At 47.2% G+C, this 144,179-nt stretch overlaps 1 protein-coding gene across 1 annotated transcript; it reads left to right on the top strand.

The window, feature by feature from the left end:
* Window positions 1-54,298: 54,298 nt before the first annotated feature.
* hacd4 (3-hydroxyacyl-CoA dehydratase 4) lies at window positions 54,299-139,493 on the top strand. The gene is made up of 7 exons (XM_085984005.1): window positions 54,299-54,757; window positions 91,075-91,181; window positions 124,081-124,208; window positions 125,998-126,110; window positions 133,221-133,327; window positions 136,574-136,705; window positions 138,036-139,493. The coding sequence occupies exons 1-7, from the start codon at window positions 54,606-54,608 to the stop codon at window positions 138,116-138,118; spliced, it is 822 nt and encodes a 273-aa protein (XP_085840131.1). The 5' UTR covers window positions 54,299-54,605; the 3' UTR covers window positions 138,119-139,493.
* Window positions 139,494-144,179: the final 4,686 nt, after the last annotated feature.

Raw genomic sequence — 144,179 nt, 5'->3', positions numbered from 1 at the left:
CACTTGGCTCTTATTCATACTGGTAATATGCATTACTACTGGCTTTTAGCAGCAAATGGTAAGCTGCCAGTAAAAACTGACTGGTTAAAAAAAGAAATCATGCTACTGTTTGCATTAAAAATTCACACACTTGCTAACACAAATTGGAAAATCTGGCCTAATATCTCCAGAAGGTATTTAATTCTATTGAATAGAATGAGAGCAGAGGTGGGTTTACATACAGTATTGGCTTGTCTCCTCTCGGACCTGGGTTCAAATCCAGCCCAGATTGATGGGATGAAAGTCCCCTCTGTCTGCTGACTGTAAGGGTCCTCTGTGAAATGAGTTTCGACAGTCTCAATCTAATTCCTAGTGGGCATGGACCTACAGCACAAAACTGTTGCTAATTTGGTATTAATTGAAAATGTGACTCAGAAAAGCTGCTGTGCAAAATGGGGAAAAAAGCTCTCTGTTACAGTCAGGCTTTTTTTTTCAGGCACGCTGTTGGAACAGAGTAGAGGAGTGTTTGATGTTAATATTTGGGGAAATTCTCCTTTATGATTGTGCCTGACTTTGATCATGGTGGAGAATGAGGAAGAGTTCAGCCTGTGAGGCCTACTGCTGCCTCACCAGCCGACTGTCATTTCCTTCCCTCTGCCCCTGCTGCTGCTAGCCACATTCTCCACGCCCGCTGCTTCCGGAGTGGCAGACCCTGGGTCCCTGGAGGATTTCCCTCCTGTCCGCCCCACTTACTGACGCTTTCTGAGGCTGTCATGTGGAGGTTGCTGGTAGTCCCTGAAAAGTGGTGGTAAAGGCCTTGCGGCATCACTTTAGGACAGTGCAACTGCACAGATTATTAATTCTCCTGTCACTGACAAAGCTTGTGCTGATCAAGCCTGTACAGATGAACCACGATTTAATCTTGATCATTTTTGGCACGCCCAGGGCCGTGAATAGGGCTCGAGCTGTACACATGAATCATAATTTAATCTTGATAGTTTGTGGCACTCCCAAATAGAGAAAGGAACGATACAGGTACTGACACTCACTTAAATATCTATGTGAAAATTACACTCCCATAAATAAAAAGAAACCCTTTGCTTGAGAAATGAAAATAGATGATAATTTTACTTTGGTAGAAAAAAAATTGTGTAAATACAACTGTGGCAGTGACTACTTCTCTATATTTTTATATAAATAACGAGTAATGTTAAGATGCAGAATTCTTGACTTTTGTCAAAGGATAAGTTTCTGCTTCAAAACACAATGAACAGACAAAAGAAATCAACAGACACTGGGGCTAACTTTAACACGGCGAAATTGGCTTTAACAGGGCCTCAAATTGGGGTTGGTAGACTTACCGTTCTGTTTACACCAGCACTCTGGCCACTGCCAATTTTACCGCTAGATGGTTGTAACGCCTACCTGTTTTAGGCGGTAAACCCCTTTTAATATGCAAATGGTGTGCGTAGGATCCTGATTGCCATTTTAGGACAGAACTGGTCATGAAGTGCGCCGTGCACTCTTCGACCAGTTTTACTGGCGATACAGCTGAGCGGCCCCGGAAATGGTCAATTTTAAATGTTTTTGTGTAGCCTGGGGTCTGGAGCAGCTGAAGTGCTCCCCCGGGCCTCAGAAACATAATCTGGACCACCGCCACCCCGGGATCCCACCTCCTCCCTGGTCATGACCCCTCCCTCCCCCAGGACTTAGCTTGCTGCTGGCAGAACGGTCCTTCAAGCCACTACTTGTATCCTATCCTGCACCAAATCCCTCTCACCCATCACCCCTGTCCTTGATCCCCGCTATGGAATCCCAACACCACAAATTTAAAATTCTCCTGCTCATGTTTAAATTCCTTCATGGCCTCACCCCTCCCGACCTCTATAGTCTCCTCCAGCCCCACAACCCCACTAAACTCTCCATTCCTCCAACTCTGGCCTTTTGCGTATTCTACCCCCTCCCCCTTTTGCCCCACCATTGGTCGCTGTGCCTTCAGCTGCCTGGGCTGCATGCTCTGGAATTCCCTGCCTAAGGCACTCTGCCTCTCCACCTTCTTCTCCTTTAAAATCTTTCTTGAAGGACCTCATCAGAACAGGAAAAAAGGTTAAAAAAAAAAGTGTGCTTTTGCAAAACCAGTTATTACCGCAGCGCAGGGAGCAAACAACTATCTAATTGCTTACAATGGAGTCCAATGCCAGTGGACGGGACAATTTGAAATTAATTTGCTTTTAAAATGCCCCAATTGCAGTGTCTTATGATTGACGTGACACAACATGAAAGAAGGAATCCCAGGGAGATTGGATTCCCCCCCCCCCCTCCCTGCACCCCACCATTGGCAGCTGTGCCTTCTGCCATCTAGACTCTACACTCATCCCAAAACATCTCTGCCTCACCACCTCAACAACAACAACTTGTATTAATATAGTGCCTGTAACGTAGTAAAATGTTCCAAGGCATTTCACAGGAGTATTTAATGACAAAAAAGTTGACCCCCTTAAATCTATCTGCCTCTCGACCTTTCCCTCTTCATTTGACCCTCCTTATAAACCACCTCTGGCTAAGCTTTTAGTCGCCTCCTCCGAATGTCTCCTTTGTCATGGCATTGATTTTTGGCTGATTACATTTCTGTGAAGCGCCTAGGGACGTTTTTTCCGACATTGAGGTCAATGAAAAGGAAAAGCGGGCAGGGTGTATAACGGGTGGTCGATCCACCACTGCCAGCTTTCAGCCCCCACCAAAGTTAAAAATGACCTCTATGGGAACCAGACATAAGACCGGGAAGTACTATCCCTGATCCTGGGAGAGGTCTGTAGCATTAACTTTTTTTAACCACCTCCGTCCTCGTAAATGCAAAGATGTCTATGGTGCCTTCCTCCAGGGAAATAGCAGGCTTGTCATTTCTGAGCTCTCCTCCAGTTCGTGTCTATTTTCTGTGTCATTTTGTCATGTAAGTAGACAAGCAGTCTTCAGATATAAGTTGAAGGACTACAAAACAGTGACAGACATGTCTAACCTGCAGTCCATCCTAACCGTGATCACGCATCTTATTTCTAACCTGATAATACAAACATTTCTCCCACCTTGCCACACTAGGTATCATTTGATAACAAACAGGAGCAGGTACTCAGTGAGCTTTTCCTCTCCCTAGCTCAGGGGTGGTGAAGCGAACATTGGAGCTCCTCCATATGTCACAGTTAAAATCAGCCAATCCAGCACAGACCAGCAATCAAAAAGGGCACGTTGCTGATCTTTAACTCTCAGTCCCACATTAATGGTGCATTTGCAAACTCAGCGAACTAGGAAGCTACTATTGACACTTTAGGTATTGTAATGGGCACTTGGGGAGATACATAAACTCTGGAGAGTTTCTCTTATTTCCTACCATCACGATTTATAAAAGTCCGACAGCTTTCATTGCGTATTTCAATTTTAGTAGAACTGTCAGGTTTTTTTTCCTCTGTCCTCAGGATTAGGCTTTGAGTTATATTTTTCGACTCACACGAGTGGTCCAGGATCAGCATCAGCTTCCTAAGCTCCACGGAGCACAGAACAACACATCACAGAGATGGCTTACAAACACGAGACCCGGGATCCACCACCTTTGTGGATGGCTGGCCCCAGGAACCTGTGCTGGCAGAAGTAAATGTCGCTGAACCCAAGAGAGGAAAGTAAATGTGTAAATAACTGATCTGCCAGTCGCTATACACAAATGTTAAGACAATAAAAGAAGACAAGTCCAGGAAAGTGACATGAGCTTTTAAGATAGCTTTTCATCACTAGCGAAGAATCAACAGTTGCAGGACTAGGCTGCTAACCTCGTTCATTAGTTAATATTTATCTAAATTAAGTATGTACCTGTTAGGTGTGTAGATGATAGAATGTGGAGATTATCCATTGCAAAGTTTATGAAAGTGCAATAGATCTCTTCAAATGTTCCTGTGGTTTACTGTGTGTTGATTATAGCATTTCATGTTTGTGTGAATGACTTACTGTCCTGGGGCCTGATTCTGATTGATGTGCAGTTTTTTTAAGTAGATTTAAAGTATGTAAACTAATATGGCAATAGGTGTTTTCAAAACGTACAGATAATTTGGATCCGATTTTGATCCAGAGGACTGCTAAACCTCAGTCTAGCACACTTCACATAGGATTAGATACAGTGACAGAGGTAATTGTGAGTCTGTCGATTCTGTCCCTGTACATCACTGTTCATTCAGGGTCAAGTGGGAGAGGGGGCTAAAGGGGCAGAGACCCAGGGGCAGGAACAGAGCATTGCAGCCCCTGACTTATCTGAGTTAAAATACTATGGGGGAGAAATTCAGTAATGCCCCATTTGGGGCGCAATTATCGGCCGGGCACAAAGATTAGCGCCTGCCGCTAATTATCGCCTCTGACTGCAAACTTGACTTTTATCGCCCCTGGAGGTAATTGGAGCGCTAAATCAGGCGCTACACATCTGTCTTAAGGCGCAAAGGCCGAGGAGCGAGGCGCTACCTCAGAGCGCTGGCGAAGCTCATGTGATGTCAGTCAGCAATGGAACACAGACACACTGGCGCCAGCCAGTTCTTAAAGGGGAGGGTCGATCTTGCTCTCCATCCACATCCTGCTCATTGCAGCCTTGAATCTCGGCCTGGAGAGACCTGTACATCAAATCTGCTGGAAAGAACAATGGAGAAGCCCAGGGAAAGAGCTCAGAGTGCAGCCCCCACAGTCTCTTCTAAATCAATACAAGGAAGGGCAAATCAAAATGAACCTGCAAAGTGCTGCTCAGTACACAAAACTCCTTCACACAGCATTGAATCTCTCCAGAAGTCTCTCTCTCTCCCTCAGAATGCGTGGTGCAAAAATGTCACCAACAAAAAAAGGCAGGAAGCGGCCGCCTTTAAATAGCACTCCCCCAGTCCCTTCCCGGCTGCAAAATGTTCCCCTCAACCTGTCGTTGCTAGCGGCAGGCGGTAAGGCAGGGGGCACCACTCAATATCCGGTCCGGGATGCTACCAGGGTGTTGCATACTCGACTGACGTCACGATCTGTCGGCGCAGGAGATCGTGGCAGTAGTGTTTAGTGCCGCCACTGTTGTGTCTGGGTATAATAAGATACAGACTGCAGCAGAAACGATACAACAGGTGTTTACTCAATGTGGCTCACAGTTGAACTGACTGTACAGATTACTACTCAGTGCTATATACAGGTCTGGTCACTGCCGGTACTACAGTATACATGAGCTGTAAAAAGTAGTGTGGTAAACCACTGCTAACTCTGTACATGTCTGTGTGGTAAACCACTGTTAACTCTGTACAGGTCCGGGCATGTCTCCGCCCCTGGCTCCACCCCTAAGCCCGGGTATAAAGGTGACTCACCACCCTTCCCCCGGGAGCTCTTAGGATGGATCCACTAGCAGAGGCATGCTCCAGTTCTTAGTCAATAGGGGGCATAGATTCAAAGTAAAGGGCGGGAGGTTTAGAGGGGATTTGAGAAAGAACTTTTTCACCCAGAGGGTGGTTGGAGTCTGGAACTCACTGCCTGAAAGGGTTGTGGAGGCAGAAACCCTCACAACATTTAAGAAGCATTTGGATGTGCACTTGAAATGCCATAGCATACAAGGCTACGGGCCAAATGCTGGAATATGGGATTAGATTAGACAGGGCTTGAGGGCCGGCGCAGACACGATGGGCCGAAGGGCCTCTATCCGTGCTGTATTACTCTATGACTCTATGACTCTAAAAGCCTACTTCGTATAAGTTCAACTCGTAGTCTTTGGTGTTGTTGATAGTGCATCAATTTTATTGACTAAATTTTCGACATGGAGCAAATCTTGAAGCCGGAACGTTTAGACCTGGATCCTCAAGCAGCAGATGCAGCCAATAACTTTGAACACTGGCTGAGCTGTTTCGAAGCCTTCCTGGAGGCCTCCAGCACTACCGTCACTACAGATGACGCGAAACGGCTTGTCTTGAACTCACGGGTGAGCCACCGAGTCTACTCGATCATCCGAGACGCCACAACTTATGCGGCCGCCATCGCGACGCTAAAGGAACAATACGTGAGGCCTGTTAACGAGGTCTACGCCAGACACCTCCTGGTTACCCGAAAACAGCACCCCGGGGAATCGGGCGCCGAATATTTACTGGCACTGAGAGTCCTCGGCCGCGCCTGTAATTGCAAAGCGGTGACGGCCAAGGAATGCACGGAAGACCTGATCCGAGACGCCTACGTAGCCGTCATCAGGTCCAACTATACTCGGCAGAGGCTGCTGGAACAGAGGGGGCTCGACCTGCAGAAGACGGTGGCCCTCGCTAACTCGTTAGACGTGGCCCTCCAGAACATGGACGCCTGCCCCCCTGACCGGATGGCCACGTGGATGTCACGGGAGCAGCCATCTTGGGACCCGGTAAGGCCACAAGCCGCCAGCAGCCCAACTACAGCTGCAATGACCAGAGGCCAGAAATGCTACTTCTGCGGCCAGGCCAAGCACCCCAGACAGCAATGCCCAGCAAAGGACGCGAACTGCTCCAAATGCGGCAAGAAAGGCCACTACGCGAGAGTGTGCAGGGCGAAATCGACCCCCAATTCCAGCAGCGCCACGTGTGAACCGTGCAGGCCGCCATTTTGGACCCCACCAACCACGTGTGAGCCGTGCGGGCTGCCATTTTGGGCACCACCAGCCACGGGGGAGCCGCCATCTTGGACACCATTTCGGGACCAGGCCCCCGGCGCGGGCGAATACTACAGCGACCCACCGACCTCGACGATGGCCTCCATCACCCTGGACCAATCTAGGCCCCATCAACTAGCCAGGTCCATGATGAACGTAAAGGTAAATGGCCATGCCACAAATTGCCTTTTCGACTGCGGAAGCACGGAGAACTTCATCCACCCCGACACGGTGCGACGCTACTCCCTATCGGTTATGCCCACACGCCACCAGGTCTTTATGGCCTCAAAGTCCCATACGGCGGACGTCGGCGGCTACTGTGTAGCGACTCTGACAGTGAACGGCGTGGAGTACAGAGATTTTAAATTCCTCGTCCTGCCACAGCTCTGCGCTCCCGTACTGCTAGGATTAGACTTCCAGTGCCATCTGGAGAGCGTCACGATGGCATATGGCGGGCCCCTGCCCCCACTTACAGTCTGCAGCCGGCAGAATTTAAACACGACGCCACGCAAAGTATGCAGCCTGTCCACCCTGAAGGTCAAACCCCCCCCGTTGTTCGCTAACCTCGCCAAAGACTGCAAGCCAATTGCTACTAAAAGCAGGCGGTACAGTGCCTGGGATAGGAGCTTTATTAAATCAGAAGTAGAAAGACTCCTGAGGGAAGGGATTATCGAGGGCAGCACCAGCCCATGGCGAGCCCAAGTGGTGGTAATGAAGACCGGCGAAAAGCAGCGCCTGGTTATTGATTACAGCCAGACGATCAATCGATACACGCAATTAGACGCATACCCAGTTCCCCGCATATCTGACATGGTCAACCAGATAGCACAATACCGGGTATTCTCGACGATTGATCTGAAGTCGGCATACCACCAGCTCCCCATCAGGCCTGAGGACCGCCAGTACATGGCCTTCGAGGCCGACGGTTGCCTCTACCACTTCCTCCGAGTCCCCTTCGGCGTCACCAACGGGGTCTCGGTCTTCCAAAGGGAGATGGACCGGATGGTTGACCAGAACGCGCTGCAGGCCACCTTCCCCTATCTAGACAACGTCACCATCTGCGGCCATGACCCGCATGACCACGACGCCAACCTAGAAAAATTCCTCCATACAGCCCAACGGCTGAATCTGACATACAACAGAGAAAAATGTATGTTCCGCACCACGTGCCTCTCTATTCTTGGCTGCGTGGTGGAAAACGGAGTCATCGGCCCCGACCCCGACCGAATGCGCCCCCTCCTGGAACTACCCCTCCCCCACTGCCTAAAAGCCCTGAAGAGATGCCTAGGGTTCTTCTCTTACTACGCCCAGTGGGTGCCCAACTATGCGGACAAAGCCCGGCCCCTCATCAAGTCAACCTCGTTCCCCCTGACGGCAGAGGCCCGTGCGGCCTTCACCCTCATAAAAGAGGACATTGCGAAGGCCACAATGCACGCAGTGGATGAGTCCATCCCTTTCCAAGTGGAGAGCGATGCATCCGACTTCGCCCTAGCCGCAACCCTTAACCAGGCAGGGAGACCCGTGGCCTTCTTTTCACGGACCCTCCAGGGCCCCGAAATTCGACACTCCTCAGTCGAGAAGGAGGCTCAGGCGATAGTGGAGGCTGTACGGCACTGGAGGCATTACCTGGCCGGTAAACGTTTCACCCTGCTCACTGACCAACGGTCAGTAGCATTTATGTTTAACAACAGACAAAGGGGGAAAATCAAAAATGATAAGATATTGCGGTGGAGGATCGAGTTATCCACCTACAACTACGATATCTTATACCGGCCCAGGAAACTTAATGAGCCCCCAGACGCCCTATCCCGTGGGACATGTGCCAACGCACAAGTCAATAGGCTACGGACCCTCCACAATGATCTCTGCCACCCGGGGGTCACCAGGTTCTTCCATTTTATTAAAGCTCGCAACCTGCCTTACTCCATCGAGGAGGTCAGGACCATGACCAGGAACTGCCAGGTCTGCGCCGAATGCAAACCGCATTTTTATAGGCCAGACAGGGCACACCCGATTAAAGCCACCCGCCCCTTCGAACGTCTCAGCGTCGATTTCAAGGGGCCCCTTCCCTCCTCTGACCGCAACACGTACTTCCTCAATATTATTGACGAGTACTCCTGTTTCCCCTTCGCCATCCCCTGCCCGGACATGACCAGCGCCACAGCCATCAGGTGCCTCAATGACCTGTTCGCCATATTTGGCTTCCCCAATTACATCCACAGCGACAGGGGCTCGTCGTTCATGAGCGACGAGCTGCGCCAGTACCTGCTCGAGAAGGGCATAGCCACGAGCAGGACTACCAGCTACAACCCCCGGGGTAACGGACAGGTGGAGAGGGAGAACGCAACGGTGTGGAAGACCGCCATGCTCGCCCTAAAATCCAAGGGCCTCCCAATCTCCCGCTGGCAAGATGTCCTCCCCGATGCGCTCCACTCCATATGATCACTGCTCTGTACTGCCACAAACGCCACCCCTCACGAGAAGATGTTTGTCTTCCCCAGGAAATCCACCTCGGGGACATCACTACCGCCATGGCTGACGTCTCTGGGACCCGTCCTGCTCAGCAAACACGTGAGGAGCCATAAGACGGACCCCCTGGTCGAAAAGGTTCACCTCCTCCATGCCAACCCACAGTACGCCTACGTGGCGTATCCTGACGGGCGGGAGGACACAGTCTCAATTCGAGACCTCGCCCCCTCAGGTACCACCCGAAACACCATCGATCACCATCCACTACCTCCACCCACCACCACTACCCACGACGCACCACCAGGGTGTCTACCACGAACTGACAACATGCCGGTGCCATCCCTACCCCGAGAGGACGACACGCCAGTGCTCCGTCCCACGCGAGAAGCGGCTGCGGGCAAAGAACCGCCGCAACCGGCACCACGAAGATCATTACGGCAGACAAGACCCCCGGAGAGACTTTCGTAGACGAACTTTTGAAACACTTCACCCCGCCGGATTCTTTTTTAAACGAGGGGTGAATGTGGTAAACCACTGCTAACTCTGTACATGTCTGTGTGGTAAACCACTGTTAACTCTGTACAGGTCCGGGCATGTCTCCGCCCCTGGCTCCACCCCTAAGCCCGGGTATAAAGGTGACTCACCACCCTTCCCCTGGGAGCTCTTAGGATGGATCCACTAGCAGAGGCATGCTCCAGTTCTTAGTCAATAAAAGCCTACTTCGTATAAGTTCAACTCGTAGTCTTTGGTGTTGTTGATAGTGCATCAAGTAGTTCCTCCCCCTTTAGATTAACAGTACCATAACACTCATTTAACAATTAAATATCAAACTAATTACAATGAACACTTTTAACATGCAACATTAGCTGAAAATAGTCTATTTATATATTCAGTCTTTGGGGAGACCTCCTGATCCTTTCTGGATAGCGCCTTTCCCGAGTGTCTTGCTCTTGGTGCGGAGGTGATTCTGGCCCCCTGTCGTCGGTTGGTTCATCAGCTTCCGATGCTACTGTTTCTGGGGTAGATGCGACCTGTACGTCGGGTTCATCACCAGGTACATATGGGCGAGGCATGGGGTTGACTTGCTCCTGTGACTCTAGGATCTGGTCAGCATGGCGTCTCACGATGCTCTCCCCAACATTCACTGTGTATATTAGTGGGCCCTGCCGTGTGCATATCGTTCCTGGCTGCCATTTTTCTGTTCGGTAGTCGCGGGCCAAGAATGGTTGCCCTACATTGAAGCTCCTTGTTGGCTTCTCATAGATGTGCTGGAATTGCTTACTCTCAACATCTCTTCGTACGTTTGGCCTGAGCAAATCCAGGCGAGATCTTAACCTTCGGTTAAAGAACATCATGGCTGGGGCCTGGTTGGTGACTGCATGTGTCGCATTCCGGTAGGCAAACAGGAAATTGTCCACCTTGTGCTGCAGCGGAATGTTGTCATTGTACATAGCCTTTATTGCCTTCTTAAAGGTTTGTACGAACCTCTCAGCCAATCCATTTGTGGCTGGATGATACGGGGCGGATGTGTAATGCCTTACCCCATTCTTTTTCAAGAACCTCCGGAACTCTTCGGACACAAACTGTGGTCCGTTGTCAGAGCAAATCTGTTCTGGCAAGCCATTCCTGGCAAAAATGGTCCATAGGACTGCAATAGTTTTCTCCGTGGTGGTGGAGGACATTTTGATGACCTCAGGCCATTTCGAGTGCGCATCCACGGCTATTAAAAACATTGAGCCCATGAATGGACCAGCAAAATCAATATGCACCCGTTGCCATGGAGATGAGGGCCACTCCCATGGGTGTAGAGGGGCCTGTGGTGGTGCATTTTGGACTTTCTGGCACCCTGAGCAGCTCTTGGTCAGGTCCTCAATTTCTTTATCGATTCCTGGCCACCACACATAAGCCCTGGCTAGGCTCTTCATTTTTACCCCTCCCAGATGACCCTCATGAAGCTCATTGAGCATTCTATCCCTTAACTTGGGTGGAATTACCACTCGGGATCCACACATCAAGGTCCCCCGGCACACTGACAGCTGTTCTCTCCTTGTCGAGAATGCTGGCAACAGTGAGTCGCCATGTGCTGGCCATCCCTTCACCGTCAAATCATATACCCGAGACAGTGTCGGGTCATTTCGGGTTTCCTTTTCGATACAAGCGTTAGTTACCGGTAGATATTCAACTATAGTCGAATGGAATATTTCGACAGGATCCACTGCTGGTGCTTCCTCCGCAGTAGGCAGTGGCAGGCGTGATAGCCCATCAGCATTTCCATGCTGTTTCGTGCCCTTATATTCAATCTCATAGTGGTGCGCCCCTAGAAAAAGTGACCATCTTTGTAGTCGTTGCGCAGTCATCACCGGAACGCCCTTCTTCGGATTAAAAATGGAGACAAGAGGCTAGTGATCAGTCAGCAAGGTGAATTTCTGCCCGTGCAGATAGTGATTGAACTTTTTCACTCCCCACACTAGGCCGAGGGCCTCCCTGTCAATCTGGGTGTAGTTACGCTCGGCTGAGGTTAGTGATCGTGACGCAAAGGCTATTGGCCTCTCTGAGCCGTCCGAGAATTTGTGCGACAGCACCGCTCCAATGCCGTAGGGTGATGCATCACATGCCAACTGAATTGGTAATGCTGGGTTGTAATGGGCCAATACCTCTTTCGATGTGATTAGTGTTTTGCTCTTCTGGAAAGCTCGTCTACATTCGTCACTCCACTTCCATGGCACTCCAGTTTGCAGTAGGGTGTTCAGTGGGTGTAGTATTGTAGACAAATTTGGCAAGAACTTATGGTAGTAGTTTACCAGCCCGAGGAACGACCTCAGTTGTGACACATTTTCCAGTGCTGGAGCCTTGACTACTGCCTCAATCTTCTCTGGGGACTTATGTAACCCCTCTTTATCGATAACGTGGCCACAATACGAGATCTGTTTTCTAAAAAAGTCGCATTTGGGGCGGTTAGCTCGGAGCCCATATTCCTGTAATCTAGTGAGCACCTGCTCCAGGTTGGCAAGGTGATCACTGTCATTTTTGCCCGTGACCAGGATGTCATCCAAATAACACTGGGTCGCTGGGATCCCTTGCAGGACTTGTTCCATTGCCCTCTGCCAAATAGCCGGAGCTGATGCTACCCCGAATACCAGCCAATTGTATTGGTAGAGACCTTTATGGGTGTTGATTGTGAGGTATTTTTTTGATGCTTCTTCTACCTCCATTTGCAGATACGCCTGGGCCAGATCAATCTTAGTGAAGCGTTTCCCTCCAGATAGCGAGGCGAAAATATCTTCAATCTGCGGAAGTGGATATTGTACGGTGTGAAGGACCGGGTTCACTGTTACCTTAAAGTCCCCACAGATGCGAACCTTCCTTGGTTCCCCAGGCGTGCTGCTCAACGACTTCTTCATCACAGGGACGATGGGTGTAGCCCACTCGCTCCAGTCTACCTTGGACAGTACACCTGAACGTTCCAGACTCTCCAGCTCTGCTTCGACAGCTGGGCGGATCGCATAAGGTACCGGTCTGGCCTTAAAAAATTTTGGGCTTGCGTTTTCTTCAATTTTAATCATCGCTGTCATGCCTTTCAGTGTTCCGAGTCCTTGCTGGAACACTTCTTTCGCGTCAGTTAGGATCTTTGACAGTCGCCCAGGTGTGACGTCGTCATCCTTTTTGTCAGCCACAGTCAGTGCCTGTATGGAATGCCAATCCAGTTGTATTTTCTGGATCCATTCACGTCCCAGTAATGGTGGTCCTCCATCTTGCAATACATACAGGTCTAGTTTTGGTGTTTCCTTACCGTTATATATAACGGTCACTCTTATTTTTCCTTTGGGGTAGACTTTTTGCCCCGTGTACATCTTCAAAATAATTTTTGTGTCTCTCAAGGGTATGTGTGAGAATAGCCGCTCGTAGTCCCGTCGGTTTATGACTGTTAGGGCTGATCCTGTGTCCAATTCCATCTTTACCTGGACTCCTGCTATCTTGAGAGTGACCCAAATGGTTCGGTGATCCTCCGTTGTGATCACATTATGTAGTTTCAGACAACTCAGTTCCCTGCTTTCGGAGTCGTTATCACTCTTTTGTTCGTCTGAACTATTCTCCGTCATCTTATGTACCTTCTTGTACTTTCCTTTGGTAGGTTTCTTATTGCTGGTTTTCTTTCCCGACCTGCAGACTCATGCTATGTGTCCTACTTTTCCACACTGTCTGCACACTTTGTCATTGAGCCAGCAATCATTCTGGTCGTGTGTTGTTCTGCCGCAGCGATAGCACTTCTCTGTTCCATATGACATTTCGTTTGTGCCATATTCTTGCGGTCTCTGTTGTATCTCTGCAGCGCCCTATGCTGCTGCTTCATATGATACCGCAATGCTGAAAGCCTTTTCCAGCGTAAGGTCCTTTTCAGATAAAAGCTGTTTCTGGGTTCCTTCACTTTGAAGCCCACACACAAACTTGTCCCTTAAAGTATCTGCCAGTCCCGCTCTAAACTGGCAGTGTTTCGATAGTTTGCGCAGTTCTGTTAAATAATCAGCATTGCTTTCATCCTTATGCTGGTTCCGTTTGTGAAACTTGAATCTTTCTGCTATCAGCAGCGGTGTGGGGTTTAAATGTTCCTTTAGTATCGTTACTATGTCTTCAAAACTCTTTTCCATTGGCTTCGTTGGGGTTACTAGATTTCGTAATAACTCATACGTCTTTGCACCCATTAAATTTAACAATACCGACGTTTTATTGTCATCTGACACCTCATTTGCCTTGCAGTACACCTCTATTCGCTCGACATATGTAGTCCAATCTTCGACTTCATTGTCAAATGCGGTGATACTGCCACTCTTCGGCATTTTGGGTGTGGTTTAAAATGGCGTCTCCCAATGGCTTAAAATGGTATCTCCCGCGCTTTCCTTCCTCCCCCACTGCTGCCAACGCTGCACTCGGCGGTCCTCGTGGCAATGGCGGCGCCTCACGGATTTCTGCGCATCTCTCTCTCCCTCTCTCCGATGCTGCTCGCCCCCTGAACACCGGCTGCGCCCTGTGCGCTCTGCCCTCTCTCTCTCTCCCCCATCGACGCTGCTCGGCCCTTTGCTGTGCCGCTCGGTCGGGCTCTAGCCCGCCGCTGTCCGGGAAGGGTCTGCGCACTACCTGTTGCCAGCCCGTTTCGCTGGACCACCTCGACTGGAAAGCCAAGCCTGGCTCTCGACAGCCTCCCCCGCAATTCTCGAGTCTCTGCTGGATGACTGGGCGGTTGCCCGTGGTCGACGCCCGAGTCTCTGGCCTTGACCTCCAATCCACTGATCTCCAGGAACGAATCCCCGGGAGGTGATGCAGAGTTGCAGGTAGGTTCGAACTTGCCTCGTCGTCAATGTTGTGTCTGGGTATAATAAGACACAGACTGCAGGAGAAACGGTACAACAGGTGTTTACTCAACGTGGCTCACAGTTGAACTGACTGTACAGATTACTACTCAGTGCTATATACAGGTGTGGTCACTGCCGGTACTACAGTATACATGAGCTGTAAAAAGTAGTTCCCCCCCTTAAAGGTATATACATTACAGCCACAAAATGTCTAGTTAATTTCGTGAGCGGCGCAAACATCGTTGTGCACGGGCACTAGTTGCTTTTCGCCCCATTAGCGCCCTCTTAAGGCTCTAATGGGAGGCACAAACCAACTGAATTTTTCCCTCTATGACATCCAGGAATAGCTTTGTTTGTTTTCCTGGTTTATGTTTTATAAATTGGGATTCATTATGTAGTAAGAATCAGTAAAGTTAGTATGAGAGTGTAGTACTGATGCTTCATTTGTTTATAGAAGACACAAATAAAAATGTTTTAAGACCACCCGATTACCCTACTGGTGTTTGTAGAATCTCACTGAAAATCTCAAAATGTGCTGTAGAGTTCTTTGCTGTGAAATTGGACATCGAGTTAAATGATCAGGTAGATGGACTTTCATATGAAAAGCCAGACTTAAAGTCTCCAGTTTCTGGCATGAATCATGAAACGTCCTCTTTGAAGAAATACTGAAGGTATAATCACCTTTAAAGAAAAATATTTTATTTCAAAAAACCAAACATTACAAATTGAAACAGAAAAACTGGCAAGTGTTTAGCACTTAATGGCCAAAATATTAACATTTTTAACCGCAACATTTTTACAAAAGAGGAAAGTCACACAGTGCTTTTGTGTGTGCACATCCACACCTATAACGCAGGGGGCAGCTGTGCTGAGTTTGCAACATAAGGCATAAACTCTCATTTTACTAGGCTGCAAGCAAAGGAAAACCGTGCACAGAGAGCTTGGGTTGAAGCAGATCAGAAAATCCTGCATGGGAGCATCTCTTAAAAAGCTGCAGCTTGCCAAAACAGGGAAAGTTGTGGTTGTGACAGAAGAGTTGTCCGAATTGTGCACAATGGTACAGTGGAGATAAAGGCAACACTGCTGTCTTTGATCCTTAGGAGTTAGAGTTCCTGCTGCAGGAGTTGCACCAAAGGAAGGCGGTCCTAGTTAGAGCTGAAGGCAGTAAAAGCACAGGCGGCAGATGAATGGAGGGAGATCACTGACCAAGTCAATAAGACCATTCAGTTCCTCTGTACCTAACTGGAAATGAGGGAGATGTTTGCTGGTATCAGGAGAAAACCACGTGTGCTCCTCAGTATTGCTCACATATTTTGTGAGGCCCACCAACCATGGCGCAAACCAAGTTTGGAACTTCTGCTCCCTCTGGGAGGTACAATTTTAAACAATGTGCACAACCATTGCCTTTTTCCATACGCTTTCTTCCTGTTGCCTAAGCAGCATGGAAAAATGTTCAAGAACACAAGAACATAAGAATTAGGAGCAGGAGTAGGCTATCCGGCCCCTCGAGCCTGCTCCGCCATTCAATAAGATGATGGCTGATCTTCAACCTCATCTCCACTTTCCTGCCTGATCCCCATATCCTTTGATTCCTCTGGAGTCCAAAAACCTATCTATCTCAGCCTTGAATATACTCAACGACTCAGCATCCACAGCCCTCTGGGGCAGAGAATTCCAAAGATTCACAACACTCTGAGTGAGGAAATTCCTCCTCATCTCAGTCTTAAAAGATGGAAGTGGAAGGTGGAAGTGGAACAGTTGAGGAACAGTAAACAGATACTGGGGCATCCAAGCTGATGTGTTTCTCTGCTATTAGTGGATACTCAATGGTGTCAGCACTTATGGATGCAGCAGATAACCCTGTTGTCCTAAGAGCAATCCACCTCGTGTTTGTTCTCCTTCAACTAATGTGTGTCACTGTGGAATGTATTGTGGTATGTCACACATTGGGCCAGACTTTGCTATAGCAGGGCATCGATCAGCATCTGCCGTTAGTTAGACTTGCCCCTGCACCCATCAGCTCAAAATATTTTTGCCACAAAGTTGCTGAAAATGCGAGCTGATAACATCGCAGCGAGGGAATCCGTGCATCTGAGACCTGAGTGAACAGGGCAACCAACAGGGTTAACCAATCAGATTGAAGGATTGGGAAATAAACAGAGGAAGTACTGAGAGGGAGGGTTAATTAAAGGGGCTGAATTCAATGTCAAATCAGGTTCGGAAAGAGAAATAAAGAGAGGGGAAAAAAGATTGGATTAAGAGTGAGAGAAAAAAGAGACAGAAAGGAAAAGTAAGAAACAAAAAATTTAATTTAAAATTTGACATTTTTAAATCTTCCTAAAAAATTCAAAACCTGAAAGAATGAGACTCCAAACTTGTACGAATTAATTTTTGGTGCCAGAGAGGTTGATTGGCAGTAATTAGCACTAATCATGTCGTTAAAAGGGTATTTATGCTTGCAATGACAAGACTTATCGTTCTGTGGTGTATTTAGTGGACAATTAATGAGTAAATACAGCAAGTTCTGAAAGAACGGGGAGGCTAAGGGCGAGATGCCATTTTCGCAGGGCTAACGGGGGAGCAGCACAACTCGGGCAGCAGCTTTTAGATATTCACATTTAACCATTCATCTGCTCCCTGTCTGAAGTTGCTGTACCATTTATCCATAAATAGTGGTGAACACTCCCATTAGCCTTACCATTATTTTGACATCTAATTTTGGCCCAATGAATGTATCAGGTGCTTCCTGGATAATGGCCAATGACATGCGTGATGAAGTTTCTGTAGTCAGATATGTTCCATTATTAGTAAAGTACTTGATGGCATGCACCCAAGAGCTCAGTGGGTCAATGCACTGCATGGTGTGGTATTGATCCATAGAGACCGGTAAAGTCCTAGGCTCTGATCACTGGTCTGTGCCAAGTTCAGCAGGGCATTGGTGGAGTGGGGTTGCTACATTAGCCTCAGTGACCCAAGACTAGGGAGGGAACAATCACTCAGGCTCTTGCTCCTGATCATGTCCCACAGACTGATACTGGAATGTGCACATACATTGATATCTGGTGAGGCCAGAATGATGCTCACCTGTGACTCCACCCCCATCCCCCAAGGTCAAGAGGTCTGCTGACAAGTTTTGAGATGAGTGCATGGGGCGGGGGTGTCAGTAATACTGATTGGGGTTGCCCTTCATGATTATGAAGGGGACTGGCAAAATATATTCAGATAAAATATCACTGTGGTAAATGGTTCAAATACTGGGACACAAGTTAAAAGTTAGCAAATTAGGAGTAAGAAGAGAAGCCAGACTGAATTTCTTTTAAGCCAAAAGGTACTAATGTTGCAAAATGACTTATCATAGAAAGAAGGCAATTGAATCAGACAGTATTGGATTCAAGAAACCACCAGATGTGTTTCCTGAGAGACAAAGGACTGAGAGATATGGCGAAAAGACGAGTTGGCGGGGCAGATCTGTGAAAAAGGGACAGGCTTGTTTGGATCTAATGGCCTTCTCCTGCCCCTAAATATTTGCGTTCCCTACATTACAACAGTGACTACACTTCAAAAGTACTTCATTGGCTGTAAAGTGCTTTGGGACGTCCGGTGGTCGTGAAAGGCGCTATATAAATGCAAGCCTTTCTTTCTTTTACATTTTCTTTAATAGTTCTGGGAGCCTGTTTATTTCTTAATGTCTCTTACTGTGCCATTCCCTTCATTCTGACATTGTTGGCAATAAACTGCAAGTTCTAACAGACAACTGGGTAGCTCACTGGAGTTGGTGCCTGTTGTGTATGTACCTTTAAGAGAGAACTGCTTTTATACTGTAGTACCGGCAGTGACCACACCTGTATATAAAGCCGTAGCAGGCTTCTGTACTTTCAGTTCCAGCATACCCTCTGTTCAGTAAACACCTGTTATTATCGTTCTCCTGCAGTCCGTGTGTTATTGATACGCGGACACTACACTGGCGACGAGCAGGTTCGAACCCACCTGCAGTGCTGCATCACCTCACGGGGATCCATCCCTGAAAAGAAGCTTCTTGGAGGTCGAAGTCAGAGCAACGGGCGTCGACCGCGGGCAACCGCTCAGTGATCCATCGGAGTTCAGATAATCGCAGGGGAGGCTGTGGAGAGCTGGGCTTGGCTCCCCAGTCAAGGTGTTCCAGCAAATCGTGCTGGTAGCAGGTAGTGCGCTGACCCTTCCGGACTGCGGCGGGCTCGATCGAGCGGCTCTGCAAAGGGGCCGTGCAGCGTCGTCGGGAAGGAAAAGAGAGAGAGAGGGTGGAGCGCACAGGGCGCGGTCGGTGCTCAAGAGCCGGGCAGCGTTAGAGAAAATAAAATGAGGGGAAGGAAAAGAGAGACGCGCCAAAGCTGCGGGGCGCTGCCATTACTCTTTAGAATGCTAGGAGCAGCGTTGGCAGCAAGGGGAAGAAGGAAAAGCGCGGGAGGCGCCATTTTATTCCATTGGGGAAGAAGGAAAAGTGCGGGAGGCGCCATTTTATTCCATTGGGGAAGAAGGAAAAGCACGGGAGGCGCCATTTTAAACCACCCAAGATGCCGAAGAGTGGCAGTATCACTGCTTTCGACAACGAAATAGAAGACTGGACCACGTATGTGGAAAGAATTGAAGTGTACTGCAAGGCAAATGAGGTGGCCGATGGAAAGAAAGCGTCGGTATTATTAAATTTGATGGGCGCGAGAACGTACGGCCTATTGCGGAATTTAATTACCCCAGCTAAACCAATGGAGAAAAGCTTTGAAGAGATTGTCAATATCTTACAGGAACAGCTAAACCCTACACCGCTGCTGATAGCAGAAAGATTCAAGTTCCATAAAAGAAACCAGCACAAAGATGAGAGCAATGCTGACTATCTTACGGAACTACGCAAGTTATCGAAGCACTGCCAGTTCGGAGCAGGACTGGCAGATACCTTAAGGGATAAGTTTGTCTGCGGGCTCCAGAGTGAAGGAACCCAGAAACGGCTACTTTCGGAAAAGGACCTGACGCTAGAAAAGGCTTTCAGCGTGGCAGTATCCTACGAAGCAGCAGCACGGGGAGCTGCGGAAATACAACAGAAACCACAAGAATATAGCACTAACGAAATGGCATATGGAGCAGAAAAGTGCTATCGCTGCGGCAGAACAACCCATGATCAGAAGGACTGCTGGTTTAAGGACAAAGTATGCAGGCAATGTGGAAAAGTGGGACACATAGCAAGAGTCTGCAGGTCGGGAAAGAAAACCAACACTAAAAGAACTACTAAGGAAAAGTACAAGAAAGTAAAAAAAATGACAGACAGTAGTTCAGAAGATCAGGAGAGTGATAATGACTCCGGGAGCAGGAGACTAAGTTGTCTAAAGTTACACAACGTGATCACAAAGGAGGATCACCGAACCATTTGGGTCACCCTCATGATAGCAGGGTCCCAAGTAAAGATGGAATTGGACACAGGATCAGCCCTAACTGTCATGAATCGACGAGACTATGAGCGGCTATTCTCACACATACCCTTGAAGGACACGTCCATTGTATTGAAGACATACACGGGGCAAAAAGTCTACCCCAGAGGAAAAATAAGGGTGCCCGTTAAATACAACGGCAAGGAAACACAGAAACTGTATCTATATATACTACCAGATGGAGGACCACCATTATTGGGACATGAATGGGTCCGAAAAATACAATTGGATTGGCATTCCATTCAGGCGCTAACTGTGACTGACAAAAAGGATGACGACGTCACACCTGGATGACTGTCAAAAATTCTAACTGACGCGAAAGAGGTGTTCCAACAAGGACTTGGGACTCTAAAAGGAGTAACAGCAATGATAAAAATTGAAGATAACGCAAACCCAAAATTTTTTAAGGCCAGACCGGTACCGTACGCGATCCGCCCAGCCGTTGAAGCAGAGCTGGAGAGTCTGGAGCATTTGGGTGTGCTGTCCAAGGTGGACTGGAGCGAGTGGGCCACACCCATCGTTCCCGTAATGAAGAAATCATTGAGCAGCACGCCTGGGGAGCCGAAGAAGGTTCGCATCTGTGGGGACTTTAAGGTAACTGTGAACACCGTACAATATCCACTTCCATGGATAGAAGATATTTTCGCCTCACTATCTGGAGGGAAACACTTTACGAAGATTGATCTGGCCCAAGCGTATCTACAAATGGAGGTGGAAGAAGCATCTAGAAAATACCTCACGATAAACACTCACAAAGGTCTTTACCAGTACAACCAACTGGTATTCGGGGTAGCATCAGCCCCGGCTATTTGGCAGAGGGCGATGGAACAAGTCCTGCAAGGGATCCCAGGGACCCAGTGTTATTTGGACGACATCCTGGTTACGGGCGAAAATGACAGTGAACACCTTGCCAACCTGGAGCAGGTGCTCACTAGATTACAAGAATATGGGCTACGAGTCAACTGCCCCAAATGCGAGTTTTTCAGGAGACAAATCTCGTATTGTGGCCACATGATTGATGAGGAGGGGTTACATAAGTCCCCAGACAAGATTGAGGCAGTAGTCAAGGCTCCAGCACCGGAAAATGTGTCGCAACTGAGGTCGTTCCTCGGGTTGGTGAACTACTACCATAAGTTCTTGCCGAATTTATCTACAATTCTGCACCCACTGAATGCCCTGCTGCAAACTGGAGTAGCATGGAAATGGAGTGATAAGTGTAAGCGTGCCTTTCAGAAATGTAAATGCCTAATCACTTCAAAAGAAGTATTGGCCCACTACAATCCAACACTACCGATTCGGTTGGCATGTGATGCGTCTCCCTACGGCATTGGAGCAGTGCTGTCACACAAATTCCTTGACGGTTCAGAGAGGCCAATAGCCTTTGCGTTGCGCTCCTTAACCTCAGCCGAGCGTAACTACGCCCAGATTGACAGGGAGGCCCTCAGCCTGGTGTGGGGGGTGAAGAAGTTCAATCACTATCTGCACGGGCAGAAATTCACTCTACTGACTGATCATCAGCCTCTGGTCTCCATTTTTAACCCAAAGAAAGGCGTTCCGGTGATGACGGCGCAACAGCTGCAAAGATGGTCCCTTTTTCTAGGGGCACATCAATACGACATAGAGTACAAGGATACGAAACAGCATGGAAACGCTGATGGGCTGTCGCGCCTACTGTTGCCTACGGTGGAGGAAGCACCTGCAGTGGACCCTGTTGAGATATTCCATTCAACCATAGTCGAATGTCTATCTGTTACAAACTCAAGTATAGAGAAGGAAACCCGAAATGACCCGACACTCTCTCGGGTCTATGATTTGACGGTGAAGGGATGGCCAGCACATGGCGACTCACTGTTGCCAGCATTCTCGCAAGGAGAGAACAGCTGTCAGTGTGCCGGGGGACCTTGATGTGTGGATCCCGAGTGGTAATTCCACCCAAGTTGAGAGATAGAGTGCTCAATGAGCTTCATGAGGGTCATCTGGGAGGGGTAAAAATGAAGAGCCTAGCCAGGGCGTTTGTGTGGTGGCCGGGAATCGATAAAGAAATCGAGGATATGACCAAGAGATGCACAGGATGCCAGAAAGTCCAAAATGCTCCACCACAGGCCCCGCTACACCCATGGGAGTGGCCCTCATCTCCATGGCAACGGGTACACAATTTATGGACTCAATGTTTTTAATCGCCGTGGATGCACATTCGAAATGGCCAGAGGTCATCAAAATGTCCTCCACCACCACGAAGAAAACTATTGCAGTCCTACGGACCATCTTCGCCAGGAATGGCTTGCCAGAACAGAGTTGCTCCGACAATGGACCACAGTTTGTGTCCGAGGATTTCCGGAGGTTTTTGAGGAATAATGGGGTAAAACATTACACATCTGCCCCATATCATCCAGCCACAAATGGATTGGCTGAGAGGTTTGTTCAGACCTTTAAAAAAGCAATAAAGGCGATGTATAACGACGACATACCACTACAACACAAGGTGGATAATTTCTTGTTTGTTTACCGGAATGCGACACATGCAGTCACCAACCAAGCTCCAGCCATAATGTTCTTTAACCGAAGGTTAAGATGTCGCCTGGATTTGCTCAAACCAAACATAAGACGAGATGTTGAGGATAAGCAATTCCAGCACATCAATGAAAAGCCAACCAGGAGCTTTAAGATAGGGCAACCAGTCTTGGCCCGCGACTACCGAACAGAAAAATGGCAGCCAGGAACGATATGCACACAGCAGGGACCACTAATGTACACAGTGGACGTTGGAGAGAGCATCGTGAGACGCCATGGTGACCAGATTCTAGAGTCACAGGAACAAGTCAAACCCATACCACGAACCTGCGCACCTGGTGATGAACCCGAAGTACAGATTGCGTCTACCTCAGAATCAGTGGTATTGGAAGCTGACGAACCAACCAATGACAATGAGCCAGAATCGACTCCGCCGCAAGAACAGGATACTCGAGAAAGGCGCTATCCAGCCAGGATCAGGAAGCCTCCTCAAAGACTGAATTTATAAATGATTACTTCAGTTGATGTATATAGTACAGGGAAAATTGTAATTGTAATGAGTTATTATTTAATTGTTAAATGAATGTTATGTACTGTTTATCTAAAAGGGGAGGAATTGTTGTGTATGTACCTTTAAGAGAGAACTGCTTTTATACTGTAGTACCGGCAGTGACCACACCTGTATATAAAGCCGTAGCAGGCTTCTGTGCTTTCAGTTCCAGCATACCCTCTGTTCAGTAAACACCTGTTATTATCGTTCTCCTGCAGTCCGTGTGTTATTGATACACGGACACTACAGTGCCATTACTGCAGAAAACAGTAGAGAAGGACTTACACAGTACAGCAACTAAAATATTGCCAGCTTGACTCAGTTGGTTGCACATTTGTCTCTGAGCCATTCGAAGACGAGCAGAGGGTTCTCCTGGTCTCCTGGACAACCATTCTTCCTTCAACCAAACACTACCAAAAACAGATTAACTGAAAAGGTCTTATTACCCTTTTGCTGTTATATAAAGATTCTTAAGCTCTTTAATAGCTCTGGAAGACTGTTTAGTGATTGAAACATTTCACATAAACAAACAGAGCCTCAATTTTAACATCTCATCTGAAGGACAGCACCTCTGATAATGCAGATTATGGCCAGGAAAGTCCTTGGAGCTGCCACCGCTCCACTGCTGTAACTTTACCGGAAGTGCAGTGGAACATAAGAACATAAGAAATAGGAACAGGAATAGGCCATTTGGCCCTTCGAGCCTGCTCCGACATTCAATAAGATCATGGCTAATCTTCTACCTCATCTCCACTTTCCTGCACTATCCCCATATCCCTTGATTCCCTTAATATTCAAAAATCTATCGATCTGTGTCTTGAACACACTCTAAAACTGAGCCTCCACGGCCCTCTGGGGTAGAGAATTCCAAAGATTCACCACCCTCTGAGTGAAGAAATTTCTCCTCATCTCAGTCCGAAATGGCCGACCCCTTATTCTGAGACTGTGACCCCTGGTTCTAGACTCCCCAGCCAGGGGAAACATCCTCCCTGCATCTACCCTGTCAAGCCCTGTAAGAATTTTGTATGTTTCTATGAGCTCACCTCTCATTCTTCTAAACTATAGAGAATATAGGCCTAGTCTACTCAATCTCTCCTCATAGGACAATCCCCCCATCCCAGGAACTGGTCTGGTGAACCTTCGTTGCACTCCCTCAATGGCAAGTATATCCTTCCTTAGGTAAGGAGACCAAAACTGTACACAATACTCCAGGTGTGATCTCACCAGTGTCCTATATAATTGAAGTAAGATGTCTTTACTCTTATACTCAAATCCTCTTGTAATAAAGGCCAGCATACCATTTGCTTTCCTAATTGCTTGCTGTACCTGCATGTTAACTTTCAGTGATTCGTGTACACCTCATTACTGCCCATAAACGGGGCTTCCATTGAAGTTACAGTGGCAGCAGCTGCGAGGAAATTCCCAGCTTATGTGTCAAGGCCTGGAGTGAGCATTGAACCCACGACCTTTTGACTCAGAGATGCGCATGCTACCAATTGAGCGAAATGCAGGTTCTTTCCTATCTTTCAGTTACGCCACATTACAAGCCAGCGCATGTCTCAAAGGCAACACTCAGCATCCAACAATAGCGTCCCAAATGGTAAACAAATTGGGTGAGGATGCCAGCCCAAATGGCAAAACCTATAACTCAGATCACTCTATTATCTTCCCTTCTTTCCTTTTCATTACTCTTAAGTTATGTATCCTTTACCAGCAATCCCACTCCTCTGCCTAGTTAAATACGTCTCACTTTGTAAAACTCTTTGATTTGTAGATGCTTCTGTTGTTCACCTCTTGCTCATAGCCATATTCCTGCAATTACACATAGGTTACTGGCTACGTGCACCTCTAATTCCACTACTTTATCCCAAATGCTCCAAGCATTAGTATTAAAGTCAACTAGAGCTTATCCTTTAACACTTTCTTATCCCAATTGTGGCCAGCAGGTTACAACACTTATTTTGCTACCGTATTATTATGGGCTGATTAGGAGTTTTAAACATGTACACACCTATCCTTTTTGATTGCTTTTGACTGCACCTTTTACAGACTTGCGAGTGATTTTTCACAGTCAGCTACACTGCAGTTTTTGCAAATTAAACTGCATTGTAAGTGGGGAGTGAAGCCACTGATTTAGTAAAGCATCAAGTTCGGACAAGCAATGTAAGAGCACTTCAAAAAGGTTGTCTCACCACCATTGGAGTTTCGCACTGACTGCAGGATAATTGAAACTGGAGCAAAGCTATCTAAATAAACAGTAAAAGAACAAAAACTTAAAATGTTGGAAACACTTAGCAGGTCAGGCAGCATCTGTGCCTTGAACAGAGTTATGGTTTTGGGCGTGGGCCCTTGTCAGAACCGTTTGGATGAAGGGTCCACGCCTGATACATTGGCCCAGTAATTCCGGTCCCAACGCGTGAGTACGGACGGGGTACTCACGCGTGGGCCCGTTGGAAGTGCCGGATTTCAGCATGCACAGCGCATGTGCGGAAAACCGGCATTTCCTCTCCTCTGAACCAAGGGGTTAAGAGGCGGTTCCCTAGCGACGTTTGAGGCAGCGCGTACGCGTTGAACTTCCGTTTTTTTGACAGGTTTGTCCGTGCGTGAAGGCCTCCACTTTTTACGGATGTAAAAAGCAGACGTAAGGACTTCGTTTTATAAGGTAAGTGGTCTAATAATTAAAGTTAGAATTTTTTTTCCACAGTTTTATTAGTTTTAAAGAATTTACAGTAAGGTAAGTTAATTTTTGGACCCGATTTCTTGAAAAAAAAATTTTGGCAGAAATTTGAATAATTGTTTAAATTAGTTTTTTAAAGTTATTAATAGTTAATTTAATTATTGGAATTTTTTTTAACTTTTATATAAAGTTTAAGTAGTGTTTTGGGCGCCCGTACTTTTCATGAGTTTGACAGGTCTTATGTCTAACTCATGAATGGACTTTTGTAAACTCCCATTGGTTGCCCAGTGCTCACGTGATCCCAGCCGGCTCATCGCACTAAGTACGCCGCTGGATCACGCACGCACAGCGCGCCGGGAGCTGAACCGGGCCACAGGCCGGAAATCCAAGCAGGCCCAGTCTTCAAATGTCAGCGCGATATGTAAGTGTAGGTCGGGGGCTTGCACCCGCGGGAAGCCCCTGACCCAAATTTCTGGGCCATTAACTCCTCTGTTCTCGCCACAGGTGCTGACTGACCTATTAAGTGTTTTGAGCATTTTCAGTTTCTGCTTCAGATTTCTAACATCTGCAGTTCTTTGCTTTTTATTAAACTTTGAGGTTGAAAAGATTGCAGGCAGTCCACTGCACTGCACTTTAAGGGGTATTTTTTTTTATCTTTAGCACTTACAGTGCACGGTTTCACATGCTGGGAGCAGCTATTGCAAACCAGGCAAGCACCACCCACGATTTAACCACCTGTTAAAAACAATGGAGGGAAAATAGTGGGCGGTGTGCAACCAGTTTCGCGATATGCACTACTGGTAAGCAAAACTCTGTGCCAGGAGCATTAAAGAAAGACTTGTATTTCTATAGCACCTTTCATGACCTCAGGAGGTCCCAAAGAGCTTTACAGCCAATGAAGTACTTTTGAAGTGTAGTCACTGTTGTAATGTAGGAAATGCAGCAGCCAGTTTGTGCACAGCAAGCTCCCACAAACAGCAATGCAATAATGACCAGATAATCTGTTTTACTGATGTAGATTGAGAGATAACTATTGGACAGGACACCAGGGAAAACTCCCGTGCTCTTCTTCGAAATAGTGCCGTGGGATCTTTTACATTCACCTGAGAGCAGACTGGGCCTCGGTTTAACGTCTCATCCAAAAGACGGCACCTCCGACAGTGCAGCACTCCCTCAGTACTGCACTGGAGTGTCAGCCTAGATTATGTGCTGGAGTGGGGCTTAAAGCCACAGCCTTCTGACTCAGAGACGAGCATTCTACCACTGAGCCACAGCTGACATCTACCCGGAAGTACTGTGGATGCTGAGTCGTCGAGCATTTTTGAGGCTGAGAGAGATAAATGTTTGGACTCTAGGGGAATCAAGGGATCAGGCAGGAAAGTGGAGTTAAGGCCAAAGATCAGCCCTTATCTTATTGAATGGTGGAGCAGGCTCGAAGGGCTGTATGGCCTACTCCTGCTCCTAATCCTTATGTTCTTATCTACTTGATATGGTGCAATGCTGGCTAGCATTGTCTTGGCAGAAATAACAACAGAAAACACTGGAAAAACTCAGCAGGCCAGGGCAGCATCCGTGGAGAGAGAAACAGAGTTAACGTTTCAGGTCGATGACCTTTCGTCAGAACTGGAAAAAAGCAGGAAATGGAAAGCAGGTTTAGGGGCTGGGAAAAGGGGGAGGGGATGAATGAACAAAAGGGAAGTCAGTGATAGGATAGAAAGCAGGAGAGATTAAGAGACATTGAGAGACAGGAAGAGATATTCAAGGCGAGAGGGGGTGGTAATAGGACAGGTTAAGGAACAGAGGATGGCACTAGATGGGGTGTGAATTGCGCTGGCAGAATGAAGGACAGCTACCATGTGGGAGGGAAGAAGAAAAAAGGGGGCCAAACAAAAATTGTGGATAAAAGAAAGAAAATACCACAGAAGGCAGTAGAGGCCAATACATTAAATATATTCAAGAAGGAGTTGGATATATTTCTTAAGGCTAAAGGGATCAAGGGGTATGGGGAGAAAGCAGGGACTGGGTACTGAATTTGGATGATCAGCCATGATCGCATTGAATGGCGGAGCAGGCTCGAGGGGCCGAATGGCCTACTCCTGCTCCTATCTTCTATGTTTCTAAATATATATATGTAATAGGGGCCGAGATTATGATCTGAAATTGTTGAACTCTATGTTGAGTCCAGAGGGCTGTGGAGTGCCTAATCGAAAGATGAGGTGCTGTTCCTCGAGCTTACACTGAGTTTCTGTGGAACAATGCAAGAGGCCGAGGACGGTGAGGTCTGAGTGGGAATGGAGCGGAGAATTAAAGTGACAGGCCACCGGCAGACCTCCTCAGACTAGTATCGTTCATTTCTCATTCGATTCCAGATAAAATATATCTGGATGTTTGAAGCACCATTCACTCTGCCCACCATATTAAACATCATGCACATTTGTTTGCTGAGCAAGGTACGCTGGAAAAGTAAAGAGGACCACACTCTTTCACCAAGCATCACATGCAGAACATCCAGATTTGCATTAGTAAAGTGGAATGACCTGCCATTTCTTCCTTTATTGTTAGCAAATATCAATCACCTCTTAAACAGCTGCAGCCTATATGAGATGCTGCTGTGGGCTATTTCCTCCACCCCGCATATCATTGAGCTACAAGTGCCAGGCCTAATCCAGGCCATGAACTTGCTCTGAACATTTAACAGGCTGTGTCTCGGACAAATTTCACAAGATCGGGTCAGGGCACTTCCAGCAAGCAATCAGTTCACCACTCCAAAGACTCGCTGCTTCAACACCCCAAGTGGAAAATTCCCTGAATGAAGGTCCTTATGAGCGTGATCTGTGTGAAATACATATTTGTGCATGTAACGAGTTCCTGGAAAGTTCCTGCCTCACTGCCACGTTTTGTAAAGCCCCCTCTGGAATGTCCATACACGAGTTTTTGCATGTAGTTCTGGAAAGCCCCTAAAACCAGACATAAGAACAATAAGAAATCGGAACAAAAGTAGGCCATTCGGTCCTGCACAAAACACATGTTGTATAACATTGTAGTAAGGCCTTTTCACCCGGACAGCAACTTGATATCACCTAAATCCACTTTAAATAAAATACACGGGAGGACAGTCTCACCTCCCAAAATACAAAACTTGGAAAATATCAGAAATTAATGCAATGAGAAAATATCATCATAAAGATACTTAATTACTTTCCTAGAACATTTAAAAATCACATTGGTAGTTTGTGACACTCCTGCAATATTTGGAGTCATTCTGCTTTTCCTGAAACTTGTCTAAATACCTCGTGCGCCACCTTGAGGTTGAGTCGAGCTATAGCTGTGGTTACTGTACAAATGAGTGACGAGGATAATCTGCTGAGCGTAGAAGCTACTGCCTGCAATATTAGCATAACAGTGCTTAACATATTTGTATGACATTCAAAAATAAAAGTATCTACATTTTGTTTCATTCAGCTCGTTTGAATCTGATTACTCCGGATAATCGGCATTCAATTCTGTCTTTTCTTATTCACCTCAATTGACTGAAGAATATGTCAAAGTGATACTGACAATCTGAGGAGTGTCATCACGCTGCACAATGCAGTTTTCAGGCACAGTCCTGAGGATTAAGATGCACACGAGGTCCTGCGAATTTTGACTTTTTTTATAACTGTAATTAATTTGTATTAGAACAACCAATTCTGAGAAAGAAATCATCGATAATAGACAATTGCAAAACTCATGAACAAGCAGTCCCACCAGTATACTCAGTGAATACTCAGTGCTGCTCTCTGCTGGCAGAATTATAAATGAGTCCACAGATCCACTAAGTAAAACAGTTTGGGGTCATTTCTCCAGGGTTTCCGACGATCTTCCACCGAATTTACACCGGACAATCTAGAGAAGCCCCCCATGAAAATTCTAGGCGGCCATCCTTGCGTAGTCGGTAATGAAATAGGAATTGCTCTTATATATCCACCCGCGAGCTACTCGTATTTATTGCAATCTGTGACACATAACCTGATTCTAATTTATGTGACTGTTACTGGACGGTGAACATTAAAAGATACCTGCCAATATAATCCGCTTTACTGTGTGACATATATCGTAACATACTGCCTTTTGTTACATATAATACACAATTTAAATTGTGTCACATTCAGAAAACACATTGGGGTATAAATTTCTCTCGGGTGGTAACGCAAAGCGGACAATAGGGAATCGGCAGCCCGTTTTTGCAATCCGCTCGATTTCCTTTTCCATTGCCTTCAGAGGATCGAGTGGTAATGGGCTGCCGAATCGCTGTCGCCTGTTTTGCGCTTCCATGTAATCTTGAAAAATGCAGTTCATTGAATGAAAAATCAAACGAGTTGAATAAAAGCACAAGTTGGTCCATTCAATAGAAACATTAAGTTTGACCTTGTATTACTTTAAGCTTGTGTGGGTTTTTCTTGTTAAAATGCAATATTCGCAAAAGTATTAGTTAACTTTTCTGTATTTAGTGAAACAGACAAATTCATACCCCATAATCTGCCGTAAATTAAATACAGTATAATAGGAAGTTTGTAATTGTAAGGATTGTATACACTCTGCAGTGTGTTACATTGACAGGAGCTGATGACTGCTGGACAGACCACCGCCTAATCCGCTCTGTCATCTCCATCAATGTAGCCCCAAATCAGCGGCGGCAACAGAAACAATCCCGCAGGAAAATCAACACTGGAGCACTCAAAGACCCCGCTAAGAAAGTCCTATTCAGCCTGTGCCTTACAAACAACCTGACGACTCTCAGCGATGCAGAGACACAGAGTGCCCACAGCGCCTGGTCTGCATTCAAGGCCTCCATAGTCAGCACCCGTGAAGAGACGCTCGGTCACTCGACCAGAAAACACCAACACTGGTTCGACGAGAACAACCAGGAGATCCAGGAGCTAATAAGCTACAAGCGCAAGGCATTCATGATCTGGAAACAGCAACAGAACTCGAGAGCAAGAAAGCAGCTCTACAGACGCCTGAAGGCCAAAGTCCAACAAAAAACTCGCGACCTAAAGAACAGATGGTGGGTGGAGAAAGCGCAGGAGATCCAGCAGCTAGCCGACAACCACAACGTGCGTGGATTCTTTAGTGCAGTCAAGACCACCTACGGCCCAAGCACCCAAGGCCCTACCGCACTGCGGGCCAAGAACAGAGAGGTACTCATCAAGGACAGAGAGGCAGTCAGTGCCTGCTGGAAGGAGCACTTCGAAGATCTCCTTAACCGCGACTCTGTCTTCGACGCGAGTGTCCTCAACTCCATCCCACAGCATGCTACCCGCCACCATCTCAGCACAACCCCAGCCCGGCATGAGGTTGAAAAGGTCATCAGACAACTGAAGAATGACAAGGCCTCAGGAGCTGATGGAATCCCTGCCGAGGCACTAGAGCATGGCGGAGAAGCACTACTGGCGTGAATTCATGAACTCATTTCTCTTATCTGGAAGGGGGAGAGCATGCCAGGGGATCTCAGAGATGCCGTAATTGTGACCATCTTCAAGAAAGGTGACAAGTCCGATTGTGATAATTACAGAGGAGTTTCCCTGCTGTCTGCCACAGGAAAAGTCATTGCAAGAATCCTCCTCAATCACCTTCTCCCATTGGCTGAAGAGCTCCTCCCAGAGTCTCAATGCGGATTCCGCCCACTAAGGGGCACAATGGACATGATCTTCACCGCACGTCAATTACAAGAGAAATGCAGGGAACAGCACCAACCGCTGTACATGGCCTTCTTTGATCTCACAAAGGCCTTCGACACTGTCAACCATGAGGGATTATGGAGTGTCCTCCTCAAATTCGGCTGCCCTCAAAAGTTTGTCACCATCCTCCGCCTGCTTCACGACGACATGCAAGCCGTGACCCTGACCAACAGTTCCACCACAGACCCAATTCATGTACGAACCGGGGTCAAGCAAGGCTGTGTCATCGCACCAACGCTCTTCTCGATCTTCCTTGCTGCAATGCTCCATCTCACTGTCAGTAAGCTTTCCACTGGAGTGGAGCTAATTTACAGAACAAACGGGAAACTGTTCAACCTCCGTCGCCTCCAGTCCAGATCCAAGGTCGTCCCATCTTCTGTCTTCGAATTACAGTATGTAGCCGACGCTTGCGTCTGCGCTCACTCGGAGGTCGAACTCCAAACCATCGTCAACACCTTCACCGAAGCGTACGAGAGCATAGGCCTTACACTAAACATCCGTAAGACAAAGGTCCTCTACCAACCTGCCCGCGCCACACAGTACTGCCCCCCGATTATCAAAATCCACGACAAGGCCTTGGACAACGTGGACCACTTTCCATAGCTCCGGAGCCTACTGTCAACAAGGGCAGACGTCAATGACGAAGTCCAATGCTGCCTTCAGTGTGCCAGTGCAGCCTTTGGTCACCTGAGGAAGAGAGTGTTTGAAGACCAGGACCTCAAACCTGGCACTAAGCTCATGGTCTACAGAGCAGCAGTGATACCCGCCCTGCTGTATGCTTCAGAGACATGGACTATGTACAACAGGTACCTCAAAGCACTGGAGAGGTACCACCAACATTGCCTCCGCAAGATCCTGCAAATCCATTGGCAGGACAGGCGCACCAACGTCAGTGTTCTCGCTCAGGCCAACATCCCCAGCATCGAAGCTTTGACCACGCTCAATCAGCTCCGATGGACGGGTCACATTGTCCACATGCCCGATATGAGACTCCCAAAACAAGTGCTCTACTCAGAGCTCCGGCACGGCAAGAGAGCCCCAGGTGGGCAGAGGAAACGCTTCAAGGACACCCTCAAAGCCTCCTTGAAAAAGTGTAACATCCCCACCGACACCTGGGAATCCCTGGCCCAAGACCGCACAAAGTGGAGGAGTAGCATCCGGGAAGGCGCCAAACACCTGGAGTCTTTTCGCCGGGAGCAAGCGGAAGCCAAGCGCAGGCAGCGCAAGGAGCGCACGTCAACCCAAGCACCCCACCCACCCGCCATCTGCCCCACCTGTGACAGAGACTGTAGGTCCTGCATTGGACTCATCAGTCACCTGCGAATTCATTTTTAATGTGGAAGCAAGTCATCCTCGGTTCCAAGGGACTGCCTAAGAAGAAAACATTGAGGATATCACATAGGTGATGATAATGTGATGGTGGCTGCCTATTGTGCTGAACTTGGTAAGATGCTGACTCCCATCATTTTGAGTGTTGAGGCCTGAAGCCGACTCGTCATGCCTATTATGCCAAGTGTGGCCCAATATGATCAATAGTGTGCAGGCAGTCCATGCACCAATAGTGCACGAGATTCATTTAGAGCTCTGGTCCTATGCTAATTAAGACTATTTGCCATAATGCATGGCTGAGTAGCTTCCCAGTCCTTCGGTGTGGGCACTGAAGAAAAAAATTATTTGGTGGCCGTGATCTTGCACCAGCCTATCTCCCATTTCTTGGGCTTCAAAAGGACATTGGCACGGAGGCGGGTTGGGGGCGGGATGGGTTCGTGCCCCCCGATTCTGCAATTTTCACACCACTCCCGCCTCCACGGGGCTTGGAAATTCAAGCCCATAGAGTTATACATCACAGAAAGAGGCCCTTCGGCCCATCGTGTCCGCACCGGCCATCAAGCCCTGTCTATTCTAATCCCATTTTCCAGCACTTGGTCCGTAGCCTTGTATGCTATAGCATTTCAAGTGCTCATCTAAATGCTTCTTGAATGTTGTGAGGGTTCCTGCCTCTACCACCCTTTCAGGCAGTGAGTTCCAGATTCCAACCACCCTCTTTTTTCCTCAAATCCCCTCTAAACCCCCTGCCCCTTACCTTGAATCTATGCCCCCTGGTTATTGACCCCTCTACCAAGGGGAAAAGTTCCTTTCCATCTATCCTATCTATGCCCCTCATAATTTTGTACACCTCAATCAGGTACCCCCTCAGCCTTCTCTGATCCAAGGAAAACAACCCCAGCCTGTCCAGTCTCTCCTCATAGCTGAAGCGCTCCAGCCCAGGTAACATCCTGGTGAATCTCCTCTGCACCCTCTCCAATGCAATCACATCCTTTCTATAGTGTGGCGACCAGAATTGTACATAGTATTCCAGCTGTGGCCTAACTAGCGTTTTGTACAGCTCCATCATAACCTCCCTGCTCTTATATTCTATGCCTCGGCTAATGAAGGCAAGCATCCCATATGCCTTTTTAACATAAGAACATAAGAAGTAGGAGCAGGAGTAGGCCATACGGCCCCTCGGGCCTGCTCCGCCATTCAATAGGATCATGGCTGATCCGAATCTAGACTCACGTCCACTTCCCTGCCCTCGCCCCGTAACCCCTAATTCCCTTATCTGCTAGGAAACTGTCCATCTCCGATTTAAATTTATTTAATGTTGCAGCTTCCGCAGCTCTCTCTGGGGTAGCAAATTCCATAGATTTACTACCCTCTGAGTGAAGAAGTGTCTCCTCATCTCAGTTTTGAAAGGGCAGCCCCTTATTCTAAGATTATGCCCCCTAGTTCTAGTCTCACCCATCAGTGGAAACATCCTCACCGCATCCACCCGATCAAGCCCCCTCACAATCTTATATGTTTCGATAAGATCACCTCTCATTCTTCTGAACTCCAATGAGTAGAGGCCCAACCTACTCAACCTTTCCTCATACGTCAACCCCCTCATCTCCGGAATCAACCGAGTGAACCTTCTCTGAACCGTCTCGAGAGCAAGTATATCTTTTCTTAAATATGGAAACCAAAACTGCACGCAATATTCCAGGTGTGGCCTCACCAATAGCCTGTACAACTGCAGCAAGACTTCCCTGTTTTTATACTCCATCCCCCTCGCAATAAAAGCCAAGATTCCATTGGCCTTCCTGATCACCTGCTGCACCTGCATACTAACTTTTTGTGTTTCATGCACCAGGACCCCCAGATCCCTTTGTACTGTAGCACTTTGCAGTTTCTCTCCATTTAGATAATAACTTGCTCTTTGATTTTTTCTGCCAAAATGCATAACCTCACACTTACCAATATTATATTTCATCTGCCAAATCTCTGCCCACTCACTTAGCCTGTCTATGTCCTTTTGCAGGTTTTTTATGTCCTCCTCACTCACTGCTTTCCCTCCCATCTTTGTATCGTCGGCAAACTTGGATATGTTGCACTCAGCCCCTTCCTCCAAATCGTTAATATAGATTGTAAAGAGTTGGGGTCCCAGCACTGACCCCTGTGGAACACCACTAGTTACTGATTGCCAGCCCGAGAATGAACCATTTATCCCAACTCTTTGTTTTCTGTTAGATAGCCAATCTTCCACCCATGCCAGTATATTACCCCCAATCCCGTGATTTTTTATCTTGATCAGTAATCTTTTGTGTGGAACCTTGTCAAATGCCTTTTGGAAGTCCAAATACACTACATCCACTGGTTCCCCTTTATCCACCCTGTATGTTACGTCCTCAAAGAATTCGAGCAAATTTGTCAAACATGACTTCCCCTTCATAAAACCATTCTGACTCTGTCCTATGAAATTATGTTTATCCAAATGCTCTGTTACTGTTTCCTTAATAATGGACTCCAACATTTTACCAACCACAGATGTTAGGCTAACTGGTCTATAGTTTCCAGCTTTTTGTCTACTTCCCTTCTTAAATAAGAGTGTTACATTAGCAGTTTTCCAATCTGCTGGGACCTTTCCTGAGTCCAGGGAGTTTTGGAAAATAATCACCAATGCATCCACAATCCCTACCGCCACTTCTCTCAAGACCCTAGGATGTAGGCCATCAGGTCCGGGGGATTTATCCACCTTAAGTCCCATTATTTTACCGAGAACCATCTCCTTAGTGATTTTAATCGTGTTTAGCTCCTTCCCCCCCATTGCCCCCTGTTTGTCCAGTGTTGGGATATTTTTAGTGTCCTCTACTGTAAAGACTGATAAAAAATATTTGTTCAGCGTCTTTGCCATCTCCATGTTCCCCACCACTAGTTTCCCGGTCTCATCTTCTAAGGGACCAACGTTCACTTTAGCCACCCTTTTTCTTTTTATATAACTGTAGAAACTCTTGCTATCTGTTTTTATATTTTTGCTAGTTTACTTTCATAATCTATCTTCCCTTTCTTAATTAATCTTTTAGTTATTGTTTGCTGGCTTTTAAATGCTTCCCAATCTTCTATCCTCCCACTAGATTTGGCTACTTTATATGCCCTTGTTTTCAGTCGGATACTAGCCTTTATTACTTTACTAAGCCACGGATGGCTGTCTTTTCTTTTACTCCCCTTTTTCCTCAGTGGAATATATTTATCTTGAAAGATGTGAACTATCTCCTTGAATGTACCATCTTACACTTTCATCTTTTTTCCCAGTCCAGTTTAGTCAATTCTACTCTCATACCTTCATAGTCTCCTTTATGCAAGCTCAGTATGCTGGTTTGAGATGCAACTCTCTCACCCTCAAACTGAATTTGGAATTCAACCATATTATGGTCACTCATTCCAAGGGGATCCTTTACTAGGACATTTTTTATTAATCCTGTCTCATTACACAGGGCCAGATCTAAGATTGCCTGGCCCCTGGTTGGTTCAGTTACATACTGCTCAAGGAACCCATCCCTAATACACTCTATGAACTCTTCCTCAAGGCTGCCATGCCCAATTTGATTAGTCCAGTCAATATGAAAGTTAAAATCCCCCATGATTATAGCTGTTCCCTTATTACAAGCCCCAACTATTTCCTGATTTATACTCTGACCAACAGAGTTGCAACTGTTAGGAGGCCTACAGACTACGCCCACTAGTGACTTTTTCCCCTTATTATTCCTTATCTCCACCCAAACTGTTTCACTATCCTGATCCTTTGACCCAATATCATTTCTGACTATTGCAGTGATTCCATCCTTGATTAACATAGCAACCCCACCTCCCTTTCCTTCCTGTCTGTCCTTCCTAATTGTCAAATACCCTTGTATGTTTAGTTCCCAGTCATGATCATCTTGCAGCCATGTTTCCGTAATGGCCACCAGATCATACCCATGTGTAGTTATTTGTACCGTCAACTCGTCTATTTTGTTACGAATGCTGCGTGCATTCAGATAAAGAACTTTCAAATATGTTTTCTGACAATTTATTCCTGCTTTTACCCCTTTTACTACTTTACCATTATACATTCTGTCCCTTCCTGACACGCTCTGGTTTTTAATTTCCCCACTGCTACCTTGCTCTATTGCCTTCTCCGCTGTCATTTTTATTTTTCGCTCTCTTAAAACCTCCCCCCCACTAATTAGTTCAAAGCCCTCTCTACAGCCCTAGTTATTCGATTCGCCAGGATTCTAGTCCCAGCGCTGGCCAAGTGAAGTCCATCCCAACGGAACAGCTCTCTCCTGTCCCAGTACTGATGCCAATGTCCCAAGAAGCAAAACCCATTTCTCCCACACCAGTCTTTGAGCCACGCATTTAACTCTCTAATTTTATTTACCCTAGCCAAATTTGCACGTGGCTCAGGTAGTAATCCAGAGATTATTACCCTTGTGGTTCTGCTTTTTAATTTGGCCCCTAGCTGCTCAAACTCCCTCAGCAGAACCTCTTTCCTTGTCCTATCTATGTCGTTGGTACCAACATGGACCACGACAACTGGATCCTCCCCCTCCCACTCCAAGTTTCTCACCAGCCCAGAGGAGATGTCCTTAACCCTGGCACCGGGCAGGCAACACAGCCTTCGGGACTCTCGCTCTCGGCTGCAAAGAACCCTATCTATCCCCCTAACGATACTATCCCCTACCACTACAACATTTCTTTTAACTCCCCCCACTTGAATGGCCCCCCGCTCCACGGTGCTGTGGCCAGGTTGCTCATCCTCCCCGCAGTCCCCGCTCCCATCCTCACAGGGAGTAAGAGCCTCAAACCTGTTGGACAAGAGCAAGGGCTGTGGCTCCTCCAACACTACCTCCTGGATCCCCGTACCTGCCTCACTTCTAGTCATACCATCCTGTCCCTGGCCACGGACTACATCTGAATTAATTAATCTAATCGGTGTGGCTACTTCCTGAAACACAGAGTCCAGGTAACTCTCCCCCTCCCTGAGGTGTTGCAGTGTTTGAAGCTCGGACTCCAGCTCATCAACACGGAGCCGGAGTTCCTCGAGCAGCCAACACTTACTGCAAATGTGATCACCGTTTACATCAATGGTGTCCACCAGCTCCCACATATTGCAGCAGAAACACATCACCTGCTCTCCCATTCTATGTAATTAATTAAATTTATTATTATTATTTTTAAATGATATATTTAAGGGCCCTGGTTTACAAACTGTCCCGTTACACCACAGAGACCTTAAAAACTATAAACCACAGAGTTAAAGTTTTTTAAAAAGAGAGAAATACTCCCAACCAATCACTTACCTGCTTTGTGGTGACGTCACAACTCAATTACTTTTTACTTCTCTCTCTCTGAGATTGGAGATTGGTGAGGCCTACCCGCGCCTCGGGCTTACCTTTTATAGGTCGCTGCCGCTCAGACTGCTCCCGCCGCCGCTCTGAGACCTACCCACGCCTCGGGCTTACCTTTTATAGGTCACTGCCGCCTTATCTACCTGTCCTGCTGCCTTCAGGGATCTTTGTACATGCACACCAAGGTCCCTCTGATCATCTGTCCTTCCTAGGGTCCTACCATTCATTGTTTATTCCCTTGCCTTGTTAGTCCTCCCAAAATGCATCACCTCACACTTTTCAGGGTTAAATTCCATTTGCCATTGTTCTGCCCATCTGACCAACCCGCCTTTATCGTCCTGTAGCCTGAGGCATCCCTCCTCGCTATTTACCACTCCACCAATTTTTGTGTCATCTGAGAACTTACTGATCATAGCTCCTACATTCATATCTAAATCATTAATGTACACTACAAACAGCAAGGGACCCAGCACCGATCCCTGCGGTACACCATTGGACACAGGCTTCCAGTCACAAAAAGAACCTTCGACAATCACCCTCTGCCTCCTGTCACTTAGCCAATTTTGGATCCAATGTGCCAAATTGCCCTGGATCCCATGGGCTCTTACCTTCTTGACCAGTCTCCCATGCGAGACTTTGTCAAAAGCCTTACTGAAGTCCATGTAGACTACATCAACTGCACTACCCTCATCCACACACCTAGTCACCCCCTCTCAAAATTCAATCAAATTGGTTAGACATGATCTCCCCCTGACAAAGCCATGCTGACTATTCTTGATTAATCCTGGCCTCACCAAGTGGAGACTAATTCTGTCCCTCAGAATTTTTTCCAATAATTTCCCTACCACTGGCCTGTAATTCCCTGGTTTATCCCTACTACCCTTCTTGAATGATGGTACTACATTAGCTGTCCTCTAGTCCTCTGGCACCTCCCCTATGGCCAGAGAGGTTCTGAAAATTTGTGTCAGAGCCCCTGCAATCTCCTCCCTTGCCTCACACAGCAGCCTGGGATACATCTCGTCTGGGCCTGGGGATTTATCCACTTTTAAGCCTGCTAAAACCGCTAGTACCTCCTCCCTCTCAATACTAATTTGTTCAAGTATATCACAATCCCCCTGCCTGAATTCTATGCCTACATCGCCCTTCTCCATAGTGAACACAGATACAAAATATTCATTTAAAATCTCACCTACATCTTCCGGTTCTACACACAGATTGCCACTTTGGTCCCTAATGGGCCCTACTCTTTCCCTGGTTATCCTCTTGCCCTTAATATACTTATAAAACACCTTGGGATTTTCCTTTATTTTGCCTGCCTGTGTTTTTTCATGCCCCCTCTTCGCTCTCCTAATTTCTTTTTTAAGTACGCCCCTGCACTTTCTATACTCCTCTAGGGCTTCCACTGTTTTTAATCCTTTGTATCTGCCAAAAGCCTCCCATTTTTTCCTAATCCATTCTTGTATATCCCTTGACATTCAGGGTTCCCTGGACTTGTTGGTCCCACCCTTGACCTTTACGGGAACATGTTGGCGCCGTACTCTCTCTATTTCCTTTCTGAATGACTCCCACTGCTCTGATGTGGATTTTCCTACAAGTAGCTGATCCCAGTCTACTTTGGCCAGATCCTGCCTTATCATATTAAAATCAGCCTTCCCCCAATTTAGAACCTTTATTTCCGGTCCATCTTTGTCCTTTTCTATGACTACCTTAAATCTCACCGAATTATGGTCACTGTCACCAAGATGCTCTCCTACTGACACTTCTACCACTTGCCCGGCTACATTCCCTAGAATTAGGTCCAGTACCGTCCCCTTTCTTGCAGGACTTTCAAATGCTGGCTCAAAAAGCTCTCCTGGATGCACTTTAAGAATTCCACACCCTCTAAGCCTTTCACACTCTGACTATCCCAGTTAATATTGGGGAAGTTGAAATACCCTACTATTATTACCCTATTATTTCTACACTTCTCTAAGATTTGCCTACATATCTGTTCCTCTATCTCCCCCTGACTGTTTGGGGGCCTATAGTACACTCCCAGCAAAGTGCTTGCCCCCTTTTTGTTTTTAAGTTCTACCCATATAGCCTCATTAGAGGACCTGCAAAGATATCATCCCTCCTTACAGCAGTAGACACCTCTTGGTCCGGATTCCAAATCCAACAATCCAGGCAAATAAAAGGAAATAAAACTGGAAGGAATAGAACCTGAAGTAAAACCAGAAATGCTGCAAACACATGGTAAACTGTTCGCATCTGTGAAGAGAAAAGGCAGGTTAATATTTTGGGCGCAGACCCTGTGTCTGAACTGGAGATTGGAGAGATAAATGAGGCTTGTAATGGACTGGAACAAAGTGGGGTAGGGGAGGAAAGAGCTAATTACCAAATAGGTTTTTTAAAAAGTTAGCGAAGATTCTGGGCAGTGGTCCGTAATCAGACTGTAGTCATAAAATGGTGGAGGGTGAAGAAAATGTGGAAAATAAAGGAAATACTAGAACTTGTGGCAGAAAATTCAAACCAAGTTCCTTCAATACAAGTTCAAATTTTGACTTCCAGCCATATGTATAAATAGTAAACTTTGTGTGAGATATGTAAGGTAAAGCTTGTAATCTTAAAATTGAGAAATATGGAAAAACTGGGTTAAAATGGATGAATATGATAGGGAAAAAAATGTTTAAAACAGAATTGGGGAAGTGATAATAAATTGAAGAACAGGCAGAAAAAGGAAGTTGCATAGTTAGTCAAAAAAATTGCAACATAGATCTACACAGTTTTGTTATTAATTAGCTTTCTTGTAAATTAACATTTTCTGCAGTCAATTCAATTGAATTGTCCTAGCTCCAATTATATTAGTACTAATATTTGTAATCACGCTCAGAGCAAGACCATAGCAGGAGTGGCCTGCTGGGGAAAATGAAAATGTCACACTAATGCAACAGGGGATTCTCTTCTAGCACCTTGTTGGGGGGAAACCTGAGGGAACTCTGCTCTGCTTTCAAACATCTTCTAATGACCTGAAAGATATTGATACTAACACTGAGTACCCAAAGTGGAAAAGCACTGCGTTAGTCACCTTACCAAGAAAGAAACGAAAAAGCAGAATCTTTGGCCGGAATTTTCTGGGGTCCATGCAGGTGCGATTGGAGGCGGGTCAGGTGGGAAATTTGAAAAAGGTTGGAACGGGTTGGGAACACGCCTTTCCCTTGGGCGTGTTTGCCAGTGCGGCAGCGACCTGACCGGCAGAGGTGGGCGACCTAATTGAAATCATTATAAGCTTGTTGTCAGACACTTAAGAGCCTTTTTCACCCTACATTTCAAATTTCCCTGCATGGCCATGGGATTCACGCAGCTTGGGAACCACGTCTGTCAACCTGAGGCGGGAGTTGAGTGGCCATTACTCCAGCTGATTACTTGACAGCACCAAATGTACAGTAAAAGCTCCCACCTGACAGATAATCTCTTTCCTCAGGCAGAAGCTGTTGCTGACTATATTGCCAGCACAGATTTAACTTTCTGCAGGCTGCAAATGTTTCCAGCAAAGTCTGCATCCAGTACCACCTCATTGGAAGAACCTCTCTCACCATTAACAGATTGCTTCTGTCAATTCTACTTGACCTGCTATCTATTCCATCAGCATGGGTGCCGTTTATACTGTCTCAACACCAGCAGCACCAAGCACACCAGCAGCACCAACAACAACACCACCAATCTTCCCTGCAACCACCTGATGCTGCACAGGACAGAGGGCATCAGCACCTGACTACATTACCGCCCAGGAGGCCAGGGATGGCCTCATCATGTCCAGATTTATTTAACTTTACGTGGTACACCCATATGGCTGCCATATGCTGTGCCAGATTGGCACCACCCCACAGCAACACCATAAAGGATCCCTACAATGACCAAGCCATTCCTTTCACACTGACCACCATTGCTGGAGGTGCTGTTATGTCTCACCATTCACTGCAACTCACTAAGCCATTTCCAAAGGTGCACACAAATGTGTCCAAGATGGGAAAGTGGTGAAAATAAAGATCATACTGAATCATAGAATCATAAAATGGTTACAGCATGGAAGAAGGCCATTCGGCCCGTCGAGCCTGTGCCGAATTTAATGGTTGACAATACATTAACGGAAACTTGCCATTAGCATTGACTAAAACACCCAAGTGGCTACCCTTGTGAGTCTACTTGTGTGTCATCTTTCTCTTTCATGTACTTCTACGAGGTGCTATCCCTGTGGCTTCAGCAGAGGTAGAGACAGCCTGCTCACTTCCCTGCTGCATCTGCTTAGACACTCTTGGTGGACAACCTCTGGGTTTTGGAGCCTGTGATGGGCATGCCAAAGTCTGCTCCTCCTGCGACTGTGCAGGGCAGACTCAGCCATCACAATCCAAGGAGCCATCTGGGGCTCTGACTGAGGGGGTGGCAATAGGGGAGAAGTCTAAGCGCTTTGAGAGGAGCCCACACTTCCCTCTCCCCTCTCACTGTCATTCTTCTCATGGGCCACCCGCACTTCCCTGCTAGCAAGGAGCTGGAGAGCACCTTGCTGCACAGCAGTGGGGCTATGAGGACCCACGGTTACGCTGACATACCTCCTAGACAGGAGGTCTATGAGCCTCTGCCATCTATTCTCCATAGATAGCCATCTGTTCTCCATAGAGACCATGTGCTCCTGTGAGTGGCGCATAAGGTGGATGAATTAGCTGCGCAAATAGATGTAAACGGATATGATGTAATTGGAATTACGGAGACATGGCTTCAGTGTGACCAAGGCTGGGAATTCAACATCCGGGGTATTCAATATTCAGGAAGGACAGGTAAAAAGGAAAAGGAGGTGGGGTAGCATTGCTGGTTAAAGAGGAGATTAACACAATAGTAAGGAAGGATATTCGCTCTGATGATGTGGAATCTGTATGGGTAGAGCTGAGAAATACCAAGAGGCAGAAAACATTAGGGGGAGTTGTATACAGACCCCCAAACAGTAATGCTGAGGTTGGGGATGGCATTAAACAGGAAATTAGAGTTGCGTGCAATAAGGGCACAGCAGTTATCATGGGTGACTTTAATCTACATATAGATTGGGCTAAACAAATTAGTAACAATACTATAGAGGAGGAATTCCTAGAGTGTATATGGGATGGTTTCCTGGACCAATATGTTGAGGAACCAACTAGAGATCAGGCCATCTTAGACTGGGTATTATGTAATGAGAAAGGATTAATTAGCAATCTTGTTGTGCGAGGCCCCTTGGGGAGGAGTGATCAAAATATGATGGAATTCTTCATTAAGATGGAGAGTGAAGTAGTTGACTCAGAGACTAGGGTCCAGAATTTAAATAAAGGAAACTACGATGGCATAAGGCACAAGTTGGCTAGGATGGATTGGGGAACGTTACTTAAAGGGTTGACGGTGGATAGGCAATGGCAAATATTTAAAGATCGCATGGATGAACTACAGAATTTGTTCATCCCTGTTTGGCATAAAAATAAAACAAAAAAGGTGACTCAACCGTGGCTAACAAGGGAAATTAGGGATAGCATAAGATCCAAGGAGAGGACATATAAATTGGCCAGAAAAAGCAGCAAACCTGAGGATTGGGAGCAGTTTAGGATTCAGCAAAGGAGGACAAAGCGATTAATTAAGAGTGGGAAAATAGAATATGAGAGTAAGCTTTCAGGGAACATAAAAACTGACTGTAAAAGCTTCTATAGATATGTGAAGAGAAAAAGATTGGTGAAGTCAAGCGTAGGTCCCTTGCAGTCAGAATCAGGGGAATTTATAATGGGGAACAAAGAAATGGCACACCAATTAAATACATAATTTGGTTCTGTCTTCACAAAGGAGGACACAAATAGCCTTCCAGAGATGTCGGGGAACATAGGGTCTAATGAGAGGGAGGAATTGAATGAAATCAGTATTTGTAGGGAAATGGTGTTAGGGAAATTGACGGCATTGAAGGCCGATAAATCCCCAGGGCCTGATAATCTACATCCTAGGGTAATTAAGGAAGTGGCCCTAGAAATAGTAGATGCATTGCTGGTCATCTTCCAAAATTCTACGGACTCTGGAATAGTTCCCATGGATTGGAGGGTAGCTAATGTAACCCCACTATTTAAAAAGGGTGGTAGAGAGAAAACGGGGAATTATAGACCGGTAAGCCTGACATCGGTAGTGGGGGAAATGCTAGAGTCCATTATAAAAGATGTAATAGCAGAGCACTTGGAAAACAGTGGCAGGGTCGGACAAAGTCAACATGGATTTACAAAAGGTAAATCATGCTTGACTAATCTACTGGAATTTTTTGAGGATGTAACTGGTAAAATAGATAAGGGAGAACCAGTGGATGTGGTGTATTTGGACTTTAAGAAGGCTTTCGATAAGGTCCCACATAAGAGATTGGCGTGCAAATTTAAAGCACAGGGGATTGACTTGGATAGAGAACTGGTTGGCAGACAGGAAGCAAAGAGTTGGAATAAATGGGTCGTTTTCTGAATGGCAGGCAGTGACTAGTGGGGTACCGCAGTGATCGGTGCTAGGACCCCAGGTATTCACAATATATAGTAATGATGATCTAGACAAGGGAACTAGATGTAATATCTCCAAGTTTGCAGATGACACAAAGCTGAGTGGGTGTGTCTGCTGTGAGGAGGATGCAGAGAAACTCCAGTATGATTTGGACAGGTTGGGTGATTGGGCACATGCATGGCAGACGCAGTATAATGTGGATAAATGCAAGGTTATCCACTTCGGTGGCAAAAACAGGAAGGCAGATTATTATCTGAACGGCAATAGATTGGGAAAAGGGGAAGTGCAACGAGACCTGGGTGTCCTTGTGCACCAGTCGCTGAAGGTAAGCATGCAGGTGCAGCAGGCGGTTAAGAAGGCAAATGGTATGTTGGCCTTCATAGCGAGAGGATTTGAGTACAGGAGCAAGGATGTCTTGCTGCAGTTGTACAGGGCCTTGGTGAGACCACACCTTGAGTATTGTGTGCAGTTTTGGTCCCCTTATCTGAAGAAGGATGTTCTTGCCATGGAGGGAGTGCAGCGACAATCCACCAGACTGATACCTGGGATGGCAGGAATGACGTATGAAGAGAGATTGGGTCAATTACGCTTATATTCGCTAGAGTTTAGAGGAATGAGAGGGGATCTCATTGAAACTTATAAAATTCTAACAGGACTAGACAGACTAGATGCAAGAAGGATGTTCCCGATGGCGGGGGAGTCCAGAACCAGGGGTCACAGTCTAAGGATAAGGGGTAAGCCATTTAGGACTGAGGAGGAATTTCTTCACCCAGAGAGTGGTGAACCTGTGGAATTCTCTGCCACAGAAGGCAATTGAGGTCATCTTATTAAATATATTCAAGAAGGATTTAGATATATTTCTTAAGGCTAAAGGGATCAAGGGATATGGGGAGAAAGCAGGGACAGGGTACTGAATTTGGATGATCAGCCATGATCTCATTAAATGGCAGAACAGGCTCGAGGGGCAGAGTGGCCTACTCCTGCTCCTATCTTCTATGTTAGCTGCTCCATGCAGGTGGCCATCCTATCCATGGAAGAGCCTATAGTCACCACCACCTGCGACATGGTGGTGCTCATGTTGGAGATGGACTCCTCCATTCTCTGAACAGTTACAGACATTGCAGCTGCAAACCCTGTCAGAGCCTCCTGTACTTCTTGCTGCACCTCTAGGATCATCCTCTTTCTGGATGACCCCCGAGGCTCAGCGTCTGCATGCAGCTGAGCAGAGCTGGGTGCGTCCTGCGTCCTCTGGCGAGGAGTCTCCACTACTGTCCCTATCTCCACCATCTGCTCTTGCTCTCTTGTGACTTGTGACGGACCCGATAGCAACACTACTTTATCTCGCGTGGGATCCACCCAGGTGTGCGTCTCTGCACTGGTGCTGGGTGTGCTCATATCTGGTGATGCTGTGCCCTCAGAGGCTGGAGGCTCCTCTGAGGAATCATCTTGCTTTTCCACCTGGACAGTGCGAGGGGGGGGGGGGTCTCTTGATCGACCTGTGGGAGAGTAAAGAGATGAGTTAGCTATATCATATGAAGAATGGGTGCACATACCATTATGCACATGATGACCATTCAGTGGCTGATGACATCAATCTCCATATGAGTGACTGATGTATGTCATGTGGCTGTATGAGATGTAATTCTGTCACCAGGTTGCTGAGATGTCCCCCTCTCCATCTCCCACCTCCAGCTGCTCGGCGACTCCTGATATTTCTAATGCAGCCTCCTCTGCTGTTGTGAGGGTCGCAAGTGATGGAGGTCCACCTCTAGTTTTCTCCCTCTTATTGTGCGCTTTCTTCTCCTGCAAGGAGGGAAAGAAGAGAAGGTTGAGTGAGAGTGATGGAATGAGTGTAAGGAATGGATGGGTTAGATCTTTAGAGGGAGACTATGATGGATTGGGGTGGCTCCTTGCATGTTGTTAGTTGGTATGTTTGCATTAGGATGAGGCTGAGTGTGAGAGGGGTAGCTAGTAAGATGGGGTTGTGATAATGTAGATAGAGAGAGAGGGATGGGTGGACGTGCAAGGCATGTTGGTGTGAGTGAGGATGTGCAGGAGTGGGGTTGGGAAGGCAGAGTGATGGGGATGTGATGAGAGGCAGAGCAGGATGAAGTTGAGGGTGGCTTTGTACTCACCTTTCCTGATCTAATGAGATCATTGAAACATTTGCGGCTCTGCACCCAGATCCTCCTGACCACATCCCTGCTGGTGACCTCCTCTGCAATTTGGAGCCAGGCTCTTTTTGTCTCCTGGGGAGGTCTCTTTCGCCCATTGGAAGGGAAGAGGACCTCCCTGTGTGCTCTGACTCCCTCCACAAGGATACGGAGGGAGTTATCGGAGAAACAGGGTGCAGCCCACTGTCTCTGTGCAGCCATCTCTCCAACTGCCTGCACACTCCTAGATGAACCTTCAAATGCAATGTGGCCAAGGCTCCTTTAAATATCCTGGCTGAAAACGCGTCATGGACGACATCATCAGATCCACACCATTTAATAGGGCCAGGTAACGTGCAGGGCGGCCGCAATAGGCCCCATTAGCGCAAAGTCAATTTCTGCAGCGGGGTGGAGCAACACCAGGGTCATGATCCGACAGACCAACCGTACATAAAATTCTGGCCTTAGAATCTGCAAGGTGGTACATTTAAGGAAGTACTGTGCCACAACTGAAGTGAAACTAGTAAATTCCAGGAAGTACAAATGTATCTTGTACACTATTATATTTTCATCCATGGTGATGCTTTTAACCCTTCCAACCCCCCAGATGGGGGGAATAATTTGGTCCCAGCTGTGCAGCACTTGCTCCGAAAGCACTGGCCATACCTGTGCCCAAATGAAGCAAGGTAGGCTCATTATATTCTTAAAATGCTTCTCCCAGCATGTAGTACATGGGGCACTGGAAGTGCACCGAGATTGTGGGGGCAGGATTTCAGACATTTTTGGAGGTGGGCAACATTCCAGAGAAGAATCAGCCTTTTGATGCCTAACTATGAAGGAGAAAATGGGCTGGATAGCCCTAGTGGAATGTCAGGTCCACTTTTACACTTGGCCTTGATGCACACTGATCGACTGAAGGGTTACCTGGCCACTCCAGCTGCCTCGGGCCTCAATTAAAAACCTTGCAGGCCTTTCATTTCCTACATTACAACAGTGACTACACTTCATTGGCTGTAAAGCGCTTTGGGATGTCCGGTGGTCGTGAAAGGCGCTATATAAATGCAAGGCTTTCTTTTATGTCTAATAATCTGGGGAGTCGGCCCTGATGTGCTTCAATGCATTGGTCACCAGCCATTACATTATCAGCTCCCTGTTTGTCTGGGGACTGTCAGGTTTCAAGTGCCACTGATGGGTTTACTCATACGTTAAAGCCTCTTACATGTTTAATATGGAAAACCATGTAAAAGTAGGCTTGGTCATATCTATGATGTGTTCAGGCCAAGCTATACATTCTTAACTTTTAATTGGTTGAAACATAATGGTGTTTAGAGCCAATTTTCAGTGAATGAAAGTTCAAGGGTAGAAATCCTGCTTCAGTGCTCACCAGCTTGGGTCGACTGGCTCCCTCGAAAGGGCTCGGGATTTGCACGGAAAAAGGGGGCAGCAATAATACAGCGCTATGGAAACATTCACGTGTGCACTCAGGAAATCTCCCATACAACCAGTCCCTCCCTGCTCCCCAGTTTGTGATTTCTCACCCATCCACTTTAATGGAAGGAAACATTTTCATCTTCCGAATGATTATCTGGAGGAAACTATGGCTCATCCAAGACTGGATGTCGGACAAGCAGTCTGAGAACACAGAGGCAGTGAAGGGGTTGAGACAGGGGGTGGAGAGGTAGAGCTGGGTGTTGGTAGCCTACATGTGGAAGCTGACCCCATGTCTGTGGATGATGTCGCTGAGGGGCAGCATGTAAATGAGGGAGAGGAGGAGGGTCCAGGATAGATCCTTGGGGGACTCAGAAGGTAACGGTGCAAGGGTAGGAAGAAAAGCCAATCACCGGAGATGCCACTCCAAACATGAAATACTGTATTTGGTGTGCTTTAAAACCAGTCCCATCTTTCATTTTAACTGGACTTGGCAACTACCATGAGACTCTGCAGCTTGCATTTAGATGCCTTGTTGATCTCAAAGCTCTTGTGAATGTTTGTATTGTAAGAGCCCTTTATTTAACTTTCGCCTATTCTGCTGAAGTCTTGTAAATACTTCTATTACAATCAGCTCTAGGGATTTTGCATTTACGACTCTGTTTTAACAACATATTCCTTACTGTTTTGATACAGAAAAAATCTAAAATAAAAAACAATGCAAAAATGGAACAGAAGGGGAAAAAATAGAAACAGCACTAACAAGGAATGGGATTTAAAAAAATTATCTACTCTTTTAAGAGCTCCATCGCATATCAAGTTTTCTTTATACCAACTCCAAAAAAGGCAAACAGAATGCACAGTGCTAAACAGATGGGAAATTGCACTGTGTTTAATTTCTATGCATTCTAATATTTAAAATAAACTTATGCACGTTTTGTACAAGAACACTGTAGCTAGGTAAAAAGACCAGTTAGAAGATTGCACTATGAGAATCAGGCATGCAACCCACAAAGGGGATTACCAGCCTGATTTCCAGGTCCAACTTACAAGGCTGCAGACCATCCCACTAAGCACATGAAAGAAAGACTCGCATTTATATAGCGCCTTTCACGACCTCCAGACGTCTCAAAGCGCTTTACAGCCAATGAAGTACTTTTGGAGTGTAGTCACTGTTGTAATGTGGGAAACGCGGCAGCCAATTTGCGCACAGCAAGCTCCCACAAACAGCAATGCGATAATGACCAGATAATCTGTTTTTGTTCTGTTGATTGAGTGATAAATATTGACCAGGACACCGGGGATAACTCCCCTGCTCTTCTTCGAAATAGTGCCATGGGGTCTTTTACGTCCACCTGAGAGAGTAGACAAGGCCTCAGTTTAACATCTCATCTGAAAGACGGCATGCTGAATCATTATTTCCGGCGCAAAATGCATTTTGATAATTATTTCAAAGAGTCAGCCCTTCCAGTAGCTTCCCATTGGTTGGGGATCCACTTGTAAGCAGTCTTTCATTACTCGTAAAATTAAACTGCTGGGCCTGATAAGAGCTAAAACAGATGTAGCATGCAGCATCAGCTGTTTACATGCGTGCACTGAGTGTTTGCCTGTAGTTATAACAGATATTCAGGCCCAGGTCCATGTAAATGATGACTAATGACGTCCAGAATAAACCATTTACAGTTGTGACACAATCACCACAAGTTTATTTAGTCTCTGCCTTTGCCTCAGCCCATCTGCTGCTGAAACCCTCATCCATGCTTTTGTTCCCTCAGACTCGACTATTCCAATGTTCTCCTGGCAGGCCTCCCATCTTCTACCCTCCACAAACTTCAGCTCATCCAAAACTCTGCTGACCGTATCCTGACTCACACCAAGTCCCGTTCACCCATCACCCCTGTGCTCACTGACCTACCTTGGCTCCCAGTCCAGCAACGCCTCAAATTTAAAATTCTCATCCTCATGTTCAAATCCCTCCATGGCCTTGCCCTTCCTATCTCTGTAACCTCCTCCAGCCCTACAACCCTCCGAGAACTCTGTGTTCCACCAATTATGGCCTCTTTGTGCAACCCCGATTTCCTTTGCTTCCCCCAACTGGCGGCCATGCCGTCAGCTCTGTAGGCCCTAAGCTCCAGAATTACCTCCCTAAACTTCTCTGCCTCGCTACCTTTCTCTAAGATGCTTCTTAAAACCTACCTCTTTGAACAAGCTTTTGGTCACCTGTCCCACTATCTCCTTATGCAGCTCAGTGTCAAAAAATGTTTTTGATTACATTCCTGGGAAGTGCCTTGGGATGTCTTTCTACATTAAAGGCCCTATATAAATACAAGTTGTTATTGTTGTCGTGATAATTAATAGCTAATAATAAAATAATAGTCAATGAGTTTCTCTCCTGTAGCGTTGCATGTGTTAAGTCAAAAAATGTGATCTCTGCTGTTTTCATGTCGCTGTTTCTCTGTCTCTCCACTTCTCTTTCTGTTCTCCTCTGTTTCTCTCTCCTTAACTTTTTTTACTTCTTTCTCTGTCCTCTTTTACTTGCCGCTCTGTTTTTTTTTCTTTCCTTTGGGTGGGAGGTGCTGTGTTGTGTAGCATGCAATAGCAGGGAAAGGTGCACTAATAGCTAGAGTCTGCTTTTGGGGTGGGACTTGGGAGGAAAATGTGGCCCTCAGCAGCTTCCTTCCTATTTACTCCCCCAATCACTTGTGCTTCCCCCACCCACTCACTCCCTTTATGTTCCCTTCTGATCAGAAACTGCTAGAAACTAAAGCAAAATATTCCATCAGTACAGCTGACTGAACAGTACAGATGCATCCTGGAAAATGAGGTGCCCCGCACAATCCAAAATTTAGCTCACATTGTCACAGGTCCAGGTTTTTGGGAGAGGCTGAAGCCTTCAAGTGAAAACTTTAATGATGGTATTAAAAGCTATTTCACTGGTTATTGTGAATTATGCATTTTATTCATTTTTTAAAATTTTGTTTATACCCTTATTTTTAATTTTAGAAAATTCAGTTACTTAGAAAAACATGGTGGATGAAAATTTCTTCAGAACATATTTTGCGTAACTTGTGGGGAAAAGATGAATACCCTGCAGGACAGTCATTAAAACAACAACAACTTGTATTTATATAGCACCTTTAACGTAGTAAAACGTCCCAGGGCACTTCACAGCAGTATTATAAGACAAAAAAATTTGACACCGAGCCACATAAGGAGAAATTGGGGCAGGTGACCAAAAGCTTGGTCAAAGAGGTAGGTTTTAAGGAGCGTCTTATAGGGGGAAAGAGAGTTAGAGAGACAGAGAGGTTTAGGGAGGGAATTCCAGCACTTTGGGCCTAGGCAACAGAAGGCACGGCCACCAGTGGTTGAGCGATTATAATCAGGGATGCTCAAGAGGACAGAATTAGAGGAGCGCAGATATCTCGGGGGGTTGTGGGGCCGAAGGAGATTACAGAGATAGGGAGGGGCGAGGCCATGGAGGGGTTTGAAAACAAGGATGAGAATTTTGAAATCGAGGCGTTGTTTAACCGGGAGCCAATGTAGGTCAGCGAGCACAGGGGTGATGGGTGAACAGGACTTGGTGCAAGTTAGGACATGGGCAGCTGAGTTTTGCATGACCTCAAGTAGGGTAGAATGTGGGAGGCCAGCCAGGAGTGCATTGGAATAGTCAAGTCTAGAGATAACAAAGGCAATTATGAGGGTTTTGGCAGCAGATGAACTGAGGCTAGGGCGGAGACGGGCGATGTTACGGAGATGAAAATAGGCAGTCTTTGTTATGCCACGGATATGTGGTCAGAAGCTCATTTCAGGGTCAAATATGACACCAAGGTTGCGAACAATGTGGTTCAGCCTCAGACAGATGTTAGGGAGAGGGGTGGAGTCAGTGGCTAGAGTTTCTGGTGGGGACCGAAAACAATGGCTTCGGTCTTCCCAATATTTAATTGGAGAAAATTTCTGCTCATCCAGAACTGGATGTCAGACAAGCAGTCTGACAAAACAGTAGATGTTATGTGACAGGCAAGATGTGATAATTTTAACACTGACAATCTTATCACTGTGCCACTTACAGGTGTTTGCAGGAAAGTGTGAACATTTTTCAATGGGATTTCCCATAAGAACATAGGCGTTTTCAATGGAACACACAGCCCGCATACTAAATTTACTATATATGGATATATGGTGCATCCTCCATTTGCCAGCAAAATGGAGAGGACCTCCCCTCTTCATTTGTGGATCATTGAAATTGGCAGAAATTTCCCAATTTTTGGTCTTACATTTATTGTACAGCAAAATCCTAGGTTTGGGATTGAAGACAAGTGCAATACAATAACAAAAGAAATAACTAACTATAGCAGATAGAGAAATGTGTCCATTCACTAATATCCCAGCACTTCTTTTGTATTCGTAATGTACTTGTTTTATTCACTAAGATGAAATGAAAATAATAAAGCTGTGCAATGAAGCATGTCTCACGTAAGGCTTTAGCCTACAAAAATTCTGATAGGATGGAGGTTCAAAGTTTATTTTATTCCTTCAATGCAGGAACTTATATCATATTACAAACTTTGCTGAGTTTTCCTTTCAAATGCAAATATGAAAAACGAAACAAATGGATTGAACAAAATTGGTCATGCCGCCCTGCTTTGGACATATGGAAATGACAGGCAGAAAAAGACCAGCTGGTCCATCAAGCCTGCCCCACAGTCAGATGCCTGGAGCATCATGACTAGACACCTCCTACCCGCCTAACCACTGCCCACCCCCACCCCATCCCACAGCCACCCCCACCCCATCCCCATCCCCACCCCCATCCCCACCCCCATCCCACCCCCATCCCCACCCCCATCCCCATGTAATCTCCTGGGAGAGACAAAAATGAAAAAACTTTGGCCAATAAGGGGAAAAAAACTCTGGAAAATTCCTTTCTGGCCCTTTCAGGTGATCGTAAACATTCAAGGAGATCACATTGGCTATGCAGCTGTTAATCCATCTACTTTCTACATGATGCGATCTCTGCCTCAGCCAAGAACTGGTCCAGCTCCCTCTTGCAGGTGTACAGAGAGTCAGTACCCACCACACCAGCTGGCAACACATTCCATAAGCTCACTACTCTTTGGGAAAAGGAAAACCCCCTAACATCTGCTTGATTGGCACCCCATCCACCACCGTAAACATTTACTCCCTCCACCACCAGCGTACCGTAGCTGCAGTGTGTACCATCTACAAGATGCACTGCAGCAACTCGACAAGGCTTCTTCGACAGCACCTCCCAAACCCACGACCTCTTCCACCTAGAAGGACAAGGGCAGCAGGCGCATGGGAACACCAGCACCTCCAAGTTACACACCATCCTGAATTGGAAATATATCGTCAATCCTTCATCGTCGCTGGGTCAAAATCCTGGAATTCCCTCCCTAACAGCACTGTGGGAGTATCTTCACCACAAGGACTGCAGTGGTTCAAGACTGCTCAAACTTCTCAAGGGCAATTAGGGATGGGCAATAAATGCCGGCCTTGCCAGCGACGCCCACGTCCTGGAATGAATATTTAAAAAATCTAGCCTAATCCTACTTTTAGTTTTAAATGCAAGTCCCCATGTCTTCCCAATCTGTCAAACTGAAATAATCTATCAATAGGCATGCAATACAGCCCTTTCATTACTTTATAGACCTCTATCAGGTCGCCTCTGTCTCCTGCTGTAAATAGACCCAGCTCGTTAAGCTTATCTGAATAACTAAGGCTATTTAAGCCAGGAACCATGTTATAGCTCACCTCTGAACCGTTTCCAAGGCCACTACATCACCCACTACACCACATTAACTTTTTGCTTTCTGTCAAAATACAGCTGTATTTTGTGTTCAGCAAAATAAGTTGCTTTTAGAAAAATAAGTATTTGTCATTTTCAAATAAACAGTATACCATTATCAAAACAAACCAATTTTCGCAACATCACAGAATCACAGAAACCTCACAGTACAGATAGAGGCCATTTCGGCCCATCGAGCCTGCACTGACACATCCCTCCCAATCCCCGTAACCCCTACACCAACACATATCCCACCCTATCCCCGTAACCCCACGTACTTAATCCCCCTAACACTAAGGGTCAATTTTTTATCATAGCCAATCAACCTAACCTGCACATCTTTGGACAGTGGGAGGAAACCGGAGCACCCGGAGGAAACCCACGCAAACACGGGGAGAATGTGCAAACTCCACACAGACAGTCGCCCGAGGCCGGATTCGAACCCGGGTCCCTGGCACTGTGAGGCAACAGTGCTAACGTTTGAAAACATCACATTTCTTTTCACTGGCTTAGGTTAATAATAAGGGCTTCAGCTCCTCTGCTCTTTGCTCTGCCTGTGTATATTTTTACTAATCAACCGTCTCACCAGATCGCCAGTTTGCCGCTAGTTCTTGTCCTGGAACAAGATACTATCCATACATGGGAATTCTGACGTCAGGCTTCCTGCAAAGTGTGAACTTCCTCAGAAGCTTCAGTGGAAAGCTGACTTTAAAGTGGAGAGTGATGAAACCCAAACTCAGCCCGCAAATGCCTGAGAACCAGGAATCGGCAAAGAAGCCACCCCAGACAAGGTAACTACCGAGCGAGCGTCTGCCGGACACTCGGCTGGTCGCGGGCTCAGAACGGCAGGTTTACTTCAATCTTTGTTAATTTGCCGTTGTTACTTCTGGAAGAAAAATGTTGTTAGGGGGGCGGTGTGGGGTTGATCCGATGTGGAAATGTCAGTTACACGTTTCCTGTAACTGACGAGATCAGGAAAAGGGAGGAGAGTAGGTAGAAGGGAATGAAGAGGCGGCAGGGCAGCCAGGATTTTGAGAGCTTAAGCAAAATGCTCAATACAAAATGTAACATCAGCGGCACAGAGAATAGTGGGTGGTTGGGACTGGGAGTGGTTGCAAGAACATAATTTCAATGAGGGGGTTCCACAAGAGCAAAGCTGGAGCGATTTGTCACCTGAATCCCAAGATGAAACGGTTTCTCTTGTAATCACTTTACTCCCTTTCACAATATCCAAGAGCGCTGGTCACTGGCGAGGCCTCTCATGTAACGGTGCCTTGTCAGAGCCCCAATCACGTTATACATGGCCTGGGATTCAACACTGTCGAAGACCAATACCCAGAGGTACAATTTATTAAAAGGCCAATATCAAGGAGACGAGGAAAATATCATACAACCTGGAAGATAGAAAGACATCTGGCACCTTATCACATGGCTCATTCACTCATGAATTATTTTTGAATATTCAAGCAAATCTAGCAGTCATTGTGTACACTGTGAGGTCCCACAAACGGCAATGAGATGTTTTAGATGTTGGTTGAGGGAGGAATGTTGGACTTTGGGAAAAAATCCTTGTTCTGTTTCAAATAATGCCACAGGAGATTTAATGTCCATCTGAAGTATAGGTAAATGAAGGCTCAATTTAATGTATCAGCCAAACGGCAGCACCTCCAATAGTATAGCACTAAAATACCAGCCTATGTTACATGACCTGGAGTAATTTTTGATAAAGCAGTTCGGGAGCATTTAAACTAGTATGGCAGGGGGCTAGAAACCTATGTAGTGAAATAGAGGAAAGTGAAAGGCAGACAGAAATAAATGGTAAAAGGGTGAGGAACAAAAAACAAAGGGCCAAACTAATTCATAAAAAATGTGAGCATAAAAAAAGCCTGAGGGTTTTATACCTTAATGCGAGAAGCATCAGGAACAAGGTAGATGAATTAGCTGTGGAAATAGAGGTTAATAATTATGATCTAATTGGGATTACGGAAACATGGTTGCAGGGTGAGCAGGGCTGGGAGCTTAACATACAGGGGTATTCAGTATTTAGGAAGGATCGACAAAAAAGAAAGGGAGGAGGGGTAGCATTGCTAGTAAAAGAGGGGATAAATGCAATTGAAAGGAAGGATATTAACTCAGTTAATACAGAATCTATATGGGTGGAGCTAAGAAATAGCGAGGGGCGAAAAACATTAATAGGAGTGGTATATAGGCCTCCAAATAGTAAAATAGAGGTTAGGGAGGGCATCACGAGGGAAATTAGAGAAGCGTGCAATAAGAGCACAGCTGTCATCATAGGTGACTTTAACTTACATATAGATTGGACTAGCCTAATCAGTAAAAATAATGAGGAGGAGGAATTCCTTGAGTGTTTAAGGGATGGTTATCTGGATCAATATGTCGAGGAACCAACTCGGGAACAGGCTATATTGGACTGGGTACTGTGCAATGAGAAGGGACTAATCAGTAATCTTGTTGTACGGGGACCCTTGGGTCAGAGCGATCATAACATGATCGATTTCTCACTCGAAATGGAGAGCGAAGAAATTGACTCAGAGACTAAGGTCCTGAATTTAAACAAGGGGAATTATGATGCCATGAGACGGGAACTGAGTAGGTCTGATTGGACAACGTTCCTGAGAGGACTGGAGGTAGATAAACAATGGCAAACATTTAAAGATAGAATGACAAAATTGCAAAAATTGTTTATACCAATCTGGCATAAAAGGAAATCTAAAAAGGTGACTCAACCGTGGATAACAGGGGAAATTAGAGACAGCATAAAATCCAAAGATAGGGCGTATAAAATAGCCAAAAAAAGCGCCAGAGCGGAAGATTGGGAACAGTTTAAGATAGAGCAAAGGAGGGCAAAGGGCATGATCAAGAGGGGCAAAATAGCTTACGAAAACAAGCTGGCGGAAAATATAAAAACTAACTCCAAAAGCTTTTATAAATATATCAAAAGGAAAAGACTGGTGAAAACCAAAGTTGGTCCATTGCAGTCAGATACGGGGGAATATATAATGGGAAATAAGGAAATGGCAGATCAACTAAATGCATACTTTGGGTCAGTCTTTACGAAGGAAGACACAAAAAACCTCCCTGGGATATCGGGAAAAATAGGGACATTGGCAAAGGAGGAACTGACGCAAATCAATATCTCTAAGGATATGGTGTTAAGGAAGCTAAAGGGATTGAAGGTGGACAAATCCCCAGGGCCTGATAACATGCATCCTAGGGTACTGAAGGAGGTGGCCCTAGAGATAGCGGATGCACTAAGGATGATTTTTCAGAATTCATTAGACTCGGGAACAGTGCCGATGGATTGGAGGGTAGCTAACGTTACCCCACTATTCAAAAAGGGGGGTAGGGAAAAAGCAGGTAATTACAGACCTGTAAGCCTTACATCAGTTGTGGGCAAAATGCTGGAGTCCATCATTAAGGATGAAATAGCGGAGCACTTAGCAAATGGGGACAGGATAGGACAGAGTCAACATGGATTTACAAAGGGTAAATCGTGCTTGACTAATCTATTGGAATTTTTTGAGGGAGTAACTGGTAGAATAGATGGGGGAGAGCCAGTAGATGTGGTGTACCTGGACTTCCAAAAGGCCTTCGATAAGGTCCCACATAAAAGATTAGCATGGAAAATTGAGGCTCATGGGATAAAGGGGAAAGTTTTGGCGTGGATAGGGAACTGGCTGTCAGATAGAAAACAGAGAGTTGGAATAAACGGCTCATTTTCTGAATGGCAGGCAGTAACAAGTGGGGTACCACAGGGATCTGTCCTGGGCCCCCAGCTGTTCACAATTTACATTAATGACCTGGATCAGGGAGTCGGATGCAGCATTTCCAAATTTGCAGACGACACTAAACTAGGAGGTGGGGTGGGCTCAGAGGAAGAGACCAGGAAGCTCCAGAGCGATTTGGACAGACTGGGCGATTGGGCGGATAAATGGCAGATGCACTATAATGTGGACAAGTGCGAAGTTATCCACCTTGGGTGCAGGAACGGGAGGGCAAATTATTATTTAAATGGCAATAGATTGGGAGAGGGGGAAGTACAGAGAGACCTGGGTGTTCTTGTACACCAGTCACTGAAGGCGAGCATGCAGGTGCAACAGGCGGTCAAGAAGGCAAACGGTATGCTGGCCTTCATAGCAAAAGGGTTAGAATACAGGAACAGGGATAACTTGCTGCAGCTGTACAGGGCACTGGTGAGACCACACCTCGAGTACTGTGTACAGTTTTGGTCGCCTCATCTGAGGAAGGATGTTCTTGCCATGGAGGGGGTGCAGCGGCGATTCACCAGGCTGATACCAGGAATGGCGGGAATGACCTATGAGGAGAGACTATGTAGTTTAGGGATGTACACACTGGAGTTTAGAAGATTGAGAGGGGACCTCATAGAAGTGTATAAAATTCTGACAGGTCTAGACAGACTGGATGCAGAAGGAATGTTTCCCTTGGCGGGTGAGAACAGAACTAGAGGACATAATTTAAGGATAAGGGCTAAACCATTTAGGACAGAGATGAGGGGGAATTTCTTCACTCAGAGAGTGGTGAACCTGTGGAACTCATTGCCACAGAGGGCAGTGTACGCCAGCTCATTAAATATATTTAAGAGGGAATTAGATATATTTCTACGGGCAAAAGGGGTTAAGGGTTACGGAGAGAAGGCGGGGACGGGATACTGAATTAAAGGATCAGCCATGATCTCATTAAATGGCGGAGCAGGCACGAAGGGCCGAATGGCCTACTCCTGCTCCTATCTTCTATGTATCTATGTATCTATGTAAACCTTATAGTTTAGAGGCAGGACTGCTAGTGATGCAAATTAAGTCTACTTTCTCATTCTGTTTAGACCCCCTTCTCAAACTGTCCTGCTTTATTCTGCTACAAAACCACTTTTCAGCTGGCTGCGAGCGATTAAAACCATTACCCTGGCACCTCTCTCCAGTGTGCCAGCAAAGAATGGCAATTTATCCTGTCAGGAATGTGTTAAAATCAGACATTTAGCCACCACCCCACCCCACCCCTGCCCCCGCTCCCACCCCCCCCCACCCCCCAACCCCCAGAAATGTCATTTCACACATTGACCCCCCCCCCCAATCTAAAGTTTGATTGCCTGCATGTTAAGAAAACTCCAATCCACAGACATTCTGGGGTGTCTGTTCCCTGCTCGTCTTGCCCCTAAGTAGATACTTAGGGGGAATTTTTCAGGGGGTCAGCAGGCACGTTCGGTGGGGGGTTGGGTGGGGAAAGTTTTTTTTTGACAGCCGGTAGGGAACCTGCTGCAACATAACTTTACATAAGAACATAAGAAATAGGAGCAGGAGTAGGCCAATCGGCCCCTCAAGCCTGCTCCACCATTCAATAAGATCATGGCTGATCTGATCCTAACCTCAAATCTTCTATCACTCTGCATCCACCCGAACCCATGTGATCTCCCGGGAGAGGCAAAAAACCAGATAAAGACCCAATGGCCAATTTGGGAGAAAAAAATCTGGTAAATTCCTCTCCGACCCATCTAGGCGATCGAAATTCTTCCAGGAGATCACTCTGTCCCTATATTTTCTACAGTACTTACCTTCTGTAAAGGCGATCTCCACCCCAGCCAGGAACAGGAATAAAACCATCTCCTGAAATCTAACACAGAATTAAAACACAGTAGGAGCAGAACCAGGCTACACGGCCCCTGGGCCCACTCCACTACCCACAGGGCCATGACCATTCCGAACCTAGACTCATGTCCAATTTCCTGCCCGCTCCCCGTAACCCTTAATTCCCTTTACTTCTAGGAAACTATCTATTTCTGTTTTAAATTTATTTAATGATGTAGCTTCCACAGCTTTCTGGGGCAGCAAATTCCACAAACCTACCACCCTCTGAGTGAAGAAGTTTCTCCTCATCTCAGTTTTGAAAGAGCAGCCCCTTATTTTAAGATTATGCCCCCTAGTTCTAGTTTCACCCATCATTGGGAACATCCTCACCGCATCCACCCGATCAAGCCCCTTCACAATCTTATATGTTTCAATAAGATCGCCTCTCATTCTTCTGAACTCCAATGAGTAGAGTCCCAATCTACTCAACCTCTCCTCATATGACCACCCCCTCATCCCCGGGATTAACCGAGTGAACCTTCTTTGTACTGACTCGAGAGCAAGTATGTCTTTTCTTAAGTATGGACACCAAAACTGTATGCAGTATTCCAGGTGCGGTCTCACCAATACCTTGTACAACTGCAGCAATACCTCCCTGTTTTTATATTCCATCCCCCTAGCAATAAAAGCCAACATTCCATTGGCCTTCTTGATCACTTGCTGCACCTGCATACTAACTTTTTGAGTTTTGTGCACCAGGACCCCCAGATCCCTTTGTACTACAGTACTTTCCAGTTTCTTGCCATTAAGATAATAACTTGCTCTATGATTTTTCCTGCCAAAGTGCATAACCTCACACTTTCCAGTATTGTATTCCATCTGCCAAATCTCTGCCCACTTACTTAGCCTGTCTATGTCCCTTTGCAGGTTTTTTATGTCCTCACTCACTACTTTCCGTCCCATCTTTGTATCATCTGCAAACTTTGATATGTTACACTCGGTCCCCTCCGCCAAATCGTTAATATAGATTGTAAAGAGTTGGGGACCCAGCACTGACCCCTGCGGAACACCACTAGTTACTGGTTGTCAATCTGAGAACGAACCATTTATCCCAACTCTCTGCTTTCTGTTAGAGAGCCAATCCTCCACCCACGCCAGAATATTACCCCCAATCCCGTGATTTTTTATCTTGAGCAATAATCTTTTGTGTGGCACCTTGTCAAATGTCTTTTGGAAGTCTAAATACACTATGTCCACTGGTTCCCCTTTATCCACCCTGTATGTTACTTCCTCAAAAAACTCAAGCAAATTTGTCAAACATGACTTCCCCTTCATGAAACCATGCTGAGTTTGTCCTATTAAATTATGTTTATCCAAATGTCCCGTTACTGTCTCCTTAATAATGGACTCTAACATTTTACCAACCACAGATGTTAGGCTAACAGGTCTATAGTTTCCAGCCTTCTGCCTACTACCCTTTTTAAATAAGGGTGTTACATTAGCAGTTTTCCAATCTGCCAGGACCTTTGCTGAGTCCAGTGAGTTTTGGAAAATTATTACCAATGCATCCACAATCCCTACCGCTACTTCCCTCAAGACCCTAGGATGCAAGCCATCAGGTCCAGGGGATTTATCCGCCTTGAGTCCCATTATTTTACCAAGTACCACTTCCTTAGTGATTTTAATCGTATTTAGTTCCTCCCCCCCTAGAGCCCCCTGTTTGTCCAGTGTTGGGATATTCTTAGTGTCCTCTACTGTAAAGACTGATACAAAAAAAGATGTTGGGTCTGTCAGGGCCGAACAGACCTGACACGCAGTGGCGGAGGAGGCAATTCAGGTCATTATGACCTTGTTAACAGCCCATTAAGAAGTATTTTGAGCTCACCTCACCGTTTTATGAGGTCGCCCACGGGGTCAACGCTGCTCAGGGATCACGTCAGATAAGGAGGTCGGGAGTTGAGTAACCATTTCATTACTTGACAGCTGCAAATGTGCTATAAAAGCTCCCATCTCACAGCTGTTCACTTTCCAAGCTCAGAAGCTGTTGCTTACTGCATTTAGAAGACAGATTGAGCTTTATGCAGGTTGCAAGTGTTTTGAGTAAACTCTGTATCCAGTGTCACCTCATTGGAACACTCTCTCTCACCATTGACAGATTGCTTCTGTCATCTCAACTTCACCTGCCATCTATCACAACAGCATCAGTGCCCTTGAAACTATCTCAACTTGGTCCTCAGAATCCCACCACGATCAGCCCCAACACCAGCAGCACCAGGCACACCAGCAGTACCAACAACAACACCAACCTTCTCCGCAATCAATTGATGTTGCACAGGACAGAGGGCATCAGCACATTGCTGCCCGGGAGGCCAGGGATGGCCTCACCATGGCCAGATTTACTTGACTTGATGCTGTACACCCTGGCTGCCAAATAATGTGCCAGGTTGGCACCACCCCACACCAACAACATAAAGCATCCCTACAATGCCCAAGCCATTCCTTTCACACTCATCACCATTGCGGGGGGTACCGTTATGTCTCACCATTCACTGCAACTCACTAAGCCACTTCCAAAGGTGCACACAGATCTGTCCAAGAATGCAAAGTGTTGAAAATAAAGGTTTCAATGTTTGACAGCACATTAACAGAAACTTTACATGAACATTGCATAAAACACCCAAGTGCCTACCTTTGTGTGTTAGTTGTTATGATTGGACTAGGATGGGGGTGAGTGTGAGGGGTGGCTAGTGAGATGGGGAAGTGATAATGTAGATAGAGAGGGATGGGTGGAGGTGCAAGGTAAGTTGGTATGAGTAAGGATGTGCAGGTGTAGGGTAGGCAAGGCAGAGCGATGGAGATATGATGAGTGGCACAGGTTGAGTGTGAGTGTGGCTTTGCAGTAACGCGACGTCATCAGACCCACTTCCTTCAATTGGCCGGCAAATGTGCTGGGCGGGCTTAACAAGCCCAATCAATGTAAAATAATTCTGCAGAACAGGATGGAGCCAGCAGTGGAGTTGGGACCCGCCACCAACGTCGCCCGCCCCGGACCTGCCGAGGTTGGGGAAATTTTGGCCTTAGGCCTCTGTGAAGAGTCCTTCCACATAATTTACCTGTTTCTAAATTCACACTGACAGGCGCTGTGAGAATTTGGGATTCTTTTGTTTCTTTTGCTTTAATGAGTCAACTAAGTTTGCAAACTTTTAATGGACAGATAATTCTGGTAGCATGCCCATGATTTTCTGATATATGCCACCAGCAAGTGAGGTTCAGCACTGTGAATTTGGACAATTACCCCCATTGTTCAATTTTGATTACTGAACCATATCAGTATCTTGCTGTATCTTTTTGTTTCTGTATATTATTTCAACTGCAAATAAATGTTACCAAGTAGCATAGCCTGTATGCATTGGTCTGGCAGCATAGATAATGGGAGGATGTGGTGGGCATTCCACGTATTTTTCTGTGTGATATAACACGATTAGGAATTAATTGTTAAACTTGAGTACGCTAAAACTTGCACAGCAGAGAATAAAGACGCTGGTTTTGTTTTATAACGGACTGATGCGCTTATGTAAATTGCTGTCTAGCTATGAACATGAATAAAACTTCTGGAAAAAAGTTTGAACAAAGATATGTAATTTAGCACAACTGGCACTGTCATTGTGGAAGATCATAGAATAGCTGATGCAGTAAGCGCATACAAACATACAAAGAGGAGTGAGAAAAGGCCAGCAGACACGAGTGCTCACCCTATTTAATTAGCAGGTGCAACCTCCTACACCATCCTCTCCAATCGTTAATAATACTAATTTCTGGGGGAGGCAAAAAATAGAGAAAAAACCTGTGACCAATCTCAGCAATGACATCGGGAAATTCTTCTCCACCTCTCTAAAGCAAGCAAGCTCCAAGAGACTATGGGGGTCATTTTGCCAATGGGGGCACGTTGGAGGCGGGACTGCTGCTTGTCGGGTTTTAGTCCTGCCTCCACCGACTTGTGGCCAACCCACGCTATTTTCCCTTGATTGACCTTGTTAAGCCCACCCAGCGGACTTAGCAGGCCAATTAAGGGGAAGCCGGTTACAGAGAACGTCAGCGTATGACGTTTCATCTGCCAAAATGAGAAGCTGTCAAACACTGACATTCCCTGTTGTTTGGTGAGTTCTTGTACTCAAGGCTCACCAATCCTCTTTTGTGTGCAGAAAGCAGACGGCTGTTGCATCGGAGAATGCAGCAGCCATTCTGTCATCTTTGCCATTGAGATGCCGGAGCCTCCGCATCCCCAACGATTGAAGCCTGCAAGGTAAGGAAACTTTTTCTATCACCTTTCACTCACCTCACATAGTTACCCCTCCACACTTGCACCCATCACTCACCTCCACAGTGCACTTTTGGACCCCTCCGGCCCCTGCAGACTCACTGCTCACCTCGCTGACCCTGGTGGGGTTTCCCGACGTTGGGAAGCCCGCACCTCTGCTGGAAAAATGGGGATAACCCTCTTAACTGCCTGTTAACCACCTGTTAACAGGCAGTTAAGTGGCTGTAATCTCCTTCCCGACTCCAGGAGATGGGACCCGGCGTGGGTCGGGTACACGCCTCCTGGGAAGATGGCATGGAGGCAGGGTGGGGCCAGGATGGATACCTGCACCTAGATTCTGCCATTTTCCTGGCAGTTCCGCCTCCAAACCCGCCTCCCCAGGGCTGACAAAATTGCCCCCTTTGTTTATGGTACATCATGAGACATATAGAAACATAGAAGATAGGAGCAGGAGTAGGCCATTCGGCCCCTTGAGCCTGTTCCGCCATTTAATGAGATCATGGCTGATCATCTAAATTCAGTACCCTGTCCCTGCTTTCTCCCCATATCCCTTGATCCCTTTAGCCTTAAGAAATATATGTAATTCCTTCTTGAATATATTTAATAAGTTGGCCTCAAATGCCTTCTGTGGTAGAGAATTCTACAGGTGCACCACTCTCTGGGTGAAGAAATTCCTCCTCATCTCAGTCCTAAATGGCTTATCCCTTATCCTTAGAATGCAACTAATCTCTGCATCCCCAGTATGCGCCAGTACCCATAGAAACATAGACTGTACAGGACCAGAAAAGAAACTTTCTATTTGTTGGCCTGGTCTCAAAGATCACAGAGGCACTTGCTGCAGGCTGCATCTCCTGTGTTGCTGTTAAGGCAGCCTGGCCCTAGCTTTTTTCTGCCACATCTGCAGGCATATGAGGGGCTGGCAGGAGGGCACGCACATGGTACATAAGAACATAAGAACATAAGAAATAGGAGCAGGAGTAGGCCAATCGGCCCCTCGAGCCTGCTCCGCCATTCAATAAGATCATGGCTGACCTGATCCTAACCGCCAATCCACTATCACAGAACCATCTCCTGAATCTAACAGAATGAGACACACGAAATAGGAGCAGGATCAGGCTACACGGCCCCTGGGCCCGCTCCGCTACCCACAGGGCCATGACCGATCCGAACCTAGATTCATGTCCAAATTCCTGCCCGCTCCCCGTAACCCTTAATTCCCTTTACTTCTAGGAAACTGTCTATTTCTGTTTTAAATTTATGTAATGATGTAGCTTCTACAGCTTTTTGGGGCAGCATATTCCATGGACCTACCACCCTCTGAGTGAAGTAGTTCCTCCTCATCTCAGTTTTGAAAGAGCAGCCCCTTATTCTAAGACTATGCCCCCTAGTTCTAGTTTCACCCATCATCGGGAACATCCTCCCCGCATCCACCCGATCCAACCCCTTCACAATCTTATATGTTTCAATAAGATCGCCTCTCATTCTTCTGAACTCCAATGAGTAGAGTCCCAATCTACTCAACCTCTCCTCATATGTCCATCCCCTCATCCCCGGGATTAACCGAGTGAACCTTCTTTGTACTGACTCGAGAGCAAGTATGTCCTTTCTTAAGTATGGACACCAAAACTGTACGCAGTATTCCAAGTGCGGTCTCACCAATACCTTGTACAACTGAAGCAATACCTCCCTATTTTTATATTCTATCCCCCTAGCAATGAAAGCCAACATTCCATTGGCCTTCTTAATCACTTGCTGCACCTGCATACTAACCTTTTGAGTTTCGTGCACCAGGACCCCCAGATCTCTTTGTACTTCAGTACTTTCCAGTTTCTTGCCGTTAAGATAATAACTTGCTCTACGATTTTTCCTGCCAAAGTGCATAACCTCACACTTTCCAGTATTGTATTCCATCTGCCAAATCTCTGCCCACTTACTTAGCCTGTCTATGTCCCCTTGCAGGTTTTTTATGTCCTCCTCACTCACTACTTTCCCTCCCATCTTAGTATCATCTGCAAACTTTGATATGTTACACTCGGTCCCCTCCTCCAAATCGTTAATATAGATTGTAAAGAGTTGGGGACCCAGCACTGACTCCTGCGGAACACCACTTGTTACTGATTGCCAGTCTGAGAATGAACCATTTATCCCAACTCTCTGCCTTCTGTTAGATAGCCAATCCTCTATCCATGCCAGAATATTACCCCCAATCCCGTGATTTTTTATCTTAAGCAATAATCTTTTGTGTGGCACCTTGTCAAATGCCTTCTGGAAGTCTAAATACACTACGTCCACTGGTTCCCCTTTATCCACCCTATATGTTACTTCCTCAAAGAACTCCAGCAAATTTGTCAAACATGACTTCCCCTTCATAAAACCATGCTGACTTTGTCCTATTAAATTATGATTATCCAAATGTCCTGTTACTGTCTCCTTAATAATGGACTCCAAAATTTTACCTACCACAGATGTTAGGCTAACCGGTCTATAGTTTCCAGCCTTCTGTCTACTGCCCTTTTTAAATAAGGGTGTTACATTAGCAGTTTTCCAGTCTGCCGGGACCTTTGCCAAGTCCAGGGAGTTTTGGAAAATTATTACCAATGCATCCACAATCCCTACCGCCACTTCCCTCAAGACCCTAGGATGTAAGCCATCAGGTCCAGGTGATTTATCCGCCTTGAGTCCCATTATTTTACCGAGTACCACTTCCTTAGTGATTTTGATCGTGTTTAGCTCCTCCCCCCTTTTAGCCCCCTGTTTGTCCAGTGTTGGGATATTCTTAGTGTCTTCTACTGTAAAGACTGATATAAAATATCCATTCAGTGTTTTTGCCATCTCCATATTTCCCACCATTAATTTCCCGGTCTCATCCTCTAAGGGACCAACATTTACTTTAGCCACCCTTTTTCTTTTTATATAACTATAAAAACTCTTATTATCTGTTTTTATATTTTTTGCTAATTTACTTTCATAATCTATCTTCCCTTTCTTAATCAATCTTTTTGTTATTTTTTGCTGTCTTTTAAAGCTTTCCCAATCCTCTATCCTCCCACTAGATTTGGCTACCTTATATGCCCTTGTTTTTAGTCGAATACTATCCTTAATTTCTTTACTTAGCCACGGATGGCTGTCTTTTCTTTTACACCCTTTTCTTCTCAGTGGAATATATTTTTTTTGGAAGTTGTAAAATAACTCCTTAAATGTACACCACTGATCATGTATCGTCTTACCCTTTAATCTATTTTCCCAATCTACTCTACTCAATTCCACTCTCATACCTTCATAGTCTCCTTTATTCAAGCTTAGCACGCTTGTTTGACATCCAACCTTCTCACCCTCTAATTGAATATGGAATTCAACCATGTTATGGTCACTCATTCCAAGGGGATCCTTTACTAGGACATTTTTAATTAATCCTGTCTTGTTACACAGGACCAGATCTAAGGTTGCTTGCCCCCTGGTCGGTTCAGTTACATACTGCTCAAGAAACCCATCCCTAATACATTCAATGAACTCATCCTCAAGGCAGCCCTGCCCAATTTGATTTGTCCAATTAATATGATAGTTAAAATCCCCCATAATTATAGATGTTCCCTTATTACAAGCCTCAACTATTTCCTGATTGATACTCCGTCCAACAGAGTTGCAACTGTTCGGAGGCCTATAGACTACGCCCACTAGTGTTTTTTTCCCCTTATTATTCCTTATCCCACCCAAACTGTTTCATTATCCTGATCCTTTGACCCAATATCATTTCTCTGCATTACAGTGATTCCTTCCTTTATTAACATAGCCACCCCACCTCCCCTTCCTTCCTGCCTGTCCTTCCTGATCGTTAAATAACCTGGTATGTTTAATTCCCAGGCATTGTCACCCTGCAGCCATGTTTCTGTAATGGCCACAAGATCATACCCATATGTAGTTATTTGTGCCATTAACTCATCTATTTTGTTACGAATGCTACGTGCATTCAGATAGAGAACTTTCAAATATGTTGTGTGACACTTAGTTCCTGCTTTTGCCCTTTTTATTACTTTACCTTTTACTCCATACCTTCTGCCCCTTCCTGACACGCTCTGGTTTTTAATTTCCCCACTGCTACCTAAGTCTATGACCTTCTCTGTTGTCATTTTTATTATTTGCTCTCTAGGAACCAACCTCCCCCCCACTAGTTAGTTTAAAGCCATCGCTACAGCCCTAGTTATATGATCCGCCAGGACTCTAGTCCCAGCACTGGCCAAGCGAAGCCCGTCCCAACGGAACAGCTCCCTCCTGCCCCAGTACTGGTGCCAGTGTCCCAGGAAGCAAAACCCATTTCTCCCACACCAGTCTTTGAGCCACGCATTTAACTCTCTAATTTTATTTGTCCTAGCCAAATTCGCTCGTGGCTCAGGTAATAATCCAGAGATTATTACCCTTGTGGTTCTGCTTTTTAATTTGGCCCCTAGCTGCTCAAACTCCCTCAGCAGAACCTCCTTCCTTGTCCTATCTATGTCGTTGGTACCAACATGGACCACGACAACTGGATCCTCCCCCTCCCACTCCAAGTTTCTCTCCAGCCCAGAGGAGATGTCCTTAACCCTGGCACCGGGCAGGCAACACAGCCTTCGGGACTCTCGCTCTCGGCTGCAAAGAACTCTATCTATCCCCCTAACGATACTATCCCCTACCACTACAACATTTCTTTTAACTCCCCCCACTTGAATGGCCCCCCGCTCCACGGTGCTGTGGCCAGGTTGCTCATCCTCCCCGCAGTCCCTGTTCCCATCCTCACAGGGAGTAAGAGCCTCGAACCTGTTGGACAAGTGCAAGGGCTGCGGCTCCTCCAACACTACCTCCTGGGTCCCCGTACCTGCCTCACTTCTAGTCACACCATCCTGACTCTAGCCACGGACTACATCTGAATTAATTAATCTAATTGGTGTGACTACCTCGTGATACACAGAGTCCAGGTAACTCTCCCCCTCCCTGATGTGTCTCAGTGTTTGAAGCTCGGACTCCAGCTCTTCAACACGGAGCCGGAATTCCTCGAGCAGCCAACACTTACTGCAAATGTGATCACCGTGAGCATCAATGGTGTCCACCAGCTCCCACATATTGCAGCAGCAACACATCACCTGATCTCCCATTCTATGTAATTAATTAAATTTGATATTATTTTTAAATACCCTCTGTCCCGATTCTAGATGATGAATATCGCACCTTAGAAACTATAAACCAAAGAGATTTAAGCTTAAAAAGGGAGAAATACTTACCAACAAATCACTTACCCACTTTCTGGTGACGTCACACTTGGATTATTTTTTACCTCTCTCCTTCCCTCCGAGTTCCCTGACTGGAGACTGGTACGCCTTACCTGGTCTCTGGGACTTGTGAGAGGCAGCATCTGGTACATGTGAGAGGCAGCATCGTCACCTATTAGATCGATTTTGTGGTCCATTGGTTGACTTTTTTCAGGAGGCTTGACCGTACATCACCATCTGTAGCCATCTCCTAGTTTCCCTTCTCTTTCTGGCTCAGCTACGTGGCAAGGGCTGTTGGTCTCATGCCATGGTTGGAAGCCTGAGAAGCACACCATGGCAGTACACTCCACAAGTTATGGAACCTCTACTAATGTTAAGACTTCCACTCTTAAGCTTTTTATATTTACCTCTCTGGCAAAAGACAAAGAACAGCCCTTTTTACACCTTGGGGCGTTTTACTATTTTTTTTTATATACCTTAAATTTCACTGAAAACCCCCTTTTCCAGGTTCAAACCTTACTGTCCAATTAAGAATAGTTAACTGGGTAACGTGAGTCCCTTACAATCTGTCAATAAATGTTGTCTGGCATCTATCAGAAATTATGTATGGTCAAAGTTTCGCATGAGAAATCAGAACATCCAGGCCGTTATATTACAAGTTGTAAACACGTAACTTCCCTCATCGGGCAACAAAAAAAAGGAGTTTTTTTCACACCCGATGACTCCAAGAACAATGGATGATATCTTAGAATTAAATCAAAGTTCAAATACAAACAATGTTAAGAATGACATTAAAGAATTAGAACCAGAACTGTATTAAAAAGGAAACAATCCAGCATTATCAGAACATTCTTAACATCCATAGCAGGCATCCATAGCAGGGTAAACACAGCTAAAGCCATGCTGTAATAAGACAGTCTCTGCAGACCCACTTGACTAGTTTTTGCAAACAAAAGGATTCATCTGTTAACTTCAGTGTTAGCTGGGAGATAGTTTTATGATACTGTATGGCTCCAGGGCTCCTTCCCCACAGATGTGTGGAACAATCTTTTGTCCTGCTTTTCCAGGATGCATTGTTAACTTTTCAGATTTCCCAGAATTCCATATTGTGGTTCAAGAGCCTACTATGCTATAGCACCCCATGATTTAGGGTCCCCTCTGTGCAATACTCTCTTGTGCTCCTAGGGTCCCCTCTGTGCAATACTCTCTTGTGCTCCCAGACCAGCCTGTATTTTTAACTTTTTAAAATTAGTTTTCTGTCTGTCTCAGTTGACTTTGTTGCTGTTCTCCCCCACTTTGCTGCCACTCCCAACCACTTAGTAATTTTGGAAGTGGTTTGGATATTGCATAATGGGTAACTACTATGATCCAAATTTGTACTCTTAGAGGTTGTATTACATTGGATTTCATACATTAAAATCAATTACAAAATACTGACAATTATCAAATCTGAAACAGACTTTAATATGAACAGCCAGACAATTGATGACCAAGGAACAGTATTATGTAATGAAACTTGATGTAAAACCTCCACATATGTACAACAGGACAGTACCAAGAACAAGCACAAGAAATGGTATGACATCATGGGAGCAGCTGCATGTGAATCTTCTGATGTAATTGTCTAAATCCAAAGCAGGAAGTGCATTAATAGATTGGGATAATCTAAACAAAATCTGCAGAATAGATTCATTACACACTGTGGAACAATCAAAACAGAAAACATTGATGTTTTTGCAGGTAAACACTTCTCTCACAGTAGAAAATCAATGTTGGATCTTGTGGCAACACGCCACCACTGGACATAATCCGCTCATGGCGGCACGGACAGTTTAAGCAGACGCCCCCAGCCGGGGGCCTTTTCCTCCAGCAACTTGTTTCCCGCAGGGACAGGCTGCCGGGAGCACTTCCTGTCTGGGGAGTATTTAAGTGGTTGCGCTGGCTTTTCCAGTTTCTCTTTGCCATGAGGTTGATTAAAGCAGTTGTGTTTCACCCACTCTGGTCTCGACTCCCACGTTTGCCACGGTATCTCAACACTGGTGACCCCGACGCTCAGGACGAATCCTAAGCCAGCATGGCGGATACAAACGCAGTCACGGTTAAACTACCGGACTTTTGGGAGAACCTGGCCGAGGCCTGGTTCATTCAAGCCGAGTCCAGATTCCGGCTGAAAAACATTACAGTCGACACCACGAAGTACGACTACCTCGTCGCCTCTCTCACCTACGCCACAGTCCCCAAGGTTTGGGCAGCGCTGCAGGATCCACCAGTGGAAGGCAAGTACGAACATCTGAAGGCCGCGCTCCTTAAAAAATTTCAAGCGTCCTCTTACCAGCGCAACTGCCAACTCCTCGACCTCCCCGGCCTTGGTAACGCTTCAGCGTCGGATCTGCTTTCCCACATGCTGTCCCTCTCAGACGACAAAAACCCCGGCGCCCTCTTTCGCACGCTTTTCATTCGGCAGCTCCCCGCCAGCATCCGCCCGCTCATTGTGGAGTCTGGCTCCACAAACCTGAATGAGATAGCCGAAAAGGCTGACCGGCTGCACTCTGCGTAGACCGCCCGCGACATCGCGCCTGACCTCACGGCAACGACCACGCGGTCTCCCCGGCCCACTAGGCCCGACCGCCCTACCACTCCGGGTCACTGCTACTACCACACCCGTTTTGGCATTAGGGCCCAACGTTGCACGCCACCGTGTACTTTCAAATCCCCCCCCCCCGCACCGGCCCCCACGATGGCCGCGGGGCAAAAGGGGCCTCTACTGTACGTCACCGAGGACAGCACCAACCACCGATTTCTGTGCGACACGGGCCCAGCACAGCATCACCCCCGCCTCCGCCCTCGAAATCCAACGCGGCGCACTGGGTATCACGCTGGCCGCAGCCAATGGCTCTGACATCCGCACATACGGCACCCACATGGTCACGCTTGACCTCGCAGGCCGCCGCTACCGCTGGGAGTTCCTCACAGCCAGGGTCCTCTGCCCACTCATCGGCGCCGACTTCCTACGCGCCCATGGCCTCCTTGTCGACATTCCGAGGCACCGCCTCGTCGACATCAATACTATGGCCCCCATCCCTGGCGCATTCACCCCGGCCCGTTCAGCCGGCCTGACGACCTACTGCCTCGCCAGAGCCACGGACGACTACTCGGCACTTCTAGCCGAGTTTCCCGCCCTCACTAACCCGACCTTTTCGGCCAAAGCCACCAAACACGGTGTGGAGCACTATATCCCCACCACCGGCCCCCCGGCTTCTGCCCACGCCCGCAGACTCAACCCGGCCAAGCTGGAAATCGCACGGGCCGAGTTCACCACCATGGAGCAACTCGGCATCATCCGCCGCTCCAGCAGCCCTTGGGCCTCGCCCCTCCACATCGCCCCCAAGCCCGGCGGAGGCTGGCGCCCCTGCGGGGACTACCGCCGCCTCAACGACGCCACCACCCCCGACCGATACCCGGTGCCGCACATCCAGGACTTCTCGGCCCGACTGGCCGGACGAACCGTCTTTTCCAAGGTCGACCTGGTGCGCGATTACCACCAAGTCCCCGTACACCCCGCGGACATCCCCAAAACGGCCGTCATCACCCCATTCGGCCTGTTCGAGTTCCTGAGGATGCCCTTCGGCATCAAGAATGCAGCCCAGGCTTTCCAGCGCCTTATGGACTCAGTCCTCCGGGACCTGAACTTCCTATTCGTCTATCTAGACGACATTCTCGTGGCCAGCTCCTCCCAACAGGAACACCTTGAACACATTCGCATCCTGTTCGGGCGCCTAGCCCAACACGGGCTCATCCTCAGCCCGGCGAAGTGCCAATTTGGCCTAGCCGAGATCGATTTTCTCAGTCACCACATCACCCCTGCTGGGGCCGTCCCCCTGCCCAACAAGGTGTAGGCCGTCCAGCAATTCCCCCGCCCCAAAACCATCAAGGGCCTCCAGGAGTTCCTCGGGATGGTGAACTTCTACAACAGGTTCATTCCCAGAGCTGCAGCCCTCATGAAGCCCCTATACGACTCCCTCCGAGGTAAATCCGGCAAGATGGCCGTAGCCTGGACCACTGACACGTCAGCCGCCTTCGACGCCACCAAAAACGCGCTCGCCGACGCCACCCTGCTCGCGCACCCGAGGGCCGATGCCCGGGTCGTGCTCACCACCGACGCCTCCGACCACGCGGTCGGAGCCGTGTTCGAGCAGTGGGTCAATGGCGTGTGGCAGCCACTTGCCTTCTACAGCCGCCAACTGCGCCCCCGGAGGTCAAATACTCTACTTTCAACCGCGAGCTCCTCGCGCTCCACCTGTCGGTCCGCCATTTCAGGTTCCTCCTGGAGGGCCGCCCCTTCACCGCGTACGTGGACCACAAGCCGCTCACATACGCGATGGCCAAGCACACCGAACCCTGGTCCGCTAGGCAGCAACGCCAGCTCGCGGCCGTGTCCGAGTTTACTACGGACATCCAGCACGTCTCCGGTAGAGACAACGTTGTCGCCGACTGCCTTTCTCGTCTCGCCATCTGCGTGAATCACCTCGCGGTCGACTACGCGCAACTAGCAGCGGCCCAGCTCACGGACCCAGACCTCCTCTCGGTGGCTACCAGCCTGCCAGGGCTACGCCTAGCCAAGGTCGCGCAGGGCCCGAAGCCACGGCAGTCACTTGCGACGTCTCACTCGGCCAACCCAGGCCGGTCATCCCTGCAACCTGGCGCCGCCGCATCTTCGACGCGCTACACGGGCTCTCCCATCCGGGTTCCCGCGCATCCGTCAAACTCCTCTCCCAGCACTTCGTCTGGCGTGGCCTCAGCAAAGATGTTCGGACTTGGGCCACCTCCTGCCTCGCCTGCCAATGGGCTAAGGTACAGCTACACACAAAAGCACCCCTGGGAGACTTCGAGGTACCCAACCGCCACGTCGACCACGTACACGTCGACATCGTCGGTCCTCTGCCGCCATCGCAAGGCCAAACTTATCTCCTCACGATGGTCAACCGCTACACACGCTGGCCTGAGGCAGTGCCACTGACCTCCACCACCACAGCCGACATCGCCAGGGCATTTGTTAACACCTGGGTCGCAAGGTTCGGCGTACCAGCCGACATAACCTCCGACAGAGGCGCCCAGTTCACCTCCGAACTCTGGACGGCCACAGCACGCAACCTCGGGGTGACGCTCCACCGAACCACGGCGTACCACCCGCAGGCCAATGGGCTGGTGTGAACGCTTCCACAGGTCACTCAAGGCCTCACTCCACGCCGGCCTGCAGGACAGTACCTGGACTGACCGACTACCGTGGGTGCTACTAGGCCTACGCACCGCGGTCAAGGAAGACCTCCAGTCCTCGGCAGCGGAGTTAGTCTACGGACAACCGCTGCGCGTACCAGGCGAATTCCTCCCGGAGGCTACCACGCCTTGGTCGGCCGAACAGCAGCGGCTCAACTCTTTCTCTTCCGCTCAACAGTTCGCCCCACTTCCGGTCAACCGACACGGTGAACTCGCACCTCACGTCCCGCCAAACTTACAGCAGGCACGCTTCGTCTTCGTGCGACACGACGCGCACCGCGGACCCCTGCGACCCCCGTGCGACGGACCGTATGAGGTACTACAAACTGGGGACAAGGTCTTCAAGCTGCGACTCAGCAACAGGGTCGACACAGTCTCCATCGACCGGCTCAAACCAGCACACACAGAACCAGGGGAACAGGTCCCCGTGGCCCGGCCTCCAACTAGAGGCCGTCCCGCCAGCAAGCCAGCACAGCCGGCGGCGAACCGCCCGGCCCCACCAACTAGACCGGCGACCACTCAGAGCCGCTCCGGCAGAACCATTAGACCACCGTCACGACTCGTCCACTCCTCCTAAGCGGATTCTGGGGGGAGCTCTGTGGCGACATGCCACTACTGGACATAATCCGCTCACGGCGGCATGGACAGTTTAAGCAGACGCCCCCAGCCGGGGGCCCTTTCCTCCAGCAACTTGTTTCCCACAGGGACATGCTGCTGGGAGCACTTCCTGTCTGGGGAGTATTTAAGTGGTTGCGCTGGCTTTTCCAGTTTCTCTTTGCCATGAGGTTGATTAAAGCAGTTGTGTTTCACCCACTCTGGTCTCGACTCCCACGTTTGCCGCGGTATCTCAACAATCTTACCATTATAGTCCTTAAGAAAGAATAATTTGGGAAAAAAACCTCAAGCATGACATGGATGGGAATTCAATTTTTTTGGTACAATAACAACAAATGAACTGAACATTGATCTTCCATGCTGTCTGGGACTGAACAACATAAATGCCATTTGCCTACATAACAAGAGTCACTACACTTCAAAAAAGTATTCATTGTGTCAAAGCACTTTGAGACAATTTGACATGATGAGCCACATTATAGATGCTGCTATTCTTCTATTCTGAGACATAATCCACCTATAGTGTTATCACGGCGTAAGAACATGCTATTTAATGACGGTAACCATGGTACCAGAATGTACTTACAAAGCTGGATTGTTTTCTTTTTGATACAGATCTGGTCTAATTCTTTGATGTCCTTATTAACATTGTTTGTTTTTGAATTGTGATTTAATTCTCTGATATCATCCGTTGTGACAAATTTCCATTGCTTAATTAATGAGGGAAGTTAAATGATTACAGCTTGTCATATAAGTTAGCCCCTGATAAAGGTTACTAAATAACCTTGTAACAATAAAAATCCTTTCATGCTGGCAGAGGTGGTGGTGTTCCCTAACAGCGGTATGGGAGTACTTTCACCACATGGACTGCAGGGGTTCAAGAAGACGGCTCACCACCATCTTCTCAAGGGCAACTAGGGCTGGGCAATAAATGCTGGCCTTACCAGAGATGCCCACACCCGACTGAATTAAAAAATGTAATTTTATTATCAACCTGATATAAAGACGTTGAAGGGACAACACTGGGCCAAGCTGAAGCAATGTGAGAAAAAAGTAATGATACAAGTCAGAAACAAAAACTAGCAGATTATTGACTTATCACTTCAGAGCTGATTGATAGTAAAAGTTTAAAAAAGTTTTGAGTTGGTCACACTTCAGATGTGACATTTCAAACTTTGTTACAAATGCAGAAAAATATATAAAGAAAAAGAAAGCCAATCAGTTTTTACTGTTTTTTTCTGACCTTGGGGAAGAGCCAGGGATTTACAAACAGTTACCAATCTACAGAAAATCCTCGAATTGACCTTAGGATATGCCTGTTCACAGCTATTAGACCTTTGGCCTTAAGAGGAGAATGTATCTTATCTGGCTTCAACATGTTCACTCTGTGGTGTTCCTCAGCTTCCCATCAACTGTATTCTTAAACTTTATTTTTGATAGACTGGTAAAGGGGAACTAGTAGTTTGAAGTATAATTTGAAGTTTCATCATTTCACTTTCAGCTGCAGTACTAAAGCAATATGAGCTAATTAGTGATTAACACTTGCACGGTAGAGCTGCTGCGGTCTAGACTGGCACTAATCATTCTGCGATACCTTATAAAAAGCTTAACCTGACAGCATGTTTGTGTTTAGTCACCTGACAGAATGTTTTATTTTTAGTAACTATTAAAGAGTCAGAAGCAAAAATCCTTTAGGCCTAGAAATTCAGGGGTTTAACACTGGCCATTACCGCCGGATTCGGGGGGGAAAAAATGGTGGTTACTGTACTTTTGCCCGCTGCTGGCTGGTCCCACGGCAGCCGCCATTTTCGGCAGGTTGGCAGCGCTGCTGTTGCCTGTGCTCGCCAAAAGTATTGTACTTAGTCAGAGCATGACGTCAATTGGCATGCAACGACGAGTTGATTCCCGCTCATCCATTTTGGATATCGCTGCTCCTCTTGCCGCCCTCTCTAAAGCATTAACAGCCATGAGGACATTTCAGCTGCCAAATGTCTGGCAGGACTTGGCAGATTTTAGATGAAGATGGAGGCTGACAAGTGGAAAATAGCTCAGATGAATGCTGGAACTTCAAATGCCTCCTTTGCTAGGGTTCTCCTTTTATACTTACAGTTTTTTGCCCATCAGTGGGGGAGGTTTCATTTTCTGGTGGCTTTCCGGGAGGCCTACAGTTTTTGTGGGTCAGTAAATCAATGGGTGAAATCTTGTGGAACAAGCTTTTAGTTCAGAACTGAACAACTGTACAAAACTGCAAATCCCTCAGTGTATTCCCAGCAAATAAAAAGAGCAAATTCCTAAAGCGCATCAGAGTGGCTAGAACTCCATTGCAATGTTTGAAGATCATCTCTGATAAGATCTCTTTAATCTTTATGATAATGTCACCAGCATGTTACCCCCTAGCAAATCTGGACTCAACTGCTTAAGATTTAGGGATATCAAAATCAACACAAAATTTTTTACAATTATATTAGGAAAAAGAGGGTAGTCAGGAGCAAAGTTGGCCCCTTAAAAACTGAAAGCGGTGATATTATCAATGGTAATAAAGAAATGGCGGACATGTTGACTAATTACTTTGTGTCAGTATTTACAGTAGAGGAAGAGGATAGCATGCCGGAAATCCCAAGGAAACTAATACTGAATCAGGGACAAGGACGCAATAAAATTAATGTAAATAAAATAACAGTAATGAAGAAAATAATGGCACGGCACTAAAGAGTGACAAATCCCCAGGACCAGATGGTTTCCATCTTAGGGTTTTAAAGGAAGTCGATGTGCACATTGCAGATGCCCTAACTACTATCTTCCAAAGTTCTCTCGATTCAGGAACCATTCCTTTAGATTGGAAAATTGTGCATGTCACTCCGCTATTTAAAAATGGTGAGAGGGGGAAATCAGGGAATTATAGACTAGCTAGCCTAACATCTGTTGTCGGGAAAATGCTAGAGTCTGTAATTAAGGATAGGGTGACAGAGCACCTCGAAAATTTTCAGTTGATCAGAGAGAGCCAGCATGGATTTGTGAAAGGTAGGTTATGTCTGACAAACCTGATTAATTTTTTTGAAGAGGTGACTAAAGTAGTGGACAGGGAAATGTCTCGGGATGTTATTTATATGGACTTCCAGAAGGTATTTGATAAAGTCCCACATAAGAGACTGTTAACTAAGGTAGAAGCCCACGGAATTGGGGGCAAATTATTGACCTGGTTAGGAAATTGGCTGAGAGGCAGGAGATAAGCAGTAGGAATAATGGGCAGGTACTCAAATTGGCAGGAGGTGACTAGTGGTGTCCCGCAGGGATCTGTGTTGTGGCCTCAACTATTCACAGTATTAATTAACGACTTAGATGATGGCATAGAAAGTCATATATCCACATTTGCCGATGACACAAAGATAGGCAGCATTGTAGGCAGTGCAGATGGAAGCATAAAATTACAAAGGGATATCGACAGATTAAGTGAATGGGCAAAACTGTGGCAAATGGATTTCAATGTAGGCAAATGTGAGGTCATCCACTTTGGACCTGAAAAGGATAGAACAGGGTACTTTCTAAATGGGGAAAAGCTGAAAACAGTGGAGGTCCAAAGAGACTTTGGGGTCCAGGTACATAGATCATTAAAATGTCATGAACAGGTACAGAAAATAATCAAAAAGGCTAATGGGATGCTGGCCTTTATATCTAGAGGACGGTGGCATAGTGGTTAGCACTGTTGCCTCACAGCGCCAGGGACCCGGGTTCGAATCCGGCCTCGGGCGACTGTCTGTGTGGAGTTTGCACATTCTCCCCGTGTTTGCGTGGGTTTACTCCGGGTGCTCCGGTTTCCTCCCACAGTCCAAAGATGTGCGGGTTAGGTTGATTGGCTATGATAAATTGACCCTTAGTGTTAGCGGGATTAAATACGTGGGGTTACAGGGATAGGGTGGGATATGTGTTGGTGTAGGGGTTACGGGGATCGGGTGGGATATGTGTCGGTGCAGGCTCGATGGGCCGAAATGGCCTCTATCTGCACTGTGTGGTTTCTGTGATTTCTGTGACTGGAATACAAGGGGGTAGAAGTTATGCTGCAGCTATACAAAACCCTGGTTAGACCACACCTGGAGTACTGTGAGCAGTTCTGGGCACCACATCTTAGGAAGAATATATTGGTCTTGGAGGGAGTGCAGCATGGGTTTACCAGCATGATACCCGGACTTCGAGGGTTAAATTACGAGGAGAGATTACATAAATTAGGATTGTATTCCCTAGAATTTAGAAGGTTAAGGGGTGATCTGATCGAAGTTTTCAAGATATTAAGGGGAACAGATAGGGTAGATGGAGAGAAACTATTTTCACTGGTTGGAGATTTTAGGACTAGGGGGCATAGTCTAAAAATTAAAGCAAAACTTTTCAAGAGTGAAATTAAGAAACACTTCTACACACAAAGGGTGGTAGAAGTTTGAAACTCTCTTCCGCAAACGGCAATTGATGCTAGATCAATTGTTAATTTTAAATCAGAGATTGATAGCTTTCTGTTAACCAAAGGTATTAAGGGATATGGGCCAAAGGCGGGTATATGGAGTTAGATCGCAGATCAGCCATGATCTCATTGAATGGCAGAGCAGGCTCGAGGGGCTGAATGGGCTACTCCTGTTCCTATCTTCCTATGCTCCTATGTTCCTATTTTAAGGAATTATAATTAATTTATTTAAAATTCCATAACCAATTATTTATCAAATAATTATTTTGTGTTGAGTATGCAAGGCCCACTAAAAGATGGCACAATTACTATACTTTCAAGAGTAACCATTGGGGAAAGATTAGTGTTACAGAGAATACAGATGCATTCATTTTATGAACTACTAGCAGGGGGGGCCCGGTGTTGCCAGGGCAGTTTAGAGGGCCGCGCGGTTGATGGCTGGCCGCTGCCGCTCCCCCGCTCTGTGTCTCGGGCCGCGCGGTTGATGGCCGCCCGCTGCCGCTCCCCCGCTCTGTGTCTCGGGCCAAGCGGTTGTGAGGCCTGGCCCGAGTGACCCCAACTCACCTCCCGCTCCGGTGGGCCGATGCAGCTGCTCCGCTCGCTGTTGAGGAAAAGCAGGGGAAAAAATGGGGGCGAAGTTTCGGGAGGCTGCAGGATTAGGTCCCGCCCGTGACGCACCGATTGGTCAACCATCAGGTCACTGAACTGTAGGATTGGTCAACCATCACGTCACTCAACGCTAATGAGCGGTAGGATTGGTCAACCACTAATGAGCGGATTTTTGAAGGTTTTTTGTATACTGTCTGAACAATTTTTGTGTGACCAAAAAGTAAATATGCCTATGACACTCCCCTGATGATCAACTTTCTTTTGATATAACATATGTGTAGGTATGCTCTATAACCTTTGAGTGTATAGCGGACAGACAGACATACAGACATACAGACATACTGCTTTTTATAGATATAGATTAAAAAATCAACAAACATAGTTACTAATCGGGTGGCAGGTAATATTGTTGTAACAAGTATGGCAACTGTTCCATACATGGCCTACAGGTTCACTCGTTTCTTCTCCATTCCCCTTCACTGCAAGCGGGACAGAGAAGCAAACTTTGGCCTCCTGCTGAGTTTAGCACTGGAAAGAGCGCGTTACACCACAAATTCTCTGCACCACTGATGTTAATTAGCAGGCAGCACCAAAACAGCGGTGCTGCCTGCGCTCTCTCGGCGGGCGGCCGTTAGCCTTGGCCGGCGCAGTTACCGGCAGGTTTCCAGTATACTGGAATTTCTGGGCCTTGATCTTTTAAATCTGAAAGAGAGGTTCTCTTTTGCCAGGGTGAGCTGTTGGAAGGCGTAAACTTTCCAGGGTCTTTGACATGTAGCCCTGTAGAGTACTGGAACAGATATTTAAGCCATCCCCAACACTAGAAATTAGAACATTTTGGTTTCATTAGGTAAAGGGTTCATAGGTTAAAGATAGTAATTCAGATGGGAAGGAGCTGTTTACTACGTGACATTAGTGGAGATGACAAGAGTGATTAAACATGAAGGTTCCAAGCTTGGTTTTAACAGATGCATCTCTTTGTGTACTAAAGAGATATTGGCCCAGAATTCGCCGTTATTTATGGGTAAATGGTACAGCAGCTTCAGGCGAGGAGCAGATGCGTGGTTAAACTCTTGAGTGAATGGATTCATTAACCAGTTAAATGGCTTGCAGGTACTGATTTGACATGGAAATTACATCACAGAATAAGGGCATTCGGCCCACTGTGCCTGTACCTACGCTGTTATTAGCTCCATATCAGAGTTGTCTACTCTCATCTCTCTGCTCTTTCCCTGTATCTTTTAATATTTTTCATCGTCATGTGTTTCTCTAATTTTACCTTAAATGTTGTGAATGAGTTGGCTTCAATCGTCATTCACTCAGCTTCAGCAGCCATAGACACCCCCAGTGATTGCAAACAACATTGGAACAGTGCACACCCGCAGCACGGTGCGTTACTGCTGACTCTGTAATGCCTTCTGCTTAGGAAAAGTGGAGCTCTGAAACTCAGCTTACCTTTGACCAACTGTTAATTAACTATCCAAACGCTGCAAGTTGGCTGTTTGCTAAACCTAAAACTTTAAAAAATGAGGATTAGCCAGTCCTAGGTTTAAACTTCACTGCACTGCAGAGGGAATCATATTGCAGCTAGTGTGATCATACTGGTGAGAAACGACCCATGGAAGGTGGTCTCACGCTTCTTGCTAGAGTTCAATGAGTTGTCAGATTTTTGACATGATTCCCCACTTACACTGCAGTTTTTGTATTTTTCGGCATTATTTGTACCAGTTCACAGGAGCGCGTTGTTTAAAAAACTTCTTTGAAGGTACCATTTCACAGTGGTAATAAATGTACGCTGGTTGTTATTTTGATTACTTAATAAAGTAAAAGATCATTGCAACATTTGTGTTCCTCAACATTAAGGGACATAACATAAATTTTGAATATTATGAAGGAATTTGATAAATTAGATCTGCAACTTTATTATGTTTACACTAGCACAGGTGTATGTCATGGTTAACACAAGCATTACTTGGAAGTTGTTATCTGTATCTCAAAAATACTACGTCTCCGATCTTCAGTTTGGGCAGACATGAGGTGGGTAGCGTGATCCACTGCTCGCCTGATGTCACTGGCAAGAGGCCCGATCAATTCTCATTAACATCACGTTCTAGAGTGTGTATTTTAGGATCTAGTATGGGTATACTTTCAGTGTGCAATGTACCCATGTCACTATAAAGTGTGTATCATTCAGGGCGCAACGCAGGTTTCATCGTGTAATGTGGAGTATGTGACTCCTCTAAATGACGTACGTGTGTGATTAATATGTATTTTAACTGTTCTTTCGTTAATAACAGAATGTATTTGAACAGGTTTTTTCCACTTCGGTCTTAAACCAGGTTTTTGCTCGAACTTCTTTTCCTGTACCCATTCTCCAGCTAGGGGTTGCCATGCTTTGTTTGTCAATTTTTTTCTGCCTATTTGTCTCCCTTATCCTCTGATCAATTTGATGAATCTCCTCTGTTACTTTTTTAAAATCTAACTGTCGCTGTCAGGTCAAGGACTCAGAGGGGGAGAAATTGGGTGAGCAGCGCCACTTGTTAGCACCTAAAGAGGCAGGCAGTGGCTGTAGCGCCACTGGCTGCGCCTCCCGCGATATTGAGTTGGGGCGATAATGGCGGCGTTAGCCTTTTGCGTTGCGCCGCCACCGATGATGTCATTGGTGTGCGCAGCGCCCCATTCGCGCCCCGTTCGCGATATTTGGTAGCGAATGGCGCAGTTGCACCGTTCGCTACCCGCGCCCGGTTCACGGGGCCTTACTGTGCCAGCAGCGGCGCAAGTTAAGGTGGAGGTGCGGGGCGGCCGCCTTTTTCGGCGGCTGCCTGCCAGCACCTCCGTCCCTGGCCTCCTAACCGCCCCCCCCCGCGGCATTGCTGGCTGTTTCCCGAGAGCCCGGCACTTCTCCTTGATGCCGGGCTTGTTTGCCGGCACTCGCGAGCGGGGATCGCGCTGTTGCTGGCACCTCCCCCTTAACAGTGGGAGGAAGGCCTGCAGTACCGCAGCGTGCCGTGCCGCAGCGTGTGGCGCTGCGGCACGTTGCGCTGCGATATTCAGTTTCAGCACCCTAAGAGGGACGCGGAGCGCCTCGCTCCTTGCCCCGTGTCCCTCGAGGGGCAATGAAACTGAATATCTGACGATCGCTGAAGCCTCGAACGCTGCGCTAAATCCTGCGCTCAGGCGACTTTTGCGCCACTTTGGCGCCCCAACCCAATTTCTAGGCCAGAGAGTGTAGAGGCAATAAAAGAACCATGGGTAAGCGGTGTATGCATCTCAACCCCATACATCAGATAATATGGAGTTTTAGGGGACACTGTCCCTGATGCAGATGGGGGCACATTAAGTGATAGCTGCACCTCCGGAATGATGGTGGTTCACTTATTTCCCCTAATTCTCAACAGTTTGACCAATAGCTTTTTTACTTCCTGGTTTTTACTTTTCACCAGCCCCACTGATTGCGGATGACGTGGCGTGCTGTGCTCTAATCCAATTCCCCTTTGTTCGCTGTAGTCTTTGAAGACCTTGGAGACAAAGGATCCGCCTTGATCGGAGTGTAAGATTTTGGGTGCACCAGCTACAGTCAATTGTAGCATTGGTGAGTGCGTTTTCTGAAACAGTTTTTGTGGGGACCAGCCAGCAGAAGGAAGTGCATCCATCTATACAAATGAGAACATGTCTGTATCCCAAAGACGGGGGAAGTGGTCCATTAAAGTCAATAAAGAATTTTCCCATTGGCTCATCAGCTTTCACAGGAGCCAATGGTGGTGGCTTAATTAGTGATGACTTATTGGTTAAATAGCATGGCTCACAATTTGCCACATATGTCTTACAGGCCTTAAGCATGCCTGGCCACCAATATAAGGGGGTCAATTTGCAGAATGTTGTTCTGGCACCACAATGTGCTTGACCTATGCCCTCGTGAGCTTCTTTTACAAGCTGTTCTCGTTTGTGTCTTGGGGGTACTTCTCGGTTTCCCTTGGGCAACTTAACTAGCACAATACCTGTAGGGGTTTCTGAGTATAAGTACTTTGGTGGATATCCTGGTGGATTCTCTTTTGTTGGGTCTAATAGCTGTATCAGTTCCTCATCTTGACTAGCTGCCCGTTCTGCCCTAGTGATTACACTAATATTGGCAGGCCCCTCTCGAGGGGGTGTCATGCAGACCGAACGTTTTGCTTGTTCATCTGCAAGACTGTTTCCTTTTGAGTGTACTGTCCTAGTGGTATGCCCATTTACATGAATCACCTGACAATCCTGTTTCTCCATTCTCGAACGGAGAATGTCTTCCCACAATGACTTATGTTTTATGGGTTTACCCTTATGATTGGTAAAATTTGTTTGTTCCCAGAAAACTAGATCTTGGTTATATCCACTTTTACAGTAGTCACTATTAGTGTGGGTTTGATAGGGTCTGCCTTTTCTAAAGCATACCGTAATCCTAGGGTACTTAAGGAAGTGGCCCTAGAAATAGTAGATGCATTGCTGGTCATCTTCCAGAACTCGATAGACTCTGGAACAGTACCCATAGATTGGAGGGTAGCTAATGTTACCCCACTATTCAAAAAAGGTGGTAGAGAAAAAGTGGGGAATTATAGACCGGTAAGTCTGACATCGGTAGTGGGGAAAATGCTAGAGTCCATTACAAAAGATGTAATAGCAGAGCACTTGGAAAGCAGTGACGGGATCAGACAAAGTCAACATGGATTTACAAAAGGTAAATCGTGCTTGACTAACCTACTCGAATTTTTTGAGGATGTAACTGGTAAAATAGATAAGGGAGAACCAGTGGATGTGGTGTATTTGGACTTTCAGAAGGCTTTCGATAAGGTCCTGCATAAGAGATTAGCGTGCAAAATTAAGTCACATGGGATTGGGGGCAAGGTATTGACTTGGATAGAGAACTGGTTGGCGGATAGAAAGCAAAGAGTTGGAATAAACGGGTCGTTTTCTGAGTGGCAGGCAGTGACTAGTGGGGTACCGCAAGGATTGGTCCTAGGACCCCAGCTGTTCACAATATATATTAATGATCTGGACGAGGGAATTGGATGTAATATCTCCAAATTTGCAGACGACACAAACCTGGGTGGGAGGGTATGCTGTGAGGAGGATGTCGTGAAACTCCAGTACGATTTGGACAGGTTGGGTGATTGGGCAGAAACATGGCAAATGCACTATAATGTGGATAAATGTGAGGTTATCCACTTTGGTGGCAAAAACAGGAAGGCAGACTTATTTGAATGGCAATAGATTGGGAGAAGGGGAAGTGCAAAGAGACCTGGGTGTTCTTGTGCACCAGTAGCTGAAGGTAAGCATGCAGGTGCAGCAGGCGGTTAAGAAGCCAAATGGTATGTTGGCCTTCGTAGCAAGAGGGTTCGAGTACAGGAACAAGGATGTCTTGCTGCAGTTGTACAGGGCCTTGGTGAGACCGCACCTTGAGTATTGTGTGCAGTTTTGGTCGCCTTATCTGAGGAAGGATGTTCTTGCCATGGAGGGAGTGCAGCGAAGATTCACCAGGCTGTAACCTGGGATGGCAGGAATGACGTATGAGGAGAGATTGTGTCGATTGGGCTTGTACTCGCTGGAGTTTAGAAGATTGAGAGGGGGATCTCATCGAAACCTATAAAATCCTGTCAGGCCTGGACAGACTAGATGCAGGAAGGATGTTTCCGATGGCTGGGGAGTCCAGAACCAGGGGTCATAGTCTAAGGATAAGGGGTAGGCCTTTTAGGACTGAAATGAGGAGGAATTTCTTCACCCAGAGAGTGGTGAACCTGTGGAATTCTCTGCCACAGAGGGCGGTGGAGGCCAGTTCATTAAATATATTTAAGAAGGAGTTGGCTATATTTCTTAAGGCTAAAGGGATCAAGGGATATGGGGAGAAGGCAGGGACAGGGTACTGAATTTGGATGATCAGCCATGATCTCATTGAATGGTGGAGCAGGCTCGAGGGGCCGAATGGCCTACTCCTGCTCCTATCTTCTATGTTTCTACATGCTGCGGCTTCAGCATATTGTGCTGTCTTATGGCCAAGAGGACAGTAATTCTTCTGGATAAAAAGAATAAGAATCTCAAAGTCCCTACTACTATCCCCATCCCAGCTGAGGATTGTTGAGATGTCCCTTTTTTAATCATCATTGAAGATCCATCACAGTAAATGACTTGATGGTATTCTGTAAGCGGTCTCATGGGTATTTGTCTGATTCCCTTCTCCGTATCATCATCCTCCATGATGGGGAGATGCTCTAAGTCCATTTCCGGGGAGAGGAATTTAAAAATGAGCGTAGGATCATTCAAGAACGATGCCCATTTATCATATCAGATCTGGGTGGCTCTTTTTTCATCAGAGGCCATCCTCAGTACTGATCTTAAATCGGGAATCTCAGTATAGATGGTAATGGGCTATTTCCCTTGAAGGGTTCGTGCCTTGATGAGGCATTGGACTACCATAGTCATGACCCTTTCTTTTTTAATGTACCTCCTTTCAACATTGGAAAAGTTATAAGAATGGAACTGAATGAGCACTATTCTCTTTTCATTATAGAAAACTGCAGCTGCCACTTTAGGTGATGATCTGAGATTAACATTGAGGGGAACTTGTAAGACCCTCTGTTCCAGGTCTATGGCTTTTTGAACCTCTCGGCATAATTGTTGCAATTTTGAGTAATCGTCTGGTGAAAATATGAATGGTCCTTTTGCTGCTTCGCCCACTCTAGCATACAGGGGTGCTGAGACCTCAGCAAAGGTTGGCGTAAAGGATCGAGCAAAATTCAGGAGTCCTAAACTTGCTTGCAGATTTTTCAGAGTTTTAGGATATTGAATGGTGGCTAATTTTTCTTTATAGGATTGAGTTAATCCTCTACCGTTTCCAGTTATTCACAGGCCCAGAAAATCTACCTCTTCCCTAACTAGTTGACTCTTTTTTATGTTGATTAAGTACCTAGCAGTTGTAAGTCTGGATAAAACACTATCAATGACTTTCAAGTGCTCTTGGAGATTGTCATGTGACAGATATATATCGTCCACATAAGAATTGACGTTAGGTAGGTCTTTTAAAAGGTCAATGATGTGGGCTGAAAAGAGAACGGGACTGTTTTGAAATCCCTGGGGCAATCTGGTCCAACAGTACTGATAACCATCGGGTCCAGTCATTGCTGTTTTTGGCCAATCAGCTTTTTCGATTGGATGTGACCAGAAGCCGTTTGCTAGATCAATACAAGATTTATATTTTTCCCTCATTATTCCAGAGAGAAGGGCTGTGGAATTTTGCTGTTGTGCAGTATGTGGGGCCGTTACCTTATTTAAGGCTGTATAATTGGCCACTAATCTCCACCTCCCATCTGGTTTAGCAACACCAAACAATGGTGAATTAGTTCTAGATGCCATTTTGATTAAGACACCTTGTCCTGTTAGTTCTTTGACCGTTGTAAGAGATCATACAGAATTATGAGGGGCATAGATAGGGTGGATAGAAAAGAACTTTTCCCCTTAGTAGAGGGGTCAATAACAAGGGGGCATAGATTCAAGGTAAGGGGCAGGAGGTTTAGAGGGGATTTGAGGAAAAACTTTTTCACCCAGAGGGTGGTTGGAATCTGGAACTCACTGCCTGAAAGGGTGGTAGAGGCAGGAACCCTCACAACATTCAAGAAGCATTTGGATGAGCACTTGAAATGCCATAGCATACAAGGCTATGGACCAAATGCTGGAAAATGGGATTAGATTAGACAGGGCTTGATGGCCAGCGCGGATGCGATGGGCCGAAGGGCCTCTTTCTGTGCTGTATAACTCTATGGGCTAGAAATTCAGTTTGGGCCCGCCAGCTCGCTTGCGCCCAGAAGTTACCGCTGCGCGCGGAGCCACTTGCGCCCGCCGGAAATTCAGTTTCAGCGCCCCAAGTCGAAGCCGGCCGCTATTCAAGGGTGTGGCCGCCCCCGCTTGGGGCGCTGAAACTGAATTTCGGCGCGCTAGGTGCCGCAGCGCCACCCGCTGCGGATTTGGAGTATTTGCTTGATTATCCCACTGGATATTCTGTATCCCCTGGTTCTGGGGATCAACATCAATCGTGCCATGAGTTCTAACGGCTCCGTCGGCATCAAAGCCTTCTATTTCAAAAATTATCACTTGATTTTGTGGAGGTACAGGGATAGGATTATTTCCCCTAATAAAACAATCGTTTGAATTTCCTAATAAAAAGACTTGGCCAATTCCGACAGGGTTTCGTCAGGACCTAACCTCAGTTAGGGTTTAATATGAACTTTATAAGAAATTTCTAGACCTCAGTGGTATATTGAGGGAGTTCTGATTTAAGTTCTACAAGGCCTGATCAGGGACTTGTTGTCTCTAGAGACTTAAATCTGGGTCTTAGTACCACTGTCAGTAAAACACTCCTTCTATACTTAACAATCTACAAGATGGATATAGATATAAATATAAGTATAGGTTCTGTATCAACTCGTTAACACACACGTTGGGTGCCAATTGAAGGGATAATTACTAGTCCTAGCCCCTTTAGGGCTACCCCGGATCAGGCGTATTCCCCAGACGTTCACTTTCAACTAAAGTTTGAGGTAGCCGAATCCTAAAGACACTTAATTGGGTCTAAAGGTCCAGACTATCTCTCCCTAAAGGAAAGGAACAACCTGAAGATGTTACCATCCTCCAGATAGCACTTTTAATAAGTTTAGCTAGACTGTAACGATCCGGATATTATGAGGGACTCCCCCATATTATGAAAGGTAACTCCCCCAGAATTCTGCAACTCCTCACCAAAGAGCGTACAGAGATTGAGTTTGCGAGCTTGATACAGAAGTATTATGTGAGACAATTCTAATAATATATAGATTTATTAAAGAACCGACATGTAATTACAGTAGGTGTTTCAATCGCAACATTAACAGTTCCAAAAATAGAAAGCTTATAATTTTATTATCAGAGATCCTTATTCTCAAATCTTAACTTCGTTACATTTTTACAGTTCTTAGTCTTATTCCAGGATATCCACCAAAATCAAATACAATAGAATACCTTGATCCCCGAGGTACAAAGAGTTGTAGACTTACAGAGCTTGCCTCTGAAGCCTGAGAATCGCTTTGCCCCTTTACAGCGAATCTATCATCCAATTTGAAATTTCAACATTTATGTCCTTTGAAGTTTTCTGCTGATGTAAGCTAATTATCTCGTCATTTTTCTGCTGACCCCTGATATTCTTACAGTCAGTTCAGCTGGTAGCAATGCAAACTCATGTCTCTCCTTTAGGTGTTCGAAGCTTATCATAAAAAACGGTGTAACAGCAAGTGCATCTATTTGATGTCATTCTTACCAAGGTCTTCTGTTTGTGTCTTTTTACGACGTGTAAATTAAAACACCTCAACCAGGGTGATCTATGCAATTCTTAGTTACCTCAGCTGGTTGCAACACAGAATTGTGTCTCCTGTATTTCATTTGATATCATTTTTACGAAGGCATATGTTTCTTAATTTTCTGTGTTTCTTTCCGAAGTGTAATTTAGGACACCTTAACAGGGTGTACCATTGTGTTCTTTCCAAAGCTTCAGACTTCAGGAGCTTTCAACCTCCTGTTTCAATAAGGTTATTGATTCAGTGTCAACAACTTATCTCATCCCAATAGCCTGAATGCTGTTAACAATACAGCTTTTCATAGCCAGGTTTCTCGATTTCCAAACCCAGTTTGTCATGTTTTAATAAGGCCAGAATTATTTCATAGAATGGTCTATTTTTCTGAATATGGCTTATTCCTTCACCGAACCATTGGGGGAAAAATTCAGTTGTTTGCGCCTCCCATTAGCACCTTAAGAGGGCGCAAATGGGGCACAAAGCAACTAGCGCCCGGGCGCGGCGATGTTTGCGCCGCTCGTGAAATTAACTAGACATTTTGCGGCGGCGCTAAACACTACCACCACGATCTCCTGCGCCGGCAGATCATGATGTCAGTCGAGTGCGCAATGCCCCGGTAGCGCCCCGGACCGGGTATTGAGTGGCGCCTCCTGCCTTACCACCTGCCGCTAGCAACAACAGGTTGAGGGGAGCGTTTTGCAGTCAGAAAGGGACTGGGGGAGCGCTATTTAAAGGCGGCCACTTCCTGCCTTTTTTTGTTGGTGACATTTGTGCACCTCGCATTCTGAGAGAGAGAGAGAGACTTCTGGAGAGATTCAACGCTGTGTGAAGAAGTTTTGGGTACTGAGCAGCACTTTGCAGGTTCATTTTGATATGCACTTTCTTGCTTCGCCTGCGCTCTGAGGTAGCACCTCGCTCCTCGGACTTTGCGCCTTAAGAGAGGTGTGTAGCGCGTGATTTAGCGCTCCAATCACCTCCAGGAGCGATAAAAGCCAAGTTTGCCGTCGGAGGCGATAATTAGCGCCAGGTGCTAAACTTTGCGCATGGCCGATAATGGCGCCCCAAACAAGGCGATACTGAATTTTTCCCCCATTGTCTCCACTTATGGAGTCTTTGGACTCTCAAATAAAGTGCCCAGGAGTTCAAATTACAATCTCAAAATGTCATTTGACCTCTCTTATTCTAGTTGGACAAGTACAGCCAGTTCTTGGCTGAATCATTAGTTCAGTGCTTCAAATTGAGACTATTAGAAAACTGCCAAGACCAGTACGATTGTAGGAACTCACCTCCTGGCATCTGGTTATAATATGGCATTTGTGCCAACTATGGGTAAGTAAATAGCTAAAACAATTCTGCCCTTTTAACCGAAGCATGGTGGCAGAGCCAACTGTGAGACCTAAAAGTGATAAACAAAATATGTAAATAATAATTGAAAAAGACAACAAAAAATCATCATCAATGTTTCCAGGCATTTTCTATTACTGTGAAAGAGCCATTTAATTCCCTGTGGATATTATTATGACTCCATTATTGTCTGGCTGCATGAAGAAGCATCACCTAATCGCTACTCCTCTATTCTCCAGTCCAACCTTTTGGTAAATGAATCGAATGCTCATTTTAAAAGCGTCCTAAAATTGGTTTTGTTTGCCTTTTCTCAGATATGAGATGAAGATTTTGTATCTTTTCACCTATAATCTGATACAGTTCTGTGGATACTCGTGGATATGTTCAAACATAACAGCCAGATTCTTAACATTTGGCGAAGGTAAGGACTTTTCTGCTGTATATACCCAGCAGCGTTTTCTCACATTGAATATTGGTGATATCCGTTTTCTGGAGCTAGCTGAGTTTGCATTCTGTAGAGACCAGATACTGAATGCAGATATTCAGATGTGTAGTGTCCGCGTGTTGATAGAGACACTGAAGACAGGAGTTGGTTCATAGGTGTTTACTAAGCAAAGTCTGGGGGGGTACTAACGGATATAACACAATATACAGGCTTATATAGCCCGAGTGGCCATTACCGGCATTACAGCACACATGGGGCTCTTAAAGGCACATACACTACAATTCCTCCCCTTTCAGCTAACCAGTACATCATATTTTAAGTAATTATTAATTACATGTTATAAGAAAAATAATATACACATTGCTGTAGTTAATTAATTATAAGTCAGTCTCTCAGGAGGCTTCCTGACTCGGTCCGGATAACGCCTCGGTGGTGTAGTAGTTTCTGGTGGTGTAGTAGGTTCTTTTGGCAAGGCTGATTCGGCTTGAATGCCAGTGTCGGGTTCATCGGGTTCCAGTATCACTGGATCGGAGGTAGATATGGGTATCTCTACTTCATCGTTAGGTGTATAGAGTTGTGGTGTAGGTTGTCCCTTTTCGGTTGACTCTATGATTTGGTCAGCATGGCGCCTTATTATGCTTTCTCCGATGTCCACGGTATACATCAGTGGTCCTAGTCGTGTGCAGATAGTTCCAGGCTGCCATTTCTCGGTACGGTAGTCCCGGGCCAAAACTTGTTGACCTATCTGGAAGGTTCTAGTTGGCCTTTCATTCATGCCTTGAAACTGCCGGTTCTCCACGTCCCTTCTGATGTTGGGCTTGACCAAATCCAGCCGGCATCTTAGGTTTCTATTGAAGAACATCATGGCGGGAGTTTGGTTGGTAACCATATGTGTTGCATTCCTGTATGCGAACAAGAAGTTATCCACCTTGTGCTGAAGTTTTATGTCTTCATTACCCATGGCCTTTATGGCCTTCTTGAAGGTCTGGACAAACCTTTCAGCCAATCCATTGGTGGTGGGATGGTATGGGGCGGACGTGTAGTGCTTAACCCCATTGTTTTTTAAGAACTTCCTGAATTCTTTGGACACAAATTGCGGTCCATTATCAGAACAGATCTGTTCTGGCAGCCCATTCCTGGCAAATATGGTCCTTAATACTGTGATGGTTTTTTCCGTGGTGGTGGAGGACATCTTTATTACCTCCGGCCACTTGGAGTGTGCATCAACCGCGATTAAGAACATTGGCCTAGAAATTCACTATGGCCCTGCCAGCTGGCTAGCGCCCAGAAGTTAGCGCTGGGTGGGAAGCCTATAGCGATCGTCAGATATTCATTGTTAGCGCCCCAATTCGGAAGCGGGCGCTATACCAGGGTGTGCCCGCCTCCGCTTGGGGCGCTGACACTGAATATCAGCGCTCTTGGCGCCGCTGCGCCAGCTGCTGCGGAGCGGCAGGCTGCGGTACTGCAGGCCTCCTCCTTCTCTTAAGGGGGAGGTGCCTGCAACAGCCGGAGCCCCGATCGCGAGTGCCGGCAAAAGAGCCCGGCACAACGGAGAAGTGCCGGGCTCCCGCAAACCAGCCGGCAATGCCGCGGGGGGGGGGTGGAGGAGGCCGGGGAAGGAGGTGCGGGCAGGCGGCCGCCGAAAAAGCGGCCGGCCGCACCTTCCCCTTTAAAGCGCCCCACTAAGGATTCAGCATGGCCCCGTTTTCTGGTCACTGTTTGCGGCCGCTTCGGAGGAGGCGGCCGCAACTAAATATGGGGATCGGGCCGGTTTCGGGGCAGTACCGGGGCACTGCGCACACTGATGACGTCATCGGTGCCGGCGCAGCGCTAACGGTTACCGCCGCCAATACCGCTGCGCTGAATATCTGCGCTAACTCATTTTTGGCGCAAAATCACTCTTTAGGCGTTAACTGGGCGCAAAGCTGGCAGCGCCTTAATGAATTTCTAGGCCACTGAGTCCATAAATGGACCAGCAAAGTCAATGAGTACCCTTTGCCAGGGAGATGAAGGCCACTCCCATGGATGTAGAGGGGCTTGTGGTGGAGCGTTTTGGACCTTCTGGCATCCTAGGCAGCTCTTGGTCATTTCTTCGATGTCTCCATCGATACCTGGCCACCATACAAACGCCCTGGCTAGGTTCTTCATTTTCACTCCACCCAGATGCCCCTCGTGAAGCTCCTTTAGAACTTTATCCTGGAGTTTGGGTGGAATCACCACTCTAGATCCACACATCAAGATTCCTCGGCACACTGACAGCTGTTCTCTTCTTTGCGAGAATGCTGGCAACAGTGGTTCGCCATGTGCTGGCCATCCCTTCACTGTTAAATCGTAGACCCGTGAGAGAGTCGGGTCATTTCTTGTCTCCCTTTCAATGGCAGAATTTGTTACTGGTAGACATTCCACTCTGGTAGAGTGGAACATCTCCACTGGGTCTACTGTAGGTGCCTCTTCTACCGTTGGCAATGGTAGGCGCGATAAACCGTCAGCATTCCCATGCTGTTTTGATCCTTTGTATTCTATGTTGTATTGGTGTGCCCCTAGAAAAAGGGACCACCTCTGTAGCCTTTGCGCTGTCATAATGGGAACACCCTTTTTAGGGTTGAATATGGAGATGAGGGGTTGATGGTCAGTCAACAAGGTAAATTTTTGTCCGTGTAGATAATGGTTGAATTTCTTCACTCCCCATACCAGGCTGAGTGCTTCCCTGTCGATTTGGGCATAGTTACGCTCAGCTGAGTTCAATGAGCGTGACGCAAAAGCTATCGGCCGTTCCGAGCCATCAGGGAATTTATGCAATAATACTGCTCCTATGCCGTAAGGGGATGCATCGCACGCCAGTCTGATTGGCAGTGATGGGTTGTAATGAGCCAAAACTTCTTCGGATGTGATTAAGTCTTTGCATTTATGGAAGGCACGTTTACAGTCTTCATTCCATTTCCAAATTACTCCTGTTTGTAGCAGTTCATTAAGAGGGTGTAGAAGAGTTGATAAGTTCGGTAAAAATTTATGATAGTAATTTATTAATCCCAGGAACGACCTTAATTGTGAAACATTTTCAGGTGCTGGGGCTTTTATGACCGCTTCAATTTTCTCAGGTGACTTATGCAACCGTTCCTTATTTATTATGTGGCCACAATATGATATTTGATTTTGGTAAATTCGCACTTGGGCCGATTTGCTCGTAGGCCTCGTTCTCTCAGCCTAGTGAGCACCTGTTCCAAATTGGCAAGGTGCTCGTTGTCGTTTTCTCCTGTTACAAGGATGTCGTCCAGGTAGCATTGAGTCCCCGGAATCCCTTGGAGGACTTGCTCCATAGCTCTTTGCCAGATAGCTGGAGCGGATGCTACTCCGAAAACCAGTCGATTGTACTGGTACAGACCTTTGTGTGTATTTATCGTGAGATATTTTTTAGAGGCCTCTTCAACCTCCATCTGTAGATATGCCTGTGCCAAGTCAATTTTGGTGAAACGTTTCCCTCCGGATAGTGAGGCGAAAATATCTTCTATCCTCGGAAGAGGATACTGTACCGTGTGAAGGACCGGGTTTACCGTCACCTTGAAGTCTCCACAGATGCAAATTTTTCTCTGTTCTTCAGATTTATTATTATTCAATGCTTTCTTCATGACTGGAACGATGGGTGTTGCCCACTCGCTCCAATCTATTTTGGATAATACGCCTGCATTTTCCAAATTCTCCAGCTCTGCCTCGACTGCTGGACGAATTGCGTATGGCACTGGTCTTGCTTTAAAAAACTTGGGAATTGCTGCATCTTCCACTTTTATTGAGGCGGTGATGCCTTTCAAGGTTCCTAGTTTCTCTTGAAACACTTCTTTGGCGTTGGCCAAGATGTCCTTTAATCGTTCAGGTATGATGTCATCATCGTTTTTTTTCTTACTGGTCACCGTCAGTGCCTGAATGGAGTGCCAGTCTAAACGTATTTTCCTGATCCATTCACGTCCTAACAGCGGTGGGCCACCATCTTGTAGAATGTATAAATACAACTTTTGTATTTCCTTGCCGTTGTATACAACAGGCACCCTTATTTTTCCTTTGGGGTATACTTTCTGCCCCGTATATGTTTTTAAGATAATGGATGTGTCTTTTAAAGGTATATGCGGAAATAGCCTCTCGTAATCCCGTCGATTTATTACGGTCAGAGCTGATCCTGTATCTAGCTCCATTTTAACTGGAGACCCTGCTATCGTGAGGGTAACCCAAATGGTCTGGTAATCATCTTTGGCAACTACATTATGTAATTTGAGACAGCTTAGTCTCTTGTTTTCGGAGTCGCTATCGCTCTTCTGGTCTTTGGAGCTACTGTCCGTCATCATTTGTACGTTTCTGTACTTTTCTTTCTTGATTTTTTTTTTCCTGTCTGTGGATTTATTTTGTCCAGATCGGCATACCCGTGCAATGTGTCCAATCTTTCCACATTGCCTGCATGCTTTGTCCTTGAACCAGCAGTCCCTCTGGTTAGGGGTGGGTCTGCCGCAGTGATAACATCTTTTGAAACCCTGTGTCATTTCATGGGTGCCAAAGTCCTGTGTCTTTTGTTGTATCTCTGCAGCTCCTCTTGCTGCTGCTTCGTATGATACAGCCATACTGAAAGCCTTGTCCAGTGTTAAATCCTTTTCAGAAAGCAGCCTTTTTTGTGTTCCTTCACTTAAGAGACCGCAGACGAATTTGTCTTGAAGATAATCTGCTAGTCCTGCCCCGAATTGGCAGTATTTTGATAGCTTTCTTAATTCGGTGAGGTAATCAGCGTTACTTTCATTCTTGTGTTGATTTCTCTTGAAGAATTTGAATCGGTCTGCTATCAGCAGCGGTGTTGGGTTTAAGTGCTCCTACAGGGTATCAACAATTTCTTTAAAATCCTTGTACTTTGGTTTGGCTGGAGTGATTACATTTCGTAACAGCCCGTGTGCCTTTGCGCCCATTAGATTCAGCAGTACTGAAGCTTTTTTTTCATCTTCTAGTCCATTTGCAGTGCAATATACCTCTACTCTTTCCACATATGTGGTCCAATCCTCTATTTTGCTATCAAAAGCATCAATATTGCCAGACTTAGGCATCTTAGAAAAGATATGGCGCTTCCCGCGCTTTTCTTTCTTTTCTGCAGAAAAGTGGCGCTTCCTGCGCTTTCCCGCCGCTGCTGCTGATGACCACGCTGTTTCCCGCGGTTTCCGTTCTTTTTAAAAAAAAAAATTATTTACAGTTGGAGACTCGTTCCCGCCAGACTTTCTCTCTAGGTCTGAACGCCAACCTGCTTGCAGCGCCGGCCGTCTCCCGAGTGCTCCCTCCCCGTCTGTTATTGCTTGCCTCCGATTTCGCTGCTTGTCCCAGCTGTAGAGCCAGCCGCTGGAGCCCCAGCCTGACGCCCAGGAAGGATTAGCGCAGTACCTGCCACCAGCTGGTGAAACCACAGCTTCTTTCATTTTCTTGAGTCTTCTGGACGCCCGAGGAATCGATGTCCTTGAGGTGCTGCCAAATTGCAGGTAAGTCCGTTTCCACTTCGTCGCCACTGTAGTGTCCGTGTGTTGATAGAGACACTGAAGACAGGAGTTGGTTCATAAGTGTTTACTAAGCAAAGTCTGGGGGGGCACTAACGGATATAGCACAATATACAGGCTTATATAGCCCGAGTGGCCATTACCGGCATTACAGCACACATGGGGCTCTTAAAGGCACATACACTACAAGATGTTTTCTCATAAATTCTTCAAACACTAGGCCTCAAATTTTTCAGGCAATGGCATGGAAATGTAAAATTGGAGATATTGGGAGAGAAATTGAGTATAGCCCCATTTGGGGCACTAGCCTCGCCAGGGCGCTAAAAGTAGCGCCCCGGAAGCATTCGCGGCCGCCCACCGGAAATTGAGTGGTAGCGCCCCAAAGGGAAGCGTGGTGCTACTGGAGGCACCCCGCATCCCTCTTGGGGCGCTGCGACTGAATATCGTGGCGTAACGTGCTGCAGCGCGGTATTGCAGGCCTTCCTCCCCTTCTTAAAGGGGAGGGGTCTTGTGCAGTGCGATCTGGGGCCCAGCTGGGCCCCCGAGGATCGGGAGTGCAGGCAAAAGAGCCCGGCACCGAGGAGAAGTGCCGGGCTCTTGGAACGCAGCCGGCCCTCCGCAGGGGGCGGGGTTCAGAAGGCCGGGGACGGGAGCGCAGGCAGGTGCTGGCAGGCGGGCAACAACAAAAATGGCCGCCCCGCACCTCTCCTTTAATTTGCGCCTCCCCGGCCGCAGGTAGGCCCCCCTGAACCGGTCGGACATAGTGTCCGGCGGTAAATCAGGGGGCGCTGCCAATTATCGCGGCCGGGGCGTCAGCGGGGCGCTGCGCACACCGATGACGTCATCGGTAGCGGCGCAGCGCTAACGGTTAGCGCCACCACTAACGTCCCGTGGAATTTAGCGGGAGGCATGGACAGTGCCGCGCCCGGGCGCCAGTTGGCTGGCGACCCACTTAGCGCCCTCTTAAGGCGCTAACGGGTGGTGCAGCCAACTGAATTTCTCCCCCATTGAATCTAAGGGGGGAATTTTAACATGGGGGGGCACGTGGGTGAAGGTTGGGTGGGGGTTTAAAGTCAACAACAACAACTTGTATTTATATAGCGCGGTGAACGTAGTAAAACATCCCAAGGCGCTTCACAGCAGTATTATAAGACAAAAAATTTGACACCAAGCCACATAAGGAGAAATTAGGGCAGGTGACCAAAAGCTTGGTCAAAGAGGAAGGTTTTAAGCAGTGTCTTAAAGGAGGAAAGAGAGGTAGCGAGGCAGAGAGGGTTAGGCAGGGAATTCCAGAGCTTTGGGCCTCGGCAACAGAAGGCACAGCCACCAATAGTTGAACGATTATAATCAGGGATGCTCAAGAGGGCAGAATTCGAGGAGCACAGATATCCCTATCAGAGATAGGGAGGGGCAAGGCCATGGAGGGATTTGAAAACAAGGATTAGAATTCTGAAATCGAGGCATTGCTAACCAGGAGCCAATGTAAGTCAGCGAGCACGGGTGATGGGTGAACGGGACTTGCTGCGAGTCGGCAAAAATGCGAGCGCGTTGGGATGCCGGCTTCAACCTACCGACTTCAGGGTTTAACTCAGGAGCGTAGGCTGGTTGCGTGCGATCCCCTCGGGAGAGGTGGGTTGCCTAATAACATATGGTAATCCAAAAGCAAGATACCGCGGATGCAGGAAATCTGAAATTAAAACAGAAAATGCTGGAAATACTCAGCAGGTCAGGCAGCATCTGTGGAGAGAGAAACAGAGTTAACGTTTCAGGGCGATGACCTTTCGTCGGGACCGTTCTGATGAAAGGTCATTGATCTGAAACGTTAACTCTGTTTCTCTCTCCACAAATGCTGCCTGACCTGCTGAGTATTTCCAACATATGGCAATCGCTCAATTGGAGCGATATTTCAACACACTTTTAACTTTAACGTCGCATCCACGGGTTTCCCGGATTTCCTGAAACTTGCCATTGAATGCAAGGCTAGAAAATAGCGGCAGTTGAGGGGGCTGATTATGGAGGTACTGCAATAAATAGAGGGTTATGCTGATAGTTAGATGAGGAAGGATGAGAGGATGTGAGGGTGCCAGTCAGTTCCTTCTGTAACCTCTAGATGGCACCTTCACTTGTTTGTTTGCTAGGCCTTTGTTAATTGTTTCCTAGCCTCCCTCTTTGTGTAAGACCAAAATACATTAAACAAATAAACTGTAACTAAAAGTCTAATAAACCTTTAAATAAAACTTAACAAATCAAATTAAAATTTGGTCATTTAAACCGATTATGCACTCCAGTCCCCGCGGCGCCCACCGGTCACGAAAGAGCTCGAGCTCGCCGGCAGACACCGCGTGCTCCATCTCCAGGGCCACCCGGGCGCGAACATGGCCACGGAAGAGAGGGAGGCAATCTGGCTGGACGACCCCCTCGGCCACCCGCTGCCTGGACCAATTAATGGCTTTCTTTGCCAGGCCCAGGAGCAGACCCACGAGGAGGTCCTCCAGCCTGCCCACTCCCCTCCGCACCGGGTGACCGTAGATCAAGAGCGTGGGACTGAAGTGCAACCAAAACTTGAGGAGCAGCCCCTTCAAATAATGGAAGAGGGGCTGCAACCTCTCACATTCAACGTAAACATGGAACACGGACTCCTCCAGACCGCAGAACAAACAGGCGGTCCGGGAGTCCGTGAACCTACTTAAGAGCCTATTGCACGGGACTGTCCTGTGCAACACCCTCCAGGCCAAGTCCCCAATAGAACAAGGGAGGACTCCCGCATAGAGAGCCCCCCATTGGGGACCACCGCCTCCGTCGGAAGGTAAAACAGCGCGCCACGGCGTGTCCGGACGGCAGGCGAAGATGGCAAAGTGGAAGGTGTGCAGGAGCAGCCCATACAGGAAACCCCTCCGCGTGGAATGAAAAGGCACGGAGGGCATCTCCTCGAGACGGCTCAAGTTGTGAGGCGCCAATCCCCGAGGGGAGTTTTGGGGCAGGGCGCCGATAAGGAATTCCGTCCGAACGGGGGAAAGCTCAGACGGGATTGCCCCACGCGCTTGAGCCGCCTTGATACACCTCGTGGCGCCGGGGGGCAGCGTCACTTTCACCGCCTCGATGGCATCGACCGCGAGCCGGACGTTGTCCCAAGACATGCGCCGCGCCAACTCCTCCGGCGCCATCCAGCCCGCTCCTCCGCCATCGAGTAGGTCCCCGACTCTAGTCACCCTGCCAGGCACAGCCCTCCGTTCCGCCAGCCACCTGAACTCACGGACGCGGAGGTGCGGATTCCTGAACAGCGGCTCTCGAAGGACAGCCGCCATTCCTGACGGGGGAGAGCTCCGCCTGGAGGCGACGTAGTTCCAAACCCATAGCAGTTCCTGGTAAAAGACAGGCAGCGCCCGCAGGCTGGCACGCCTGCCGCCCACTTCCAAAAACAGGAGCTGCATGTCGTAATTGAGGCCGTGCAGCTGGCGGAAGAAATACGTCGCCAGCGCACACCATCTCGGAGGATTCTCAACGTACAGGTATCTCTGCAGCGTCTGAAGACGGAAAGTCGCAGCCTGGGTGCGAAGGCACACCAGCGCCTGACCGCCCTCCCTAAGCGGGAGACTCAGAACCGCAGCAGAGACCCAGTGCATCCTGTTGTTCCAGAAGAAGTCGACGAGCTTCTTCTGTATCTTGGCGACAAACGCAGGGGGAGGGATCAGGGTAACCAACCGGTACCACAACATGGCGGCCACCAGTTGGTTTATGACCAACGCCCGACCCCTGTAGGACAACACTCGGAGCAATCCTGTCCAGTGTCCTAAGCGAGCGGTGACTTTGGCCTCCAACTCGTGCCAGTTCGCCGGCCAGGCGTCCTCGGCCGGGCTGAGGTAGACTCCCAAGTAGAGGAGGTGCGTAGTGCTCCAGGCGAAGGGCCTGAACTCCTCCGGCAGGGAGTCCACCCGCCACTGACCCACCAGGAGTCCAGAACATTTCCCCCAGTTGATCCTGGCGGAGGATGCGTCCGAGTAAATCTGCTGGCATTCCCGCATCCTCCGCAAGTCAACGGGATCCGTGACCATGAGGAGCATGTCATTGGCGTAAGCCGAGAGGACCACCTCCACGCCCGGCCCTTGCAGAGCCAGTCCCGCCAACCTCTTCCGCAAGAGGCGCAGGAAAGGCTCTACGCAAATGGCATATAACTGGCCGGACATGGGGCATCCCTGATGCACCCTCCTCCCGAAGCGAAGGGGCGCCGTCAAGGACCCGTTAACTTTAATCAGACACTCCGCGGCAGCGTACAGAAGTCGGATCCGGGCGACAAAATGCATCCCGAACCCGAATGCGCGCAGAGTCCCGAAAAGATACTCGTGAGCCACCCTGTCGAACGCCTTCTCCTGATCCAGGGAAAGGAAGGCGACCGACAGACCAGCCCTCTGGGAATGGTGGACCAGGTCCCGGGCCAGATGGATGTTGTCATGGATAGACCGGCCCGGGACCGTATAGGACTGCTCGGGGTGGATCATGTGGGCCAGCACGGCGCCAAGGCGAGCAGACATAGCCCTGGCAAAAATTTTGTAATCCGTGCTGAGGAGGGAGACCGGGCGCCAGTTCTTAAGGAGGCGGAGATCACCCCTCTTCAGCAGCAGGACAATCACCGCCCTGCGCCAAGAGAGGGGCATCTCCCCGGTCGCCAAACTTTCCCCCAGGACCCGCGCGTAGTCGCCCCCCCAGGACGTCCCAGAACGCCCTGTGGAACTCCACGGTCAGCCCGTCCAGCCCCGGGGACTTCCCCCTAGAGAGCTGGCGGAGGGCGCCGGTCAGCTCCTCCAGACTCAGAGGAGCGTCCAATTTTTCGGCGCCCTCCAGGCCGACCTTCGACAGGTCCTCCCACAAAACTCTCCGCGCATCCTCGCTGGACGGATCCAGAGAGAACAGAGCCCCGTAATAGGCGCGGGTCTCCGCGCGGATTCCCTCCGGATCCGAGACCAGAGATCCGTCGTCGGCCAGCAGCTCCAAGAGCTGCTTACGGACCCCCCGTCTTTTTTCCAGCGAGTAGAAGAAGGGGGAGCCGCGGTCCAGGTCCCGCAGGAACTGGATCCGCAACCTCACGTACACGCCTCGGGACCCGACGAGCTGCAGGTCCTTCAGCGCGCCCTTCTTCTCTTCGTACACCAACCGCAGGGCCGGGTCCTCGGCGACTTGACCGAGACGGGACTCCAGGTCGAGCACCTCCTTCTCCAACTGCCCGACCCGGGCCTCCTGCCTCTTGGTCGACCCCTTCGCGTACTCCTGACAGAAGAGACGGATGTGAGCCTTGCCCACATCCCACCATAGCCTCAAGGAGGGGAAGCCCCCCTGCTTCCTTCTCCAGCTGGCCCAGAACCGACTAAACGAGTCCCGGAACCGCGCGTCCTCCAGCAGCAGGTTATTAAAGTGCCAATACGCGGACCCCCCCTGCGCGCGCAGCGGAACGAGCTCCGCCCACACTAGGTGGTGGTCCGTGCACGGCACCGGCCGCATGGAAGCCGCCGGAACGCAGGAGACGTATGCCCGGGAAATGTCGAGGCAGTCGATCCTGGACGCTCCTCTCCCAGACCTCACGCAAGTGAAGGCGCTGGAGTCGGGATGGAGATTTCGCCAGACGTCCACCAAGTCGAGGGACCCGACCAGGTCCCTCAACTTCTCCGTCGCCGCCGGGCAAGGCAGGGTGCCCGTGCGGTCCCTCGCCTCGAGGGTACAATTAAAATCCCCCCCGAGGATGACGCACTCGCCCGCGTCGACGGAGCTCAGAAGAGTGGACACTTCTTCAAAGAAGCGCGCTTGCTGCGCACCGGCCTGAGGGGCGTACACGTTCACTAGATGGAGCGGCACGCCCCCCAGGCGAACAGTGACCTGGAGCAAGCGGCCCGGCACGAGCTCCTTGACCCCCAAGATCTCCGGCTGAAAATGCGGGGCCAGCAAGATAGCCACCCCACTGGAAACACTGGAGAGGTGACTCATGCTGACCCCTCCTTGCCATTCCAGGAGCCACGTGGCCTCGTCTCCCGGAACGGTGTGGGTTTCTTGCAGGAAGCACACCGCATACTTCCCGTCCCGAAGGACCGAAAAGTTATTAAATCTGTGGCTAGCTTCCCTGCTGCCGTTGATGTTGAGGCTGGCTATGGTTATCTTCATTTCAGAAGCATAAACCAACCCCTACTTATAACTAACGGGGGAAGGGAGGGCGGCCGCTAGTCATCCGCCACTCCCTTAGCAGCCCAGTGAGGAACGACCGGAACTGACGCAGCTCGGGCGGGCCCACGCCCGCGTCCGCACTCATGGTCTTGTAGGCGACGCGGGCCGACCCGACGAGCAGCGCCAGCCCCGACCATCTGTCGAGGGCCTGCCGGGTCCTGCGACGACCCAGGCACGTGGCCACAAAGTCCCGGAGTTCCTCAATGGGAATGAGGGGGGTCCCGGCGAGGGGCGCGAGGTCATCCATCGCCTCATCGGCGATGGACTCCCAGTCCTCCTCCGCCCCCACCACTGAGTCCCTGTCCTCCTCCGGGGGGTCGCCACCAGCGGCCGAACCGTCCGTCACGCAGTGCGCATCGAGCGGGACGGCCGGCCCCGCCTCCGCCCGGATCCCACCCCCAGGATCGGTAGCGGAGGATTCCTCCCTGGGCTCCTCTAAGGGGACCGGGCCAGAAGACGGCGGCGGTTCGGAGACCCCCTCCGCCCCAGGCGCCGGAACGACCGGAGAGATCGGAGAGAACGTAAAAACGCACTCCTCCAAGTTGCCCGGCGCCGGAGACACAGACAGAGGGCCCTCCGCTTCCGCGCCACCGGCCTCCGACCCAGCAGATGGGGTAATTTTTGTACAAACCTCGACGAAGTCGAGCAGCACCTGGGAAAGGTCCGGGCCGCTCTGGGCGAGCTCATCCTCCGCGAGCCCGCCCGACCCAGACTCCAAGCCGCCCGACTCGTCGAGGGGTAATGCCACCGATAAGGGATCAATCTCTGCCGCGGGTTGTTCCGCGACCCCCCCCACGGGCAGGGTCTCGTCCCCATCCCCGGGAGGCACGAGCTGGGCAGACACCTCTGCCTCAGCCTCCCCAGGGACAGGCGACCCCTGCCGTTCACCCACGATGTTGACAGCGGTGGGGTGGGGCGCAGTGCCCGCGGCGGGCAACGACTCCCCCTGACCGGAGGGACCTTCCTCCTCCCGGTCCTCCTCCTCATCCTGGGGGTCGCGCCTTCTTTTCAAAGTGGAGGGGCAGAGGGAGACCTCCATTTCTGCAGGGGCCTCACCAGCTCCCTCCAGTGGAGCGGGTTCTTCGGGTCCCTCGGGCCCAAGCCCGGCCGCAGGTTCTGGTGCTACCGCCTCGGCGGTCGCGGCCACAGGCTCGGGCACGAGGTCCCCCCCACTGCCGCACTCCGCGATCAATGCGGCAATGCTCTCGGGCGTCAGGGGCTCCATGTTATGGGGCACGCCCTCCACGGGGGGACCTGCCCTACGGTGTTTAGTCTTCCACCGCGCCTTCTTCCCGACCGGACACCCCTCCTCCCCCCCGCCGGAGGCCTGGATGGCATTGACCTCCGACGACGACTGTACCCCGGTAGCATTTGTTTGGGGGGGGGCACGGCTAGACCCGGGGGGGTAGCGGCGGCGGCGCCAGCCTCGGCCACGCCAGACGACCTGGCGGCCTTGGAGGCGGGGCAGTTTTTTCGTACGTGCCCCACCTCCTTACAGGCGTGGCACCGCACGCCGTCCGTTGTCCAGAAGACGCGGTATAAGGTCCCCTCGTGGAGGACCGAAAAGGCCCCGTCCGTCTCCCCCTCCCGCGCCAGCTGCACAAAAGCCTGGCGCCGGAAGGAGAAGACATGGCGAAGGCTGGCCTCCCGGAATCCGAGCGGGATCGGCGAAATCCCCGACCTCACCTCCCCAAGTCGGTGTAAGTGGGGGAGGAGGAGCTCACCGGAGATAAAGGGCGGGACGTTAGATAGTACGACCCTCTGCGCGGTGGCCTCAAGAGGGTCCACCGGCAGGAAGGTCCCGCCCACGGTGAGCCCCTCAGCGATGGCCAGGGCCACCGCCCGCTCGGACTCCAGGAAGAACACAGCCTTCCCATACATTTTCGAGGTGGCGACTATGGCCGGAGGGCCGACAACCCCAGCCATAGCCTTTACGCACGCCTCGATGGTCATGTTGGGGTGGGTGTAGCTCTTCACCCCAAGCTTCTTTGTCATCAAGCGGAACGGCGACGGGGCAGCAGCAGAAGCGGGAGTAGCCGCGGCTTTAGTCGCCACTGCTGCATATGTTCTCGCCGGCCCCGCCACCGCCGCAGATGTGGACGCCATAGTGGGGTGGATCTTCAAAGAGCCACACACACCCCAAAAGTCACAGGCCTGAAGGTGTTAATGGCCTTGGTACAAAAAATGTCTTCCCTTGAGCAGAGGGAGTGTAAATTAACTGGGCCGCCTCTCCCCTTGATGGTATTAATTGGGAGAGGGCCCTTTCTTCCCTCTGCTCAATTGGCAATTAGTAGGTAAAAGGAGGTGCCTTTTAGAGAGGCAGAGAGAGGACAAAGAGAGAGAGAGAGGGGGGGTGGGAAGGAGGGGGGGGCCGCAAAGGCAGGGTCCCCACTCAAGATGGTATTCGGGGGGTGGGTGTCGGCAGGGTGCACTCCCCGATGGAAAAATAAAGTCTTAACAGATGGTCTTCGGGCAGGGGGAGAAGATGTCTTCGCCTGGGTAGGCTGGAGAAAGCCCAGGCTCAGCCCCACACCAGGTCTTCTCAATATAAAAGGGAACAAGCTTCACCTGGGCAGGCTCCAGCCAACCCAGGCCAGGCTTTCCGGCCCGTCTTCTTTCCTCCCCCCGCCTAGAATGCAAAGTCTTTAGGGGAATGCACAAAGACACCCACCTGCAGATGTTGAAGGTTGCAGCAGCTCCTCCCCTCCTTCCAAGTTGTAGCAGAGTGGTATTCCTCTCCCCTCTCTCCCTCTCCTGGGCTGGAGGCCAAATTGGGAGGCAGTGATGGAAAGGCCTCTCCAGTTGAAATGCTGGCCTCCTCCTCTGTCCTCTACTCCTCCCTCTCCAGGCACCTCTGTAGTTGATGTTGGTTGGAGGTTGCTGGTAGTGGTGGCCTGGGGTCACTCCTTCCTCTCCACTCCCAGGCCAAGGCGACCACACACTCTCCCCACAGTAGCAGCAGGAACAGCAGCACCAGCAGCACAACCTGCTCCTCAGAGAGCAAGTTCCAGAATGAACTCCTGTGAGGGTGCCAGTCAGTTCCTTCTGTAACCTCTAGATGGCACCTTCACTTGTTTGTTTGCTAGGCCTTTGTTAATTGTTTCCTAGCCTCCTGTGTTTATGCTTAACGGCCTGTTAGCTGTTCATGGGTTGCACCTGGTTTTCTTGGTATATAAGTTCTGTGGTTGCTTCATTCCTTGCTCAGTCCTAGCCGGGTAACCGGGGGGACTAGCCCTTGCTCTGTGGCTCCTGGCTTTAACTAGTTGGTTGCCATAGTTCTCTCGAGCTTTGTATTTAAGATGTATTCTCGAGCTTTGTATTTAAGATGTATTCTCGAGCTCTGTATTTAAGATGTAGCTAACTTTGTGTCCTTGTTTTCTTAGTCTTGATAAGGTGCTGGACTGGACTGGCATGTTGCCATGCTGGTGCTTGTCTTGAGCTCTATTGAGAAGCCTGTTACCCCTGCGGCAGCCCCTCGTGATAGCTTGTCTCGAGTCCCGTCTCGGCAAGCTGGTTGCGCTTGTGGTAAGCTTATCCCAGCTCAGTGTGGACAAGTATGTTGCCTCATGGAAGCTGTCCTGAGTTCCTATTCTTGACTAGCCGTTTTGTAACCTGTCTCGAGTTCTATGTATATTGTTCTTCTCTCGAGTTCTATGTATGATGTGGTGTTCCTGTCTCGAGTTCCTACGTATGCTGTTGTGTTCCTTGTATGAATCTAATTATGTGTGAATCTTGTTAAGTAATGAATAAAGTACTGTTCCTTAAGATTGTATACCTGCCTCTAGCCTGGTTTCTGCACTTGGGTCCAGAACCTACCTTGCCCGGAGAGCACGGCCCCGTATCTACACGGCCCCGTGGCTCCCCAACCCTGACAGAGGAGGCTCGAGTGGAGCATAAACACCGTATATTCTATGTGATTCTATACAATTCTATGTGAATACTCAGTACTCACAGTTGCTTTCTTTCCTTCTAGTGGGAAAGGGTTCATTCACAGTACTTTCGCTAAGAGTTTACTTTCTACACTTTGGAGGTTTTCACGAACAGATCAGGTTGGGTGGTGCTTGGCTGCTTTAGACTGGACCTCGAACGAGGAGCAATATGACCAGCAGCAGCAGAAGCCTGCTGTTGACAGACCTGCAGCTGGACAGAAGAGAGGGGACCAGCACAGAGAGGGGACCAGCACAGAGAGGGGACCAGCACAGAGAGGGGACCAGCACAGAGAGGGGACCAGCAAAGAGAGGGGACCAACACAGAGGTACAGTTTGCAGGAGGCACTACCCATGACGCAGGGTGTACAGGCAGTGGCTGGGTTTCTTTGACATGTTGGAACAGCAGTGTTTCCAGAGGCTCAGGTTGTCGCGACCGGTGGTGGCAGACATCTGCAGCCATTTATAAGAAAACATGCTGGACCCAGTCGGCAGCCCACAAATGCATAAGGCAGGCTTGTTTGCCAGGGCTGCCAATTATTTGAATTTCGCCTGTGATGCTGGAACAAGACCTGCTGCCCAGAGGACCTGGTGGACATGCCTTATCAGTAGCTGTCAAAGTCACCAGCACTATCAACATCTTCGCTTCAGGCTCCTTCCAGGGATCTGAAGCAGACATTGGCAGGATCTCGCAGTCGGCCACCCACAGATGCATCACCCAGGTCACCGATGCCATGTTTGAGAAGTCAACCAATTATGTCAACTTTGCCACTGATGAAGCCACTGTTACTGAGCAGGTGCTCGGGTTTGCATCTCTGTCTGGCTTCCCACAGGTGCAGGGCGTCATTGACTGTGCACACGTGGCAATCCACACAGCCCCAGATCATCCAGGAGTATTCGTCAACCGCAAGGGCTTCCACTCCATCAGCATTCAGCTGGTGTGCAATGACAAAAGGATATTTCTGCAGGTGTGCGCCAGATTCCCGGAGAGCTACCATGATGCTTTCACCCTGAGGCAGTTTATGCTCCCCGACCTCTTTGGACCCGCAAGCACACTTAAGGGGTGGCTGCTAGGAGACAAGGGATACCCTCCTCAAAGTTGGCTGCTGACACCCATCAGAAAGCCAACCAATGAAGCCCAAGAGCGCTACAATGAATGCCATTTGACCATCAGATGTGTAGTGGAACAAGCCATCGGCATGCTGAAAATGCGCTTCAGGTGCCTGAACAGATCTGGATGCCCTTCAGTACTCACCAGCCCTGGTCTCCAGAATAGTCGTGGTGTGCTGCGCTCTGCACAATATTGTGCAGCAACAAGGTTTAGACCTTCAGGAGGAACAAGGTGCAGAGCAGAGATCGTCTGCAGACGAAACCGAGAAAGACGAAGAGGAGGAAGACGAGGAGGAGGAACGTAAGAACATAAGAATTAGGAGCAGGAGTAGGCCACACGGCTCCTCAAGCCTGCTCCACCATTCAATAAGATCATGGCTGAACTTCGACCTCAACTCCACTTTCCCGCCCGATCCCCATATCCCTTGATTCCCCTAGAGTCCAAAAATCTATCTCAGCCTTGAATATACTCAACGACTCAGCATCCACAGCCCTTTTGGGGCAGAGAATTCCAAAGATTCATAATCCTCTGAGTGAAGAAATTCCTCCTCATCTCAGTCTTAAAAGGCCGGCCCCTTATCCTGAGAGTATGCCGCCTAGTTCTAGACTCCCCAGCCAGGGGAAACAATCTCTCAGCATCTACTCTGTCCATCTCCGTCAGAATCTTATATGTTTCAATGAGATCACCTCTCATTCTTCTAAACTCCAGAGAGTATAGGCCCATTCTACTCAATCTCTCCTCATAGGACAACCCTCTCAGCCCAGGGATCAATCTAGTGAACCTTTGTTGCACCACCTCTAAGGCAACTATATCCTTCCTCAGATAAGGAGACCAAAACTGTGCACAGTACTCCAGGTGTGGTCTCACCAAAGCCCTGTACAATTGTAGCAAGACTTCATTACTCTTGTACTCTAACCCACTTGCAATAAAAGACAATATGCCATTTGCCTTCCCAATTGCTTGCTGTACCTGCATGCTAACTCTTTGGCCCCGATTTTTGGCTTGTGTGGGAAATGGTCGGGTTTCCCCGAATGTGGGGTTTCTGACACACATAAAAAAGTGTCAGCCAGCTCCACGCAATTTTCCCTCAACTGGCCAATTAATTCCCAGCATGTGGGAAGCCTTGCTAATTGTCCAATTCGAGTCAGAAATCCCCACAGTATGATGTCATCATTCGTGGTGCTTTCAAGGTCCATAGCAAGCACTGCATCCTCTGAAGGCTTCCAAACGAACCATACAGGATGGCAGAGGAGCCTGCAGCAGCTGTGGCCAGTGCCAGACCCTGAGTTGCCTTCAAATTCGACGAGGCTTCACTGCAGGCATTATTGGATGGGGTTAGGGCCCACAGGGAGGTCCTCTTCCCTAGGTCAGGGAGGAAGAGGCCTCCCACTGAGACCAATGCTGCATGGATGCAGGTGTCAGCAGATGCCAACTCGCTGGGAGTCACCAGAAGAACCTTGGCATTACATCTCTAACTCCTTCCTTTACTCCCCCACAGTACCATCCAGAGCCCCCGTCCTCACTGTGGAGGAGGAAGAGGCTGTGCAGCCAGACTCCTCAGAAGAAGCTCCAACCTCTGAGGGCGCAGCGTCAGCAGAAGTAAGCGCACCCAGCACCAGCGCAGACACTCACACCTTGGGGTACCTTCAGGACATAGAGTAGTGTTGTCACCTGGTGTTTCACAGCTCACAAGTGAGACTCAGCAGATTCTGGAGACAGGGACAGCAGTGGAGAGTCCTCGTCGGAGGGCGCAGGACTCTGCCAGCTCAGCTCAGCTGCGCTGCATGTCGACCCTCTGCCAGTGGGTCCATCCACAAGAGAAGAGGTGATGGATCTCTATGCACAGATGCAGGAGTCTCTGGCAGGTTTTGTCTCCAGGGTCGCTGCGAGTGTGGAGCGAATGGAAGAGTCCATAGCGACCATGAGCAGAGCCTTTGTGGAGTCATTGGCGCATGAACGCAGCACCATGGAAAGGTTGGCAACCTCCATGGAGGAGATAACTCGCCAGGGTACGGAAAACATGGTGAGTGCTCATAAGAGAATGACATCTCTTGAGGCGCGTTGGCCATCTGTTGAACAGAGAAACCAGATCTTCATGGAAGTCCTTCTGAGTAGTGCAGAAACGGGTCCCCATGGCCCCCTAAAGCGCAGCAAGGTGCTCTCAAGCCACTTCCAAGCGTTGGCCCCTTCTGACCTGTGCAGCTTCAGGTGAGTGAGCAGCCGCCTGGTGCTCCTGGTGCTCATCCTGCTGTTCCTGGTTCTGCTGCTGCCGCCTCTGCTGCTGGCGATCCTGTAATGGCAAGAAGGGAAGGAAAAAAAGGCGTCTCATGCTTCTCGCAGATGCCTCCGCTGAGGAAGCGCTGAGTGAGGGTGGCGAGAGGGGCTTCCCAGGAGATCGCATTGGAGAAGTGTGTGAGGCTCCAACCTTCCACAGCTGTGCCTAAGCCTTGAAGAAGTAGCCCCAAACCTGCAACAACAAGGTCCTTCAACATACAAGTGCTGTCCCTTTAATTCGCAGCTTCTCCGATTGACCTGCAGCTGACAGCAAGCAAGCCGGCAAGCTTCACGCCAGGTCTCATCAGCGGGGTTCCCCGCAGGCGTGTTTGATGTGGGGAAAGCCCCAAAGTCGCAACGGCCCCGGAAAATCTTCTTCAACAAGGTAATTATTGGTCATTAGTGTGCTGACGACCAGTCCCGCCAGCGGCGGCCGGGACTGAAGCGGGTCGCGGGGAAACGGCGGTCCGAAAGTCGGACGGGGCGGGGAATCAGGCTGGGGGGGTCCCGACCCGCTTTCTCGGCAATTTTCGGCCCCCAGCCGCCTGAAAAGCCGCCCAACGGCGGCCAGAAAATTGACCCCTTTGTGTTTCTTGTACTAGGATACCTAAATCTCTCAGAGCACCAACATTTAATAGTTTCTCACGTTTAAAATATATTCTATTTTCCTATTCTTCCTGCCAAAGTGAATAACCTCACACTACCCTACAATGTACTCCATCTGCTACCTTATTGCCCACTCACTTAACCTGTCTATATCCCTTTGCAGGCTCTTTGTGTCCTCCTCACAGCTTACTTTCCCAAGGGAAAGTAAAATGCAGCACCAGCTGTTCAAATTCCTGCCCGGGATGCCAGGGGTTCCCTTATTAACGCAAGGTTTACTTAATAACCACCAGTGGACTGATGTCAGAACCACATGCCACAACTACTCTTCCCACCGCGCCCTCCACCCCCCTCACCCCCACCACACCCGCCAATGTCACTGCCACAAAGCAGTCCTGCAAACGACCAACCATTCATTGCACATCCGCCATCAGTCACCGTCAATTCATGTCTTCCCATTCATCATCAAGCAAGTTAAAAGTGGGTTGCCACCCAGAAACCAAGAATGGACAGCACAGTAAATTGATGCAAATTAATACATTTTATGCGATTCTACTAAGGAACGGAAGCTTCACAACATTTTCTCATACACACAATTGCACACTCTTGTGCAACTACATAGAAACATAGAAGATAGGAGCAGGAGTAGGCCATTCGGCCCCTCGAGCCTGCTCCGCCATTCAATGAGATCATGGCTGATCATCCAAATTCAGTACCCTGTCCCTGCCTTCTCCCCATATCCCTTGATCCCTTTAGCCTTAAGAAATATATCCAACTCCTTCTTGAATATATTTAATGAATTGGCCTCCACCGCCCTCTGTGGCAGAGAATTCCACAGGTTCACCACTCTCTGGGTGAAGAAATTCTTCCTCATCTCAGTCCTAAATGGCTTACCCCTTATCCTTAGACTGTGACCCCTGGTTCTGGACTCCCCGGCCATCGGAAACATCCTTCCTGCATCTAGTCTATCCAGGCCTGACAGAATTTTATAGGTTTCCATGAGATCCCCTCTCAATCTTCTAAACTCCAGTGAGTATAAGCCCAATCGACACAATCTCTCCTCATACGTCATTCCTGCCATCCCAGGTATCAGCCTGGTGAATCTTTGCTGCACTCCTTCCATGGCAAGAACATCCTTCCTCAGATAAGGCGACCAAAACTGCACACAATACTCAAGATGTGGTCTCACCAAGGCCCTGTACAACTGCAGCAAGACATCCTTGTTCCTGTACTCGAACCCTCTTGCTACAAAGGCCAACATACCATTTGCCTTCTTAACCGCCTGTTGCACCTGCATGCTTACCTTCAGCGACTGGTGCACAAGAACACCCAGGTCTCTTTGCACTTCCCCTTCTCCCAATCTATTGCCATTCAAATAATATTCTGCCTTCCTGTTTTTGCCACCAAAGTGGATAACCTCACATTTATCCACATTATAGTGCATTTGCCATGTTTCTGCCCAATCACCCAACCTGTCCAACTACAAAGCATTACTTTATTTTCCTACCGCTCCTATGTGGTGCAACCCCTGTGGCTTCAGTACAAGTAGAGGCAGGCTGCTCAGGTCCCTGCTCTGACTGTTGAGATGCTCTTGGCTAACTACCTCTGGGTTTTGGAGCCCACGAGGGCCCTGCTAAAGACTGATCCACCTGCACCTGTACAGTGACAGACTCGGCTATTGGGACACGAGGCAGCATGTCGGGTACTGACTCAGGGCGGTGGGGGAGGTCCTACAGGTGAGAAGTGGAAGCGCTTTGAGCGGAGTCCCCATTTCCATATCCCCTTTTGCCATCGTCCCTCTCATGGCCCAGCTGCACTTCACTGCTACCACTGTGCTAGAGAACAGCGTGTAGATCAGTGAAGCGCTGTAAGGCCAAGGCTAGGATATCTGTCATCCTAGTTAAGGCGGCAGACATGCTGGCATCCAAAGTGTGCACAGCCATGGTCAAGGAGCGCATGGACTCATTTGATTGCTGTGATTGATGTTCCATAGAGTGGCCACTCTATCCATGAAAGAACACATTGTCATAATACCCTGCGACATCAACCCACTCATGCTTGAGATGGACTGCTCCATTCTCTCTGCAATTGTGGTCAGTGTGCTTGGAAGGCCTGTCAGTACACTGCACATTCTCTGCTGATCCTGAATGATTTTCCTTTTCATTGATGGCGCCCAGGGTACAGCCTCAGTGTCTTGCTGAGCAGAGCTTGGAGTGGGCTGTGCCCTCCGACGCACACTGTCCACTGCTGTCCCTGCCACCACTGTCTCCTCTTGCTCACTTGTGAAATGTGAGTCACCAGGTGAAAACCCAACTATCTGTCTAACTGGTCCCAGCAAAGTGCGAGTATCTGAGCTGATGCATGGTTAACATGAATCCTGTGACGGTGCACCCTCAGAAGGAATCATCTTCTCTGAAGATTCATCGTCCGCGAGATCCATGTACTCCTGCTGCATGCATGAAGGCCCTGGCAGAAAGAAAAGATACGAATTAGTACTGGCAATGTAACAATGTTGCAGCTTATCATTATGACGATGATCATATTTCGCTCGCTGCTGAAATCAAGTCAACATGGCTGAGTGTTGTATAGCAGATGTGCGCATTACATTTGACTCTGTCACCAGGTAGCTGGGAGATCCCCATCTCCCCATCTCCAATTGCCAGGGATGCCACTGATCTCCAGTGCTTCCTCCTCTGCAGTTGTCAACTGTGCGGTCTGTGGAGGCCTACCTCCGGTTCTCTCCCTCTCCCTAGTGTTCTGTACTCTTTTCTCCTGCAACAGGGGAAAGAACAGACCTATGAGTGACTGTAATGGCATGTGTTCACCCGATGGATGCAGTGAATTTGGTGGGGGAGAGGCATGAAATTGCATAAGGATGATGGTGAGTAGCAGTGGTGCTGTTGACCTCATGGGCCACCTCCAGCCATGCCTTCTTTGTGGCAGCAGCAGGTCTCTTCCTCCCATTGCTGGGGAAGAGTATCTCTCACTGGCCACTCACAGCTTCCAACACTACATCAAGGGAGCGTCATTAAAGCGGGGCGCAGCCTTTGACTGTCCTGAATCCATTCTCACAGTTCATCTTCTCTTGCTTCCAACTCCCAACTCCTCCAACTCCATCAATACTGGAATTGAAATTGCATCATGTGGGTCCTCATCACACCCGCAGCCACGCATTGGATGCCAAACCCAAAAGTAAAATGATAATGAGGTGTTTGCGTTAAAATGCCACTGACAGACGCGCTGAGCTTACTTCCAGGCTTCTTACATGATATCGGACGCCCCCACTCCCACCGTGCCTCCATGTTAATATTGGGGCCTAAATCTCTTTAAGCTACTTACAGTGGCCCAGAAATTCGGGTCCCCACGGGTGAGTAAGCGCTGGGTACTCACGCGTAGGCCCAACGAAAGTGCCAGTTTCATGCATGCACTGCGCATGCGTGGGAAACCGGAACTTGCGTTCCCTTAAAGGAATGGGGTTCAGAGGTCAAACACATGCGCCGGAGAGGCAGCGCGTGCGCCTGGAACTTACGGTTTTTTTTGCAGCTTTCTCCGGGAGGGCAAGTCTCCAGGAGCTACACTTTTAAAAAGCAATCGCAAGGCCTGCTTTTAACAAGGTAAGTGGTGAATTAAATAAAATTAAAACATTTTTTCCACAGATTTATTATTTTTAAATACTTTAAAGAAAGGTAAGTTTATTTTTAGCCCCGTTAGAAACTGTAATTAATTAATTTTTTCAAAAATTTAAATTATTGTTTAAAATAGTTATTTTATGTAATTTATAGTTATTTTAAAAATATGATTTTAAAAAAAATTATTTGAAGTTTTAGTGATGTTTTGGGGCTTATAGTATTTATAGTTTTGGCAGCTCTTCCTGTCAAATTTATGAATGGGCATTCCCTGCTACCATTGGCTCTCCATGGCCCACGTGATCCCAGGGGATGCATCGAACTAACTGCGTCCCTGGGATACGCAAGCACTGCGCGCCGGCAGTTGGAGGAGGCCCAGGATCGGAATCCCACACGGGCCCACAGCACAACGGCCGGCGCGCTAGGTAAGTGCAGGTCGGGGGCTTGCACCCACAGGAAGCCTCTGACCCGAATTTCTGGGCCAGTGTATTTGGAAAATGCTGCACAAGCTGAGCCTTTAAGTGGTTGTTACTGGACTAGTAATCCAGAGAACGTGAGTTCAAATACCGACATAGCGATTTGAGAATTTGAATTCAGTTTAAAAAACTTGGAAATAAAAAAGTTGGTATCAGTAAAAGTGACCAGAAAGCTGTTGGATTGTCGTAAAAATCCAACTGCTTCACTAATGTCCTTTAGAGACGGAAACCTGCTGTCCTTGCTCGGTCTGGTCTACATGTGACTCCAGTCCCATATCAACGTGATTGACTCTTAACTGCCCTCTGAAGAGGCCTAGCAAGCAACTCAGTTGCAATTATTGATGGGCAATAAATGCCGGCTTGGCCCACATCCAGAGAATGAATACATTTAAAAAAAAGTTTTTCCACAGTGGTTCTTACCCAAGAACTGCTTAGACACATGGAACATTACAAGTACAATAAAAGTAAGACGTACTCTTATTGAAACATATAAGATTGTGAAGGGGCTTGATCGGGTGGATGCGGTGAGGATGTTCCCAATGATGGGTGAAACTAGAACTAGGGGGCATAATCTTAAAATAAGGGGCTGCTCATTCAAAACTGAGATGAGGAGAAACTTCTTCACTCAGAGGGTGGTAGGTTTGTGGAATTTGCTGCCCCAGAAAGCTGTGGAAGCTACATCATTAAATAAATTTAAAACAGAAATAGATAGTTTCCTAGAAGTAAAGGGAATAAAGGGTTACGGGGAGCGGGCAGGAAATTGGACATGAGTCTGGGTTCGGAATGGTCATGGCCCTGTGGGTAGTGGAGCGGGCCCAGGGGCCGTGTAGCCTTGTTCTGCTCCTACTGTGTTCTAATTCTGTTAGATTTCAGGAGATGGTTTTATTCCTGTTCCTGGCTGGGGTGGAGATCGCCTTTACAGAAGGTAAGTACTGTAGAAAATATAGGGACAGTGTGATCTCCTGGAAGAATTTCGATCGCCTAGATGGGTCGGAGAGGAATTTCCCAGATTTTTTTCTCCCAAATTGGCCATTGGGTCTTTATCTGGTTTTTCGCCTCTCCCGGGAGATCACATGGGTTCGGGTGGATGCAGAGTGATAGAAGATTTGAGGTTAGGATCAGATCAGCCATGATCTTATTGAATGGTGGAGCAGGCTCGAGGGGCCGATTGGCCTACTCCTGCTCCTATTTCTTATGTTCTTATGTTCTTATGTACTCCTGTTAAATGTAAAACATTAATCCAGGATTTAAATTCAAGAGGAGTGTACATGGAATTGCCACTGAAAATGGCGCACGGTGCAGGTTTGCCATCGCCAGCAGCTCAAGGAGTGGGACATTCTGATGGGACTTCCTCCCCCTCATTTGAATAGGCTACTGGCTCATGAAAAGCATGTCCAGAGAGCTTGGCCTGCAGCAAACTTGGCTGGGAAGTGTAAGCTCCAGAGAGGCAGCAGCTCTTAATGGGCTGCAGGGCATGATTTTCCGACCCACACCCACTGATGCTGTTAGAACTTCAAGAAATCAAGACTAGAATATACTTTAGGAGAAAAAGTGTATTTATGTATAAAAGTGTTATTTTATCTTTACATTGATAGGGTTGTTTTGTATGGTTTAGAAATGTAGCATTATGAGAATTTTAGAAGTGCCGTTCTCCCCTTTTGTCAATTCTGAGGTGTTTTTTCTCCTGGGGCTTTTTAAGGCCCTTTGGTGCTGCAAACCTATTATCCATTCAAAAGCAGCCAGATTACCAGTAGTTGCTCCCAGAGCCTGAACGCTGCCACTCAGTGCAAGGTACTGCACCAGCACAACCCAGGGCAGTCACTGGCCACTGCTAGGCCCTTCAATGTATTAGGCTGAAATGTACTCCCTTCAGCTTTGTGATGCAGTGCATTGGAGGACCAACTGCTTGCATCACCGCAAGTCCTCCTTTTCAGACACTAAGGCCACGGGTGAGGTGGGGGGAGCGTTAAAGTATCAGGAGCAAGCAACTCGATCACAACCCAACCCTATTCCCATCCCTTTAAATTTTAACATACTGAAATCAGGCCATTGACGAGGCTCCCACAAAAGGCAAGCGGTGGTCTAATTAATATTCCAATGTCGCGGCCTGATGACATCTCCAGCGAATTGATTTAAATTTAATTGAAAGTTGAGGGGTAGGCCCGAGCTGTCGGCTGCCCGGCAGCTGATCCGAGGCGGGAGTACTAAAGATCTGCTCTTTTAGCACTCATTGTGGGCCAGGAGGAGCAGGAGTGACTCCTCCAAGCCTCACAAGGAAGCCATTGTGACCCGGAGCTGAGGCTCCCTTCCAAGTGTAGTGGACCGTCCCCACGAGTCCCCAGCTGTGGCCTCCCGCCCGCCCGCTGGTCAGGCTGTCAATTTGTCCGGCTGCCAAGCAGGAAGCAGCCCAACGCTATTCTAATGAGGCCCTGCCCTAAAGATCAGCAGGGCCTCCACATCCCCGATCTTGCCAGGTTCTTCATCCGATTATAGGCTCCCCATAACCCTCCCCAGCTCCCTGTTAATATCAGGGCCTAATTGTTGGTTAGTAAGTTCACATTAAACTAACAATTGCTAGGCCTGGAACTTTCCTCCGCTATCCTGCCCTAAAGTGGGAAAATCAGACGGAGGCCTGCCCCTTCCCACCCACCCGGGAAGGCTGCCGACCACCTCTTCACTACCCCGCTAAATGTAAAGTGGGGAAGTGGGGCCTGGCAACCTGGCCCATTCACTGCCCTGCGCCACTGTTCCTGCCAATCCCAGGGACCACCAGGAGAGGAGTGGTAGTCCCTGGCATATTGGTGGAAGGCTCGTTGACACCCTCTTTGGAGGGCCTGGAGGACCCAGTTGTGGGTTCCTCTCCTCATCCTCACATCCCAACCACTCATTGGATGAAGACCTTGACCCAGTCCGAGGCCCAAACAAAAAGAAAATTAAATGCTGATTTAAGGGGCACTTCTGCGCGCTTTAAATGGCCCCCTGCTCTCCGACAATCACACTGCAGGAAGCTGGAAATGACAGGTCCCCAAGAAAGAAAAAGCAGACGATTCAATTGAAGGTAGGGAATACTTAGATGGTTTGCTTTAAATTTGCAGATGGGAGAGTATTTTATACTGAAAACACTCTTCCTAGACTTTCCTTCTGGTTAGCAGTATTAGGCTGAGGGAACCAAATGTAATATTTCCAAGTTTGCTGATGACACGAATCTAGGTGGGATTGTGAGTTATGAGGAGGAAACTAGGTGGGATTGTGAGTTATGAGGAGGAAACTAGGTGGGATTGTGAGTTATGAAGAGGAAACTAGGTGGGATTGTGAGTTATGAGGAGGAAACTAGGTGGGATTGTGAGTTGTGAGGAGGATGCAAAGAGGCTTCAAGGCAATTTACACCAGTTGAGTGAATGGGCAAATACATGGCAGATGCAGTATAACGTGGATAAATGTGAAGTTATCCACTTCAGTAGGAAAAACAGAAAGGCAGAGTATTATTTAAATGGTGATAGATTGGGAAATGTTGATGTACAAAGGGACCTGGGTGTCCTTGTACACCAGTCACTGAAAGCAAACATGCAGTTGCAGCAAGCAGTTAGGAAGGCAAATGATATGTTGGCCTTCATTGCAAGAGGATTTGAATACAAGAGCAAGGGTGTCTTACTACAGTTGTACAGGGCCTTGGTGAGACCACACCTGGAGTACTGTGTGCAGTTTTGGTCTCCTTACCTAAGAAAGGATATACTTGCCAAGGAGGGATTGCAGCGAAAGTTCACCAGACTGATTCTTGGGATGCCAGGACTGTCTTATGAGGAGAGATTGGGTCGACTAGGCCTGTATTCGCTAGAGTTTAGAAGAATGAGGGGGGATCTCATTGAAACGTATAAAATTCTGACAGGGCTAGCCAGACTGGATGCAGAGAGGATGTTTCCCCTGGCTGTGGGGTCTAGAACGAGGGGTCACAGTCTCAGGATACGGGGTAGGACATTTAGGACTGAGATGAGGAGAAATTTCTTCACTCGGGGTGGTGAACCTGTGGCATTCTCTACCACAGAAGGCTGTGGAGGCCAAGTCACTGAATATATTTAAGAAGGAGATAGATAGATTTCTAGACACAAAAGGCATCAAGAGGTATGGGGAGAGAGCGGGTTATGGTATTGAGATAGAGGATCAGCCATGATCATATTGAATGGCGGAGCAGGCTCGAAGGGCCGAATGGCCTACTCCTGCTCCTATTTTTCTAATGAATGGAAATGCCTTTAAAATAAAACAGAAAAACAGTGAACGTGCTGTTCAGTGTGAATAATGACTGTGTCGGAGTATGGAACAACCTTTCACTTTTAGCATTATACCCAGCACTTCCAGGTCAGATGGAAATTGATTACAGTATATTGACATACTTTTTTTTATTGCGTACGTGTACAATGTATCATACATTGTAGTGAGTTAGGTGTACTGAGTGGCTGGAGTTGTTGGATGTCCCTGGACTTGGTTTTAGGTAGTAACAGTAACTAACATAAATAAAAACAGAAAATGCTGGAAATACTCAGCAGGTCAGGCAGCATCTGTGGAGAGCGAAACAGAGTTAACGGGCTCGATTTTCATTGAGCCGTGGAGGCGGGCTTGGAGGTGTGCGGGGGGTTAAAATCGCAAAAACTGGCGGGCGGGCGGGCGGGAACCCCCCACCCCCCCACCTGGTTCCCGACTCCGAGCAATTTTAACTCAGTCGTGTCTGATGGTCCTGACTCCGTCCCGCATCCAACATGCGGGACTGGTCGTTAAGGCCCTTAACAACCACTAAATGGCCTCTATAATCCTATTTTGAAAGGCCCTTGTGAATTTAACCCTTTTCCTACATGAAACACGCCTGGTGGGAAACACAAATGTGAAACCTGGCGGGAGCACTATTGGATTGCTGACTATCAACTGCAGGTCAACCATTAAAGAGGAGATTTGATCAGCCATGATTTGCGGGTGGCAGGACTTAGTGGTCTCAGGTCTGGGGCAACTTTTAGAAGGCTTAACCACACCTGTGGAAGGTTGGAGCCTCACACCCATCTCCACTGTGACCTCCTGGGAAACCCCTCTCGCCACCTTCACTCAGCGCTTCTTCAACTGAAGCATATTCCAGAAGCATGGCAGACATTTAATACCTTTCCTCCTGGACATCAGATTCAGATGCAGACCAGCCGCGGCAGCAGCAGAACCCTGAGCAACAGCAGCACCAACAGCAGGAGCATCAACAGGAGCGCCAAGCTGCTAGTTACCCACCTGAAGATGCACAGGCCAGAAGGCGCCAGTGCGCGACAACATTGCTGCCCGGGATGCAAGGGACGCACTCATCCTGGCCAGATTTGCTTAGCCTAGTCAAACAAACACTTTTGCCTCGCAGCTTCTTACCAGAGCATTGACAATGGCCAAAAACCAGAGGATTCCTAGCACTCTGACCACCATACTGACAGTTGCAAGTATGCCTAAGCCTTCAATGTGGAAGTCCCACTAGTGAAATGACAGATGATACAACTGCAACATTTGCCATCAGAAATTTTATGTACATTAACGAAGTGATGGCATTTTTGCAGTAAACACAAAATTGCACCCAAGTGACTACCCTTGTGACTATTTGTGCAGAATGTTCCTCTTACGCGTGCTCCTACGTGGTGCCTCCCCTGTGGCTTCAGCAGATGTGGAGGTCCCTTGCTCACTTTGCTGCTGCTCCTGTCTCAACACCTTTGGCGGGCGTCCTCTGAGGTGGCGAGCCTGTGAGGGCTCGTCAACAGTCTGCTGCTCCTGCGGCTGTGCAGGGGTTGAGAGGCCTATCTCACTTGGCTGTGGACTCCGGTGGGGCTCTGACCGAGGGCTCTGCAGTGGCATGGAAGTGTGAGCGCTTGGAGAGGAGCCCCCACTTCCTTGAGGTCTGCCACCAACCTGCCTCTCATGGGTCAGGTCCCCCCCAGTGCCTGCAAGTGGCTGGAGAGCACCTTACTGCACATCAGGGGGGCCATGGGGACCCGTATCTGCAATGGCAGTCCTACTCAGAAGGAATTCCATGAAGGTCTGGTTTCTCTGCTCAATAGATGCCCATCGCTACTCAAGAGATGTCATTCTATTCTGAACAATGACCATGTTTTCCATACCCTGGCGACTAAGCTCCTCCATAGCCGTAGCCATCCTCTCCTCTACCGTAGCCATCCTCTCCTCTACGGTAGCCATCCTTTCCACAGAGGTTGCCATCCTTTCCGTGGTGATGCGTTCATGTGCCAATGACTCCACAAAAGCTCTGGTCATGGTCGCTATGGATCCTCCATTCGCTCCGTGCTCGCAGCGACCCTAGAGACAAAACCTATCAGAGACTCCTGCATCTGTACCTGGAGTTCCATCACCTCTGACCTTATGGATGGACCCAGAGGCAGAGGATCGACATGCTGCTGAGCCAAGCTGGCAGAGTCTTGTGCCTTCCAACTAGGACTCTCCACTGCTGTCCCTGTCTCCACAATCTGCTGATGCTCACTTGTGAGCTGTGATACACCAGGTGACAACACTACTCTATGTCCCGAAGGTCCCACCGAGGTGTGAGTGTCTGCGCTGGTGCTGGGTGCGCAGATTTCTGGTGACGGTGCGCAGATTTCTGGTGACGCTGCGCCCTCAGAGGTTGCAGCTTCCTCTGAGGAGTCTGGCTGCTCAGCCTCTTCTTCCTGGCTAGGGGGGACAGATGCTTGTGATGGTCCTGTCAGAGTCAGAGATGTGATGCCAAGGCTACATGCACATTGCTTTTTGCAGATGCTCATAAGTCCATCTGTTCAAGCTTCACAATCATTATCAGCGACTTATGCAATGTCAAAGAGAGAGATGGGAAACTTTTCTGTCACCAACTTGCTGTGTTGCACCCGTCTGTCCGTCCCCCACATGCACATCATCCTCCAGTCCCACTATTTCAAGTGCCGCCTTCTCCCAGGGGGTCAGGTGGACTATAGAGGCTGTCCCTCCTCCTGTCCTCGCTCGCTCTCTTTTGTTGTGAGCTCTCTTTTCTTGCAATGAGGGAGACAAGTGGAGGTTGAGTGAAAATGAAGGAGTGAGTGTAGAGATTGCATAGCATACATACTTAGAAGGAGACAAAGATGGAGTGAGGTGGCAAGACCAAGGGCCCACCCTGTGTGTTGTCAGTTGTTTTCATAGCATCAGAGTGATAGGGAGTGTGAGGGCTGCATAGTGGAATAGTTATGTGAATGTGAGCATAGAGAGGGAATGGGTAAGGGTGCATGGATGTCAGTGTCAAGTGGGATGTGGAGGAAGAGATTGCTAAAGCTGAGTGCTGGTGAGGAAAAGCAATGGGGGTCAGATTGAGGGTGATGGGAAATTCATACTCACTTTTCCAGTGCACTGAAGGTCATGAAATCTTTTCCGGCACTGAATCCAGGTTCGCCGTGTGACTCCCAAGGAGTTGACCTCCTCAGCCACCTGCATCCACACTGCCTTAGTCTGCTTGGGAGGCCTCTTCCTCCCTGAGGAAGGGAAGAGCACCTCGCTGTTGGCCCTAGCCCCATCCACCAATGCCTGCAGGGCCACCTCGTCAAAACGAGGAGCTGATCTGGGCCTCCCGCTTGTCATCTTTCCTGCAGGTCCCTCTGACACCAAATGGAGAAAGCTTGGAAGCCTGTAGGAGAAGCAAGGCTTGCTGTGGACCTTAAATGCAGCAGCAATGATGACATCATCAGAGGGGACTTTCAGTCATGAAAAACCCATTTGCAAAGTCTTCCCACATGTTGGAAATCAATTGGCCACTTAAATTAAAATTGCATCAATCTCCCACACCCATTTAGATTCGTGTGGGATACACGAAATTCGGATAACACGACACCATTCCGCACCCGAGTTAAAATCCTGCCCAACGTTTCGATGACCCTTCGTCAGAACTGGAAAACGCTGGAGATGTAACAGATTTTAAGCAAGTGTAGGGGCAGGGAAAGGGGGGATGGGAGGAAAGAACAAAAGGGAAGGTCTATGATGGGAATGGAAGGCAGGAGAGATTAAGAGACATTGAGAGATTAAGAGATGGTGCAAGGCAAAAGGAGATGGTAATGGGACAAGTTAAAAAACAAAAGATGGCTCTAGATGAAGTGTAAATGGCACTGGCAGAATGAAAGACAATCTTTTGTTTCTTAACTCTCTCCTGCCTTCCATCCTATCACAGACCTTTCCTTTTGTTCTTTCCTCCCCTCCATCTCCAGCTTTTTCCAGTTCTGACGAAGGGTCATCGACCTGAAACGTTAACTCTGTTTCTCTCTCCACAGATGCATTTTCTGTTTTTGTTTCAGATTTCCAGCATCAGCAGTATTTTGCTTTTGTAACAGTAACTAACACAATGCTATGCTTGCCCACTGTGTCAGTGCTTAGTATGCTTTGATCGTGCCATCAGAGCTTTGACAATGATGCTGTCTGGGTGGGATGTGGCGGTCTCCAGAGTTTGATGTGCCCAGTGAGCTAGGAGTGGGGACCAAAGTCTGAAGAATTCCTCCTGGTTTGGCTTTGGGGACTGTATGATTATCTCAGATTGGGCTATCGGTCATCGTGCCTCAATCCACGGTGTAGGGGCTGTGAGAAGCACTCCTGTTGCCACCAATTTATTGAGTAAATCAGGAGCGAAGGCATATCTGCACAGGAAATTGAAACACATACTGTTCGTAGGATGGCACTTCTTTTAGTACGTGTTCCATTTATTTTTGTGCACTGTCAGGGATTGAAGGAGTACACGTATATGAGACACAAAGATCCTGCCCAGATGCCGGGGGGGGTTATCATTAAATTCCTGGGCCCCGCTACGTGCTAATAGATACACGGTAGTGGGAGTCAACTTCCATACCAGGCAGGTGACCAGACCACTTAAAAGGATATCTGCGGCAGACCGAAGTCATAATATGTGCCATTTTGTACTTTTCGCTCTGTGCCTACACGTCAGGACCCTCTGTGTTATATGCCAATCCATGGTAGAGAAGGTAGAAGGTCAATCTGCTGCCAGGCCTCTGTCAATGTGACTCTGTAACCAAGTACTGGGAGGAGTGTGAGAGCAGCGATTTTGGTGTTTATTTTTCGCTGCAGCTGATTGTTAGAACTAGGAAATAACATTATTTTATTTCTTGTGCTTTCATTTAAGACAGCCTGGTGGACACGTACCATACCATAGGAGATGTGATGTGTTTCTGCCAATTGTTATCATTTCTGGAATTGATCCACATACTCACAGGGATTGAACAAAGCCCGTTCCTTCCCCGATTCTTACAGGTAGGATTTAAAACCTAAAATAAACCAAGTTCAGTCTTCACCTGTGTGAGGTTGTGATTTCTGTTTCTTTATTAAATCCATTGACTGAACAATGTGATAGCCAATTTCTTCGACTCTTGGGTTTGAACTCTTCTTTATTAAAAGGAAGTATATGTGTTATAAATGCAGCTTGGGTAAGACCTCATGAGAAAAGGAATTTCTAAAATACTTAATCTGAGCATTTTCAGCAGGATTCATTTATTCCAGAAACTTTTGAAAAATAAAAATATAAGTTGTGCAGCACTTCAATATAAGAACATAAGAAATAGGAGCAGGAGTAGACCATTTGGCCCCTTGAGCCTGCTCCGCCATTCAATAAGATCATAGCTGATCTGAGCTTGGCCTCAACTCCATTTCCCTGCCCGCTCCCCATAACGCTCGACTCCCTTATCGTACAAAAATCTGTCTATCTCCACCTTAAATATATTCAATGACCCAGCCTCCACAGCTCTCTGGGGCAGAGAATTCCAAAGGTTCATGACCCTCTGAGAGAAGAAATTCCTCCTCATCTCCATTTTAAATGGGCGACCCCTTATTCTGAAGCTTGAAACTATGCCCCCTAGTTCTAGATTCCCCCATGAGGGGAAACATCCTCTCTGCATCTACCTTGTCGAGCCCCCTCAGCATCTTATATGTTTCAATAAGATCACCTCTCATTCTTCTAAACTTCAATGTGTATAGGCCCAACCTGCTCAATCTTTCTTCATAAGACAACCCCTTCATCTCAGGAATCAACCTAGTGAATCGTCTCTGAACTGCCTCCAATGCAAGTAGATCCCTCCTTAAATAAGGAGACCAAAACTGTACACAGTACTCCAGGTGTGGTCTCAACAATACCCTGTACAGTTGTAGCAGGACTTCCCTGCTTTTATACTCCAACCCCATTGCAATAAAGGCCAACATTCCAATTGCCTTCCTAATTACTTGCTGTACCTGCGTGCTAACATTTTGTGTTTCATGTACAAGGACCCATAATATTATAACCCACAACAGCCACATAATATTATACAATTATAGAAACTTACAGCACAGAAGGAGGCCATTCGGCCCATCATGCCTGTGCCAGCTCTTTGAAAGAACTATCCAATTAGTCCCACTCCCCTGCCCTTTCCCCATAGCCCTGCAAATTGTTTTCTTTTAAGTCCCAATTCCCTTTTGAAAGTTACTATTGAATCTGCTTCCACCACCCTTTCAGGCAGTGCATTTCAGATCAGATCAACTAGCTGCAGAAAAAAATTCTCCTTATCTCACCTCTGGTGCTTTCGCCAATTAATCTTCAATCTGTGTCCACTGGTTACCGACCCTCCTGCCAGTGGAAACAGTTTCTCCCTATCTATTCTATCAAAACCCCTCAATATGATTGTCTAGCTGCTTGTCTGGAACAATGTTTGCAGAAATCAGATAAATAAAATCAATTAAAAAAAAAACTACTCTAAGTAAGTTATACTTTTAACACAGATTGTTTAAACTAACATTGAACATCAGTTTGGTCTGGTCTACCACACAGTTTAAGAACAATTTGTAATGATCTTACTCCACAGTTCCAGATTTCAGCCAATTTCAAAGTCATTCTGATTAATATTGTGCAATGTAGCTAGAGAAATAGATGTGATAAATAGAAAATAAGGTCTGGGATAAAATTGTTGCCCTTATTTCAAATTGCCAGATCATTTGTGTAAACCTGAAGTGCAAGCTCGATGAGTGGAAAGTTCACAGGTTTGTAGTCAATGGTGCTGATTTATGTTTCCAGGTGACCGACAGGAACGTAATCCTTTTTGTGGTCATCACCAGTCAAGAGGAGATGCAGTCCAAGCATGTTGTTTGGGCCTTGTTTTCCCTCTGGAGTACCCTGGATGTAATCAAGTGAGTAACTGGACTGCATGGTTGACCATTAGCGTACTGAGTGAAATCTCTGTTAAACTTTGTATATAACAAAGGAGATGTCTGCAGAGCCGATGTCTAGAAAAGATACCTCTTAAAGCGCAGCTCCAAAGTGAGGCCTCAATTAGCCTGCTTTTGGCCTCAAAACGGTGTTGGATCACACATACCAACTTTTGACATTTCATACTAACACTCAGCATTTTGGGGACCCAGTCACCATAGCGGCATTTGCTGACAAAAATCAGCACAGTTGGGCCCCTCTCCCTCGAGTCCCGCTCCTCCAGAGTCTGGTGGCTAAAGCATCAGAACAGGCCCCCATCTCTTCTCCATGGGAGGGGCAAGAATGGAAGACAGCATAAGGGGAGGAGAAAAGATGGATTTCAATGAAAGGAGAGAGAGTGAATGAATGGCAATAAAAGCAGAGGGGAAATGGATGGCAGTGAAAGGGAGGGGAAAGAATGGATGGGAGTGTAGGTGAGGAATGAAATGCAATGATGTAAACGGATATGATATAATTGGGATTACAGAGACATGGCTCCAGGGTGACCAAGGCTGGGATTTCAACATCCAGGGGTATTCAATATTCAGGAAAGACAGGCAAAAAGGAAAAGGAGGTGGTGTAGCATTGCTGGTTAAAGAGGAGATTAACACAATAGTAAGGAAGGATATTAGCTCTGATGATGTGGAATCTGTATAGGTAGAGCTGAGAAATACCAAGGGGCAGAAAACATTAGTGGGAGTTGTATACAGACCCCCTAACAGTAATGCTCAGGTTGGGGATGGCATTAAACGGGAAATTAGAGACGCGTGCAGTAAGGGCACAGCAGTTATCATGGGTGGCTTTAATCTACATATAGATTGGGCTAACCAAATTAGTAACAATACTGTGGAGGAGGAATTCCTAGAGTGTATACGGGATGGTTTCCTGGACCAATATGTCGAGGAACCAACTAGAGATCAGGCCATCTTAGACTAGGTATTATGTAATGAGAAAGGATTAATTAGCAACCTTGTTGTGCAAAGCCCCTTGGGGAGGAGCGATCATAATATGATAGAATTCTTCATTAAGATGGAGAGTGAAGTAGTTCACTCAGAGACTAGGGTCCTGAATTTAAATAAAGGAAACTACGATGGTATGAGGCACGAGTTGGTTAGGATGGATTGCGGAATGTTACTTAAAGGGTTGCTGGTGGATAGGCAATGGCAAACATTTAAAGATCGCATGGATGAACTACAGAATTTGTTCATCCCTGTTCGGCATAAAAATAAAACAAAAAAGGTGACTCAACCGTGGCTAACAAGGGAAATTAGGGATAGCATAAGATCCAAGGAGAGGAAATATAAATTGGCCAGAAAAAGCAGTAAACCTGAGGATTGGGAGCAGTTTAGGATTCAGCAAAGGAGGACAAAGGGATTAATTAAGAGGGGGAAAATAGAGTATGAGAGTAAGCTTTCAGGGAACATAAAAACTGACTGTAAAAGCTTCTATAGATATGTGAAAAGAAAAAGATTGGTGAAGTCAAGCGTAGGTCCCTTGCAGTCAGAGTCAGGAGAATTTATAATGGGGAACAAAGAAATGGCACACCAATTAAATACATACTTTGGTTTTGCCTTCACAAAGGAGGACACAAATAACCTCCCAGAGATGTTGGGGAACATAGGGTCTAATGAGAGGGAGGAACTGAATTAAATCAGTATTTGTAGGGAAATGGTGTTAGGAAAATTGACGGGATTGAAGGCCGATAAATCCCCAGGGCCTGATAATCTACATCCTAGGGTACTTAAGGAAGTGGCCCGAGAAATAGTAGATGCATTGCTGCTCATCTTCCAAAATTCTATAGACTCTGGAACAGTCCCCATGGATTGGAGAGTAGGTAATGTAACAACCCCACTATTTAAAAAGGGTGTTAGAGAGAAAACGGGGAATTATAGACCGGTAAGCTTGACATCAGTAGTGGGGAAGATGCTAGAGTCGATTATAAAAGATGTAATAGCAGAGCACTTTGAAAACAGTGACAGGATTGGATAAAGTCAACATGGATTTACAAAAGGTAAATCATGCTTGACTAATCTACTGGAATTTTTTGAGGATGTAACTGGTAGAATAGATAAGGGAGAACCAGTGGATGTGGTGTATTTGGACTTTCAGAAGGCTTTCGATAAGGTACCGCATAAGAGATTAGCGTGCAAAGTTAAAGCACATGGGACTGGGGGTAAGGTACTAACTTGGATAGAAAACTAGTTGGCAGACAGGAAGCAAAGAGTTGGAATAAATGGGTCTTTTTCCGAGTGGCAGGCAGTGACTAGTGGGGTACCGCAGGGATTGGTGCTAGGACCCCAGTTATTCACAATATATATTAATGATCTAGACGAGGGAACTAGATGTAATATCTCCAAGTTTGCAGACGACACAAAGCTGGGTGGGCGTGTCTGCTGTGAGGAGGATGCAAAGAAACTCCAGTATGATTTGGACAGGTTGGGTGATTGGGCAGATGCAGTATAATGTGGATAAATGCGAGGTTATCCACTTTGGTGGCAAAAACAGGAAGGCAGATTATTATCTGAATGGCCATAGATTGGGAGAAGGGGAAGTGCAACGGGACCTGGGTGTTCTGGTGCACCAGTCGCTGAAGGTAAGCATGCAGGTGCAGCAGGCGGTTAAGAAGGCAAATGGGATGTTGGCCTTCATAGCGAGAGGATTCGAGTACAGGAGCAAGGATGTCTTGCTGCAGTTTTACAGGGCCTTGGTGAGACCGCACCTTGAGTATTGTGTGCAGTTTTGGTCACCTTATCTGAGGAAGGATGTTCTTGCCATGGAGGGAGTGCAGCGAAGATTCACCAGACTGATACCTGGGATGGCAGGAATGATGTATGAAGAGAGATTGGGTCGGTTGGGCTTGTATTCGCTAGAGTTTAGAAGAATGAGAGGGGATGTCATTGAAAGTTATAAAATTCTAACAGGACTAGACAGACTAGATGCAGGAAGGATGTTCCCGATGGCAGGGGAGTCCAGAACCAGGGGTCACAGTCTAAGGATAAGGGGTAAGCCATTTAGGACTGAGATGAGGAGGAATTTCTTCACCCAGAGAGTGGTGAACCTGTGGAATTCTCTACCACAGAAGGCAGTTGAGGCCAATTCATTAAATATATTCAAGAATGAGTTAGATATATTTCTTAAGTCTAAAGCCCTGTTCCTGGGACTAGGGACAGGGTCACTGGCAAGGCTTGGAAGTTAAGCAGAGTCCAGGCCTGGTTAGTACTTGGAGGAGTGACCATTAGGGAAGACCAGGTGCAGAAGGTCATGGAAGGAGACCTGAGGAGGGGCAGTTGGTGAGAAGGTCACAGAAAGAGCCCCGGGAGGGGTGGCTGGTGAGCAGGTGCGGGCATTGGGCTGAAGATTGTTGGACAGGAGGAATGGTGGAAATGGAATGGCAGCGCGCACAGACGCAGCAGCTTTGCTTCTCCCAGCACGGTGCTATCTACATTTAATGTTATTTGTACTGGACTCATGGGAGCTTGCAAGATCACATTTTGTTGTACAGTGACAATAAAGTTGAATTATTATCAAGGGATATGGGGAGAAAGCAGGGACAGGGTACTGAATTTGGATGATCAGCCATGATCTCATTAAATAGCGGAACAGGCTCGAGGGGCCGAATGGCCTACTCCTCCTATCTTCTATGAAAGGGTTGAAATGAAGGGGGGGGGAAGGTGAGACATGATGGCATTAAAAGGGAGAGAAATGGATGATAATGAAAGGGGAAGGGGAGACGCTGTGTGTATACATTGAGGTAAGTGAGGAAGGAAAGTGGCAGCATTAAATGAGAGAGTGGGGAGGGTGGCGATCAGGACGGCTGTGGGGTGGCGGGCGTGCGGCGAGGAGGCTGGCGATTGGGTGTGCTGGGGGGAGGCTGGTGATCAGGGAGGGGTAGGGAGGTGGAGGATTCTGAAGGCTTCCTTGAGGGGCAGCACTCTTGGCCCACAAGGAGTTCTAAAAGAGCCATTTACTTTGAGGAGCCAACAGATCCCGTCTTGGATCAGCTGCTGGGAATCCCACAGCTTAGGCCTCCCCCTCATTTACTGTGAAATTTAAGTCATGCGCTGCTGATGTCATGAGGTCACGACTTTGGTATGTTAATTAGCCACCCCACCTGCCTTTAGCGGGAGCCTCATCCATGGTAATAACAACAGAAAAAGATGGAAAAACTCAGCAGGTCAGGCAACATCCGTGGAGAGAAATTTGAGTTGACGTTTCGGGTTGGACCCTTCTTCAAAACTGGAAAGAAAAGAAACTAGATCGAAGGCAGAGCTGCGATCGGACAAAAGAATAAAAGAAACAAAAGAAGTAAAAGAGATTAGAAGCTAGACGAGATGGTAATAGGCTGGGATTAGGTGTAAAGTGTACTGGCAGGGCAAAAGATAGCTGCCAGGTGTGAGAGAGAAACAAAAGGAAAGGGGGGGGGGGAAAGGAGTGGAACAAATACAAGAGAAAATGAAATGGGGGCCCAGCTTATGATCTGAAATTGTTGAACTCGATATTGAGTCCGGAAGGCTGCAGACTGCCTAATCCATGGCCTGATTTCTGCACTTTAAAGGGATGGGAATGGAGTCGGGTTGCTCGATCCTGATATTTTAACTCCCGTCCTTCTCCAGCCCATTTAAAATTGAGGTCAAGCTGTTTTCTGACCCTTGACATTCCCTGGTAATTGTTTGACATCCTGGAAGGTGTCGTCCCTATCTGTAGTAGTGGGGATTTAGCCCATCCCATTGTAAACCGCACCAATCATTTCTATCTTCCATTCTCAGTTTCTCTTAGGTTTACTTAACACCAACATTTTGGAGCTTCTGACAATTTAGACAGACACTGAGTAAATGAACACTTTATTCAGAATGATGCTTAAAGGAGGTGACTTTACGGTTACCAGCTGATCACATTACCAAAAGTGTTAGTCTTGCTTGCTTATCTTGCAGATAAGAGGGTACTATTTTAAACTGCACTCACACTTACATTCTAATGGTTATCATGGCACCAGAGGGCATGTGTAAGTGAGGGTGAAGAAAGTTGATAATTTTCTGTCCATAAGTTATACTTGTCAGTAATAATGTTTTGTCAGTGTAAAGCTCAGTCTGAATAAAAGTGTCACATACTGAGTTTTTGGTTGTGCTGATTCTGGGAAAGTGGAAGAAAATTTCTCAAATCCCACTTACTGCATCATAGAACATGTTAGAGAATGACTTTTTTCTGTACTGTATTGGTGAAGTGCACTCATTTGAATCACCACATAATCCTAAATGTTATATAGCGATTTCTGCAGACTTACATTAGTTTTTCGGTTTTTTGCTCCTGCAATTAAATTCAGACGCAGCCTGGGAGCTGGCATTTTGTATAGAATCTTCTCTCCGCTGACACTATTGTGGTCGATTAGTCTGTTGGCATTCATTGTTGAGGCTTGCACATTAACTGTAGACATTTGGGCAAGGTATTTAAGGATAACCTGCACCAATGGAATCAGACCCCAAAAGGAATTACATTGAGTCTCCAGCACAAAAACAGGCCGTTCAGCCTAACTGATCTAATGCTGGTGTTTCTGATCCACACCTCTTCATCTCACCCTATCAGCATATCCTTCCTCCCTCATGTGCTTATCTAGCTTCCCCTTAAATGTATTTGTTATTCGCCTCAACTACTCCATGTGGTAGCGAGTTCCACATTCCTAGTAATCTCTGGGTAAAGAAGTTTCTCCTGAATTCCCTACTGGATTTATTAGTGACTATCTTATATTTATGGACCCTAATTTTGGTCTCCCACGCAAGTGGGAACATCTTCTCTATGGCTACCCTATCGAACCCTTTCATAATCTTAAAGACTGCTATCAGCTCACCCCTCAACCTTCTCTTTGCTAGAGAGAAGAGCCCCAGTCTGTTCAGTCTTTCATGATAAATATAACCTCTCAGTTCTGTTGAAGATGGGGAGGGGGGGGGGGAGAGGAGAGAAGAAAATGAGCAGAAAAACAGGCAAGGAAGAAAAATTAAATAGCTGAAAACATTTATTTTGGTAATGTTTGCAAAACAAAGGGCCATAATTTGCTGTGGCATCTGCTGTTAGTTAGACTTGTCCTTGCACGTTTAGGTTTTTACATTTTTTGTTTGGCGTGGCAAGTTGCTGAAAGTGCGAGCTGGTAATGGTGCAGCGAGGGAAACAGGGCATCTGGAACCTGAGTGAACAGGGAAAGCAACTGTGTACCTCCTTAGCCAATCAGATTGAAGGATTGTGAAATTAACAGCGCAAGGACCGAGAAGGAAGTGTAAATTAGAGTGTGTGAATTCAATCAGGTACAGGAAGAGAAAGAGAGAGGGGGAAGAAAGTGGATTTAGAGAGGAAAAAAGCAGAATGGAAAAGTAAATTTTTTTTTTTAATTTTTAAAAATCTCCAACAATTAAAACCTGAAGGAATTGGACTTCACACTTGTAATAGTTAATTTTCAGTGCCAGAGAGGTTGATTGGCAGTAATTAACACTTATGTCATTAAAAGGGTACTTTAGATTGGAATGGACAAGACTTAACTTTCTGTGACGAGTTTAGTTCATATCTGTCGTGCAAATACAGCAACTTCACGCCGTTCAATGCATTTCAGTGGTGAGGCAGACAGCGAGATGCCATTTTCGCGAAGCAACTTTCGGATTTTTGAGTTTAACCGTGCATCTGCCCCTTGCCTGAAGTTGTTGTACCATTTACACATAACTAATGGCAAATGTCATTAACCTCACTGTAGAATTTACTTAAAGTTTTGAAAGTCTGTTCAGGCTGATGAAAAGGAATATACATGTCAACTGTTTATGCGTACCTCTACTGGATTCATTCTATGATATGTGAAAAGCATTTCAGACTAGGCGACAGCATGACTTCCTAATAAAGAAATCACCCTGAAACTTCAATGGTTTTCTTGCGAAATGGGAAGTATAGATACTTAGTCATTACAATGAGCGGCCTGTGACACCACCACTGGTTACACTATTGACTTTAATGTTTAAATATTTAAAAAAAATATTTATTTGAAAATAACAAGTGCATAATTTTCTTGTAAATTACAGGTATCCATATCACATGTTGTCAGTCATGGGAAGTGATTTACATATTTTGTCATGGATTCATCATTGCCTTTGGGTGCCTCTTTTTCCTCCAATAGTGCTGGCTGAAGGTATTTATGCTCATCCACCATATTACCTTTCTTAAACCTACATTATGATGTACCAGATATTCGCTATAGAATTAATTTGGTCTCTTCTCAATTATACTTTTTTGCAGGTATTTCTTTCCAGTATTTTTTCCATCCTTTTATCTCCTGCTATAGTCTCTCTGCAACAACAGCCTTGAGGACAAGTTAGAGGCCTGCTCTGCAGCCTCTGTCAGTACAAGGCCTTGGTTAAGTCTCGGTTAGAATATGGTGTCCAGTTCTGATCTCCTCACATGGTGGGTGATATTGAGGCTTTGGAAAGGATGCTGAGGAGGGCCACAAGATTAATTCCCAGTTTAAAGCATCTTAATTACCCAGATAGGCTCAAAGAGCTGGGGGCTCTATACTTTAGAGAAGCGTAGACTTAGGGGTGATTTAGTCGAGGTTTACAAGATAATGAAGGGACTAGATTGTGTTTGTGTAGATCAATTGTTTCAACTGAATAGGTGAGGGAGGACTCAGGCGTCCCACTTTCAAGTTATGTAAGGGCAGAACTAGTTTAGATGTTAGGAGGTTCTTCTTTTCCCAGAGAATAGTGGACCTGTGGAACAGGCTAGGCTCGTGCAGTGAATACTGAATTCCTTCGAGCGAGAGCTGGACCTGTTTCTGGCTGGGGCAGAGATCACCTCATACAAGAGGTAGGTGCTTTGTAGTATTAATAAAGGCAAGCGTGGACTCCAGGACTAGTTTCGACCACCTAAGGGGGTTGGAGAGGAAGTTTCCAGTTTTCTACCCTACCCCCTAAGTAGCCTGTGTTTTTCGCCTCTCCCAGGAGATTACATGACTCCGGGAGGGGTGGAGTGTGTTTGTATTGTGATGTCTCTGGGGGAAAGTGCATACCAAACCCCTCTGTGCTCCTCAGTGATGGAAGTGGAGGAAGAGGAGTGAACAGGCAGGATTATTAGAAATGGTAAACTATCAAGGCCAATAGTGAGTTTCTCTATTTAAACCCCAATTAGCAATTTAGTTGTTAATTTATTGCTGCAGTAGGAATTTGTGACTCATTATAGTCAAAAAAAATCTGCAACTCTCAACCTGAAAGATGTTATCACACTGATAAGAATGGCTACTCTAATTTACTTATTTGCAGGAAAGTCTGATAAATACCAAGTTTTAAAACCGAGCAATATTTTTTCCATCTGGCAAATCAGATGAGAAAAGTTGCAACAGAATTTAGAGATGATGTTGACAGTGTAATTTCCCAAATCACAGATACAAGCAGGAGGTGACGTCCTCAACAGAAAATATAGTCAATGAGACCAAACAAGTTCCATTTTTATTAAATTTCTTTTGCATCCACTGACTATACCTTGTTCTTTTTGCGGTTTGGCTTTCCACTTGCTCGGTTGTGCTGCCCTGACCTGTCAACATGATTGCTTTTCAACCCTAGCTTCAGAGGAGTGCCCTCTGCTATACAAGCATGACATTTCAATTCTCCACAGTCTGGGCCTGTCAAATGAGACTTGTCATATTCAGCAGTCCATTCAAAGCAGTTTTGTAGTGTGGATTTATTTTGACTGGAAACTGGGTGGAGTCTGTCACAACTCATTTGTGACTCTGAGTGACAAGACTTTCATCCTTTATTTCTGGCCAGGATCTCAACCGGAGTCTTAAGAGGTGAAAGGCACTTTTAAATACCCCGCGTTGCTCAGTACCCATAATATGCAATACGGAATTTGTACAAATCCTTTAAACTTTGTTGTGCTCAGAGCTCTAAATCAGATTACTGCATCCAGCCCGGGGTGGCTCTCCCTCCAATTTTTCTAGTGTCTCCCCTATAGGGAAATGCCGAGCCTCTACTTTGTACATCTCCAGAGACATGGCTCAGATTGGTACACCATGTGGGGGAGTGTAGAAATTAACCTGTATCCGACCATCCTGTGCTACAACACATTGGGTCTCCAAAATCACCATGCCACGCACTAAAGAACATTTCTTAATTCTATGTTATCAGAATAAACTGGTAAATTAAAAGCCCTACAATTGTGTTACGTTCTGTGGTGCACAAATACCACAGCAGCATTCAGTTAGTAAAAGGAGGCCATGCTCTGCATGTACATCCTCAGCTTCCTAGGTCCAAGGTTTCAACAATAACTTGTATTTAAATAGCGCCTTTAACATATTAAAATGTCCCAAGGCGCTTCACAGGAGTGTTATAAAACAAAATTTGACACCGAGCCACATAAGGAGAAATTAGGGCTATTGACCAAAAGCTTAGTCAAAGAGGTAAGGAGCGTTTTAAAGGGGAAAAGTTAGGTAGAGAGGTGGAGAGGTTTAGGCAGGGAATTCCAGAGCTTAGGGCCTTTGCAGTGGAAGGCACAGCCACCAATGGTTGAGTGATTAAAATCAGGGATGCTCAAAAGACCAGAATTAGAGGAGTACAGATATCTCGGAGGGTTGTGGGGCTGGAGGAGATTACAGAGATAGGGAGGGGCGAGGCCATGGAGGGATTTGAAAGGATGAGAATTTTAAAATCAAGGCGTTGCTCAACCAGGAGTCAGTGTAGGTCAGCGAGCATAGGGGTGATGGGTGAACGGGACTTGGTGCGAGTTAGGACACGGGCAGCCGAGTTTTGGACAACCTCAAGTTTACATAGGGTAGAACATGAGAGGCCAGCCAGGAGTGCTTTGGAATAGTCAAGCCTAGAGGTAACAAAGACATGGATGAGGGTTACAGCAGCAGATGAGCTGAGGCAGGAATGGAGTTGAGCGATGTTAGAGATGGAAATAGGCGGTCTTAGTTATGGCACGGATATGTAGTTGGAAGCTCATTTCAGGGTAAGATATGATACCAAGGTTGTGAACAGTCTGGTTCAGCCTCCGAGAGATGTTAGGGAGAGGGATGGAGTCAGTGGCTAGGGAATGGAGTTTGTGGCAGGGACCGAAGACGAATCCCAATAATTAGTTGGAGGAAATTTCTGCTCATCCAGTACTGGATGTCGGACAAGCAGTGTGACAATTTAGAGATAGTGGAGGGGTTGAGAGAAGTGGTGGTGAGGTAGAGCTGGGTGTCATCAGTGTACATGTGGAAAGTGACGCTGTGTTTTCGGATGATGTCGCTGAGGGGCGGCATGTAGGTGAAAAATAGGAGGGGTCCAAGGATAGATCCTTGAGGGACACCAGAGGTAATGATGCGGGAGCGGGAAGAAAAGCCATTGCAGCTGATTCTTTCAGTGTTCGGGTTACTAACAAACTCTTTCTTTTACCCTAGTAATTGCCATTTACCAGTCGCTGCCCTATTTTGAAGCCCTAGGAACCTATTCCTTCCAGTTACCTGGGCCTATTGCCACGCCAGTGCATTTTCCATACATACTGCGGCTCTACTGTCTAATACTTGTTGTAGGTAAGTTGAAGATGACCCTCTTCCTGATTAAAAAATGTATGAAAGCAGTTATATAATCAAATCAGAAGCAGGAGGTGGCACGTACACAGAATGCTGGTACTCCAACACACTGTGTAATGGAGTAGTACAATGTCGATTTGCAACTCTAGTTTTACCAAAAGGGAAGTTACTGATCTTAATCTTGTGGGTGTTTCTGGATGGATAAATGAAAATGGGCCAAACAGCCTTTCCCATCATGATTATCTTGTGATCTGTGTACCGAGAGGGAAATACTGATCATAAATCAGGCACTTTCCTACAGGCAGAGGGCTGTGACCAGGGTTAGTTACCCTAATGCTACTCTCATGCACTTCACAGCAGTTGGCTCAAGAGCAGTACTGGCAAAAGAGTAGGAGCAGGTCTCTTGTCCATTGTCTCTTCTGGGAACTTGACCAGGGCTCAAGGAGGAAAGAACTAGAGAGGGAAGAAAGTGAAATAAATATAAAACATAGGGTGATAGGTGTATCATTAACAATAAAGTAATACTGTATATACTGTGAAGTACACACATCATGCATTTTGAAGAAGGGTTTGACCCGAAACATCAACTCAAATTTCTCTCCACGGATGTTGCCTGACCTACTGAGTTTTTCCAGCATTTTCTGTTGTTATCATGCACGTCATGCTGAATACGGCATCACTGAGAAATTTTTCAGAACATTTATGTTTTCAACAATAATCATATTATTTTGATTAATGATAAAAAAGAAACAAATCTACCTGTTCCCTGGAATAGAAAGAGGAGGTCAGCGATTCTTACTCTGGGAGTCCCTATTCTCAGTTGGGGCATCAGAGGAAGAAAGCGATGGAAACTCTGATGGGCAAGTCACCCCATGGCACTCTTGTACCTATCTTGTACAGCTGGTTACGGCAGAGACCTGGAACCATGCTCTTTACCCCTTTTATTGCTTGAATGAGCATATCGGAGAGAGGAGGAATGACTGGGAATACAAGTAATATTCCCCATAGTCACAACTGATAACTTGCTCCAAACTTCTCTTGCGCAATACCATCCAAGCAGAGACTGACCAATGCATCCAGTGCACATCTGTAAGATATCTATGTACAAAGTACCGTGTGAAAACAGTGCAAAAAAGACTGAACCCAATATGTAAATGCATGTTAATGTTTTTTCAAAAATACTGAATTTGCTATATTTCAGCTTTTGGGTTCTTCAACCTTCCTAAGTGCAAACATTAAATAGGCACCAACAGTGATACTGTCATATTAATGAGTTTCTCTTTTGAGTGCAGTTGTAAATTTTTGGTGCTTTTTCCTGTGTGTAATTTAGGCATGTACAGCAGCTGCAGGCAATTCTATGAAGAACGAAAGCAGCACACCGGAAGATACATGATGAAAGTAAAACAAAAGTAAACCTAATGGATTTGGATCGCTGCCCATATCGTTCACCAGGATCTACATGCTGCCAGAAATTTGGGAGCCAATGCTTTCACCAGAAGAGTCTGAGCTTGCTCATATAACGCACAGAAACTCTTCCGAATCACCATCAAACTAAATGCTCAATGGAAGGTAGTACTGCACACAATGGGCAAAATCTTAACTCCCAAAAACGTGGGTTGGTGTCGGGTCAGAGGTTAAAATTCAAAAAAATCTTAAACAGGAACCTAACCCGCCTTGAACTCGCCCACATCCAGTATTAACGAAGGCGGGCAACCAATATGCTCGCGGGAGGCGGGTTGGTCATTTAAATATTATAATGAGACTGCGTGCCTTCATTTTAAGTCATTCTATTTTTAATTCATGTTGGCCGGGTTTAGGCCTCGGGAAACCCAGCAGCTGAAAGGAGGCAAGGAAGACTTAAGTGCCTTTACATTACACAACAGTGACTACACTTCAAAAAGTGCCTCTGTAAAGCACTTTGAGACGTCCGGTGGTCGTGAAAGGCGCTATATAAATGCAAGTTTTCTTTCTTACAGTACTGCTTGTGGGCCAGGAGGAGCAGGAGTGTTTCCTCCGGGCCCAACAAGGTACCCAGTAAACCCCCCCAACCATCGGACCCGCCTCCCACGATCGGGACACTCCCCTCCCCCACTAGACCTACCTGCTCTCCTCAGCTATGGCCTTGTGCTGCAGGCTTCCTCGCCCGACAGACTTCTAGCCTGTCAATCAGGCTGCCTTGTGGGTGGGAAATTGAAAGAAAAAATTTAAAGGAACCCCCGCAGTTAAAAACTGCAAGATATTCGGGAAACCCGTTCTTTGGGTTTGTTGACCGCAAAACAGCCCTCCCCCCATATTCCCACCCTACACGGAACTCGCCTCCAGGCTAAAATCCAGGCCAATGCTTTCTAACTAATTACACATTAAATATTAAAATAAATGTTAAACATCTGACATTTAACAAAGTATTAGTTATAAACTTAAAACCCTTGGAATACAAGCTTTACACCAGCAGTTGGCTTCCATAGTCAATCCACTCCTGAGACACTAGTTGCACGATTGTGGTATTTGACTCCAGCAAGCTGCTAGACATCGAAGGGCGACAGCAAAATCTACATGCAGTTTGCAGAGGAAATGTTCTAAGTAGTAATTAATTAGTTCCCAGAAATTGCCAAAATTGTTAATTGCATGGGAATGATTTGTTGGTTAAGAGTCTGCATGGACATTTTTTGCATAAGCATTTTGAAGACCTAAACTGGAATGAAGAGTCTTTTGAATGTTTGCTGTCTTTTTCTTGAAGGAATTGTTGGTTTATTTTTCAGCATGATATAAATCTTGATATTTGACTATCTACCAAATGTGAATTAACATTTAATTATGGTGAGGTGAATGATAGGATTCTATCACTGTGCCACTGAACTGTGTCTCACTCTACCTTTATCCAGTTATTTTCCAACACCGAGTTATATTTCGTTAACTCAGCGGTGCTATCATTTAGCAGCATTTCATTCAACTATCCAGATTATTTGTTCTCCTGGTCTGACTCTGATCAGTATTCAGAAGAATGGAAATATACCCATTACCCCTGTGCTCGCTGACCTACATTGGCTCCTGGTTAAGCAACGCCTCGATTTTTAAAATCTCAGCCTTGTTTTCAAATTGTTGTTGAAATAGTTAAATAAATATATGCTACTGGGATGGCCCATCACTCTTGTAGATGCTGCATGCCAAAAGCTCTGGTTTAAAGTCCAGACTTTACGAGCATAGCATTTAAAGGCTCATTTGAAATCGAATGCCAGTGGTCACTTTTAAGAAGTCACACAACACCAGGTTATAGTCCAACAGTTTTATTTGAAATCACAAGCTTTCGGAGCGCTGCTCCTTCGTCAGGTGAAGTGGAGAGATGCATAAAGACACAGCTTATATAGTCAGAGAATAATGCCAGATGATTACAGGTAATCTTTCTAACTGCCATTTATCACACCTCGGCAGAGAGATAATCACAGCAATCAAAGGTGTGAATGGTGTCCAAACAGGTCAGTCAGGAAAACATTACATCAAAGAACAATGAGGTGGGGTCACAAGGGGTCAAATGTTGCAGATGCTGGGGTCTGTATGAAAAACAAAACACAGACAAAAAAACATTTTTTTTGCTGGGAATCACAGCAGGTCCGGCCGCATCTGTGTAGAGAGAACAAGCCAACGACGACTCGAGTCTGGGTGACCCTACGTCAGGTGGGGTTACATGTAGCGTGACATGAACCCAAGATCCCGGTTGAGGCTGTCCTCATGAGTGCGGAACTTGGCTATCAGTTTCTGCTCTACGATTTTGTGTTGTCGTGTGTCTCGAAGGCTGCCCCGAAAGCTTGTGATTTCAAATAAAACTGTTGGACTATAACCTGGTGTGTGGCTTCTTACATTTGTCCACACCAGTCCAACACCGGCATCTCCACACAGTGGTCACTTTGCCAGCTTTGGGGGAGGTGAGTGAAGCAGTCGGAGGCACACCTTCATTAATTGAGTGGGCACGGGAAATAACTGTAATTCCGAGACAAAACTGGCCCATTCGATCAGTGATAGAAGGCAGCATAGGGATAGGAAAGCAACAGAAATGCAGGTCTTACAGTCCATGTATCCTGCAGCTGCTGGACTGAGTGAGGCCTGTAGTTGCAGTTCAGGCTCCAGGTAGGCAGAACTGTGTTTACGTTGCTTGACTCCTGCCTGGCTGGAAACTTAACTGTCCTGTTTAGGAGAGAGCTCTCTGTGTCTGCCTGGATACATGCACACACAAAGCTCTCTTCCAGTAGTTGGAAATTTAAATATTTAGAAAGTGGAGAGGAGCATATCCCCTCCTGCTCGCCTAACATTTAAATTGAGGTCAGATAAGTTTAAAAAGTGCTCAGGATATCCAATAGACTATCTCCTGAGCACTTTGTAAACCAAGTTTAACATTACATTGGACTTACACTCTATGCTACCACACACTGAATGTTATCCATAGTACATCATCACAAACTCCTGACATAAATACAGTATTACATCAATAAAAATTGCCTCTATTCAGCTAAACAAAACTAAAAGGGCCAAGATCCCTTAGGGCAACAGAAGGTTTCTAGCTATTTTTTCTTATTTGTCGCTACACACTACAACATATACATAAGAGGTTAATGTTAGCCAATCATAATAATTTTCATAAAATAAAAACAGAAAATGCTGGAAATACTCAGCAGGTCAGGCAGCATTGGTGAAGAGAGATAGAGTTAATGCTTCAGGTCGATGAACTTTCATTAGAACTGGAAAAGCTCGAGATGTCACAGGTTATAAGCGAGTACAGAGGCAGGGAAAGCGGGGTGGGGAGAAAAGAACAAAAGCGAATGTCTGTGATAGGGTGGAAGGCAGGAGAATCATAACGGCACAGGAGGAGGCCATTCGGCCCATCGGGTCCATGCCGGCTCTCTGTAGAGCAATCCAGTCAGTCCCATTCCCCCGCTCTATCACCGTAGCCCTGCAAGTTTATTTCCCTCAAGTGCCTCCGCTTCCACCACTTCCGTCGGTAGCAAATTCCACACATCCCCCCTGTATCTCTGATCAAAACCTTAAATCTGTGTCCCCTAGTCCTTGTACCATCAACTAGTGGGAACAGCCTTTCTCCATCTAGCCTATCCAAACCCATCATAATCTTGTACACCTCTATCAAATGACAAAAGGGATGATGGTGCAAGGCGAAAGATGGTAATGGAACAAGTAAAGAAACAAAGGATGGGTCTAGAGGAGGTGTAAATGGAAATATCAGAATCACATTCCCATCTAGTGAATATTAAAAAAAATGTTCACTTTAGGGCTGTGTGGTGGCACTGTGCTTGGCAATACTAATCCTCAGAGTGGGAGAGTCATTACTTCAATTCCCCATTGCATAGTTCCTGATCCAAGCCTGTGCAGTCTTCCTCACGTGATTGGTTTCTCGCTGTCCTGACAGCTGGCTAGAGTGAGCCATGGTGATGGTTTGGGAGCAAGTTGTGCACCTCGATAGGAAAGGTATGAAGTCAGGGGATTCTTGAAGGATAAATTAACATGAACAATTACATCTAAAAGAAAAATGCTTCTTTTAGAAGCACAAGCTTAATTTAACTTGGGTTAATAATTAAATAACCTTTAAATTTGTCACATTTCAGTCCAATAGTTAGGAGTACTGCACTCTCAGCACATTGATTTTGTGTAACACTATAAAAAGAGAATGTAGTGTATGAGTTTTTAATATTTTAATTATTAAAAATTAGTGCTACCTTTATGAAATTTGAATGGTATCAGTTATGTCAATCCAGGTAATATTAAATACATTATACTAATAACAGCTAATTTGCATATTCAGCTAGTTCGGAAATTCATTCTCATGAATGAAAAAAGATCTTTTATGAAAATTGGAGTATGTTTTGCTGAAAGTGAGAACAAATTGCTAAAGAATGCTAAAACTCACTTGCCTATTAAAATTAGTTCAGTTAACAGACTATAAATAACAATTGCAATGTATTCTAATAAACAATATTACAAATAAAGACTTATTCTTCATATTGCAAACTCTAGTTTGGATTATAAAATTTGATATACTGGAGCCCACTTTTAAAATCTCAACAGATTTGCTGTATAACTGAAAAAAATGATGTTAAAGTTGTTATTCATTTATAGTGAAAGTCTGAGCACTACTCTTCCATTGCTTAGCAAATAAAATAGTGTAATGCACTGATCACTGGCATATTTTCAGCCGTACGTACCACAATTTATGTTTCAACAAGTGCAGCTTTTTTTATTCATTCCTGGGATGTGGGCGTCGCTGGCAAAGCCAACATTTATTGTCCATCCCTAATTGCCCTCGAGAAGGTGGTGGTGAGCCACCTTCTTGAACCACTGCAGTCCGTGTGGTGAAGGTACTCCCACAATGCTGTTAGGGAGGGAGTTCCAGGGTTTTGACCCAGTGACGATGAAGAAATGGCGATATACTTCCAAGTCAGAATGGTGTGTGACTTGGAGGCGCCTGCTGCCCTTGTCCTTCTAGGTGGTAGAGGTCGTGGGTTTGGGAGGTGCTGTCGAAGAAGCCTTGGCAAGTTGGTGCAGTGAATCTTGTAGATGGTACACACTGCAGCCACGGTGCGCCAGTGGTGGAGACAGTGAATGTTTAAGGTGGTGGATGAGGTGTCAATCAAGCGGGTTGCTTTGTCCTAGATGGCGTCGAGCTTCTTGAGTGTTGTTGGAGCTGCACTCATCCAGGCAAATGGAGAGTATTCCATCACACTCCTGAATTGTGCCTTGTAGATGGTGGAAAGGCTTTGGGAGTCAGGTGAGTCACTCGCCGCAGAATACCCAGCCTCTGACCTGCTCTTGTAGCCACAGTATTTATATGGCTGGTCCAGTTAAGTGTCTGGTCAATAATGACCCACAGGATGTTAATGGTGGGGGATTCGGCGATGGTAATGCCGTTAAATGTCAAGGAGTGGTGGTTAGACACTCTCTTGTTGGAGATGGTCATTGCCTGGCACTTGTGTGGCGAGAATGTTACTTGCCACTTATCAGCCCAAGCCTGAATGTCGTCCAGGTCTTGCTGCATGCAGGCACGGACTGCTTCATTATCTGAGGAGTTCTGAATGGAATTGAACACTGTAATCATCAGCGAACATCCCCACTTCTGACCTTATGTTGGAGGAATGGTCTTAGATAGCATGAAAGGACAACAATAATAACTTGCATTTATATAGTGCCTTTAAAGTACAAAAATGGATCAAAATGCTTCACAGAGACATCATTTAAAAAATGGATTTCGAACCAAGGAGATATTACGAAGGGTGACCAAAATGTTGATCAAAGAGGTGGGTTTTAAGAAGGGTCTTAAAGGAGGTGAAGAGGCAGAGGGCTATGGGAGGGAATTCCAGAGCATAGGGTCCAGGAACCTAAAGGCAGCACGGTGGCATAGTGGTTAGCACTGTTGCCTCACAGCGCCAGGGACCCGGGTTCGAATCCGGCCTCGGGTGACTGTCTGTGTGGAGTT

Source organism: Somniosus microcephalus, chromosome 1 (assembly GCF_052327205.1).
Source record: "Somniosus microcephalus isolate GS21.2 chromosome 1, FLI_Smic_1.0, whole genome shotgun sequence".
In the NCBI taxonomy this organism is placed as follows: Eukaryota; Metazoa; Chordata; class Chondrichthyes; order Squaliformes; family Somniosidae; genus Somniosus; species Somniosus microcephalus.
The sequence above is the reverse complement of the archived record's forward strand: the minus strand, read 5'-3'. Positions and strand labels throughout refer to the sequence as shown.

Bases quoted from the DNA above. Each gene is read 5' to 3' on its own strand.
- hacd4 (XM_085984005.1), top strand. From the start codon at position 54,606: ATGGGAATTCTGACGTCAGGCTTCCTGCAAAGTGTGAACTTCCTCAGA. The intron at 54,758-91,074 runs GTAACTACCGAG...GCCTTTTCTCAG, and splicing joins AAGAAGCCACCCCAGACAAG to ATATGAGATGAAGATTTTGT. The intron at 124,209-125,997 runs GTAGGATTTAAA...TTATGTTTCCAG, and splicing joins TCCTTCCCCGATTCTTACAG to GTGACCGACAGGAACGTAAT.